General features: G+C 40.5%; 2 protein-coding genes across 5 annotated transcripts; both read left to right on the forward strand.

The window, feature by feature from the left end:
* Window positions 1-1,660: 1,660 nt before the first annotated feature.
* Window positions 1,661-46,102, forward strand: LOC132378341 (inactive ubiquitin thioesterase OTULINL-like). Its single transcript, XM_059945171.1, has 8 exons — window positions 1,661-1,757; window positions 20,473-20,629; window positions 24,730-24,752; window positions 24,858-24,949; window positions 33,592-33,741; window positions 36,659-36,784; window positions 39,104-39,373; window positions 43,665-46,102. Exons 1-8 carry the CDS (start codon window positions 1,712-1,714, stop codon window positions 43,842-43,844), a joined length of 1,044 nt encoding a protein of 347 aa, XP_059801154.1. The 5' UTR covers window positions 1,661-1,711; the 3' UTR covers window positions 43,845-46,102.
* A 1,155-nt stretch (window positions 46,103-47,257) lies between these two features.
* Window positions 47,258-102,230, forward strand: LOC132378340 (ubiquitin thioesterase otulin-like). 4 transcript variants are annotated; one of them, XM_059945170.1, is made up of 11 exons: window positions 47,258-47,594; window positions 59,939-60,355; window positions 63,315-63,470; window positions 65,957-66,160; window positions 67,431-67,646; window positions 69,454-69,533; window positions 85,682-85,785; window positions 87,805-87,945; window positions 92,497-92,622; window positions 95,949-96,218; window positions 101,728-102,230. In XM_059945170.1, exons 2-11 carry the CDS (start codon window positions 60,126-60,128, stop codon window positions 101,920-101,922), a joined length of 1,722 nt encoding a protein of 573 aa, XP_059801153.1. In that variant the 5' UTR covers window positions 47,258-47,594; window positions 59,939-60,125; the 3' UTR covers window positions 101,923-102,230. The 4 variants fall into 4 exon arrangements, with proteins under 4 accessions (XP_059801153.1, XP_059801151.1, XP_059801150.1 ...); XM_059945168.1 differs by lacking the exon at window positions 47,258-47,594 and adding an exon at window positions 55,470-56,249; XM_059945167.1 differs by lacking the exon at window positions 47,258-47,594 and adding an exon at window positions 55,470-56,179.
* Window positions 102,231-103,589: the final 1,359 nt, after the last annotated feature.

Raw genomic sequence — 103,589 nt, forward strand, 5'->3', positions numbered from 1 at the left:
ATTCTGCCAGCAAAAGATTGTATCATCAGCAAATTTATAGATGGCATTTGAACAATAGCAAGCCACAAATTCATGGGTATAATCTATCACAGAAAACTGTGCAGGCCAATTCTCTATCACAAACAGCTATGGAGACTAAGTCATTAAATATATTTAAGAAACAGATTTCTAGACACAAAAGACATAAATGTTTTGGAATAGAGCAGAAATATGGCATAAAGATAGATCAGCAATGATGTAGACTGGCAGAGCAGATTTTATGTGGCCCACCAAAGTGGTTTACTCTTGCTTCTAATTTTCAAAGTTTCTATCAATAATATTGTGGGAGGGCTATCACCAATATGACTGCAACAATTAAATTTGATTTACCAACAGCACCTTAAGGGCAACTGGACATGCATAATAAGTGCTGATCTTTTAATTGCACCCACAAATGAAAAAAGAAACAAAACAAAATGGCACCCCATGTCCCTCCTTCCCTTTCTTCTATGGCCCACTCTCCTCTCCATCAGATTCCTTCTTCTCCAGCCTTTTACCTTCCAGTCATCCTCCCTCCCCTTCCCCACCTTTTTACTCTGGCATCTCCCTTTCTAGTCCTGAAAAAAGATCTCGGCCTGAAATGTTGACTGGTTTATTCATTTCCATTGATGCAGCCTGACACAAGTTCCTCCAGTACTTTGTGTGTGTTGCTTTGAAAATGCAATTTAAAAAAAAGATACAAGAGCTAACGTCCTCCATTTCTCTGCAAAAGTACCTTGGGACGAATTCCAAAATTATAACACGACAGATGTTGGTAAAAAAAAACGCTGAAAAGTCGCGGTTTGTCAAAGAACTTTGTGTTTGAAAGCGACTATTCAAAAAGGTCACAAGAGATACTGCAGATGCTACAAGAAAGCGAGAGCCACACAGAGAATGCTGGGGAAATCAGTAGTTCAGGCAACTTCGACAGAGAGAACAGTCGACGTTCTGGGCCAAAAGCCTTCATCAGAACATGGTGTGTGTCTGTTTGCTTTCGACAAATTCAATAGAATTAACGTTGTCTGAACAAAGATTTTGTTGGGGGGAAAAACGCTTTGAAGCATTACGAAATGTTCCAAAACGTTATAAACGGCAACATTTCTTGAAGTTTTGACCACCAGAGAGCATAACCACGTGGCCATTCATCAAACACTAATATAATCACTAAAAGACTTCAACGATTCCAGTATTTGCTTGGGGGGCGGGGGAGGTGTTAAAAACTGGACAAGCCACAACTATTGTTGTACTCTTGCATTTGTTAATTGTAGGCTTTTGGGGAAAAGAACATGCTGTAAGCATACGCAGCGGAATTTCAAATTTGGATACAGTACTTATTTCCTTGCGGCAATTGATTGCACATCAATACCACCTCACAAATTGAGGCAGTTAACTTATCCATATTAGAAACTCGTGCATTCGCACACAAATACAAACTCTCCAAATTCCCAGTTGACGGTGTGCTGCCAACTTTGCCACGACCTGCCACCATCGTACAGACCGTGGCTGAAACAGGCGTTTCATAACCGCACGGGCAGGCGGGCCTTGTGTTCGGTCACACCCATCGCAGACCCTATTGGTCCATCGCATTCCCACGGCGCGAGTTCATTGGCTGCACTGTACTGTCTGTCTATCATAACGCGGTAGTGTGCGTCGGAGGTTTCTCACTCAAAGTGAAAGTCGCAGAGGCTGCGGGATGGGGATTTTACTCGTCAACGAAAACATCAATTCCACCGCCTCAGGTAAACGCTGCATCTCCATTTGTTGTTGGGGTGCGAGTCCGCAATGTTATTAGCCTGCCGTGTCGGCTTTCGCCTGCTTGCATGTGAAAGTTTATCTTTTCGCCACTTTTCTTTAAACCCGTTTCACCACCCCTCCAGTAACAACTGCGGGCTTCTTAACCGTTAAGATTGTGAGCATCCGGTCTGCTGCCTGGAAGCTTACCTTCTCCGGGCCAAAAAAAACTCTAGCTGCAAACTGACCTCGTTTCCCTTCAGAACAACGCAAGGTACTGGAGGAACTCCAGCTTTTTGTGTGCGTTGCTTCAGATTTCTAGCATCTGCAGTCTCGTGTCTTGTGTTTCTCCCCGCTCTGAACTCCTGCTACATTCCCACCAAGCGGCTGTCTTATTTGCTGATAATTTACTACTTGATTGTTCAGATGCTGTCCTTCCCTTCCCACCTACTGTTGACAAATTTGTACCCATTTCATAGATCTCTTTGTGGGATCCTTTCAGTCACGTCTCGCTCTGGTATAGTATCGAATCAGTTCTGGACAGAATTATGTTCCCTCCCCCTTTTGTGGCTATGACAAAACCGCTCATCCCCAGAGTCAGGCTTAACATCACGGACACCACAAACACCGACAGAATCTACAAACTCATTCGTAAGGCCAGTGATGTTGTGGGGGTGGAACTGGACTCTCTGACAGTGGTGTCTGAAAAGAGGATGCATGCCATCTTGGATAATGTCTCCCATCCACTGCATAATGTACTGGTTAGGCACAGGAGTACATTCAGCCAGAGACTCATTCCACTGAGATGCAACACTGAGCATCATAGGAAGTCATTCCTGTCTGTGGCCATCAAACTTTACAACTCCTCCCTCGGAGTGTCAGACACCATGGGACAATAGGCTGGTCCTAGACTAATTTCCACTTGGCATTATTTACGTGTTATTATTAAATTATTTATGGTTTTATATTGCTATATTTCTACACTATTCTTGGTTGGTGCAACTAACGAAACCCAATTTCCCTCGGGATCAATTAAGTATCTCTGTCTGTCTGTCATATGTTGTGATATTTGTTGTTTTGCAGAAGCAGTATGGTGCAATACATAAAATACTATAAATTACAATAATATATGTAATTAAATAGTGCAAAAGAGAGCAATATATTGAGGCAGTGTCCATAGAGAAATCTGATAGCGGGGACCGGGTGGGGTGGGGGGGGGGGGGAAGAAGCTGTTCCTAAAACATTGAGTGTGTGTCTTCAGGCTCCTATACGTCCTTCCTGTCTCATGGTAGTGATAAAAACACAACATGTCCTGGGTGATGGGGTCTGTAATAATGGATACCATAATTTTGAGGCGTCGTCTTTTGAAGCTGTCCTCGATGCTGGGGAGGTTAGTGCCCATCTATACCGTTACTTTTGGGCCCACCTGAAGCGGTATCCCTGATCACTCCCTGGTTTGCAGTGGAAAGTAGTCCCTCAGCAGCAACGTTGGAAAAGTGGGCTCTCGTTTCCACACACCATTATAAAACCTCAGTGGAGTGAGATTTTGACTATCTGTTTTGATGTGGTTACATGTGACAAAGCCTCTGTGAAGTCATTTCAGTCTTCTTGCTATATAAATGCAAGGTCTTGGTGTCCAGAATTCTGTAGCCAAAGCACCCATGGCAATTGCTTCATCTTTTGCTGGTTTTGTATTTTATGTATTTATTGCAGTACAACATGGAGAGACCCTTTCAACCACACCACCCTGCAATTCCCCAATTTCATCTAAGCTAAATTACAGGACAGTTTATGATGACCAATTAACCTACCAACCAGTACGTCTTTGGACTATGGGAGGAAACCAGAGCATCTGGAGGAAACCTATGTGGGAACAGCGGGAACTGATCCTGGGTCGCTTGTACAGTAAAGCGTTGGGCTAACCACTACATTACCATATCATGTAAAACGTTGTGCTAACCACTACACTACCAAGCCACCCCATACTATATAATGTACTATATTTTAGTATATATTTGCTTGTGTTTACTTCCTGGACACGCACGATATTGAGCAATCAGATCCTCTGAGGACACACATTTGCCATCTTTATTCTTGTTTAGGTGTCATATGTTTAATTTTTGTCCCGGTCACATTCCAGGGAGGTGGTTTTCAAATAAGAGATCCACCTTGAAGAATTTTTTAAAAAGGAGTGACAAATTCTATGAATCTGAAATTTAGAAAATGGAGATTGTTAGAAGGAACATAACACAATCGATCTGACAAAATCAGTAAAACAGAAGGCAAGTTTATAATCCTCTTTCTGTACAGGTTCTAATGAAAAATATTATTTATCCTCGGATGCTGACAGACCTGTTGTGGTAACATGTATTTTGTTTTCATTTATATCATTTCTTTTCATTATTATTTACAAATATGATTGTATGGTACTATAAGGACTATAACTTTGTGGTTTGAATCTCAAATGCAAGCACAGTCAGAAATCAACACTCAGACAGACAAGTATGGGCCACAACTTGCTGGGGAGAACTGTCAGCATTTCTCTACATATGTGCACCAAGTTTAAGGATTCCAAAGATTGCTGGCTTTTGCTCAGTCATTTTTTTTCCCTTGTCTCCCTACTCAACCTCTGTTAACTTAATCCCGCAGGAGGAACAATGAGTCTATTGATTTGAAAAGGAAGGCAATGAATGTGCACTGGCTCTTTTTGTTTGTGGGGCTTCCTGATCTCTTTTCAGTTTAATAATTTTTATTTCTAATTTTTTTTAAATTGTGAGATTTTCAATTGCTGACATGTGCTTTGACAACGTCTTTACTAGGGACTTGTCTTAGCCAGTGCTTTCTTTACAGTGCTCAGGTCACCTGATATAATGACACTTATCAAATTATACCCTTCCCAAGGCAATGATAAAAAGTGTTGATACCCAGCGATAGTTGACAATGTACCTGCGCGCGCACCCCCCCCCCCCAGGAGGAACTCAACAGGCTAGTCAGCATCTATGGAAAAGAATAGACATTTACCTGGCCATCTGAGTTCCTCCAGCACTTTGTTGCTCGGATTTCAGGCATCTGCATACTTTTGTTTGTAATAGTTGGCAGTAGATCTTCAAAAGGTAAATGTGCATTTACAAGTCAGTGAGATGATTCATTCAGCACAGAAGCTGAGCTTCAGGCACAACTTGCCTGTGCTGACCAAACTGCTGAACTGAACCATTCCCATTTGTCTATATTTGGCCTATATCCCACTAAATCTTTCTGAACCATGTAATTGTCCAAGTGCCTTTTCAATGTCTGATTGCTCTTCTGCTAGCAGGATACTTACCAGAGATCCTTGAGAATATAATGAGTGCAGTGGATTCAGGAGAACAGAGGGACATTATTTACGTGAATTTCCAGAAGACATTTGATGAGATGCTGCATAAAAGGTTTATTCATAAGATAAAGATGCATAGAGTTGGGGGTAATGTGTTAGCTTGAATAGAGGATTGGTTAACTAACAGAAAGCAGAGAGTTGGGATACATGGGTGTTACTCTGGTTGGCAATCAGTAGTGAGTTGTGTGCTGCAGGGGTTGGTGCTGGGCCCGCAGCTATTCACGATATGCATTAATGATCTGGAAAAGGGGACTGAGTGTAGTGTATCTAAATTTGCTGATGATACTAAATTGAGTGGAAAAGCAAATTGTGCAGAAGTACAGAGAGTCTGCGGAGAGATATAGATAGGTTAAGTGAGTGGGCAAGGCTCTGGCAGATTGAGTACAATGTTGGTAAATGCAAGGTCATCCACATTGGAAGGGAAAATCGAAGATCGGATTATTTAAATGGTAAAAAAAAAATTGCAGCATGCTGCTGTGCAGAGGGATTTGGGAGTGCTTGTGCATGAATCACAAAAGGTTGGTTTGCAGGTGCAGCAGGCTATCAAGAAGTCAAATGGGATGTGGCCTTCATTGCTAGAAGGATTCAATTTAAGAGCAGGGAGATTATGCTGCAACTGTACTGGTGAGGCTGCGTTTGGAGTACTGCATGCAGTTTTGGTCTCCTTACTTGAGGAAGGATATACTGGATGTGGAGGTGGTGCAGAGGAGGTTCACCAGGTTGATTCCAGAGATGAGGGGGTTTGACTATGAGGAGAGATCAAGTCTCTGGGACTGTAGTCACTGGAATTCAGAAGAATGAAAGGCGATCTTATAGAAGCACATAAAATGAATGGTATAGATAAGATAGAGGCAGGAAAGTTGTTTACACTGATAGGTGAGAAAAGAACTAGGGGACATGGCCTCAAGATTCGGGGGAGTAGATTTAGGACAGATGAGGAAGAACTGCTTTTTCCAGAGAGTGATGAATCTGTGGAATTCTTTGCCCAATGAAGCTGTGGAGATTACCTCAGTAAATATATTTAAGATGGTCGGATAGATTTTTGCATAGTTGGGGAATTAAGGGTTGGGGGGAAAAGGCAGGTAGGTGGCGATGAGTCCATGGCCAGATCAGCTGTGATCTTATTGAATGGCAGAACAGGCTTGATAGCCAGATGGCCTGCTCCTGCTCCTGTTTCTTATGTATATATGCACTAGTAATGTTTGATTAAGCATTTATTGTTTAGATAATTCATTATGGGTTCTATGTAAAAGTATGAATGGCATACATCATTAAGCCACCACATCATTAGTGTGTGCCTCACTAAAGTAAAAATGAAATTAGAGTGCACATGTTATTCCTGGCTCCGTGTTTTTCTTTTGATTCAATTTTGGAGTTACAAAAATATAAAGTTATAAATAAACTGATATATAAACTTACAAAGTTGCCTGAAATAGCCTAAGCATGGGCAGTATTTCAAAGTGAAATGAGGTTTGGGGGGGATTAAAAAGAAAGTAAATGTGAATGAAACACAAAATCGTTCGTAAAGGCTTCTGAGGGTATGCAAAAAGGAAGCAACTAGTGAGGCAAATGTGCTGGAGTCAGAGGCTCCTACCTGCTTCAAAAGGGCATTAATCTTACTGGTGCCCAAGAGGAGCAGGGGGATTGGTCTCAACGACTATCACCCAGTTGCACTCACTTCTACTGTGATGAAATGCTTTGAGCAGTTGATTGTGGCTATAATTAATTCCTGCCTGAGCAAGGACCTGGACCTACCACCACAACAGGTCTACAGCAGATATAACTTCACTGGTTGTCCGCTAAGTTCAAAGCACCGAGAGCTGGATGACCTTTGGAGTGAGGAGATAAGTGATCACTTACAGGGAAGTAGTCACCCCTAGGTCGCAGGAAGAGGATGGCTGTCAGGAGGAGGAATGGGACGGTGAATAGGCAGTTAGTGCAGAGCACCCCTGTGGCCATTGTCCCTAATAATAACTATACTGCGGTGGGGGTGACCTCCCAAGGGAATGCCACAGAGACCAGGTTACTGGCACTGAGCATGTGTCTGTGCTGTAAAAGGGAAAGAGGGAGAAGAAGGGACTTGGTAGTAAGGGGAAGAGACAGGGGATTCTGTGGATGTGAACGGGACACCCAGATGGTATGTTGCCTGCCAGGTGCCAGGGTCAGGGACACCTTGGGTCACATCGACAGCATTTTTTGGGGGGGAGAGTAGCCAGGTGTCTTGGTACATGTTAAGTGTGAATGACATAGGAAGCAAAGAGGCCATGAAGAGAGAATTTAGAGAACTAGGCAGAAAGCTGAGAAGCAGGACCTCCAGGGTGGTAATTTCTGGATTGCTACCTGTCCCATGCACCAGTGAGGGTAGAAACAGGATGAATTGGCAGACAAATGCGTGGCTGAGAAGCTGGTGCGGGGAACAGGACTTCAGGTTCTTTGATCATTGGGATCTCTTCTGGGGGAGATGTGACCTGTACAAATCGGAGATGATTAGGAAACTTAAGGTGAAGGAACCCTTGGGAGACAGTGATCACAACATGACTGAGTTCAACTTGAAATTTGATAAGGGGAAAATGGAGTAAAGGAAATTACAATGGTATGAGGGAGGAGTTGGCCAAAGGAAATTGGAAGGAGATGCTGGCAAGAACTACAGCAGAGCAGCAAAAGCGTGAGTTTATTGGAAAAATGAGGAAGATGTAGGATAGATGTATTCCAAAAACAAAGGAATACTCAAATGGCAAAATACTGCAACTGTGGCTGACGAGGGAAGCAAAGCTAATGTAAAAGCAAAAGAGAGGACAAAGCAAAAACTAGTGGGAAGATAGAGAATTGGGAAGCTTTTAAAAACCTGCGGAAAGCAACTAAAAGAATCATTAGGATGGAAAAGATGAAATTTAAGAAGCTAGCAAACAATATCAAGGTGAATAGAAAAAGCATTTTCAAATATGTAAACGATAAAAGAGAGATGAGAGTGGATATAGGACTGCTAGAAAATGAGGCTGGAGAGCAAGTTGGTCAGTGAAGTTGACAGAGAGAAATCCACATGAGGGAACTAATTGGTCTTTAACAATGATGCTTGTTTTATCATTCTCTCTGGAGGAAAATACTTTAGACTTGCGCACAAATACTTGCCTGACATAGCAGTACCTCGCAGCCACCAGACTCTCGAACCAGTGGGGATAACTTCACTTTCCCCAAGACTGAGCTCTTCCCACAATCTATGAACTCACTTTTATGGACTCTTCATCTCATGTCCTCAATATTTATTGTTTGTTTACTCTTTTTTTTTATTTCCACAGTTTGTTGTCTTTTGCGTATCGATTGTCTGTCTTGTGTGTGGTTTTTCATTATTTCTGTTGTTGTTCTTTGGATTTACTGTGAATGCCCACAAGCAAATGAATCTCAGCGTTGTATATATGTACTTTGATAATCAAATCAGTTTGAACCAGTGATGCTGCACTGTGGCAGTTCAGCATTGCTGCAAATACAACTTTCAGATCAAGTACTCAAGTGAAACACTCATCTCTCTTCCCAAGGAATTTTTCAAACTAGTGAAGAAATGTTGATTATGACATGGTTCAGAAATAAACATTATCTAAACATTAAAAAAATCATCTGTTATTTTATAACATTTGTGCAAATTAACTGCTTGGTTTCCTGCAAATTATTAGCTGAGCACAAAGTAATTCATTAACTGTAAAGGCCCAAGAGGCATGCTGATGTGTGAGAAGTATCACTGAAAGGAGATCGATTTTGCTGTTGCCTACAAATAGTGTTGTTTTAACTTTGGAGTTGCCTGCAGTAGTAAATGCACCCAGTAGAAACAGGCAGCGGCAAGTTTAATAAACTTAATCTGCATCATAATATGATGTAACTGAGATTTCAAAGGAATTCTATTTAGTGATGCACTTGTTTAAAAATGTTTTGTTACAGATTTCCATTTCCATTAACAATCAATTTGTTCAAGAAATACGATTATATTTTGGCCATTTGCCCTCACATTAATCAATTTATATGAGCATCCCAGTAGAATTTTATCTTGCTGCTTTTCTCCCCCACAGCATTAATGGTGACTAATTTCCATTCCAGTTCTGAGACTTCATGAAAAGCCACTCCTCAGAATTGGAACGGGAATGAGTCATCTTTAACTCCAAGGGAGAAAGAAGAAAGGAGCCGAGAAAAAAAATAAGTCTCAGCAGGCTAGGCAGGATTATTCGTTTTAACTATAGTGAAGTCTTTGTGTTGCAAGTGTATACTACTGATCAAGAATGGAGGAATATGCTAATACAGTTAATTGGGTCATCAGTAATTGGAGCACTCACTTGTTTGGGACCAAATCTCAAAGAACAAATACTAATTGGGGGTGGGAAATGGGTGGGATTCCTATTGTTTATTTGGGACACTATGCTTCTTAACTGAGCCAGGAGACTTGTCGAAATTTCTAGCAAACAGAGTGAACAGTTTTTACATACTGTCAGTTGTGTGTGTGTTTGAGTTCAAAAGCAGTGATTTTAGTCACTGATAGCTGGTGAGAAATTAGCAGTAAAACAATTCTGAACTGTTTTGTTCAATGTGGTTTCAAGCATTCAGGCTTGGAGATGCCAGGAGTGAAAATAAAACAATTTCACTACTTCAGCAAGTTAGCAGCTACAAAGATTTTGAAGATATCAACAATCATTTTGAATGTTGCAATGAAAATGAAGATTTGGAGGATGCAATTATTGAATGCATTGTATGAAGGCAGTCCATTATCTCAAGTCAAGTCAAGTCACTTTTATTGTCATTTCGACCATAACTGCTGGTACAGTACACAGTAAAAATGAGACATTTTTCAGGACCATGGCGTTACATGACACAATACAAAAACTAGACTGAACTACGCAAAAAAAAACAACACAGAGAAAAGCTACACTAGACTACAGACCTACACTGGACTGCGTAAAGTGCACAAAAACAGTGCAGGCATTACAATAAATAATAAACAGGGCAATAGGGTAGTAAGGTGTCAGTTAGGCTCTGGGTATTGAGGAGTCTGATAGCTTGGGGGAAGAATCTGTTACATAGTCTGGTTGTGAGAGCCCGAATGCTTCAGAGCCTTTTCCCAGACAACAGGAGGGAGAAGAGATTGTATGAGGGGTGCATGGGGACCTTTATAATGCTGTTTCCTTTGCGGATGCAGTGTGTAGTGTAAATGTCCTTGATGGTGGGAAGAGAGACCCCGATGATCTTTTCAGCTGACGTCACTATCAGCTGCAGGGTCTTGCGATCTGAGATGGTGCAATTTCCAAACCAGGTAGTGATGCAGCTGCTCAGGATGCTCTCAATACAACCCCTGTAGAATGTGATGAGGATGGGGGGGGGGTGGGAGATGGACTTTACTCAGCCTTCACAAAAAGTAGAGATGCTGCTGGGTTTTCTTTGCTAAGGAGCTGGTATTGAGGGGCCAGGTGAGATTCTCCGTCAGGTGAACACCAAGGAATCTGGTGCTCTTAACGATCTCTACTGAGGAGCCATCGATGTTCGGCGGGGAGTGGTCGCTCCGTGCCCTCCTGAAGTCAACAACTATCTCTTTTGTTTGTTCACATTAAGAGACAGGTTGTTGGCTCTGCACCAGTACGCTAGCGGCTGCACCTCCTCTCTGTAAGCTGACTCATCGTTCTTGCTGATGAGACCCACCACTGTCGTGTCATCAGTGAACTTGATGATATGGTTGGAGATGAGTGTTGCAGTACAGTCGTGGGTCAGCAGAGTGAACAACAGTGGATTGAGCATGCAGCCCTGGGGAGCACTAGGTGTCTGCGCTGATATGTTCATAGTCGATCAAAGGAACACAGCGTACACAGTGGATGAATTCCACTGTCGATAACTATTAGGAAAAAATACAGTTTTATAGTGCTGTAGTGGTATTGTTAGTGTTCTAATTTGTTCTGTATTTCATTTAAGTACATAGTTTGTCACTCTGCTAAATGGTAGTTAGTCATACTTTTTTGTTATTTCCTTGAAATTTTAGCTAATTGTGGCAGCAGCTTAATTGGACGAAAAGTTACTGGTCCCAATGTATCCCAGTGAACTGGAATCTACTATATTTAGTATATTATCCCGATCTGGATTTAGTGGTGATTTTGAACTAAAACCTGTCCTGCTTAGACAGATTGGAAAAAGATTGTCAAATTGGCCACCACAAGGGTCAGCTACTATATGTTTCTCTCTGACTGCCTTTGAATGGTGTCTATATGATGTCACGTGCTTGTGATACTGCTGCAAGTAAGTTTTTCGGTGCACCTGTGCATTTGTATGCTTGTGCATATGACTAGAGACTCAACTTTAACTGTGATAGGTTTTATGTAAATCAATATGGGAAAAAGAAGACCTATAGATTTTGAGAGAGATGCCTAAATTACAATTTAAATTTGGGATTGGAAACGGGACCTTTCAGACTGGTCATTTTTAAAAAAAAATATGTTTAAGGTTGTGTACTGTGTCTTTGATATATTGCTCTCTGTGAGTCTGAAGGAGGGAGATGAATGAATGAGGGGGTATTGCTGGAATTGGGATCGTAATGGGTGTTGGTGTCAAGATTAAGTATGATGATGTGAATGATAAGTGATACTGACTGAGTAGAATTCACTCATTGTGGACCAAGACATAACTCTTAATAAAAGTCCAAACAACAGTTAGTGTACTTACACATCAATCATACATTAAAAAAATTAATGCAGTGGCCTTTTCCACTCCTCAGAATTGGGATGGAAATTAGTCATCGTTAACCCCGAGCAGGAGTAAAGGAGGAACACAAAAAAGAGAATCTAATGGGATTGCTTAAACAAATTGATTAATGTGACGGGAAATGGGAAGTAAAGGGTCTGTTGCATTATTGGGGATCTGTGAAGTATTACAGTTATTTGGGGATCACCTGAATTTGCATTACTGAGCTTGAAGTTGCACTCTTTTTGACTTCACTCCTCCCACAGGAGGGGAATATCAAAAAGCTAAGATCAGGTTTAAGGGAGAAATCAGGAAGGCAAAAAAGGGGTATTATATGAATTTGGAAGGCAGGGTTTAAGAGGTTCTTCAGTATATTAACAGTAAAAGAGGACTAGGGAGAACCTGTACCTTAAAGACTATCAGGGCTGCCTATGTGTGGAGTTGCAGGAAGTGGCTGAGATTTTAAATGTCCATTTCTCCTCAGTATTTACTAAAGGGAATATCGTGGATGCCAAATAATTGGGGGTAATAAGTTGTGAGGTCTTAGAACATGTGCATCTTATGAGGGGGAGGTAATTGCAGCTTAAGGGGAATTAAGATGGGCAGATCCTCTGGACCTGATCAGGTATACTCCTGGACTTTATTGGAGGCCAGAGAACAAATTGTGGAGGCCCTTGCAGAGATGTACAGTATGCTTTCTTTTGTTAGGCACCGATTAACTTCCAGGAGACTGGAGTTGGGTAATGTTCTATTGTTCAAGAAAGGACAACAAGGGAGCTACTAGCCAGTGAACCTGACTTCAGTTACTGGAGGAAACTCCAAAGGCCAAGAATTACTATCACTTAGCTAATCAAGGGCTGATCAGCAAAAGTCAGCTGGGTTTTGTGTGTGGGAAATCATATCTAATGAATTCTTTGGAGTTTTTTCTGAAGAGATAACTAAAGTTAGGTAAAGATAGGACAGTGCATATTGTCTATATGGATTGTCAAAAGGCCTTTGACAAGGTCCTGCATGACATGCTGATCTAGATTAGGCTTCATGGGATTCAGTGGGAGCTAATGAGGTGGATTCAGAATTGGCTCAATTGGAAGCAGGGGGTGATGATTGAAGGTTGACTCTCTGGAGGTCTGTAACCAGTGGAGTGCCCCAGCAGTCATTGTTAGGATCTCTGTTATTCATTATTTTTGTAAATAATTTGGAGCATTTAGTGTGTTTGCTGATGACACTAAATTCAAAGATCTTGTTGATCGTGAAGCAGGTTACAATGAATTACAGAGAGATCTTGATCAGTTCGGGAGATGGGCTGAGGAATGGCAGGACACTGATAAGTGTTGTAGATTATAAGGACCTGGGCATCCAAGTACTCTGTTTGTTGAATGTGGCCACACAAGCGAAGAAGACATTTTTCTTGGTGGTCTTCATCAGTCAAGGCACTGAATTTAGGATTAGGGGCATCATTTTGCAGTTACACAAGTTGGTGAAATGGTACTCGGAATATTGGTCACCTGTTATAGGAAAGATATTGTCAAGCTGGAAAGCGTACTGAGGAGATTTGCAAGGATGCTGACCGAACCAGAGGGTCTGAGTTATAGGGAGAGGTTGGCCATGTTGGATATTTATTCCTTGGCGTGCAGGAGTATGAGAGCCTCCGACGTCATAGAAGCTTATAAAGTCATGAAGGGGTATGGATACAGTGGATGATCATAGTATTTTCCCCAGGGTTATGGAGTCTAAAGCTAAAGGGCACAGATACGAGATAAGAGGGGAGAGATGTACAAAAGACTTCATACACAGAGGGTATTTTTGCATTTCCCCCTCCCCCCACTACTTTCAAATCTCTTACTATCTTTCCTTTCAGTTAGTCCTGGCGAGGAGTCTTGGCCCGAAACGTCAACAGTGCTTCTCCTTATAGATGCTGCCTGGCCTGCTGTGTTCCACCAGCATTTTGTGTGTGTTGTTGTTTGAATTTCCAGCATCTGCAGATTTCCTCGTGTTTGCTCTTTAAATACACAGAGGGTAGCGAGCACTGGAGTAAGTGGGAGAGGTGGGTACAACTGCAACTTTTAAGAGCCATTTGAATAGGTACAAGGTGGGGAGGGGTTAGGAGGGTTATGGACTGAATGCAGACAACTGGGACAAGCAGAGTGATGCTGTGGTCGGCATGGACCAATAGGACTGAAGGGCCTGTTTCTGTGCTGTGTGACTCCCATGTCTTTGCTCGCTCAGATCAAGAATACAATGCCTCATGGTCATTTTTGTTCTGTTGTTGATTGATTGCAGCGTGAACAAATTTCAGTTCCCAGCTCTTAATCCATAACCTCACAACCCAGCTACTTTTAAAAAGCCACACTGGCTTCTGCTGTACAACCTTTGCCAGCAGTTTAAAAAAAATCAGACCTCCACTCTTTCTCTGATTAATTTCTACCATTTACAGTAAAAAACCGTGTCCCTTAGCTGCTGAACTCTCTCTTGGGGGAAATAGGTTCTTCCTGTTCAGCTGATTAAATCTACCTTCTGCATTTTTGTACAGTACTAAATTTCAGTCATCCATCTTCCTTCTTACAATTAGATTTCTCCCACCCTGACTTCACCCTGACAACGGCAGCCCCTCTCATGCATTCACATTCTACTAGTGTTCTTCTTTCAGCATTCTACACTGTATTCTACCTGCAGGCTAACTTTGTATTTCATAAAGCTTTAGTGTTAATATAAAGCCTACTTTTGCATATTTTTGCATTGATCAGTGATGTTTCCTGCATTCTTCTTTCTCTGCATTCAGAGATTTGAGACATTCCTTCATAATGCTTTGTTACTTTATGCTCAGTCAATTGCCATTTCTCATGCATTTCTTACCATGCTTGCCTACCCCATCTGTAGCAGTTTACATTGCTCAGGATGAGTTCCACTTTCCACTTCTCTAAACATTTGATCAGTCCATTGATATCTTCCTGTTCACAGCAACTGAAAACTCCCATCTGGAGCTGTGTTTCCTTAAACTTGGTTTGGTTTAGATCCAACTTCCCGCTTTTTGTGAGATTTCACCAAGGGTAGAGGAGCTGGTGGAATCGAATACAATCACTGACTGTAAGGGGCAATCAAAGAGGCAAGGTATTGAAGGATCTGAACCTTGTGCAGGCAAATTGGCTTAGAATAGATGGGGTGGGGAGAAACTCAAAGGTTCATGCAGCTTTGGTGGGAGGAAAGAAATTGTTGGTGTTTTTGACCGAAACCCTGCGTGAGGGCTGAGAGTTGAGGGTGAGATGGCCAGCATCAAGAGGAGAATAGAGATAGAGTTAGCAGCATGGGGATTTTGGCAGGCTGCAGTCAATGCAAGAGTTCGTTTGTTGGCGAGGCAGCAGCTCGGGGCCCTTCGAGACTTTTTGGTGAGCTGCAATCATAACGATTGACTAGGCTCTTAGCAGGGGCCAGTTAAAAGAAGTGCGGTGTAGGTGGAGCGACCACTGTGTGGAGTGTACAGTGTTAAGGTGGTCAGGCTTTGCCTCAACAGGCTTGGGCAAGCACAGGCATAAGTCTAAATAAATTTCTAGTACGTTTTTTCCCCCTGTTAGTACATAGCTGGTGCAACGAAAATGGGTCCAGAGATAGTGGCATGTTCCTTGTGTGGGATGTAGGAACTTTGGAAGACCTCCAGTCTCTCTGATAACTACATGTGCATGAAGTGCACTGTGCTGCAGCTTCAACTTGATGACCTTCAGCTCATATGGGAAAATAAAGTGAGAGATAGGAACTAGAGTGAAGTCGTCACTCCCAAGTTGCAGGAGGCAGGTACCTGGGTGACTGTCAAGAGAGGGAAAGAGAATAGGCAGTCAGGACAGGGTACCCCTGTGACCACTCCCCCAACCTCCTGGGAAAGCCACTGTGACCTCGTCTCTGTCCATATCTCTGTGGCTTAGAAGGGATAAGAGCAGTGAAGTAGTGAGAGGAGTAGACAGCAGATTCTGTGGATGTGAAAGAGACACCCGGATGGTATGATGCTTCCCAGGTACTAGGGTCAGGGATGTCTGCCACATTGAAGACTGATGCAAAATTATTTTTTATTTAGTCTGCCGTTTCTCTGTTCCCCATTACTGCGAGAGTGTCAGGGGACAGAAGTGTTGTTCCTATTACTAAGGAAAAGGTGCTTGGGACGCTGAAGGGTGTGAAGGTAGACAAGTTACCTGGATGAGATAAACTTCACCCCAGGGTTCTGAAAGAGAGGGCTGAAGAAACTGTGGAGGCAGGAGTAATGATCTTTCAAACATCACCAGATTCTGAAATGGTTCTGGAAGCCTGAAAAATTGCAAACATCACTCCATTGTTTAAGAAGGGAGGGAGGCAGAATTAAAGGAAATGACAGGCCAGTTAGCCTGACTACAGCAGTGGAAAAATGGCAGACTCTAATATTAAGGCTGAGGTTTTGGGGTTCTTGGAGGCAGATGACAAAATAAGCCAAAGTGAGCATGGTTTCCTGAAGGGGAAATCTTGCCTGATAAATCTTTTGGAATTATTTGGGGAAATAACAAGCAGGATAGACAAAGGAGAGTTGGTGGATGTTGTGTAGATGAATTTTAAGGCCTTTAACAAGGTGCTGCACATGAGGCTGTTTAACATTGATAAGAGCCCATGGTATTACAGGAAAGGTACTAACATGGATGAAAGATTGGCTGACAGGCAGAATGCAAAGGGTGAGAATAAAGGGGTTTTTTTCTGGCTGATTGATGGTGACCCGTGGTGTGCCACAGGCGTCGGTGTTGGGATCACTTCTTTTCACATTGTATATCAGTGATTTGTAAGACGGAATTAGACTTTGTTGCCAAATTTGTAGATGGTATGAAGATGGGTGGAGATGTGGGTGGTGTTGAATAAGCAGGGTGTCTACAGAAGGACTTAGACAGATTGGGACAACGGCCAAACAAGTAGGGTCATGCACTTTGGTGGAAAGAATAAAGGTGAGGACTATTTTCTAAATGGGTAGAAAATTCAAAAATGAAAGTTGCAAAGGGACTTGGGAGTGCTCATGCAGGATTCCCTCAAGGTTGACTTGTAAGTTGAGTCAGTGGTAAGGAAGGCAAATGCAATGTTTGCATTCATTTTGAGAGGACTAGAATACAAAAGGAAGGATGTCTTGCTGGGGCTTTATAAGGCATTGGTCAGACAGCACATGGAGTATTGTGAACAGTTTTAGGCCCTTATCTAAGAAAAGATGTGTTGGCATTGGAGAGGGTCCAGAGGAGGCTCACAAGAATGATTCCAGGAATGAAAAGGTTAACATATGTGGAGCATCTGATGAATCTGGGCCGGCCCTCACTGAAGCTTGGAAGAATGAGAGAGGATTTCACTGAAATCTATTGAACATTGAAAGCCCTAGATAGAGTGGATATGGAGAAGATGTCTCCTATAGTGGGGGAGTCCAGAATCAGAAAATACAGCCTTACAATAGAAGAACATCCATCTAGAACAGAGGTGAGGAAACATTTCTTTAACTAGAGGGTGGTAAATCTGTGGAATTCATTGCCATAGACGGCTGTGCAGGCCAAGTCATTGGGTATATTTGGAGGTTGATAGGTTGTTGATTAATCAGGGTGTCCAAGGTTTAAGGGTGGAAGAATGGGGTTAACTTCGTGCATGTATCAGCTTTTAAAATTACCCAGGTCTCAACTTTACTGCTGTAGTTGAATTTCTTAACTATCCCATCCAGAATTGAATATTAAGTTCAAAGTTGTTGACTTTAAACCTGAACAGCACACCAACGAGCATGAGTTATGTTGTTACTAGAATGGATTTATTAAGTGTTGCTGATCTTGATTTCTGGAAACAGGAAATTAACACTTTCTGTCGAAATACACAACTGAGTTGGATATCAGTGATAATGACAAAAAAATACTCAAAATATTAAGCAAGTCATTTCAGGAAAAAACAGAATTAATAGATGGGATATTGTGGAATAGGACCATCATATATCACTCAAATATGATATAGACAATTGCCCACCCTTTACTTGGTTCAGGTCCATAAAGTTGCATTTTCTGGCTGTGGTGTTTAACCCAACCAGTAAGACCATGTGTAAAGCCAGGGCCATCTCGTAACATGAGTTGGCCAGTACAAGTCTTTTTTTAATGAAAATATTGTGAACCTCTTTAAAGGACCCAACACCAGCTTTACCAGCTGTCAAAATCCTCAAAGTTTCAGTATTTCTCAGTATATCTGATATTCAGAAGGATTTAAAAACTATTAAAATTGTTAAGACTTTATAAATCAACTTGAAAACATCTTAAACCACTTAAGGATTTTTAATGGCAAAAATACCATTAAAATATGTTTCTTTCCTGCAGCATTAAGAGTTTGATGCACTTGAATGGACCTGTGCCTGGCTTAATGTGTTGCAGGATATATGAGCAAATTCCCCAGCTGAAATGTAATTGAAGGCCAATCTGCCAATGCAGCCAATTTGTATCCGCACGTTCATGTGTTATGATAAACACACTAAAGTCCGCAAATCTGTAGCTTTCAGGGTAAATTTCAGCATCTCCTGGCATGAATTAGCACAATGGTTCATGTTACTTTATTTTAAAATTTCATTCAGTTAATTTTTTTTTAGATTTTATTCCCAAAATGAAAGGTATACTTGCCAATCGTAACAACAGCGCAGTGAGTTGGTGGTCTCTGCTCTCGTTGCTGCAGGAACAACCTCTCTTTCCCTCTCTGAAGAGAGAGTCTGAGATACCGAAGTGCTGGGTTGTAGACGGACTCGGGATCAATGACTCTTTGGGGCTTCTGCTGCTGCTTGCATGATAGGAGAGTTGGGGTTGGGGTCAGTGCTTCTGCTAGCGTGGGTGGGGGTGGGACGATGCTTTTTGCTGTTGCTTGTGCAGAAGGAGAGGATAGTTGGGCTTTTGTGTTTCTACGTTCTAGGGGGTTTCTTTGTTTTGTGGGTGTCTGTGAAGAGGACTAATTTCATTCTGTGTACTGGACCAATGGCAGAGACCAGATCAAATTTGTGCTTTTGCAGGGTGACCCCCAGTCTATTTTCATCCGAACAGACACACAATCATAAAAAATGCTACAAACTTCCCACTTTATATTCCATTTGAAAGATGTCTCATTTCTTCCAAAAATGTGTTTGCAACATACTTACAGATATTTACCTAATGACAATGTGCTGATATAATCCCGTTCATTGTTCTGAAAGCTTTTTTAGTTTTCTTTTGCAAACTGCATAAGGAAAAGGCCTCTTCTCATTTTGTGCAGCTGGTCTACATTTGTGTTTCATAGCTAAAATCAAAAAGGCAGTGAGCTATCTCAGTGCAAAGGTGTTTACATAAGAATTTTAATCTTGGGAACTGAGAAGTATCTTCTAACTGACTCTTCAAAGTACTTAAACAGAGAACTGAAACTGTGTTTTAATAGAATCTGTAGAGTGGTTCCTTTTAAACTTCTGATTAACAAGACTACTGAGAAGGGAAGTAAATACTGTAAATCTTCATTTAAAGAGGAGCATAGAAAATTCTTAATGTGAAATAAATTCTAACTTAAATGATTGAGAATGCTTCTCTAAATGAGATTTAAGCGAATGATTATACAATTTTCACCATCGTGGCAATAAGGTCACACAGTATTTAAGGAAAAGATTGAGAACTTCCATTGTGTACTTCCCTGTGTAAGTATTACACCCACATAAATAAACCTCACTTCTGCTGGTTTAGTATGCCTGTTATATGGAAGTTATTTTACGAGAAGGACTGTAACATTTCAAGATTATGGCTTGCCATCACTTTGTCGAGTAGATTTAAGTGTCTGTAATAAATATCGGCCTTTCTAGTAACACCAGTATTATAGAGAATGTATAGAAAACGTATATAAGTTGCTTTAATAAGCAAGCCACTATAGGTATTGCTAGCTGAGATTAATCTTCAGCTAAGGTGCTAGGCTGTTAATCAAAGCTTTGGATTCCATCAGTCAGGATCCGGTTTAATATCGCTAGCATATGTTGTGAAATTTGTTGTCTTTGTAGCAGCAAAGAGTCTCTTAAAAGACCCTATTGTATCCACCACCACCACCTTTGCTGGCAGTGCATTCCACACAGCCACCACTGTTTGTGTGAAAAACTTATCCCTGACACCCCCTTGTACCTACTTCCAAGCACCTTAAAACTATGACCCCTCATGTTAGCCATTTCAACCCTGGGAAAAAGCCTCTGGCTACCAACATAATCAATGCCTCTCATCATCTGATACCCCTCCATCAGGTTACCTCACATCCTCCATTAATCCAAGGAGAAAAGGCCAAGTTCACTCAACCTATTCTCATAAGGCATGCTCTCCAATCCAGGCAACATCCTTGTAAATCTCCTCTGCACTCTCTTTGTAGTATCCACAACCTTCTTGTAGTGAGGTGACCAGAACTGAACACAGTGCTCCAAGTGGGGTCTGACCAGGGTCTTGTACAGTTGTAACATTACTGATGGCTCTAATTTGGAGAGCAATTCAAAACTACATAAATAAAAAGCAATATGAAAATGATTGTTCACTATGAAGCCATAAATGTTGACTTTTTGAGCAATTACATTTTCTCTAAACTTGAAGCTTTTGTACTTTTGTTGTTTTTAACTCAAACACTCCTCAAGTTGGTGATCTTGATTTCCCCAATAGAGGCAAAGGTATACTCATTAAGTCGTGCATTCTCCTGGATTGTCGGCTGGACCTGGAAAAAACTGCCAAATCCATTCATTGTTGGAATAGCAGCAATTTTGTTAAGTTCGTTGTTTGTCAGAACACCTTACAACTGGGTAGGATATCTCCTAAAATGGTAAGTTTTACTGCTTTTTAACTGATGTCACATCATGTATCATGCTGTTGATCTGGGTAGATCTTTCCATGTTCTTTTTTGTGATCTGCATTCCTTTTTTTTTCTCTCTTCCTTCATTCCATGTTAGGTTAGCAAGTTGTTATCTCAGTACCCCACGTTTCAACTATATCCTCCTCCTGCCATCTCCCGAAAGCCATTAATATGAAGCTCTGAATATACCTGTTCTCAAAATGAATTCTGCCTAAATTCATGTTGATCCATAGCTATAATTCCAGGCGGTATCAATAAGAAAGAAAGCAGAGTAATTTTTTAAAAAAATACAAGCAGATGCTTGCGGGAGTTTGTCCTGCTAAACTTCACCCTTGAGAGTAATGCTTTGTCATATTGAACAGCAGCACCCATAAGTATACGATATGTATAAAAGTTAAAGAACATACTGGGGCATGAGTTGGCTGTGGTAGGCACCAAACTCCTAACCCTGGGACTCAATATCTCCCTTTGTAGCTGGATCATGACTTCCGGACAGATGAGCAGCACTCAGTAAGGATAGGCAGCAACACTACCAGTATGATTATTCTCCACACTGGAGCCCCTCGAAGCTGCATTCTCGGCTTCCTTTTCCACTGCCTATACCCCCGCGGCTGCGTGGCCAGGTTCTGCTCTAACTCCATCTGCAAGTTTGCAAATACAGTAGTAGTCTGTATCTCAAATATTGGATCAAGTTCAGTTTCATTGTCATCTGACTGTACGTATATATACAACCAAATCGAACGATGTTCCTCCGGATCACAGTGCACTCACACAACGCAATCACACACAGCTCATAAACCAAAGCATTATACTGTAAATATGTGATTAAAATACACCTCTAATTCAAAATGCATGCAGCACCGTTAAGTAGTTAACAGTAGAGTCACTGTCCTGTTGATGAGACCTGAGACCTTATTGGTATCAGAGTACAATGATAAGGTGTCATCACAACATCCTTTCCCTCAGCGTTAGTGAAACGAGCAAGCCATTGACCTGAGGAGGGAGCAGTGCACACACTCATGTTTTCATCAATGTTACCGCTATTGAGAGTTTGAAGTTCCTAGGAGTGGACATTACCAATGCTCTCTCCTGATCCAACTCACCAGCACCTTTATATCTTCAGGAGGCTAAAGAAACTTTAGCCCCTTTGACACTTATTAGTTTTTGTCAAAGCACCATATAAACCATCCAATCTTATGCGTCACAGCTTGGAATAGCCCATGACTTCAAGCAACTGTGAGTTGTGGACACACCTCAGCACATCACAGTAGCCTCTCCTCCATGGACTCCATGGACTCTGTCTGCACTTCTCGCTACCTCAATAAAGCAGCCAGTGTAATGAAAGTTTCCGCTGACCCTGGACATTTTCTCTTCTCCCATCTCCCATCAGGATGAGTGCATACCACCAGGCTCAAGGACAGCTTCTAACCCACTCTTATAGAACCATTGAATGGTTCCCTAGTATAAGATGGACTCTTAATAACATAATCTACCTTATTGTGGCCTTGTGTCATACTGTCTACCTGCACTGCACCTCTCTGCACTGTAATCATTCTAGTCCATGTTTTATTATTGTTTTACCTTGTACTACCTGAATATATTATTGTAATGTATTGAATTTGTATGGACAGTGTGCAAGGTAAGTTTTTCACTGTACTTTCGTACATGTGACAATAATAAACAAATTTACCGATTTAATTTTACAGGGAAATTGTAGTAACAGGTATAACAAGGTTAAATTTGTTTTGAAGAATTTATACAGTTCACAGTAACATTCACCTTCTTTAAGGGCCAAAAAGCCATGGCTAATAAAGCCATTTAAAATATAGTATTAGCTCAAAGGAAAAGTGAAAAGTATCAACTAATGTGGGTCCCTTACAAACTGAAATAGCGGAAATATTTAATGAAAACCTTCTTGAAATTGTGGATAAAACAAGAGGTGAAATGGTAGCATTATGTTTTGGTAAAAAAGGATTAGGAAAATAAATGGGGCTGAAAGTCTATTAATACCAGTGTAACCCCCTGGGTCGCCTCAGGCTCGCTCAGCTTGTTCTTGTCTAGGGGGAGCAGCCTTCAGCCCCACCAAACTGGGTAATCAGCTGGTGTGGATGCTGTGTGATGTCCCCGCCTCACCCAAAAACAGACAGTACACCATATGCGATTAAATGAATACAATTTATAAAGGTTACTATAACTAAGTGATTAATAACGATACAGTATATATGAAGAGAAAAAAAATAAAGAAAAGGCGCCAAACTTATCAAAGTCCAAACCACTTCGTGCACAACCGTTGGAGCTCAATTTCTGAAGTCTTCTGGCCACCATTCGATCCCCTCCGAACTCCTCGACTCGCAGCTCAGGACCCTCCGAACTCCTCGACTCTCCAAACAGCTCAGGACCCTCCGAGTGGTCAACCAAGCACATCTAGCTTCATCCCCCCCCCCCCCCCGGAGAATCTCCCATCCTCGCCCAGCTTAGATCATTGTGTCCTCTCTCTCGACCCCTTCGCGCCAATCTGCCCAAAAGCCCGTCAACAAAAGCTTACAGACTCAGAAGAAAGAACATTAATCCCCATTTGGTTTACAAAGGAATACCATTCTCGTTATCAGTAAATTAGCATTCCTGCTAGTTAACAAAAAGAAGAAACCCTCTTTACACTCTCCCTCCACCAAATAAAAGTCATGTCCTCATGACTACTAAATAACTCGCCACCTTTCCTGCCAACACACCGTAACCCAAGCACAAACAGTGACATCTCCTCCCCACACAGTAACCCTCACGCCCTGTTTTTCAGGCGCTACTTAGGCCAACTATCTGGGAGTTCCCTAACCCTTCTGAGACCTCCGTACCCCCTCACCTAAACCCTTCAGGCTCGGACACAACTGGGGATACCTTGGGCCCACTACCAACTCCTCTCCCAACCTCTCACTCATGCCCCACACTGCACACAGCTAACCCTCCCCGCTACACCTGACTCAATGGGAGAAGGGCCAAAGGTCTCTTCCTCAATCGAGGGAAAGTCAGCAAAAAGCAGCATGTACCACACATCCAGCACATCATCCATCGAATCTGTATTCTTCCTCATTCCTGTGATCGGTAGCTGCTGTTTGATCTTCTCCAAACGGAAACATGTGGCCTGCACTGCTCCCGCAGTCTGTTCAGCCTCCTGTTCAGTATTCACTGCACTTCTCTCCAGCTTTTTCTTCCTCATGACTTCTTCCAGATCAACTTTCAGGTTTTGCACTTCATTTGAACTGTCGATGGTCATCTTCAGGTTCCCTTCAAGCTTCCGCTTCTCTCTTCTGAGATTCGTCTGTAATTTCTTCACCTCCGCAAACTCCCCTCTCCGGGTTCTGGAGGCTGGGGCAGTGCCAATAATGGCAAGCAGCACACAGAATGATTGGACGTCTTTTTTGATTTTCAAGAAGTTGCATACCTATGAGTGCTCAGATTGAAGCAGCAAGAGCTCTTTAACAAGTCAGTACTCGAGGTAGTATTAAGTGGGACACCATTATACCTTTGTTTTTGTAAAGTATTCAGTTGCCTAAAATATTTTGAGAAGAAAATGGCATCAAAATGCTGCTACTATGTAAGTATCTTATTGACTGGCATTACATCATGCCTCAAAAATTCTTTTGTATGGTATAAAGGTGTACAAAATTGAATTACATAGAAAATTCGATTTAAAACCAACTAGTCTAGCAGGCACACTGATTGCTAAGTCAACTGTCACCAGTCCCAGTCCATTCAACAATAGCCCTCATAAGCAACCATTTTGCTCTAAAGTCATGAGGCAATTGATTGCTGGGGTAGTACCCACAGGAAAATGATTCTCAAGGTTCTATATGGTGACATATATGCACTTTGATAATAAAATTTACTTTTGACTTTGTTATTTTTCTGCAGAATTATATGCCTTTGCTGTTGCATTTAAAGAGGTGTAATGGGTGCTCTGATTCTCAGTCCATGATTTTCATTTGTAATGTTATATGTCTTATCAGTGCCTTTTTATTTAAAAAAAATCAACTTTTTTGAATTTAATATTTCTTTCTCCCATTTTACTATTACAGGCCGTTAAGGATAATAAACAGAAGTAAGAGATAATTTATTCTTAAATGTTCACTTCAATATTTTCTTGTGATTTCACTCCAAAGATTAAACAGTGGATTAATTTCTTTTGCCCCTTGTTTTGACTCAGAAAACAGTTCTGTTGGTCCACCAACAGATCTCTTAGAATATGCAAGCATCGAATGGAAAGGAGGTACCAAGCAAGCTGAGAAGATGAAAAAGGTAACAATGGTACATTTAACTCCACTGAGACATCCAATCCAAAAGCACTGTCTTTTGAAAAACAATAGGCTGCATTATGTGGGGTAACGTGTTGGTGCTTCTCAGTTCAGATTCAGACTCGTGCTTGTGGAAATCTAGAGCTTGCCTGTAGTTCACCAATGATTTCTCAGCTGGGCTCTGATAGAGGAGTTCAGGACTGTGAGGCTACATCAATTCCCAGCACTTGTACTTGGTAACACAAATAGACAGGGTGATAAAGAAAGCATATGACATTTTTTGCCTTTATTGGTCGAGATTTGGGAATAAGACCATAAGAAAGACGTAGGAGCAGAATTGGGCCATTTGGCCCATCAAGTCTGCTCCGCCATTCTATCATGGCTGATCCTTTTCTCCTCAACCCCATTTTCTGGCTTTCTCCCTGTGACCTTTGATGCCATGTCCAATCACGAACCTATGAATCTCTGCCTTAAATACACCCAAATACCTGGCTTCCACAGCTGCATGTAGCAACAAATTCCACAGATTCATTACCCCCTGGCTAAAGAAATTTCTCCATGTCTCTGTTTTGAAAGGGCGCCCCTCTATCCTGAGGCTGTGCCCTCTTGTTCTAGCTTCTCCCCCACCATGGGAAGCATCCTTTCCACATCTACTCTGACTAGGCCTTCCAACATTGAAAATATTTCAATGAGATCTCCCCTCATCCTTCTAAATTCCAGAGAGTATAGACCCAGAACCATCAAACACTCCTTGTATGATAACCCTTTCATTTCTGGAATCATCCATGTGAGCCGCCTCTGGACCCTCTCCAATGCCAGCACATCTCTTCTACGATGAGGAGCCCAAAACTGTTCACAATACTCAAGGTGAAGCCTCACCAGAGCCTTATAAAGCCTCAGCATCACATCCCTGCTCTTGTATTCTAGACCTCTTGAAATGAATGCTAACATTGCATTTGCCTTTTGCACCACTGACTCTACCTGGAAGTTAACCTTTAGGGTGTTCTGCATAAGGACTGCCAAGGCCCTCTGCATCATAGATTTTTGGTTATTCTCCCCAGCTTAGAAAATAGTCTGCACATTTGTTTCTACAACCCAAGTGCATGACCTGGAATTTTCCAAATTGTATTTCATTTGCCGCTTTCTTGCCCATTCTCCTAATCTGTCCAAGTCCTTCTGCATCCTACCTGTTTCCTCAACACTACCTGCCCCTCCACCAATCTTTGTGTCATCTGCAAACTTGGCAACGAAGCCATCTATCTCATTTATATACAGCATAAAAAGAAGTGGTCCCAACACCGACCCTTGCGGAACACCAGTAGTCACTGGCAGTCAACCAGAAAAGGATACTCGCTGTTTTCTTCCAATCAGCCAATGCTCTAACCATTTTAGTAACTTTCCTGTAATACCACGGGCTCTTAACTTGGTAAGCAGCCTCATGTGTTATGTTATCGAAGGCCTTCTGAAAGTCCAAATATGTAAAATCCACTGCATCTCCTTTATCTATCTTGTAATCTCCTCAAAGAATTCCGGCAGTTTTGTCAGGCAGGATTTTCCCTTAAGGAAACCATGCTGACTTTGTCCTATCTTGTGTCACCAAGTAGTCCATCACCTCTTTCTTAACAATTGACTCTTAACATCTTCCCAACCACTGAGTTCAGGCTAACTAGTCTATAATTTTTGTTCTACTGCCTTCCTCCTTTCTTAAAGAGCGAAGTAACATTTGCAATTTTCCAGTCCTCTGGCACCATGCCAGAGTCCAATGATTTTTGAAAGATAATTTCTAATGCCACCATAATCTCTAATGCTACCACTTTTGGAACCCTAGGGTGCGATTCATCTGATCTGGGTGACTTATGTACCCTTAGGTCTTTCAGCTTTTTGAGCACCATCTCCCTTATAATAGTAACTGCACCCACTTCTCTTCCTTTACACACTACAACATCTGGCACACTTCTAGTGTCTTCCACAGTGACGACTGATGCAAACAACTCATTTAGTTCATCTGCCTTCTTGTCCCCCATTTTTATTTCTCCTGCCTCATTTTCTAGCGGTCCTATATCCACTCTCATTTCTCTTTTATTATTTACATACTTGAGAAAGCTTTTACTGTCCAGTTTGAAATTATTTGCCAGCTTGCTTTCATATTTAATCTTTTCCCTTCTAATGATTCTTTCAGTTGCTCTCTAGGTTTTTAAAAACTTTACAATTCTCTGTCTTCCCACTAATCTTTGCTTTGCCGTATGCCCTTTCTTTTGCTTTTGCAATAGCTTTGACTTACCTTGTCAGCCACGGTTGTACTATTTTTCCATTTGAGTATTTTTTCATTTTTGGAATACACATGTCCTGCATCTTCCTCATTTTTCCCGGAAATGCACACCATTGCTGCTCTGCTGACATCCCTGCCAGCAGCTCCTTCCAATTTACTTTGGCCAACTGCTCTCTCATACCACTGTAATTTCCCTTATTCCACTGAAATACTGCTACATCAGACTTTACTTTCTCCTTATCAAATTTCAAGTTGAACTCAATCATGTTGTGATCACAGGTTCCTAAGGGTTATTTTACCTTAAGCTCCCTAATCGTCTCCGGATCATTACGTAACACCCAATCCAGTACAGCTGATCCCCTAGTAGCCTCAATGACAAACTACTCTAAAAAGCCATCTCTTAGACATTCAACAAACTCGCTGTCTTGAGATCCATTACCAATCTGATTTTCCCAATCGACCTGCCTGTTAAAATCTCTCATGATTATCATACCATTGCCCTTTTGACATGTCTTTTCTGTTGTCTGGTGTAATCTGTGGTCCACATCCCAGCTGCTATTGGGAGGCCTGTGTTTAATTGCCATCAGTGTCCTTTAACTTATCTCAATCCACAAGGATTCAACATCTTCCGACACTATGTCACATCTTTCTACTGATTTCATACTGTTCTTTACCGGTAGAGCCACGCCTCTCCCCCCTGCCTACCTTCCTATCATGTTGGTGAGGCTGTATCTGGAGTACTGTGTGCAGTTCTTGCCACCCCAGTACAGATTGTGGGACCTCTGGAGAGGTTCAACAGGATGCTGTCTGGATTAGAGTGCACTCGCTATCAGGAGAGATTGGACAAATATGGATTGTTCTTGCTGCAATTTTATAAAATTATGAGAAACGCAGATAGTTGGAGTCCTTTTCTGAGTTTAGAATGGTCAATTTCTCGAGGACGTAGCTTTAAGATGAGGGTGGGTGAATATTTAAGGAGATGTGCAGGGGATTTTTTTTTCTCGGATTAGTAGGTGGCTGGAATGCTCTGCTGAGAGTGATGGTGGAAGCAATCAAGGTAGCACCATTTAATAGTTTAAAAGGATCTCGTGCTTTTCTGGCATTTATGACAAATAACCTCTTTCCGGGCTTCCAGCTGGGTTCAAGTATGGATTATAACTGACATTTCGATGATCAGCTCTGCCACATTCATCAAGGATGATGCCTGATTTCTGATGAAGTTGGCAGAGTTGGTCATCAAAACATTGGTTATAATCAATACTTGTAGCCGGCTAGAAACCGGAAAACAGTTTATTCATTTAACAGGCATTTTACACAGGCATGTTAACATACAGGGACTGGAGTTAAATACACTTAATTATTGTTACATGTACCAAAGAGCAGGGAAGTGGAAAATCTTAGTTTTGTATGCCAAAAAGGTAATTTTTTTTTACTGTATAACAATGATTGAGATAGTACAATGGAAAATAGTAACCAAATAGTATACAGTTACAGATTAAAGTGTTACAGAGAACGTGCCTTGCAAGGCCAGAAAGAGGTAGATTATGTGGTCAAGAGTCCACTTTATTACACTAGGGGCGTTGTACAATAGCTTTAGAACAGAGGGGAGTAAAATGTTCTTGGAACATGCTGATGAACGCTTTCAGGCTTTTGTATTCCCCCCCCCCCCCCCCCCCATATAGGAGGGAGTATAAGAAAGACTGTCCAAAGTGGATTAGGGTCTTTGATTTAGTTAGCTGCTTTAATGAGGCATAAAGAAATGGTGTACATTACATTATATGAGGAAGGAGAATTGGGGATATTGATCATGTGCACGCAGAAGGGGTGAGTTTAATTTGGCATCATGTACAGCACAGAAATTGCCGTCCAAAAGGCTTATTTCTTTGTTGTGTGATTCTATATTCTGACTTAATGTTTGATCTGTTGCATTGAGCTTTCCTCCATTAATTTCACTGGAGGGGAATAACTGCTAGGATTTAAGGTCAGTGTTGGTATGATTTAGATTTTTTTTAGTTATTTCAGTTGTATTTAAGTGTTTTTAGATTTTCATTTACATTTTCATTAGTTGAAAGTGAATAATAATTTCTTAAATGATTTTGGATTAACTTTTGAATGTTTTGATAAGCTACAAGTATTTAGAGATTTTACTGTCCTTCTAAAATGGTGTTTGTAGCTTTCAAAGCCTTTTTTTCACCAGTTCTGTGGGTGGGGCTTGTTCTGCCCCATTTGTCCCCCAAGTCCACAATCTCAACCCTAATAACAGAAGGCCTAGAATTTGCCACGATGTCAGGAGTTCATACTTTTGTTAATCTACTGAAACTTGCAACAGGTAGTTCAATATTTAACTTTGCTGCCGAATGTAAATTCTGAGTCAATTGGTGTGTAACCTTTTCCCAATGAATTTGTGAGAATGTGGTCACCTACAATGACAAGAATAGCAATTTTTAGTTTTAAAGTTCTGCTTTGTTAATTTTGTTCATTCAGAATCCACTTAGTTTACCTGGAATTGGGCAATCAACTTGCTGAGGGACTACTGCACTTCACGTTATTCTGTATGAAGTACTCATACAATAAATTTATTTTGCTTTCCTGGTTGGCTAAACCTTCAGTCAATCAGGGAAAACTTAAACACAAGAAATTTTGCAGATGCTGAAAATCCAAAGCAACACCCACAAAGTCCTGGAGGAACTCAGCAGGGGAGGCAGCATCAATAGAAATGAATAAACAATTGACATTTCAGACCGAGACCCTTCTTCAGAACTGGAAAGGAAGGGGGAAGATGCTTGAATAAAAAAGGTAGGAGGAAGGGGAAGGAGGAGAGCTAGAAGGTGATAGGTGAAGCCAGATGGGTAGGAAAGGTAAAGGGCTGGAGAGGAAGGAATCTAATAGGAGGGGAGGAAGGGAATGAGGAGGGAACCTGGGGGGAGGTGATAGGCAGGTGAGAGATGTAAGAGACCAGATTGGGGAATAGAATTTACCTGTGTTTTCAAAATTTGTCAATCTTTTGAGATCAGAATTGCAATCTAATTTTAAGACATCAGGAAGTATGGTGGGAATGGAATTACTGTAATTTTTTTTGTAAGTTGTGATTTAGTGTTGAGTCTTAGGAGTTGAAAATTGTATGGTATATTTTCCAATACCTTTTAACAAGTTTCTATTGTGAATCAGAATCGGGTTTAATATCACCGGTATATGTCTTGAAATTTGTTGTCTGTGGCAACAGTACATTGCAATGCATAATAATAGAGATAAAAACTGAATTACAGTAAGTAAGTAGATATATTAAATAGTTAAGTTAAATTTGAATCAAATTTATTTGTTACATCCTTCACATACACGAGGAGTAAAAATCTTTACGTTATGTCTCCGTCTAAATGTGCAACGTGCAATTTATAGTAATTTGTACATAGAAATACAATTTTATCAGTGTGAATTATCAGTCTGATGGCCTAGTGGTAGAAGCTGTCCCGAAGCCTGTTGGTTCTGGCCTTTATGCCACGGTACCATTTCCCAGATGGTAGCAGCTGGAACAGTTTGTGGTTGGGGTGGCTCGGGTCCCCAATGATCCTTTAGGCCCTTTTTATGCACCTGTCTCTGTAAATATCCTGAATAGTGGGAAGTTCACATCTACAGGTGCGCTGGGCTGTCCACACCACTCTCTGCAGAGTCCTGCGATTGAGGGGAGTACAGTTCCCATATCAGGCAGTGATGCAACCAGTCAGGATGCTCTCAATTGTGCCCCTGTGGAAAGAACCTTGGGAGTTGGGGACTTCCGCTGAACTTCTTCAACTGCCTGAAGTGCGAGAGGCACTGTTGTGCTTTTTTCACCACGCAGCCAGCATGTACAGATCATGTGAGATTTTCGGAGATGTGTATGCCAAGGAACTTAAAGCTGTTCACCCTCTCAACCCCAAATCCATCGATGTCAATAGGAGTTAACCCGTCTCCATTCCTCCAGTAATCCACCAGCAGCTCCTTTGTTTTTGTGACATTGGGAGAGGTTGTTTTCTTGACATCTCTGTGTCAGCGTGATGACTTCTTCTCTGTAGTCTGCCTCATTGATGAAGGCCAGTCGATGTAATGTCGTCAGAAAATTTAATTAGCAGATTGGAGCAGTGTATGGTGACACAGTCATGGGAGTACAGAGTAAAGGAGGGGGCTTAGGACACAGCTCTGAGGGACACCTGTGTTGAGGGGCAGAGGGGAGGGAGCCCACTCTTACTACCTGCCCAGTGATCTGACAGGAAGTCCAAGATCCAGCCTCACAAGGCAGGGTGAAGGCTGAGTGCAAAAATAAAATTTTTAAAAATAAAGTAGAAAGTGTTCAGGGGTTCAATATCCATTCAGAAATCTGAAAGCAGAGGGGAAGAAGCTGCTCCTGAATTGCTGAGTGTGTGTCTTCAGGGTCCTGTGCCTCCTTCCTGATGAAGGAGAACAGGGCATGAGCTGGGTGATGGGTCCTTAATGATGGATGCCACCTTTCTGAGGCATTGCTCATTGAAGATGTCCTGGATACTATGGCCGGTGCCCATGATTTTGCTGACAAGTTTACAACTCTCTGCAGCTTATCTTGAACCTGTGCTGTAGCCCCACCTCCACCCCCATTCCAGACGGTGATGCAGCCAGTTAGAATGATCTCCACGGTACATCTGTAGAAATGTGTGAGTGGATTAGCCTTTGTACTATATCTAGTTGAAACCTGCTGGATTTTCAATATCTGACTGAAAAATATGCTGATTAAATTTTTATGATTAACCATTTTGCCTTTATTTTAATTACATTAGTTTGTTTTGATACCCTTAAAATGCCAGTCATTTCCTACTCCCTTATTAACTATCCCTCGGCAGCAGAAAACTCTACTAATTCCACGAGCTACTCAACAAGATTGATAAACTACAACTTGTTAAAATAAATTTTTTTAACTTAAGTGGGGTAGTGGAGGTATAATTTATCCATCTGTGCTGATCACCCCATCATTGACTAGGCTGTTCCATCGTGAACACGATCTGATATGAGTGAACCTGATGCTTTCAGATCAGCTCATACATAGCACATATCTCTGCCACACTGCTCAAGTGTGTTTCTGGAGTACAGGGGCTAGTGACCCTGTTCTATGTACTTGCTATGAGTTATCTTAATTGTACATATGATTTTTTTTTGTGTTCTATCGCTGAGCAGCAGGGAACCATCTGATTGGCCTATCAGAGTTCTCTTTGGGAACTAGTTGATTTGATCAGCATTTTTGATCCGGCTATTATTCACAATTGCACTTAATAATAAAAAAAAAGCATGGTATAGAACACATTAGTCAACCTTTAACAGACCTGTGACTCAGTTCTGCATTTTATTTACACTAAACCATAGTGTCAGAATGAAATGAGTTTGCTTTACACTGACACCTAGTGACCCTCAGTCTTGTGACAGGGCCCAATTCAACAATCAAACAAAAATAAGTTTCCGAAGGAATGGGTCTTCTACCAAAGTGAAACACAGTGGGATATATCTATGCTTCAGGGATCTCCCAAGTTTAGTGTTTGTACAAAGTAGTCCTACTTTCATGCCAGTCCTAAACTTTGCAGCCTAAATGTACTGTTAATAAATATAATAGTTCAATTAAGAATAACTGTCAGTGATTCTTTCAGTGAAATAACACATTGGTGAAGATGATCAAGTATGGATATATTTGCATTGTAGTGTGATAGTTCCAAATATTAATATTGCATGTGAACTGTTGAGCAATATTTCATATTAATGATAAATTAGCACTGAAATGTGTACATTATGAGACTAGAATGCAGGGAAATTAAGAACTATTATTGATGAATCTACATGTTCGTAGTTCAAAGTGTTTTGATATGTCAGTACCGTTCATTAATTTGGCGTTGGTGCATGAAATTTGAATCCTACTCTAGTGTCCCCCACTGCAGAGTATGATAACCGATTAAGTATAGTAACTGATTGAAAAATGGGGATTTTGCTGTTTGATTACTGTTGATATTAAGGATATTAAACCCACATAAAGCTGCTGGCTCTGACAACTTGCATCCCACAATTCCACTACAGGGATAGTGATGATTTTAGAAATATGGTTAACAAAGACCTTTGATAATTATAATGTGATTCGGAGGTATTGACGCAAGGTAAAATACATAAATCTTTGCATTCCTCTGCTCAGATGCTCAATAATTGTACATGTAGGACTGAGATTGATCGGTCTGGGACAGAATGGGAAATTGAGTGGCAGTCGGAATGTGCCACTGCATCGGGAATGATCTTTGGAATGGCAAAACAGACTTCAGGAGTTGTATGCACTGGTCCTTTTTCTAGTTCTTGTTTCTGAAATTTGATAATGATATGGTCCAATTTCTCTGTTCCAGGCTTATGAAGATATTTATTTGGTGCACCACATTAAACACCTCCGAAAAATCAGAGGAGATAACTACTGCGCACTGAGGGCGGTGTTGTTTCAGGTTTTCAGCCACGGTATACCTCCTCCAATATGGATGAGGGAACAGGACATCACCAAGGTAAATTGAAGCTTGCAAAGGGCACCAGTCAATTACAAGCTGCTGTATGGCTCAATGCATTGATATCCCTGAAAAACTGACTCAACTCCCATAACACCATTTATTCAGTACTTTTATGTGAAAATATGGTAGTGTTCACTACCATGATTGGGTAAAGGTACAGGAGACTTGGATCCCACACCACCAGTAGTTCAGTAACAGTTATTACCCTGTAACCAGCAGGGAAAAGGGGATGAGGAATGGTGAAGGGGAGGGGGCATTACCAGAAGCTCGAGGAATCGATGTTCATGCCATCAGGTTGGAGGCTACCCAGTCAGAATGTAAGGTGTTGCTCCTTCACCCTGAGGATGCCCATCATGGCACAGGAGGAGGCCGTGGACTGACATGTCAGAACAAGAATCTTTCCCTTCCCTTTCCAGTCCTGAAGAAGGGTCTTGGCCTGAAACGTCAACTGTTTATCCATTTCCATAGACGCTGCCTGACCCGCTGAGTTACTCTAGCGTTTTATGTATGTTTCTTTGGATTTCCAGCATCTACAGAATTTCTTGTATTTATGGCTTCAGACCTGCCTATCCTGCTTTGAGCAACAACCACCTTGGGTGGCAGACTGATCTACAACTAAGGACATTTTCTGATTTCCAGTTACTACATTGTGAATATTTCATCATACAAAGGACATGCATTTCATACCCCCCAGAGGGTGTAATATTTTGTGAAGCAGTGAGACCTTCACAAGCTTTGAACAGTTAGTTTGGATCTATAATAACAGCAGTCTGACCTTGTGTAGCAGATCTCTGATCTCCACTTCAGCACAAATCATTGGATGGCTTCTGTTTGTTCTACAATAAAATATGAGACTATGGTTAGGAGCACTACCTGACCCTTGGATCGAAAGGTGGGGAGAATGAGCTGGCTACTCATTCCAGACATTAGGCAAAGGTGCATGCAAAGCTGGAATTGGACTTCATAATGATCACCATTTCGTCATGGCTTTCAAACAGTCTTGAAAATGGTTCAAGCATCTTGATTTTCATCCTCCTTCAGTTGATGGCCCTATTAAAACTTTCACCTGGGGGCTCTTTGGAGCAGAACTCGTGTGCAGTCTCTTCCACAAGGGAACTGCCACATATCTTTAATGCTTACAGCTCGCCACATGCAGATTTTAAATTTGCAGCAAATGAATGGATTGCAAGTGCTTGAGCCTGTAGTTAAGATTCAAATTGTGTGACAGATCATCAGTGCTTGGCCCTCATCACCCTGTAGGATTTCACATCTTGCCCACATGAAAGTAAAAAGAGAAAAAGGTCAGCAAAATGATCACGGGAGAGAGCATTAGAGTCATGAGTTTTACGCTAACATCTTGTAAAGCAAAAGGATTTTTCCGACGATTGGGTATGAAGAAACTGTCATCCTTAGGGAGGCAGGGTTTGAGGGTCGGCACAACATTGTGGGCCAAAAGGCCTGTAATATGCTGTACTATTCTATGTTCTTATCTCTGTGCAACCATTGACCATGGATTCCAAATCCTAACAAATATCAGTGTGTCCCATCAGAAAGACAGTGAGCCGTTGGACTCAGTCTTGTCCCATACTGGCAACGGTTATGTATCGTCTTCTCCTGCAAGATAGAGAAAAGTGTGTTAGAGGTTTTCGCTATATTTAATTAACAAGATGCGATAGTTAACGGATCGAGATATCAAAGTACATTTGTTATCAAAGTATGTATATAGTATATAACCCTGAGATTCGTCTTCCCTAAAGACAACCAAGAAACAAGGAAACCCCGTGAAACATGTTCAAATGGAACATTAAGCAAAAAAAACTAAATCACACAAACAACAAAAAAAACGAGCAAATAACACAGAGAATATTAAACATCAAATCACAGAGTCCTTTAACAGTCTAGAAATTATGATGAGGTTAGGAGTGTAGATAAAAGTGTGCTATTGCAATGAAACATACAAATGTTATTGATTTTTGGTAGGGAGAATGATGTATTTGCAAGGATCATTGTGAGGTACTGGTATGGTTGATGGAAGATAGGATTTCATGATGCATCATAAAATCCTATCACATTCATGGGAGCTTGAACATTTTGTGCCTATGTCTTCACATCCCTGGGTCATCCCTGGCAGATCCTTCTTCAATGTGTACGTGGGAATCCGCCTGGTCCCCAATATGAAGATGATCGCTCTCCTCTTCATTCCCCAAAGATAAGAAAATGTCCTCGGCACTTGCATTGAACTAGTTCAATATGTTTCGTGAAAGTGAGTCTCATCACACTAACTGTACAAAAAGTGTGTCTTTGCTAATATCAGTTCTGTGGATGTCAGGTTGGTTACATGTGAGTGTTTATTTGTTTTCAATAACATTGCAGTTCTGTAACAATGATTTTAAAAATACTAGAAATAACATTTATGTATTAACAATACTGATACTTGTGACAGTGCAATGACACTAAAATCAAGTCCCCACAAACAGCATTTATTCAGAAATTTGCTTCAGTGCAATACCTAATGGGTCCCATGGACAATTGTGATATTTGATCCATTAAGTCCTGCTTATGCAACAAATATAGTGAAGTGTCTGTGAAGGTTCTTGATCATCCAGGTCATTGTATATCAAGCAGTAGTAATTCGAGGCAACTGACTTGCTGTGTTGTCGAGAAGACGTCTTGCCTCTCATCTGAGAGGATTCTTCGGTTCTAATCAGTTCTAATTCAGTTCTAACAGTTCACACCTCCATTCATGCAAAGATTAATGACTTTCTCATTACATCTACTTGATAAAAAAAATAGTGAAAGATTTTTCCTATTGATCATTTTCTTTTCATCATTATTCCTGCACTCCATGAACATATTTGACTTGCAGCTTAAATGTAAGATGAGCAATTTGTAATTGATAATCTTTTAACTTAAGTTCCCAGAAAAGATATTTACACATGGCTGTAACTGGATACAACAATACAGCTTTGGTCCTGAGAGATACACTGGGAACAATGTTTTCAGAAAACTCCGCAAGTACCTGGAAATTTTGGAAAGCCAGGTAAGTGTGAGAAGTACACTTGGTCAATTAAATAAAGTAAGGACTTGTATTTCTACAGAGCCTTCTCTCTCACTATAACCAGTTAACTATTGTCAGTTAATTATTCATTATCTGTAGTTTAAGTTGTTTTGTCATCACATTTAACAGCCAAGAAATTTAAGCTAACAGCAATCCAATGACAGTCACTTAAATGGATAATGAATGTGTTTAGAGGGAACTTTATGGCTGTCGCCCATCAGTGCAAAACATAACCACCTATGAATGTAGAAAGAGTCATGATCAATTTTTGCTCATTAATAGTTACAACTGTTTGACTCTTTATTTCCTCATAAATAATACAAGCTAATAACAAGTTGAAACAAAGCTGGTAATTTGAAATGTCTGAATTTAGATTTTTAAACTCTCAGATAAACTACAGTGATAATCGGATTTGGATATAAATATTCCCAGCAATTGTTTTTGATTTATTAACAATTACTTGATGAATTTTATTTCTAAATGAGTAATTTGATACCTTTTGGATTTAAATGTTTCCTCATTTCCAATTATTATCTCTTAATTCTATCATCAGGCGTCCTTTGCTGTGCCTTGCTGAACTCACATTGAAAATTCACATGCAGTATATTTTCCTTGGTCAATAGATCACTATGGTCCTCAAACTTGTTAACTATAGGTTGACTTTTATTAATTTATATTGTCTGGCTTCATTAGCTGATACTACACTAGGAGAATTTTAATCGTATCCTCTTTTACAATGTCTACCCATTGTCAGTATTCACTTGATCTTCTGTGTCTCCATAAATATTCACAAATACAAAAGCAATTTGTAATTATTTTGTACTTTTTCCATGGGGAAAAATGTAGCCTAAGGGACTTCACAGAGGCATATCCAAAAATAAAGAAGCAGAACTGACACATCTGAAAATAGTCCTTTGTGTTATGTAATCACATTATGCCCCAGGCTTTTCTGAGCAGATAATTTTACTTTGTTTCCTGATCTAGAATTATCATGAGTTCGATCAGAGTCCATATTCTTCTATTCAAAAAAAAAAGTAGCAGCATTGTAGCAAATTAATTGCTGTGTAAAAGTGAACTTCTTTTGAGTTGTCTGTCACTGAGTAGTAGATCATGGTACACCATCATCCTCTGGGACTCCCATCAGGGAAGAGACTGTGTAGCAACCACATCAGGACCCCTTGAGTCCAAAACAGTTAGTTTTGCAAGCTGTCAGGCTGGTGGTCAACACCCCCTCATTAACCCACCCTACTATCCCCAACCACCACAACATACACATCACCTAGCATCACATTTTTTACACAAATCAGTAATGTACATAACAGTTATTTGTACATTGGGTTTTTTAGGTTTTTTATATTTTTATTTATTGTGTTTTTTTTGTTGTTTTTAAATTGCATTCTTTATGCGTATCGTGTTTTTTTTTATGCTGCATCTGATCTGAAGTAACAATCGTTTCATTCTCCTTTGCACTTGTGTGCTGAAGAATGACAATAAAAAATCTTTAATCTTCTAATTAGGAAGGGAAACAGCAAGCATGCTTGCTAAGCTCATCGGGGTAGCTGATGGGGAAAATGTCACTTTGAGCTGTAGGATGGGCTGTTCTGAGGTAGGGTTTGCTAAATTCTGCATCCTGATGAGCAACATTTCTGAAAATGAGACCTTTTCCCCAGCAGGGATCTGTTTGAGTACAAAATCTAACCTGCCCACTGCTAATACTGACCTAAGACAAGTATGTATTATTTTTGTTCCATTTCTGACTATCACCATAATCGATATCATGCCAATAATCTGTTTGAGCTGGCATATGGTGCCCAAACTAAACTAGATCTGAATATTTTATCAGGATGTACATACAGCCTAATGCATGTAGCCATGTCCTGCCAGAATCCAATCAAGTGGCAGGGTTCTATTCTCCATTAACGTCATACGTATTTTGTAAACAATTTCTATTCTGATGTCATCTAGGTCCTCCCGATAGAATGTGTGTGTCTTCTCCACGTGCTGCGGTTTCCTCCCACAGTCCAAAGATATAACCTTTAGTAGGTTAATTGGTCAATGTATATTGTCCCATGATAAGGCTAGGTGTAAATCGGGGTTGCTGGGTGGTACTGTTCAAAGGGCTGGAAGGGTCTACTCTGTGCCATATCTCAATAAATAAACATTTTCTTGTTCTTCGGCTAACCATGAGGCTTTTGTATTTGTATCAGTCTTCCGGATGTCATAGTTCATTATGCTTCATAGATAAATATTTAAAGCAATTTGTTCTGTTTTAATGAATAAAATCTATTTTTTTTATTCTAGTGGAATAAATTTCATGGAATTAAAGACCAGGAGAAAAGAACCAAATTGTGTCTGGAGTTATTTACTGAGCAAGAAACTGAGTACAAGATGTATGAAGCTGTAAAATTCCTTATGCTGTATACAGTATTTGAGCTTCATGAAGACATAAGAGGTGGAGAAGTTGTTCCTAGCTTTTGTGCCCTTTTCTTTGCCCGAGATTCCTCACCTGATCCTCTGAGTTTTATGATGAACCATCTGAACCACGTTGGTGACACTGGTGGACTGGAGCAGGTAAGTCTAGTAGCTGGGACTCTGTGGCTGTCCTCCTATTTTTGTTATTGATGTAAATGGGACATTTTCATGGGCCTGCACCTGCATTTCAATAGCACCATCATTGGGCCAACATAATATGTTCAATAAATGGAATGCTGTCTTGGGGACAGTAATTGGCTGTTTTATGATGTAGTGTCATAACACCAATATTATAATTATGGATAGTATTTTTACATCATTTCAACAGACTAGCATCCAGAATAATTATAAGTCATATGAGACGTGTCGCTGCAACTCTAACAAACCAATGCTGTTGCTGTCGACCACATGGGTAGTTATCCTTGTATGATGTGCCCTCCCATCAATCCAATAATAATGTTGCAAAAACACAAATAAATGCATTTGATCCTTTATTGGCAACTGGCAAAACATATAATTTTGAAGCAGTGAGACTAAAACTAGTGATATTAAACATACTGTACTTAAACGGTCAACAAAAGACATCTATCGGTCCCCAGCTCTAAACTGCCGAGAAGAAAGCACTAATCTTTTAAGGAACCCTTCACTTTTACCATGCCCCTTCCTACATAACAAACACGCAACGCTGAATACAATGCAGACGGAAAAAAAGATGCATGGATCCTACAAGACCCTTTGAATAACAGCATTCCAATGATCTACTTTGCTTCGGTATCAAAGCACAAGCAGTTCAGTAGTAGATTTTGAAGCTGGCTGGATACACTTCGTAAGGGATCATCTACACAACAAATTTCATGTCATACATCAGTAATAATGATTCTGATTAGATTTTTGTCTGTTTCAGTAGATGAAATGGTACAAATGGATAACATTTCATTTTCTATTTCAGTACCTTACACCTTAGCAACTAATTCCTGCTGCTTAAATATGGAATTCATTAGATTTATACAGTACTGTACAAAAGTCTTAGACACATGTTTACCTAGGGTACTAGACTTTGCACAGGCCTGTTTATTATGCCTTTCCAGTCACCAAACAACACTTGTACTACAGAGCTAAGTACTCTTATTTCTATTTCCCACCTACCTTCCTATTTTAACCAATATAAAATTATTTGTAAATGTCTTGGAACCCTAGATATATATACCCAAGATTTCTGGACAGTACAGTAATAAGTACTTTTGTTTTGAAATTAATATCACATAAAAAGCAGTATGCTGAACATGGCTGTATGGTTCTTTTGCATTGCGAGACCCCTTTCTCTTTCACTCTAGGAAATCAAAGATATTCTCATAATAATAAAAAATGACCGACTACCTCCATGAAGCCTTTTCACCTACTCTCAACTTGAACAATGAATTTTTATCCCCAAGTCTGAGACTCTTTGTTTAACTGTGCTCTCAATTTGTCGTTGACAATTGGTGCCTTCTCACAATACTTCCCACTGTACTGACTCGTGCTGTAGTTTGTAATCTTTTTCAACCCCTTTTTTGTCCTCAGTGAATTCTTTGACTTTCTTTTTCTTAATTGCTGAATTATTTAACAGTTGCTAAACTTGGCACTGGATCCAGTTGTTACTGATTCCCTTTGTTTACACAGAATTGTGCATCCTTTCAAAAACTGTTTTTTAACTTCTACTTCATCAACATTCCTTCTGTCAATCTTTGTACTAGTCATACAGCTAGATCACAAAAACAGGTCCTTTGATTCATCTCGTCTCTGCCAACCTACACTTACCAATTTACATTAGAGTGTATTTGTCTATGCCTTGCCTATTCATATGTTTCTAAATCTTTCTCAAATGTCTAAATTTTTCTCTAAATGTCTAACTTTTTCTCTATTTAATCTTTGGAAGCACATTCCAAATTACATAAGTTCTCAGCACATACTGGTATACACATTACGTGGGGAGAAAGATTTTTACTATCTACTCTTTCTATGTTGTATTATGTATCTTGTATTTCTATCTGGGCATCCCTCCGCCTCCTTTGATCTGGAGAAAATAAGCAAACCTATCCAGTCCCTCCTTACACTAAAGTCCTCCAGCCAGGCAGTACCTTTGAGAATTTCGTCTGCACTCTTCCCCAGAGAAAACACACACTTCTGATTGTGTTGTGACCAGACTGAGCACAATACTCTGCAAGTGCGGCCTAAGTAGTATTTTTTAAAATTGCAACATGATGTCCCAAATCTTATATTTTATGCTCTCAGCTATGAAGGTAAGCATACCATACACCACCTTCACCACCCTACCCACCATTGTTGCCGCTTTCAGTGAACTATGGATCATACCGGTTATACGTATACTAACTACAGGAGTCTAATCTACCTCTAAGTTCACACATTTATTCTCATTTGGGGAAGGATAGAGTGGCATATAGTTAAATTACTGGATTAACAGTTCTGGAAGTTTAATTCAGAAATGCCATGGCAGCTCAGGAAAATGCAGTTCAGTTGGCTAAAGAAATCTGAATATGCTTAGTTTTTAAAAAAAAACAAAAATCTAATTTTAGTAATGGTAGCAATGAAACTACCAGCTCGTGGTTAAAAAAGACACCTGGTTCGCTAATGTCATACAAGGAAGAAAATCAGCTCAAAATGACCCTCATCTGTTTCCTCTGTTCAGTTGGTGCAGGAAAATGAATGCCAGCTACACCAGTGATGTTTGTGAATGAATAATTTATTACCGTGCTTGCACACCATCTTTTTCTAACCGTACCTCACAGCTGTGGATGATTGTTTCCTAAGAACATTTTATCTGTGGTCTCAATGATGGCTATTGAGGCTATTCTAAGATTACAGACTCTGCTGCAATTTGTACTTGTATTTCTGAGTAGGATGAGTGGGCTAGATTATTGTACTCATTAGCACACTCTCTCTTCCACTCTTGTTTTTCCTCTTTGGTTGGGATCATTATGGTTTCAGACTACTGAAATTGTATCAGCCTATCGGTTCATATGTACTAACTGACTCCACATGTGGTGGGTACGGCAAGGGATAAATGAAGGTTGGAGGTGTTATGGCAATTGGTGAAGACACAGAGACAGTTCTGAGCAAGAAAAAAAATACCAGTAATGTTTTTAAAGAGCAAACACGAGGAAATCTGCAGATGCTGGAAATTCAAACAACACACACAGAATGCTGGTGGAACACAGCAGGCCAGGCAGCATCTATAAGGAGAAGCACTGTCGACGTTTCGGGCCGAGACCCTTCGTCGGGACTGACGAAACGTCGACAGTGCTTCTCCTTATCGATGCTGCCTGGCGTGCTGTGTTCCACCAGCATTTTGTGTGTGTTGACCGGTAATGTTTTGCTTTCTTGCCTGCCACTCTCTAAGTAGTTTGTATATTCTCCCCATGATTGCATGTTTCCTCTTACAGTCCAAAGACATGTAGCCTCAGGTTAGGGTCAAGTTTGGTGGAGGGGCAGGTAGTGTTGAGGAAACAGGAAAGCTGCAGAAGGACTTGGACAGGTTAGGAGATTGGGCAAGAGAGTAGCAAATGAAATACAATGTTGGAAAATACATGGCCATGCACTTTGGTGGTAGAAATAAATGTGCAGACTATTTTCTAAATGGGGAGAAAATCCAAAGATCTAAGATGCAAGGGGACTTGGGAGCCCTTGTGGAGAACAGCCTAAAGACTAACTTACAGATTGAGTTGGTGGTGAGGAAGGCAAATGCAATGTTAGCATTCATTTCAAGAGGTCTAGAATTTAAGAGCAGGAATGTGATGCTGAGGCTCTATAAGGCACTGGTAAGGCCGCACCTTGAGTATTGTGAACAGTTTTCGGCTCCTCATCTAAGAAATGGCATTGGAGAGTGTTAAGGGGAGTTCACAAGGATGACTCCAGGAATGAAAGGGTTATCATATGAAGAACATTTTATGGCTCTGGGTCTGTACTTGTTAGAGTTTAGAAGGATGCGGGGGAATCTCATTGAAACCTTTTGAATTTTGAAAGGCCTAGACAGAGTAGATGTGGAAAGAATGTTTCCCATGGTGAGGGATTCTAAGGCAAGAGGGTGCAGCCTCACAATAGAGTTTAAAACAGAGATGCAGAGAAATTTCTTTAGCCGGAGTGTGGTAAATTTGTTTCCACTGGCAGATGTGGAGGCCAGGTTGTTGGGTGTATTTAAGGCTGAGATTGATAGGTTCTTGACTGGACATGGCATCATAGGAGAAGCTCAGGGAATGGGACTGAGAAAGCATTCAGCCAGAATTGAATGCTGGAGTAGACTCAATAGGCCAAATCGCCTAACTCTGCTCCCGTGTCATCTAGTCTTATATATTTGACAGTTTTTAATCTTATTTCTGTGATTATTTATTCATAGGTTGAAATGTTTCTCCTTGGATTTACATTGAAATTGAGGATCAGAAGCTTCAGACTCTATAAACATGGTACTGAAGAATTTGTATCTAATTATCCTGAAGACTGCCACAGGGAATGGCATGACATTTTTGTTCTGACTGAAGATGACAGACACTACAATGTTCCCGTTGTATGCAGCTGATTGACATTATCACTATTAGAAACATAGAAAATAGGTGCAGGAGTAGGCCATTCGGCCCTTTGAGCCTGCACCGCCATTCAGTATGATCATGGCTGATCATCCAACTCAGAACCCTATACCTGCTTTCTCTCCATACCCCCTGATCCCTTTTAGCCACAAGGGCCATATCTAACTTCCTCTTAAATATAACCAATGAACCGGCCTCAACTGTTTCCTGTGGCAGAGAATTCCACAGATTCACCACTCTCTGTGTGAAGAAGTTTTTCCTCATCTCGGCTTCCCCTTGTGGTGAACTACATATACCTGTCTGGACACGCCCCTCTGCTGACTGCTCCTGTGGCTCCTCCCACAGACCCCTATATAAAGGCAATTGGAGGCACTGCTCCTCCCTCAGTCTCCAGGATGTTGTGTGGTGGTCTCTTGCTGCTAATCGTGGTCTCTTGCGGCTAATATAAGCCTATCGTTTGCCTCCCGTCTCCGAGAGTGCATCACCCCTTTATCCTTAAACTGTGACCCCTCGTTCTGGACTTCCCCAACATCGGAAACAATCTTCCTGCATCTAGCCTGTCCAGTCCCTTTAGAATTTTATATGTTTCAATAAGATCCCCCCCCCCTATCTTCTAAATTCTTATATATATATAAGCCTAGATGATCCAGTCTTTCTTCATGGAAATATTGGCTACAGATTAAATCTGTGTAGTGTTTGTGTTACGTGCAACCAAATCTATTATTTTTTTAATATAAATTTGTGGTGCAGGTACCTTGCGTTTCCAATATTCCTAAAAGTTTTCTGAAGGGTGCAAGTTTTGATCTAAACTATGGGAAACATTGGAAATCAGTAAACAAATCCCCCCCAAAAGAGTATTGTACAAAATGTAGTAATTAATGTTTTTTTAAACTATGGGAAACATTGGAAATCAGTAAACAAATCCCCCCAAAAGAGCATTGTACAAAATGCAATAATTAATGTTCTTTTCTCTCCTTTCTGGGCCGTTGACTCATCGCTTTCGTTTCAGATGCAGCACTCCCAACATTTGAGAAATGTGAATTTACGTAATGTGCTCACTGTTGTCCTGATGAACTTTGACTGGGCAGTCAGTCAGCAAGGAATGTTATTTTCAGTGGAGTGAGTTTTGTCAAGGACACATAAGACAAAGAAGGACAAATTATGGAATACACATTGTCCCTATTCTGTTGTTTCTGCTCACCCAAAAACTCATTGCATTTCACCACTTTTTGATGTACATGCGACGAATAAATGAATCTGAAGCAGAGCCGAGCACAAATGATGGTGTGTAGAGGCTCAACTTCCACATTCTTATACCTGTTTAAATTTAATATTTTGCTCATCCTCTTTTTATTAAAAAAAAATATCATTGCCCTAAAAATACAGTAAATCTATTCTGTGTATAAAGGGCAACTGAAGGACTGGCTAAGACTTTGATAAAACAAACCATTGTGAAGAAGGTGTTTCGACAGGAGATGGTGAATCATTTCTATTCCAGTAGAATTTGGGATTCTAGTACAGTAAAATGCAATCGGAGTTGGAAAGAAAGAATAATTATTTTGCTCTCCCCCCCACCTCTCCAAAATAATGATCTGTACATCATGGCAGTGTGTGAGTAAGTATGACGTTAAGGGGCAGCTGAGATCCATGGGGAATAGGGAACTCGGGTTACTAGAAACCTCATTAGAACAAAGGGACATAATTTGAGTTGTTGGAGGTTATTCATCCCAATTTCCTGAAATCACTATAATGAGGTAGTGACCTCCACTCAACTATTTTAAGTTACTTCCCTTTGTTGCAAGTTCATAAATTTAATATTACTGTTCTTTCCCTCATTTAAAAAAATGCACCAATGATAGTATATCATTAAGCTTCATTCATGTTTTATCAGAGAGTGAAGCATTCTTTGTGCATAAGCCATGTGACCTGGGTAAATCCAGGCTCGGATTCCTCACTGGCATATAACATTGGTGCCACACAACTGCTGGGCATTAAACATCTTCAGAAGGGAGCATTTACACTTCCCCTTTCACACCCAATAACATTATCATTGATTAACTCCCGTCCCACCCATCATACCAACATTGTAAATACAGGGACGTAGTGTTGATTTTTTCATGCCTGTAAAATACTCTGTGCTTGTAGATAGCTCTTTTTTTTAATATCAAACCAGCAAGAGCTCTTTAGCCACCTTGATTTTAATGTTCTTGTATCTTCAAATCTCAAAATTAAAATTATTCTGTTGACATTCGAGAGTTGCAACAAATGATTTACAAATGCCAATTCTTTTTGATGCTAACAGATGGTGCATTTGTTAATGTTTCTGATCCTTTTCATCCTGCCCTCCTCCTCCTCCTCCTCCTCCCCTGTAGCCTATAAGGACTTCAGCAGAAGTATGCTAACATTTAATTTTGGCCTGCATTTTTGTAATTCTGTAATTAACTGATATTGATACAGCACATTACATGGCTTTGCTTGTCTGTAGCACAGAGTGTTTTCAGTTTTATGTTTGGTTCTATAGGTGCACGTTCGCAGCGGTTAAAATAATTTATACAATAAATGAGAATTAAAAGTAGTGAAGTTGAACACTTGCAGTAAGTTACAAGATTTTGAACAAATGAGCAGCAAAGTCACTTCAAAACAATTAGATGTATCATTACACTTATTTTCTATTAAGCCTCCTATATCGGTTCCATAAAAAATGTATTTTTCATTTGGTGACAATTGCCAAACAAACAGTAGTTTTATTTTGCTTTATTTTTGATAAATTGGGAAAGGTTATACATTTCATTCTAATTAGCAATCTTAATTATTTTTGTAATGTAAAGTAAAATAGCACCTATATGACATGTGGAATTCTTTATTCCAAATATTTGAAATGGGGACTTTAAAAGACTTTGTTTAAAAATTTGTTAAACTGTATTGAAGTGTATGCATTTGTGTGTGTATGTATGTGTGTGTGTATATATATATATATATATATATATATATATATACACATGCCTACACACAATCACACTCTCTCACACTCACACACTCACTCTCACACTCTCTCTCACCCTCTTACCAAGCTGTTTTTGACAATAGACGACTACTGTTACAGCCATTTGTAGTGACTGATGTCATCAAGCTTTGGGCACTAAACAGATACAAATTCTGTGATTGTTTTATGAATGTGTATTTTAAATTGTATTCAGTTTTATAAAAGACTCAAGCTGAAACAATCATTTGTGGAATTAATGCTAAAATTGGTTATATACGTGATTTTATGGTGATTTTTATAAAGTTCTTGCCCGATTACTGATTCGGCAATGACTGTATCCTTGAAGAGTGCAACAACATACCCTACAGATGAACAACTTCTGCATTTACATGAGCAGTTGGACATTCCAAAAGCTGCTGAAAATTTACACAGTATGAAAGCAAAGAGAATTATCAATACAGCAGATTTTATATCCACAAATTCAGACCTGTCACCACATCTTTAACAATTTGTATCTTTTGAAAATTAATCACAATTCACTAAAGCAACAAAGCATTTCGTGAAGCACAAGAGTTCCTGCAGATGCTGTAAATCCAACACAACACACAAATTGTTGGTGGAACACAGCAGCCCAGGCAGCATCTCTGGATAGGAATAAACAGTCGATGCTTTGGGCCGAGAACCTTCATCACAGTTGAAAAGGAAGGGGACCGAAGCCTGCTGAAGGGCCTCTGACTGAAACGTCAACAGCTTATTCTTGGTGAGTTCCTCCGGCATTTTATGTGTTGCAAATTATTTTGAGAAATTTAAATCACAAATGTGAAATGAATGCTCTGATCTGTTAACCCAAACAACTTAAAAAAATTTTGAAAAGGAACCAGATCAATACTGCTCATGTCAAAGAAGTACTAGGTATTAGATGCCTAAATTTGGATCACTTCGATCATTTTAATTAAGCTCTCTGAACTGTATCAACATTTATCCACCTAGTCACCTTTGAGAGAATGTGCCACTATTACATGCCACCCACTGCTTACCCAGTCATTGATGAGGAAGTCAAACAAAGAAGAAAAATTGGCTTATTAACATCTACAATTGATGCCAAGAGCACCTGGGATAGTGAATTGTAAATTAGCATAGCTTGAGAATTGGGAGATTTGGCTAATTTTCAGATGACAATCAATATCTGGTGGTTGCCATGGGAATCAATGCTACAGCCTCAAATGTTTTTTTCAGTTATATTGATTACTTGGATGAAGGAACCAAACGCATTGAGGAAAAATTTGTAGGTGATGCAGAAATAGGTGTGTTAGCAAATATTTACAAAGGGACACAATAGGTTAAGTGTATTGGCAAGAGGTTAGTCGGTGGAGAATGATGCGGGAAGACATGAAGTTACCCATTTGGAAAGGAAAATGTAAAGGAAGCATTATTTAAACAAGTAGATCTGTCAAATAAATTATTCTCGGGCTTCCAACTGGGCATGGGTATTGATTTTAACTTGTTATAATTGATACCTGTACCTGGCTGGAAGCCTGAGAAGAGTTTATTCGTCATATTTGCTGGGAAAGCACAAGATACTTTTTCAAATGGATTTGTGGTCCTAGTTTATGAAGCACAAAAATATTCAGGATGAACGTACAGTGAGTAATTAGGAAGGTCGATGGAATATGGGCCTTTTATTGCAAGGGGTATAAATAAAAAAAAAAGTAGGGTCATTTAGTTGTAACCTTATATGCTGCTGGAGAGACTGCATCTGGCATAAAACATGCTGTTTAAGTCTCCAAATTTTGGGGATCAGGTGTTCATTGGCTTGTACAAGAATGAAACATGAGATTTTAAGGAGGATTGACAGCATGGATTCTTGCAAGATGTAGTTATTGAGAAAAAGAAGAACGTAACTTTGACCATTTCAGAAAGGGATGAGAAAGACTTTTATTTTCTCTCAGCAGATCATATACCTCTGGAATTCCCTAATCAAGAAATCTGTGGAGGTGGAGTTATTGATATATTTTAAAGAGATTGACAGACAAGGAAGTCGAGGGGTCTCGAGAGAGTAGGGAAGTAGAGTCGGGGCCAAGATTGAATCCAGAGGAGACTCAGAGGGCTGTCTGCCTTTCTTAGGTCTTGCATCCTAAATGTAAGCATTCCCATAATAAATATAAAAAATTAAAGAGTTGAAGTCAATATTATTGACTAATAAGATTAATATGTGACAACAATGCAAGCCTTTATGCAACACAGCATCAGCTGGCCACTATGTGGGATTCCTCCCACATTCCAAAGACATACCAGTTTGTAGGCTAATTGGTCACATGGGTGTAACTGGGTTGTGCAGGCTCTTTGGAACAGAAGGGCCTGTTAATTGCTGTATCTTTCTAAATAAGATAGGCATTTGTAACCTGTAGAGGAGAAATTAATGGGATTGAAAAGGGTGAAATGTGATTTGTCAATTTATGCAAATTTTGTAAAATCTACTGCCTGGTCTGAAATGTATTTTGCTGGGAAAGCCAGGGAGATTTACAGGCTTTTGTTCAGCTTAATCCCACAAAGATATTGTGCTGTGTGGTTGTTTCCTGACATAAACAGCAACAGTTGCTGAGAAATTATCCGTTCAGTGAAAGGTACCCTCTTGTCCGTCTCAAACTCCCGAGGGCTCCAGAGCAAAGTGTTGACCATGGCTGAATAATACAAACTGGCGCAGTCTAAAATCCATACCTACGTGCTCAGGTATACTGGAATTGAGTGCAGTAACGTAAGGTTCCATGAGGAGGTCATAGTTTTAGAGCCATCTAGTCACTACACACAAGTCTGTGTTAGAACCCCAGAAACAATTTACAGTAAGATTGTTCAAGTTCAGGTTTATTGTTATGTTTGAAAATTTGACCTTTGAACCATAACCACGTATACAGCTAAACATTGTTCCTCTGGGGCCAAGGTGCAAAACACAGTACATATTTATCACATAAGGCACATATAATTACAACAAAGCACAATACAGTCACAAAATAATATTAGCACAAGTTGCAAGTGAATGGATCATAACAAATGACATTCTAATGTTAAGTAACAGGAAAAACATGACTTCGATGTTCTGTACTTCATGAAGTATATTTTGAAATTAAAAATACACAAGAGGTCATTTAATTCTGAGTTACAAGGTAAGCTAGTTTTAATTTTTATGAGCAGTAGTTTTGTGATTTAATTTCTGTCTCATTTAGCCCATTGAAATGTGTGTAAATGGCTCCAGCAGGGGGAGTTAGAAAACCATTTCTTGTTAATTGATTTCTTCTGGGATGTTGGTGGGTGTAATTTGTCTAAGCTTTCCTTTTAAGAAGGGGCAAAATAAATCATCAGAAGTTTCTATTCCTGAAATTCCTCCGCTTTTGGAAAAAACAGTATGAGGGTTATTTACTAAACTCTTACCCGCCTTTCCATTAGAATTAATATTGATGCCATTTGCAATTGACAATCATTCAAATTCTTCAGTAATCAAAATAGCATGGTGAAGACAGATGGGGCATACTAATGGACTACGACATTTTGAGATTAAGCAGGATGTAGTACTGGGTCTACTGAAAAGCATTAAGCTGTCAGATAGCATATATCCTAGAATATTGAAAGAGAAAATTGAGATAAAGATCCTTCTGTCCTCACTAGCAACAGGCAAGGATTCATAGTAGAGAATAATAAATGGTGTGCCTTTAAGGGAAGGAAATAAGGATAATCTAGGTTATTATAGGCCATTAAGCCTCCCATCAGTAGAGGGGAAACTATAAGAGAGGATTCTGTGGGATAGGATTTACATCATTTGGAAAGGTGTAGCTTGTTTAGAGACAATCAATATGGCTTTGTGCAGGGCAGATTATGCCTTACAGACTTGATCAAGTTTCTTTAGGAGGCGCAAAAGTCCCCGATGAGCGAAATGAAGTGGATGTTATCTACATGGACTTCAGTAAGACATTTAATAATGTCCCTCCTGGTAGATTATTCAGAAGATAAAGATGCATGGGATCCAGGGTAAATTGCAAGATTGAGTTCAGAGCTGGCTTTCCCAAAACAGATAGATAAAGGGAGGAAGACTTATTCTTGCTGGAAGTCTGAAACCAGGGTGGTTGTTCCACAAGGATCGGTGCTGGGCTCTCTGAGATACACATCAATGATTTGGATGTAAGTGTAGATGGGTGGATTAGCAATTTTGTGTATGACACAAGATTGGTAGAATTGTATATGGTTTAAAACACAATCAAACAATACAGTTGGATATAAATCAGTTACAAATATGTGCAGACAAGTGGCACTCTGGGAGGTCAAATGAAAGGAAGAGTTTAAAGTTAATGGTAGACCCCTGAACAGCATTGAGGTACAGAGGGATCTTGGGGTCCAGGTTCATAGTTCATTGAAAGTGGCTACACAAATGGATAAAGAAGAGAGATGATATATTTGCTTTCATTGGTTGGGATGTTGAATATAAAAGTCAGTAAGTCATAACGACAGTTCTATAAAACCAGTCATACCAAATAGTATATTGTGTGCAGTTCAGGTTGCCCCATTATAGGAAAGACGTAAAGAAATTGCAGAAGTGGTTTACCAGGATGCTGCTTGGATTAGAGGGTATGACTATGAGCTGCAAGAAAAAGTTGCACAAACTTTGGATATTCTCCCTTGAGGGTCAGGGTCTGAGGGAAGACCCAATTAGAGATTTTTAAAACTATGAAAGGTATAGATAGGGCAGACAATCAGAATCCTTTCCCAGGGTAGAATCATTCATACACCAGATGACACAATTTCAAGTTAGAACTTCAAAGGTGATTTGAGGAACAAGGTTTTCTTTTAAAAAAAAATAGTAGATATCGAGAATAGATTACCAGGGGTAGTACTGGAAGCAGACAATGTAGTGGAGTTTAAGAGACTTTTAGATAGACACATGAATATGAAAGGAATGGGGAGATATAGATGATAAACAGGAATCAGAATCAGGTTTAATATCACTGGCATATGTTGTGAAATTTGTTAACATAACAGCAGCAGCTCAATACAAAATATAGAAGAAAAAAATTTAAAAAAATAAGTAAATCAGTTACAGTACATGTATATTGAATAGATTAAAAAGCATGCAAAAACAGAAATATATATTTAAAAAGTGAGTTAGTGTTCATGGCTTCAATGTCTATTTAGGAATCAGATGGCGAAGCAGAAGAAGCTGTTCCTGAATCGTTGAGGATATTTAGTATAAATTGGCATCATGATTACCACTACATCATGGCTGAATGGCCCGTCTGGGGCTCTACTGTTCTATGTTCTCTTTAGTGTAGTTTATTCAACAAACTTTTAAATCAGTACACACCACTTCATCTAAGAGGAGAGAAATCATATGCCCCCTATCACAAAGTGAAAAATTGCCATTTCCACCTGATAGATAATCTATTTTATGGACCTGATTTTTTTTTTTGAAATGACACATGGGTAACGACCATTCTCAGGCCAGGATTTCAATCGGGCTTGTCTGAGCATACCTAAGATCAACTACCTTTGGGTTATCCTGGAATAATCTGGTCTTCACAGCATTGTCTTCCAGTGTAATTGATAACCTACCCCAATCACAGCAATACCTGATGGTTGCACAATCTCCTAAACTCTTCCCCAGTCTGCCACTTCTCAGGGGTTACCGACCTGGGGTCCATGCAGGGTTACCAGTTTGGCTTTCTCTAAGCCAAATCCCAGAAATTTGCCTTTTTCCCAATTTGGTTGGCTTCAGAAAAGTCATTTGGCTTTTTGGCTTTTTTCCTGGCTTTTTCACATGCTAAAATTATCTGCACGATAATTATATACCATCCTTTTTCTAAAACATTTTCCTTTAAGTAAAATGTTTTCTGATCAGTTACATTTGGCAATATTTCTGCTGCCAGCTGAGACGGGGGGGGGGGGGGGGGGGTGGTGGAAGAAGGTGCCAAACCGGCAAGTCTGGTTGGTATCGGCAATACGGTCGGTCACATATGGCTGCCGGCAGGGTGGGGTCCACAGTTTGTCTTGGACCTCCGAAGCGTTTGGATGTGATTTACAATCATACAAATTGACGTGAAGTGTACTTTCTATACGTAATAACGTTCTGTGGTGAACCTGTGATGCCTTTGGCTGTTTTTATAAATCATTTATTATCAATACCCATGGCCATGTCATCAAAATGGAAAGCTTCTTATGATGGCAATCGTAAGTACAATAGCAAATGGGAAGAAACATTTGTATGGGTCCAAAAGGCTGCTGATGGATCGGGGACAGCTTATTGTAAATTGTGCCACTGCAACATTTTACCAAGAATTAGTAACCTTTCAAATCATGAAAAATCAGAGAAACACAAGTGGAGAACTCCATCAAAAGGCCAGACACAACTTAATGTAACAAAGACTCCTAGACAAGATAACGATAAAGTTAAGGCAGTAGTTCTGCAAATTGCTGTAAGCATGACCTGCCATAGTGCGATCCGTACAGTTGACCACCTTAGTGAAATCATGATAGCACATGGGCGTGAGAGTATACTGGAGCACATACAGTTACATAAAACTAAATGTACATGCTTAATCAAAAACTTTATTTCAACTGCACTGAAAACTCATCTCATTGATGACTTTAAAAACAAGAAATATGCCATCATTATAGATGAATCTACTGACATTTCAACACAAAAACACTTGTGTATTTTAGTTTGATTTTTAAGTGATAGGACAAAGGAAATTGTAACTGGATTTCTGGGTTTAATTCCGGTGCAAGAGCCTACAGGAGAAAGCATATTCAATTTGATTGACGAGGAACTCAAAAGATGTGGCCAGAATCTTGCAAATTGCATTAGTTTTGCATCTGATGGTGCATCAAACGTGGCTGGGTGCAACAGCTGTGTGTGGTCTAGACTAAAAGACATGTCTCCTTTCTGTGTGCAACTCAAATGTATCTGTCATTCGCTGGCACTGTGCATTCAATATGCAGTATCTGAGCGACCATCAAATACTGGATTTTTGCTGTCAGAAATACCCAATTGGTTTCGCCATAGTGAATTAAGACGAGAAGCATACAAAGAATTGTTTAGAGTGATGAACACAGCTACAGAATTTGAGCTTACCCGAACTGCCCCCCTCCCCTTTGAAAACTCCTCATCTACTCAGTGGCTTGTGCCTGGAAAGGTCATGTTTAATATTTTGATGAACTGGGAAGAGCTAAAGCCTTATTTCACTTCTGCTGAACTAGCCCAATCAAAGTTTGATACTAAATTCAAAGCAAGACTCCTAAAGGAAATGTTGTCAGACTACAAAAACTACTTGTCTGAGTTTGCAACACCTGTTGTGCAGGAATTTGAAAGACTCAACAGCCTTTTTCGGCAAACCAAAGCTGATCCTTATGAATTGTACCAACCAATATTCTTACACCAGAAGAGTCTTCAGAACAGACTATATGATGCCAAAAGACAGAAAAAAAAATTCATGAAGTTGATTTTGGTATCAAATTCTTAACAGCATGTATTAAGTTCCTACAGCAGAACAACAGTGCTGAGGCCCATCTAGAAATAAAAAAAAATGTCAAAGAAAGATGTATGTCTATGCCAGAAGAAGCTCTCAGTCAAGTTACACAGAGACTTCCATCAGCGAGAGATACATTTGAAAGTCTTATCAAAATTGAACCCTGCGATGATTATAAATCAAGACTCAAGGCCCATGTGTTCCGAGTTACCCTTTATACACCTTGCAGGAAACAACGTCACCATTATTGAAGAACAATACAGAAAAATGCTTTTTGTCAACTGGAAAGAAGCCCCATTTAAGAAAGATGGGCTCTCTACAGACGCTGAACAGTTTTGGATTGGTGTACTTCACCATGAGGCATTTAAAGAGGTCGCCACATTTGCCCTTACTTGCTTAATAACCCCTGTCAACAATGCTGTAGTTGACAGGATATTTTCTCTTGTATCCTCCATTAAAACAAAGGCAAGAAACAGAATGCAGCTGAATCTTCTTGATGCTAATGTAAGAATCAGGGCAGAATTATTGCTTTCAGGCAAATATTGAAAAGACTTCACCTCCAGAAATGCTAAAAAACACACTTCACATCAGACAAGGTTTATGCTGTATGTTCCACTCATTCCTGTGAAGAGGATAGTAATGACGTGGATCTGGAGCTTTTCATGTGATGTGATTATGAAAAATCTGTTGGAATTTATTTGGCTTTTTTCTAGTATTGTTTGGCTTTAAATTAATGTTTTAATCTGGCAGCCCTCGTCCATGGCATAAAAAAAGTGGGGAACTCCTTGGGAGTTCAACATCTTGGGAGTTTGAGTATCTTGCTTCCTTTCCTCTTTTAACAGAGCTTTGCTCTGATAACCTTTTCCTCAGCTGGCCAAGTATCGGGGTAACCTGGGCGCACCTACTAACTGTGAGTTAAGCGGTAGACGTCTGAAACTGTCCGGTCAGATACACGCACCCATGTCCAATGAAGCCCGTTGCGACCACGAAGCAGATTTCGGTTTATTAATGCGTCCTCTCGCAGCCAGGGGGTGTTGCAAAGCCCGGCACTAATCTCTCAGGTACCGACCGATGCTTTGCGTAGAGGAACTCCCCCTGCGTTTTACCCTCAACAGCATTGCAGCAGCGGTTTCCCCCCCAGCCCTTACAGTGACATTTGCCGGCTGAGACGCTTAACCCATGGGAAACCGGGGGATCATTCGGACCGCCAGAAATTAACTGAGGGAAATTCTGAACAACAGCAGAGTGCTGGGGACAACCCGTTACATTGTCAGAAGATCATGAGATCCAAGCCTCGCCAGTTGTGTGCATCCAATCACTGCGATGACAGGGTGGGGTGTGGTTTTTGGGAAGATTTCCCTTCCAGAGAGAAAAAAAACGTTGAACTTTCCCAATGAACAAAATCGAGACATGATTTGAATAAATAATAGCTGGTCCTCTGCGACGTGCAAGATAGGCTTCCTGCGCATGTAGAACAAAGTGCAACGACAGTCCGCTGCATTGAAAGTGAAACCAAAAGCTCGCTTCCTCCCTGTTTGTGTGGGCCAGTACGAGCGGCCCAGCAGGTGAGGAGAAACTCTCGGCCGAGCTGCGAGCGCTCTCCTGCGGCACTCGGTGTCCGGCTTCGGCGGGGAGCGTCCGCAGCCGGAGGTGGAGTCCTGTGCGGATCAGCCGCGTTGGAGTTGCCGACCGCAAGCAGATGCGGGGATTGGGAGACTGACGAGCCGGAGGATGCCGACTGGATTCTGAGAGGACCGAAGTATCCTGCGGGGCTAACCGTATGTCGATGGGTTAAACGCCGCCGTCTGCTGTGGAATCGCCTGGGCGATCATCTGCAGTAAATGTTACCTTCATTGGAACTGTTTGCTGATTGTGATGGTGGTTTGGCCCAACAGAAATGCGTCAGTGTATGTGTGCAGAGGCCTTTAATGCTTTGCGGCTTTTCCACCTTTTTTTTAAAAAAGCAACAAAGCTACCGAAGAATTCTGCGGGTCTAGCAGGAGTTTAAGGGTTCGTCGACGTTCGCGGTGGAAATCCTAGATAGCCCGTTTACCCACAGAGTTCCTCCAGTAGTTTGTTTAGTTTTGCTCCGGTTTCCAGCATCGTCAGTTAGCATCAGCACAGCCATTCCATTTCTGTTGCTGAGAGTTTACGATGGCTGCTCTCTGCTGAAATCTTGGAATAGAAATGTGTTGAAAATGTCGGTGCAGTTAGCAACAGGTGAACATTTAAAATCCATGTTTATGATACTGAGTATTCAAGGCAACATTAACTTCAAGGATTAAAATTGAAAGTCGTGGTTAGCTAGTTGCAGCAGCATTGTTGGGAAGATTTGATGATGTTTGTGTTAAATGATTTCTGCACTAGTTATTGTCATAACTCCCGACAGCTATTGATCACTTTGTAAATAAGTGACACAGAATGGCGAGTCGATACCACTGAAGAAACGAAAGTTGGCCTGAACATGGGTAGATTGGGGCTGCCCCTTGACTAGGAGAAAGGGAGATGAGCTGTTTGAAGTGGCTTGGTGAAAGTTGTGGCAAAATATTGGTAAGAAAGTGAAAAGTTAAAATGCAAGAATGAACCGGTAAGAAACCAAAATATTTTTTTAAAATTATTTCAGACATCAAATGGAAAATATGTAAGGTGGATCACCTATAGAAACAGAATTTGGACGTGACAGAGAAGTTAAACATAAATTTACAGAACCAGGTTTATTATAACAAACATATGCCATTAGATTTTATAAACAAGAAATTGCGCTGATGCTGGTAATCAAAAGCAATGCACAGAAATGCTGGAGGAACTCTCAAGGCCAGGCAGCATCAATGGAAATGAATAAACAGTCGGACTTTAGCGCTGGGACCCTTCTTCAGGACTGGAAATGAATAAAAAGGTGGGGGAGGGGAAGGAGGATAGCTAGAAGGTGAAGCCGGGTGGGTAGGAAAGGTAAAGGGTTGGAGGTGAAGGGATCCGAGAGGAGAGTGGACCATAGGGGAGAGGGAAGGAGGAATTTGTTGCTTTACGGCAGCAGTACGGTGCAGGACATTTTTTTTAAAAAAACAAATTACCATAAGAATATAAAGAGAGCAAAATAGACAGAATAGTGAGAGTGTTCATGGACAATTTAGAGATCTGATAGTGGAGAAAAGAAGCTTTTCCTAAAACATAGAGTGTGTGTCTTCAGGCTCAGGAACCTCTCTTTTAAGTCACCTTTTGTGAAAGGAAACTGGAGAATCCAGCTGGAAAAGTGAAGGGAGAGTGAATGGACAATAACACTCAATTTTAACTGGAAAACCAAATTGGAGGTTTATCAGTCTCATTTATTCCAGACTTGAATGAGGTGACTATGAAGGAAGTTGGATCACTCTTCAACCTCCAGAGCCATTCCAAAATGTTTCCTGCAGATTAGAATGATCATCTATAGCCCCACTATTTGAGAAAGGATTGAGCAGGACTCAATTACAGTCCATTTAATGTGACATCAGTGGTAGTGAAAAAGCTAAAATTTGTTATTAAAGGAAGTGGTGACAGGGCAAATAAAGATTAATAATTTGATACAACAGAACAAATAGGAAAAGTGAGTTCATGTCTGATAAATTGGTTAGAACCAATAATTGCCAGAGTAGTTGAGGTGAAGTCAGTGAATGTGGTGCATATGGACTTGATTACATTAATGTGTAACATGAGATTATTTTTAACAAAATTAGGTCCCATGAATGTGAGGGGAGGATGCAGCTTTATATTAAGTGCTTAAATGTCAGAAAACGGCAAGCTGGTCAGTTTTATGTTGGATGTCTGTGTCTGGTGGGGTGTTGGAGGATTTGTGCCTGGCCTTAAGTTGTTGAACAAAAAAACTTTTGAAGTTTAACTTTATTTGTCACATGTACATCAAAACATACAGTGAAATGTGTTGGTTGCCTCAGTCTCTAACGGTGTGAGAGGATGGGCTGGGGCAACATGCTTCAACACATGGGGCATCAACACAGCCCATAACTTACTGACCTCTACATGTTTGGAATGTGGGAGGAAAGCAGAGCACCTGGAAGAAATTCATATGATTACAGGAGAACAAGGATGAGGAGGAATTTCTTTAGCCAGAGGGTAGTGAATCTGTGGAATTCATTGGGTATATTTAAAGTGCAGGTTGATGGGTTCTTGATCAGTCAGGGCATCAAAGTTTACGGGGAGAAAGTAGGAGAATGGGCTTGAGAGGGGTAATAAATTAACCATGATGGAATGGCAGAACAGACTCAATGTGCCAAGTGACTTAATTCTGCTTGTGTGCCTTGTGTGCCAAACTCCTTGGAGACAGCAAAGGGAATTGAACACTGCTGGAGTAAAGTGTAGCATAGCAGTTAGCATGTTTATTATTGATACAAAGCTGTGGGCAGCTCAGCTTTTGAGTTCCTTGGTTATAACTGAGGAATTAGCAGCCTGGTGATGGTCAATCAATGTCAATTTATCTTCCACCCTTTCGGTACATTTTAACACCGTTCTGCTTTTAAATGTCAAATAAAGCAGTGCACTTATCTGGCAGCACTTTAGTCGAGAACTATTTCAAGTAGTTTTAAATTTTTTTTTGCATGGTTGCACCTCTTAAATTTTCTGCTGCTTCTTTTGTATAACATAATAATGTGAAGCAGGAGTTTATGTTAGGGGCTGATCTTAGCATGACAGACTTTGGGAATCCACCCAGTTTTGTGCTAGATGCTTCCTTGGTTCCCATGGTTGAATGAAGAATGGATTCTTGACTCTCTCAGTCTTGCTTCCTCTATCATTTGTCATCCTAACTGAACTCCTCCTGGTTCATTCTTCCTTATAAACCACATGTTACTGAGCCTCCGGCTAACCCACACTGTTAAAACACTCGGAGCTAATAAATACAAGATTATTTTAACCTTTTCTTGTTACCTCAGCAATAATCCCTTGCAGCTCAATTTGCATGACTACTTTCACCTCGACAAAACGGTGATCAACTTTAGATGCTGAAATCAAAAGTGAAATCAGGAAATGTTGGAAGTTCTCTGCAGGTTAGGGAGCAACCTTGGAGAGAGGAATAGAGTTAAAAGTGTCAAGCTGATAACACTCTATTAGAATTAGGTAAACCTAAAGATACATAGCTTTTAAGATGTTAGAAAAGGAGAAAAAAGAGGAGGTAACTGATGGTCAGAAGAGATTAAACAGCAAAAAAAATCACCAACTGGCATCTTGATTCCTTGCAAGAGCTCCAATTTTTCTACTAATTTGCTTGATCAGCTTTTGTATTATACAGGGTGAAGTTCATGTATGTTGAATGAAATTGAAAACATCAATATAAATTGGACAGTTGCATCATATTAAACCATCGTTAAGGTGGTTGCCAGATAATACCAGCTACATAATAATTAAAAAAAAATTAAAGTTGATGTTAGCTCTCTGAATTTTGGTTACGTTTTAAAAATGCTGAAAATTTTGTATTCGCAACATAAGTTATGAATGAATGCACAGAACAGAAGAATCTCAACAATCTATTGAATTGATAAGTCCTCTTCAAATAATAAAACATAGAATGCGAATGCTATTTTTATTTTTTAACAATACTTTTCTATTGCAGCTCTGTCCCAAAAAAAAAGCCCACACTGCTATGTTTGGTGAGCATCAAAACTTAAGCAGAGGAGCGAATACTTATTTCAAGAATCTGATTCTCCTTCACTCCGCTGCACTAAACGAATATTACAAGGCAGCTGTTTCTACAGAGGATTGCTGAACAGCAATGGATTACTTCCTCAGTATTGATTAAAATGGGCAATAAGTGTTGCCAAGCAAGTTTCCAAAAAGAGCGGAACCCAATAGCTGAAACTGAACAAGAGGCTTTACTGTATTCCTCCAAAACCAGTTCATGCAGGACAAGTGATGACAAGGAGCATATGATTCCTCCACCAAAGTCAGTGGGCAATAAGGATTTGACAGATCCAAAAAACAGAGCTGACTGTGCTGAGATTTGTAAAACTGATGCTGTCCCAGCAAAAAGGCAAGTTTACTTTCTTTTCAATTGTGCTGATTTCCTTGTTTTCATCACTTTCAGGATTGTTTGCATGCTAAATTAATCTTAACCTGCTCCTTCCTAGCTTTGTAATACAAACCATCACAGAAATAATGTCTTCACTACAGTGACCCCGGTTCAGTCCTAACTTCAAGCTGTCCTGTGTGGAGTTTGAATGTTCTTACTTTGGCTGACTGAGCTTCTTCTAGATGCTCCAGTTTCCTTTCACATCACAAAGACATGAGCCAGTTGAGTACTTCAACTGGAAACAGGCTGTTCACCCCATTTAGTTCATGCCCACCAAGAAGTTTGCAGCTGGATCGATTAACTTGCCACTGTAAACTGCTAGAGTGTGGTAGAATGGGTGTGGGGGGGGGGAATTGATGGGGAAAATAAAATGGGTTTGAGTACGATTAGCAAAAGTCGAAGACATGAGACTGTATGTGCTGCAGTCTGGAGCAAAAGCCAAACAATGAAGATGCAGCAATTTAGACAGCATCTGTGGAGGCAAAAGGATGGTCTGTGTTTGGGTTCGAGACACTGCATCAGTTCTTCTGCCTCGCAAGTTGCAGCCTGACCGTCTGAGTTCCTCTAGCAGTTTTTAAAAATATAAAGCTGGGTAGTTTGGTGGGTGAAAGTCCTGTTTCCATGCTGCATTTCTTTATGATCATGAAAGGTTGGGTTTTGAATGTTGAGAGGGAGCTGACAGGAGTTGGTGGCAGGGTAGCCACCTCACGTCCAGTTTTAATGGAGATAAGATGCTCGGGTGACCAGTTGTAGGAAGCTGGCACTTGAGGTGCATTTGGAAGTTTGAGAGTTGCCCAGTAGTGAACTCTCATGTGAGAGTCTTTGACTGACACGCAGTAGTTGCCTCTGAAACTGCCAGCATTTCTTGAGGAAAATCATCAGTCAACAGTTGTCCTGGTGACGGGGAAGAATTTGAAGAAAGCAGGTGGTGAATTTTGATAAGGGTTATGAAGTGGGTGTGACGCTGAAATTAATACAACTTGTACTTTTAGGTCCGGGGAGAAAGCGATTGGGTCAAAGGAAACCCTGAAAGATTTCTGTGTTTTGCAAATTTAAAAAAAATAGAAAATGATACACCAATTCCATCACTGCATCAGAAGAGAATAGCACTCCAATCCACTGAGGGGCTAAAATTACTGTAAGCAAAGTAACATCAGTAAATAAAAGAACCCCAGCACCAAAAGTTCCCATCCCAGGGAAAAGTTGGCATTTGCAAAGTTTTTGCCTAACTGTTGGAGAAAGTTTAAACTAATAAGGACAACTTAATGATATATCTAGGAAATTTGAGTGACAGGAAATAGAGAATAGGGATAATGGCCAGCTACTCAAATTGTGAATAGTGGCATCTGATTAATAATCTATGTTGCAGATTTGTGAAATATTTAAGGATGACTTGATGAAATAAAAATCTGTATCCCAGTTGACTATTGACTTTAATTAAAAAAAGGATACTGAAGTTGAATCCTTGTCAAAGTCATTCAAAAAAAATCCAGGAAGTATTTTTAAAATTCACAAATCCAAGCACTAACACATGGGCAGAGGAATGTTCACACTTAAAATTGAATTATTAAATACAAGCTGTTAACATTACTCATGTTAGTTGTTTCGCCCCATCGGTTTCAGTGGTGCCATTGTGCTTTGGCATGGACTTGCAAACACACTTTTTGCCCAACGAGCTGGTAGGTCTGAATTGCCTTCATGCACTATATGAGAGTTGACTTGGGAAGCATAAGCTACAGCGGAAGATGCTGCCATCAGCTCAAGTTATTTTCCTTAATGGACATCAAGGCTTCCTTAAAGAAGCTGAGTGAAGTGCTGGCATCCAGAGAGAGGGGATCAGCTTTATTAAATAAGAAAATTGACAAAACAGGGAAATTGACTTAATACGTACAAAAGCTGGATGAACTCAGCAGGTTGGGCAGCATCCATTGAAATGAGCAGTCAACGTCTCGGCCCGAAATGTTGACTGCTCATTTTAATGGATGCTCCCTGACCTGTTGAGTTCATCCAGCTTTTGTACGTGTTGATTTGACCACAGCATCTGCAGTGTACTTTGTGTTTAGGGAAATTGATTTAATGGAAGACAAATTTGAGATAATCAACTTTGGATTAGGAAATGAATAATACTAGCACTTTCTGAATGGTGATAAGCTGGAAGTGCATAAAATTGGAAATGACTTTGAGGAGAAGGCTAATGTATATAAATCTTTAAAATATAATTGGCAGTTATGGGGGCGGAGAAACAACCAATTGGTTTACAAATACAAGCACACACAAAATGTTGGGGGAACTCTGCAGGTCAGGCAAGGACTGGAAAAGGATTAAGAAGGTTGGGGTCAGGGAAGGAGTACAAGCTTGAAGGTGATAGGGGCAGCCAGGTGATGGACATATTAGGTGTAGTTTTTCATTGATTCCGTTGTGTTTCTTTCAGTTTACTTTGCCTGTAAGAAAATGTATCTCAGGGTTGTATACCATGACATATACATACTTTGATTAAAAAAGTTACTTTGAACTTTGAAGCTTCATATTCAGATGAATGTCAATGATATTTGCTTTAATTTTTAAAATTAAGACTGATAAATATGTTAAAAACTAGAAATAAAAAGGGTGTTGGAGGAAAGATTGTTTGGCATTTTAGTCACAGATAGTGTGGGGGCTTGTTTAATGGTGGAATGTATTTTTTTCCTATGCATATTGCTTTTGGTATTACTAGATTGTCAGACATTGAAATAGTGAATTTAGACCAAGACAGATGTTATTTGGGTTGAATTATTGGGAGCAAAGTAGCAATCAAATCCATTTCATTATTGGGAGGGACAGAGTTGTGAAGTAATAGTCGAAGGAATGTAGTGTACGCAACTTGAAGCAAAAATTACTTTGGCTGTATTTTGAGTGCTTTATTATTAATGTCTTTTTTCAGTGTGCAGCAGGCTGGAGTTGAAAGTGACTTTAGGGAACTTGCCAGCAAAGTGCAAGATACTAATCTCAAGTCAGAGCTTAAACCAGTACCTGTTTTGAATGATGTTATGAGTATGGAAGATCAGAAGACTGGTTTAAATGCAGAGAAAAGTACAAGGTAAAATAAATGCTATTCACCTTTTTGCAGACCTACATGTTCTAGTTATTTCAATAACACAGATCCTGCAGTCAGTATTTTCCTAGACCATTGAGACTATAAATTTGCCTGTTCACTATTTCAGGGGTTCTGGGAAAACAAAGTTTTTAGATGATTGAATGCAACCTGAATTACTTACCATATGATTGTGTGAATTTGTTACTGACTTGGGCTTATTTAAGTAAGTTTTAATCACTTAAATTGTACAGCTTACTTTCATTTTTGGCTTCAGATGCCAAACTCTAATTTGAATGTGAATTGAATTAACCATTTTTATTCCTCTAATGCTTACAAGCAAGTCCCATTTATTAACTTTCTTGGAGTCTGAGTTCACAGTTAAACTACAACCAGTGTGCAGAATGCCCAGAAGTGTAAAATAATGAAACTATATGAAAATATATGTTTCATATATGACTGTGCAGAACTTCAGGATTGAAGGATATCCATTTGGAACAGAGATGCAGAGAAACTAATTTAGTTGGAGGGTGGCAATTCTGTGGAATTTGTTGCCATGAGCGGCTGTGGAGACCCAAGTGATTGGGTGTATTTAAGGCAGAGATAGGTCCTTGATTAGCCAGGGTATCAAAGGGTATGGGGAGAAGGCAGGGGAACGGGGATGACTGGAAGAATTGGATCAGCCCATGACTGAATGGCAGAGCAGACTCGATGGGCTAAATGGCCAATTTCTGCTCCTATATCTTATTGTCTTAAAATAATGTCAGTCAATTGTGTCTATAAACAGCAAGATAGAGAGAAAATAAACTCTTTGAAATGTGACTGATTTTTCTCAGGGACAGAGATGTATAATAGTTATTTCCAGTAGATGTTAATTGCTATATTAAGAAGGAATTTACATCTATCAGAAATAACAATTGTTATATATTAAGCATTTAGCTACAGCATTAATTTATCTATTAAACATTTACATTATTGTAAAAAATCATTCTTTATTATGAACCAGAAAACTTGTATTAGCTGAACTATAGAATTTCCTTTCAGTAGGAGACATTGGCCAAAAATGCCCAATATTCACAATAACTTTGAGTGGAAAGGTGTCAATCAACACATTGATCAACTCAGGTTTTAATTTTTTTGATGTAAAATGTGAGTTGATGATGAGGAAAGGATAGCAGAGAAATTTAAAATAATGGAAGTTCTTAATCTGATTCATTAATGAAACTGGTATTGGAAATGGTTGATTAGTGTCATGTGTACCCAGATACAGTGGAAGAACCTACTGCATACTGCTCATACAGATCCAAGCATTAAACAGTGCATTGAGGTTGAACAAGACGAAACAATAACAATGCAAAATGAAGTGTCACAACTACATAGAAAGTGTGGTGCGGGTAAACAGTTAAGTGCAAGATCATAATAAGGTTGATTGTGAGGTTGACAGTCTAATCTTTTTGTACTAGGGAACCATTAAATAGTCTCCTTACAGCAGCATAGAAGCTGTTCTTAAAACAGGTACATGCTTTTGGGCTTTTCTTTAAATTCTTCTGCCTGTTGGGAGAAGAGAAAATATTTGGGATGGGTGGGGTCTTTCATGATGCTGACTGCTTCACTGAGGCAGTGAGAAGTACAGAGAGAGATGTATTGATAAAGTCCATAGATGGGAGGCTGGTTTCTGAGATGCACTAAGCTGCGTCCACAACTCTCTTCAGTTCCTTGCAGTCACATACAGAAAAGTTGCCAAACTGCAGCACACACTGCAAATATGTAGTACAGTCAGCCCTCCTTATCCGCGAATTCCGCACGCGCGAACTCAACCAACCGCGAATCGCGAAAACCCGGAAGTGCTCTTCCAGCACTTGTTGTTCGAGCATGTACAGACTTTTTTCCTTGTAATTATTTCCTAAACAATGCAGTATAACAACCATTTTACATAGCATTTACATTGTATTAGGTATTATAAGTAATTTAGAGACGATTTAAAGTATATGGGAGGATGTGTGTGGGTTATCATGGATTGGGATCGAAAAATATCGGAAGTTCTCTTAGTAAGTCGGAACAGGTACAGTAGGTATTATTTAGCGTCAGTTTGTCAAACATTTGTCTTAGTATGCAGTATATATTTTACCCTTCTATGCCTATAAAACACTTAAGGAAGTATTTTTCAGTGCCAGGCTCAGGAATGGGTTCTCGGGACTCAGGACAGACTGCTCCCGAGTGCGCCCTCCACCATGCCGGGTTGATGTGGTGGATCAAAAACCACCGGGTCCTAATGTCCACCACACTGAGAAAGGTTAAATAAGGTCTGGGGTTCCACTGGGTCCCAAGGTCCACTGCATTGAGACAGGTTGAATAAGGGACTTGAGCATCTGCGAATTTTGGTATCTGCGAGAGGTCCCGGAAACAATCCCCCGTGGATAAGGAGGGTTGACTGTAATTGGGTATTTGTATTGCTCATACGTAATCCTAATTGTTTTTTTTCCGAAACCCAGGTGTGACGTATCTGAAAAACCTGAACAAGAGATCAAGGTTAAGCAGAAAACAGTGCAAACTTATGAAAGCAACCAACTGTTGGATTCTGTGTCACAAGAATGCAAGAGGGACCAATTAGCAGATTTTTTAGAGAGAAAGAACTTGTATAATTTGGAAGGTCCTGAAGGGCAGACCAAAAGAGTCAGACTATCCCAATGTGAAAGGTGGGTTCTCTTGTTCAAGTTCTGTGACTGCAGAATTAATTTCCCTTTCTATTTGAAGATTTGGTATGCTTTCCAAAACCACTTTGAAGTGATCCCAGGCTGAGTTTGCTTTTATTCTTTGATCAGAATATAAAATAAAGAGGCAGATGTGCTAACTGGAAGTGTGTTCTGCTCAGCAGGTTCAGAGAGTGGAAATGTGGCACTTCAAAGTAACAAGCAAGGGATCAAGTCAGCATTGCATTCTGATTGCTGTCATGGTGTCCTTACACTACCCACTGGCAGAAGCTGGGTGTGCATTTGCTAATTCCCTCTCCAGTGAGTGTTCACAACATACTGTGTTGGAAGAGTACCTGTGCATTAGAGACACTATTTTTGAACCTCAGAAGGCCTTGAGGCATATAAAGTCCATTAGAATCTCATTCTCTGATATTTAGTCTGCTGAGTAAGATTTAATATTACTACCTCTGTATTTTTTTTCCTCTAGATTATTCAGGTTGTCCTTTTTGCTTGGTTGTAGAAACTGGGGTTTATTGGCTCATGCTACTTTTGCTTTGCATCGGGTCTGTTGATTTGAAAACCATCATTTTAAATGAAATGGTCATATTTAGTGGGGAAAATCCTGCGCTATTTAATGAATTATACACTTGGGGACCACACTATTAGTTACAGCCCTGGAACCCGGTTTGGTCTTCTGCTGCTGTAGCCCATCCATCTTGAGGCTTGATGCATTGTGCATCAGTGATGCTCTTCTGCCCGCCACTGTTGTAATGCATGGTTATTTGAGTTACTGTTCCCTTCCCATCGGCTTGAACCAGCTTGGTCATTCTCCTTTAAGCTCTTTACTAACAAAACGTTTTCCCCCACAGATCTGCTGCCCATTGGATTTTTATTTCTCTCTCGCACCATTCTCTAAACTCCAGAGACTGTTGTGCATGAAAATCCCAGGAGATCCACAGTTTCTAAGATTCTTTAACCGCCCCCACCCCCCTGATCTGGCACCAACAATCATTCATGGTCAAAGCCACTTGCATCACATTGCTTCCCCATTCCAAACAGCAACTGAAGCTCTTGACCATGTCCGCATGCTTTTATGCATTGAGTTTCTGTTATGTGATTAGCTGATTAAGACCTAATGATATGAGTATATAATTTGTGTATTGAGTTTGAATCAAGAGCCTGAATCACAACTGCAAGCCAGACAGAAATAAAGAGTGTTGTTGTTGCATGGTTTTGATAAATTGTAATATTTTGCTGGCTTTTGTGTTAACAGTGATCATCAAGACGACCTTGATCAGACCCAGGCAACACTGCCTGGGGATGAAGGCAGAGCCAAAACTTTGGAAAGTAAACAGTTGGACTGTTTAACTGAAGGGAAAAGTGAAGGACTTGTCAGTTTAAGTCAGGAAGAACCTGGCTCATCAGAACAGCGAGGTAACATCTTCAACAATGGATCGCATATGAGCTGCAGTCAGGAAGGAAATGATGAGTATGTTGCAACTTACATTTTACTTCAGCATTTGTCAGGGTGCAAATCAGAAAACTGAGTTAAACTTTTTGAATAGCACAGTGTGGAATTCATTGAATATCCTCTTGTATGGTAGAACATATAGTTACATCTTGAACACTATATCTTGAGGATGATTTTTTTTAAAGTTTAATTTCCATATGAAAGTAAGTCAGCAACGAGTCTGTTTGTGCAGCTAGGAGAGGAAGAGGAAATTGTCACTTTATTCTTTCTTCATGTTCACAGTTGATCTTAAACCTCACCTATTTTTTTTTTCTTCGATTTGCTGTGCAGTGGAATGGTTCCTGACATCCACTTACTTTCCCACATGGATGAAGTATTTAATTCCTTGAAATACTTTTTAGTTACAGTGAAACCCTGTTACAGTGTTCACTTGAGTAAAAGCAAGTGATCTGTCCTTACTTGCTACCCAACCAACTCCAGCTTGCATTCTTGTGGTGTTTGTTCAAAGTTCAAAGTAAATTTGTTATCAGAGTACGTATGTCACCATATACAACCCTGAGATTCATTTTCTTATGGGCATTCACAGTAAATTCACAAGGTGCCACACATGAGGCTGCTTACCAAGTTAAGAGCCCAGGACAGTTACTAATGAGCTTTTAGAGCATTGGCTAATTGGTAGGAAGCAGTGAATGGGAGTAAAAGGCTCCTTGAGTAGTGGTGTTCCACAGGGGCTGGTGCTGCAACCGCTTCTTTTTATGCTGTATATCCATGATTTAGATGATGAAATAAATGGCTTTGTTGTCAAGCTTGCGGATGATATGAAGATTGGTGGAGGGCAAGTAGTGTTGAGGAAACAGGTAGGCTGCAGAAGGACTTAGACAGATTAGGAGAATGGGCAAGAAAGTTGCAAGTTGAATTGCAATGATGGAAAATGCGTGGTCATGCACTTTGATAGCAGAAATAAATGTGCAGACTATTTTCTAAATGGCTTGAAAATCCGAAACTCAGAAATGCGAAGGGACTTGGGCTGTTCACACAGGGACTCCCAAAGGTTAACGTGCAGGTTGAATCAGTGATGAGGAAGGCAAGTGCAAAGACAGCATTCGTTTCAAGAGGTTCAGAATTCAGGAGCAGGGATGCAATACTGAGGCTTTCTGGTAAGGCCTCGCCTTGAGTATTGTGAACAGCTTTGAACTCCTCATCTAAGGAAAGGTGTGCTGGCATTGGAGCGCTCAGGGAAGGTGCACAAGGATGATTTTGGGAATGAGTGAGTTATTGTGTAAGGAACTTTGATGGCTCTGGGACTGTACTCACTGGAATTTAGATGGTTTGGGGGGGGGGGGTGAATCTCATTGAAACCTTTTCAATGTTGAAAGGCCCAGACAGAGTAGATGTGGAAAGGATGTTTCCCATGGTGAGGGAGTCTAGGACAAGAGGGCTCTGCCTCAGGTTTGATAATCTGTCCATTTAAAACAGAGCTTTGGAGAAATTTCTTTAACCGGGGGTGGTGAATCTGTGGAATTTGTTGCCATGTGCAGCTGTGGAGGCCAGGTCGTTGGGTTTATTTGAGGCAGAGATTGATAGGTTCTTGATTGGACATGGCATCAAAGGTTACGGGGAGAAGGCCAGGAACTGGGGTTGAGGAGGAGATAGAAAAAAGAATCAGCTATGTTTGAATGGCGGAGCAGACTTGATGGGCCAAGTAGTCTAAATCAGTGGATTTGGGGAGGAGGGATCAAGAAAATGATATAGCTGATTAATGTATCTTTCAGCTGTATATTTAAAATGCCACTGAATATGGAACAATTTTTTTTTGATCTTGTAGAGATGAAGACCTTTACCGTGATGAAGATGAAATAGAGAAAGATAAATCTCAGAAGCTGCTTGATAAAAACCAGTTTGCAGGTAATCTGTTTTCTTGCTGCCAACTGCCTTCCCCCACATTTTAAAAATATTTGATGCAGACTTTTTTGTTCCAATTAATTGAGCAAGAATTGAAAGTCATCACTCAGAATTTTTGTAGGTAAGCTCAGTATAAAGTACAAAGGTTGCTAAGGAAGAAAAGTATGATAACTTCACTGGACACAGAAGCACCCGCACAAATAGTTGAATTTTAGTGTTTCTATTGATGTGGAAACTCCTCCATGGTATGAAAAGTGCAGTAAAGTAGCAATATGCCTGCCAATAATTCATGCCAGTTTGGGGTGCAACTTACTCTGTTGGATGTTCATGAGCGAGGCTGGAATTTGCAGTCACGTCATCAGCTTGCCCTGGGGTTGATAGTGAAGATCGAAGCTGGAAGTCAAAACCCAGGGTCTGTGAGTCTGAAGTTCAATGGAGAAGTTGGAGGCTCATTGTCTGTGAGTTCACTGCATGTCCAGTGGACTGTGTGGGTGGAAGGGAGGAAAGGGGCTTGTTTAGCTGTTTTATTGTTTGTTGCATTCTGCTTTGTCCTGTTCTGTGTTCTTCTGCCGAACATTGTGGGTATACTGTGTTGGCGCCAGAATGTCTGGTGCACTTCTAGGCTGATTCTAGCACAGTCTTAGGGTTGTGCTGCTCATTAATACAGATGATACATTTCCCTGTATGTTTTCATTGTACATGTGATAAATAATTGTACATCTGAAAGTTAATTTCTTTCATTTTGGATCACACAAATATATATGCTGAAAGTACCTTCACAGTGCTGTTGGATTGGGTTTACGATGAGTTAAACTGGAAAGAAAGAACAGTGATTTCCAGTTCAGGACTGTGGTTTAATGTGGTTGGAAGTAAAGAAGCTTCTACAATGCATTTTGTAAACAATTCGCACGGCAGTCAACAGAGAAGTATGTCAATGTATACTGTGATGGAATATTCTCCAATCCGCTGGATGAATTGAACTCCCAACACAAGCAATCCCTTGATTTCCATCACAGCCTTGATTTCTGTAGATGGTTGAAAACTTTTTGGAGTTCTTAATGTTTTTGATAGGTCACTTGGTCTCTTGCTGTGACATCCACTGCAGATGTCTAGTTAAGTTCCTGGTCAGTAATGGTTGATAACGGTGAATCTAAAATTCCAAGGATTAGTAGTTGGCAATAACCATTGACTGACATGTGCCATTTATATTACTGGCCACTTGTCAGACTATGTTCAAGTCCAATCTGTAACCTGTGTCATTTAGGTTTGGACTTGTATGGTATTTTAAGGAATTGCAAACCAAACTGAGCGTTGTAATCAGTATGCCCAGTTCTGTCAGCAGTGCTGAAGAAGCTAATTGGTTCAGCTGAAGGGTACTATGGAGATTGGATCGTTATGCTGTGGGTGGATGGTTTTCACCAATTGTGCTGAGGCATTCTGGTCACCAAGTAGGAGACTAGCTTGAGGAGCTTCTACAGTGCTCTCCCCGAGGAGCAAGGATTGTCCTCCAGCAGTCACGCCATCATTGTCTCTGCTACGTACAGCTCTGCTTAACGGGAGCTAACTGCTTATTTCACCTTGTCTGTAAATTTATCACGGTGCCTTCATGCCACGACAGTCTAATGTTGCCCTGATGGCGAGGGCGGACATTTATGCCACTACATCCCTGGACTTGGGCTCTTTTGTGTATGCTTGCACCAAACTGTAACAAGCATCTGAATTAACTGTTTCTTGTGGAGTCCAGCGGAATATGTTGGGCAAACCATTGGTGACTAAGTGAAGCTTACACTCAGTGGCTACTTCACTATGTGGTCTGATTGACTTTGACCGCGGAATGATTGTTGGTACCAGATTGTTCACGCTGCTATAGCCTATCCACTTCAAGATTTGACATGTGTGTTCAGAGATGCTCTTCTGCACAACACCGTTGTAACATGTGGTTAGTTGAGTTACTGTCAGCGGGAATCAATCTGCATTTCTCCTCTGACCTCTTTCATTAACAAGGCATCTTCGCCCACAGAACTGCTGCTCACTGGATGTCTTGTGTATCGTACCACTCTTTGTAAACACCAGAGACTGTTGTATGCGAAAAACCTAGGAGGTCAGTGGTTTCTGAGATACTGAAGATAGGCAACAACAATTATTCTGTGGTCAAAGTCACTTGGACCACATTCTTCCCCATTCTGATGTTTGGTCTGAACAACAAGAGTCTCTAGACCATGTCTGCATGCTTTTATACATTGACAATAGACAATAGGTGCAGAAGTAGACCATTCGGCCCTTCGAACCTGCACTGCCATTTTGAGATCATGGCTGATCATCTACTATTAATACCCGGTTCCTGCCTTGACCCCATTTCCTTTGATTCCCCTATCCATAAGATACCTATCTAGCTCCTTCTTGAAAGCATCCAGAGAATTGGCCTCCACTGTCTTCTAAGGCAGTGCATTCCAGACCCCCACAACTCTCTGGGAGAAGAAGTTTTTCCTTAACTCTGTCCTAAATGACCTACCCCTTATTCTCAAACCATGCCCTCTGGTACTGGACTCTCCCAGCATCTGGAACATATTTCCTGCCTCTATCTTGTCCAATCCCTTAATAATCTTATATGTTGCAATCAGATCCCCTCTCAATCTCTTTAATTCCAGCATGTACAAGCCCAGTCTCTCTAACCTCTCTGCGTAAGACAGTCCTGACATCCCAGGAATTAACCTTGTGAATCTACGCTGCACTTCCTCTACAACCAGGATGTCCTTCCTTAACCCTGAAGACCAAAACTGTACACAGTACTCCAGGTGTGGTCTCACCAGGGCCCTGTACAAATGCAAGAGGATTTCCTTGCTCTTGTGCTCAATTCCCTTTGTAATAAAGGCCAACATTCCATTAGCCTTCTTCACTGCCTGCTGCACTTGCTCATTCACCTTCAGTGACTGATGAACAAGGACTCCTAGATCTCTTTGTATTTCTCCGTTACATAACTTTACACAGTTCAGATAATAATCTACCTTCCTGAGATGCATTTATGAGCAGGTGTACCTAATAAAGTGCCACTAAGTGTACGTCCTTTCTTTGTGTGGGCAGGGCTTGTCTGGGCGAACTTATGAATATACCTGTTTTGTAACTGTCCTGGAATTTGGCTAGAAGTTTATCTCGTTCAAGAGCTCAGTGTTGGGTTGTTGCTTGGTTTCTTCTGTATCCAAAGCTGCTATTGTATCATGTTGGATGAATCAAATCGGTTTCTCTGACAGGGGAAGGGAGACTTGAAAAGGCATAATTATTTCTGCGCACTGGGAGAGATTTTGATGTTGGTAATTGTGTTTGATGTGTCTTCGTGGACAGGATAAACTGCGTTATTTTTCAGTTTTGTGGTAGTATCTTTGGAATAAAAAGGATCACTTTGGTTGAAGGAAGCAGCTAAGAATGAGGATGTTTGTTAGAGCCTGAAGGCTTTACTGTGTCCAGTGCAGTCCCCGGATGTACTTTGGTTTAGATTGAAATTTATGACAATGGGACGCTGAGCATTTGATTTAGCTAATGTTTTTGTTCTGCCTGGGAGATCTAATATGTTAGATTTTTCTATGAGAACATACCTCCCAAAATAACCCTTTCAATTACAGAAGATGGGTATTTTAATGAAATTATTGCACAGTAACATTTTAATGTTTTCCAAAAAAAGAAAATTTGTTGATATTTAGTCCTCTTGTGTATTTGGGATTTCACAAAGTGTTTAACATATAAACACGTACAAACAGAAGTTATATTTGCATTGTTTGGGCCGCTGTGGGTTGAGTGTCGAGCTCGCATCTTGGCTTCATTAAAAATAAAACACTGCGTTGTGGGGGGGGGGGGGAGGTGGGGGAACCATTCACGACATCTTTCCTCCAAGACAACCACTTGAAAAGTGGTCACCAAGTCTCTGACAGAGTATGGCACATTATAACAGTGGTTCACAATTTTTTTTTGGGTTACTGTCCCCTTCAGATGACCCCCAGCACCCCCTCTCCCTTTCCAGCCATTTCATAAAAGCTGTAAAGAATTTTGATTTACCATACGCGGTGAAAGAAAATGGGAACTGTGAATTCCAAGCAGTGACAAATTATTGCAAAAGTTCTTCAAATCTTTAAAGCTATAGATAAAATTATTTCTGTATTTAATTACGGTAAAGCCAATTTTCATTAACAATTTTAGAGCATACATTAATTACAACTAATACAACCATTCATTACTTCATAGCCTTTTCACCTTTCAGTGGCAGGGATGGGCTTGATGCGGTGTTACCAGCTTCTCAACATCAGGATGAATGTCACTCAGGAGGAGTCTCAGATCCCTACGTTCAGTAATTTGCAGTTGAGCAACTGCTCTGAAACTGTGCTCCACTAAGTATGATGTTGGAATGACAATAAAGAACACCTTAGACCATAAGATATAGGAGCAGAATTAGGCCATTCAGCCCATAGAGTCTGCTGTGCCATTCAATCATGGGCTGATCCAATTCTTCCAGTCATCCCTGCCTTCTCCACTACCCTTTGATACCCTGGCTAATCAAGAACCTATCTATCTCAGCCTTAAATACACCCAATCACTTGTCCTCCACAGCTGGAGGCAACAAATTCCACAGATTTACCACCTTCTGACTAAAGTAATTTTTCTGCATCTCTGTTCTAAATGGACATCCTTCAATCTTGAAGTTGTGCCCTCTTGCCCTAGACTCCCCTACCATGGGAAATAACTTTGCCATATCTAATCTGTACTGGCCTTTTAAGATTCAGAATGTTTCTATGAGATCCCCCACCATTCTCCTGTGCGCCAGGGAATGCAGCCCAAAAGCTGCTAGACATTTCTCATATGGTAACCCTTTCATTCCTGGAATCATTCTTGTGAATCTTCTCTGAACCCTCTCCAATGTCAGTATATCCTTTCTAAAATAAGGAGCCCAAAACTGCACACAATACTCCAAGTGTGGTCTCACGAGTGCCTTGTAGAGCCTCAACATCATACACAGTCATCTTGATACAGTGCAGGATAGTGTGCAGAGATTTCTTTCTGTAAACAAAAATCTAGATTTTTTTAAAAACTTCAGCTAAAGTTGCTTTGTAGTGAGATCAGTTCTTCCTGTAAATTCCTAATTAGAAGTGTTCAGGAACAGATTTATTACCCAATCTGGAATTTGGATCGAGAGAAGATCCTGAAATCTCTCTTGACATGCCTTAATGCAGCTCACCCAGGTGCGCCCAGTATACTTGAATCTGGTATTCTTTCTTTCTCTTCCAACTCAGAGGCTCATTAATTGGAAAAGGTCGCGATGACCAGCGATGCACTCAAATAAAGTTAACTTGGATGGAAATGTGGAGATGGCTGATTTGCCATTGATAAGATTCACATCGTTTCCGTTGCAATTAAAGATTGATTTCATTAAACTTTGCCAATAATCTGACAAATGAGCAATGCTAAGTCTAATACTCTTCAGCTGATTAGCTGAATTAGCATTTGAGTCAGATAATTTTATAACTGTTTCAAAAGGTGCATAAAAGTGTCTCAGGCAGTTTCCTTTTGAGGGCCACTGGAATTCTGTGTATAACAGCATGCACATTCTCAACACAAAACTCTTGGGTGAGTGGGGGAGAGAATCATGATGTATGCCAGTGATGTTAAACCTGATTTTGATTCTGAAGTACAGTGGATTATGGTTATTTGGACTATCGATTGGTTAATCAGGGCAGCCACCTTTTTGGGACAACTCTTAAGGGACAAAAACTAATCAAGTAAACAGCCAGAATTCCATTTGTTTATTTGGAACACTCTACTCCTTAACTGGGACAGGAGGCTGTTGGCGAACAGTTTCTAACTAGTGACAGTTGCGTGCACTCGTGGTGGTTAGATACTACGCCATGCTTAGAGCAAATGGTTTTAAGATGATGCCAGTTGACTGTGTTCAAAAAGCAGTGATTTTTTTTTTGTCAGTGATAATTGGTGAGAAATAAGCATTAAAAAAGTTTTAGAACTCTTTCTCACTGGTTTCAAGCATTCAGGCTTGGAGATGCCAGAAAAGTCCAGAAGTGAAAATAGAATGATTTTTCTACTTCAAAAATTTAGGAATTATGATGAATTTGGAGGTATCAACAACGATCTTGAATAAATTTGAAGGATACAAGCATCGAAAGTTTTGTATGAAGCTAGTCTGTTACCTGCACATTGGTTGTTGTTGGTTGCTTGGTGCTGGTATTTCAGATGCTCCAGACTGTACTGTCTACACTTTTTAAAATTATTTGGTCTGCTTCTGCCATTTTCATTATGGGTTAACAACCACAGTAAATTACCTGTGGTTTAAATCCAATCTCGGCAAAGTGATCAATAAAGGGGAAAGTTATGACATAGTCATAGCTCAGTCCAAACCAGACTCTGCCTGAAGGTACATGAAGTGGGGTTAAAGATATCTCAGTTGGGCCAAGGGCTAGAGAAATGTGGTTTAGACCATTTAAAAAGGAAGATTCTGAACTTTAACCTATTGAACACCATATCCTAATTCACAGGAATTGTGTGATTGGTGTATGGGAATTGTACTAGCTAACACCGTACTAAGTAGTGAATGGCAACCATGTGCGTGCCGGTCCAGGAAATAATATGATTTCTTCAGTCCAAATTTCTCGTTATGCCAAATACAGAAGTGTCCTATTGCTTTTCAACAACTGTGACACTAGTAAAGAGACATGGCATCCAAGAGACCTTGTTTTGTGGATCCAGAATTAGCTTGCCCGCAGAAGGGGAAGGGTGGTTGTAGATGGTTCATATTCTGTATGGAGGACAGTGACTGGTGGTGTTCTGCAGGGATCTGTTCTGGGACCCCACCTCTTTGCGATTTTTTTAATATATGTAAATGACCTGGATGAGGAAGTAGAAGGGTGGGTTAGTAAGTTTGCTGATGACACATTCTGAGGTTACAGTGAGACATCTATAGGATGCAGAACTGGGCTGAGAAGTGGCAGATGGAGTTCAACCCAGGTAAGTGTGACGTGGTTTATTTTGATAGGTCAAGTTTAAAGACAGAATATAGTATTACTGGTAAGACTCTTGATAGTGTGGAGGATCAGAGAGATCTTGGGGTTCGTGTTCTTAGGACACTCAAGCTGCTGCACAGGTTGATGGTGTTACAGAGGCTGATGGTTCTGGCAATTATCGACTGTGGAATTGAGTTTGAGATGTCAGGTAGTGTATATAAGACCTTGGTCAGACCCTACTTGGAGTGCTGTGTTCAGTTCTGGTCACCTCACTACAGGAAGGATGTGGATACTATAGAAAGGGTGCAGAGGAGATTTATAAGGTTACCACCTGGATTGGAGAGCATGCCTTATGAGAATAGTTGAGTGAACTTGGCCTTTTCTCCTTGGAGAGACGGAGGATGACAAGTGACCTGATGGAGGTGTATAAGATGATGAGAGGCATTGATCGTGTGGATAGCCAGAGACTTTTTCCCAGGGCTGAAAAGGCTAACATTAGGGGGCATAGTTTTAAGGTGCTTGGAAGTAGGTATAGAGGGGATGTCAGGGGTAAGTTTTTCCACACAGAGAGCTTGGCGGGTGCATGGAATGCACTGTGGTGACGGTGGTGGAAGCGGATACAATAGGATCTTTGTAGAGACTCTTAGATGGGTGCATGGAGCTTAAAAAAATAGGCTAGGTAGGGTAGGGTAATTCTAGGCAGTTTATTGGAGTATAAAAGTTGCATTGTTTGCTGTGTAACCAAAACTATGTAGTCAGCTTTGAACTTGCTATTTGCTATGCATGTATTCAATTTAGTAGGAGAATGAAATCTTAAGAATGTAGAAGACAATGGTGTGTTAATGAGAGGTAGCTAAGATGTAGATTAGAACATGTTTAAGTCAATGGGTAGAAACAATAGTGGCTGATGTACTTGTGATACGCAACTGTAGACCAATTGGATATGCTAATACAACTAAACCAGGAGATTGCTATAAAAATTGCTTTAAAAAATATAAAAAATGTACAAGGATCGGTGGGCAATCAGCGACTAGCTCAATGACTGTCTCAGCTTTGATTTGCAAATTAAAGTTTAACCCTTCTTGAAGTATCTTCTGCATCTCCTGGTTGTTTGTGGGGCACGAGAAACCACAACAAAATTGACGACCATGGCAGGACCGGCAAGAGACCCGCGGAAAGGAAATGTCAGATTGGGGACGCTTCCCAGTCCTCTAGGGACCTCCACAAGGCTATCAGAATTAAGGGTGCACCCAAACAAAAGGTAAGCGCTTTTTGCGACAATTTGGACTAAGAATTCTGTTGGCTTTGGGGAGGTCTTGGAGTCTCAGAAGTGTGGAACCACTGCTGAAGGGTCTCCGGTCCAAAGAATCTGGCAGAATTGGGGGTTAATAGGAGGCTCAGAGGATTGATCAAGAACACTGCAGTGAGGGCAAGTACAAATAAGCTAATAAGTTAAGTGAAGAAAAGTTCCACGTTGTGTTGTTAAGTCCCTGTGGATACCGCTTCGTATAAAACCAAGGTCTGAACGGGCAGGGAAAGGGAAAATAGAGAAAATCCCTCTGTATACCGCTTCGTATGAAACGAAGGTCTGAACAGGCAGGGAAAGGAAAATAGAGAAAATCCTCGTGGATACCGCCTTAAGAAATAAGGGAATAGACGAGCTGTGAAGAGAAAGTCCTGTGGATACCGCTCTGAATAGAGGTCTGTACTGGCAGAACAGAATAGATGATAGATAGATAGATACTTTATTCATCCCCAAGGGGAAATTCAACATTTTTCCAGTGTCCCATACACTTATTGTAGCAAAACTAATTATATACAGTACTTAACTCAGTATAAATATGATATGCATCTAAAATCACCCTCCCAAAAAGCATTAATAAATAGCTTTTAAAAAGGAAAACAAGGACAGTCCAATATATAGTTTAAAGTGCTGGTAGATAGACGATAGACTAGGCATAGAATTAGAGTAAATAATATTATCCAGTAAATGAACTGTGAATCTCTGAAATACCTTAAAAAGAGAGAACAACATGACAGGTAAAGGAACGGCATTAGAGATTCTGAGCAAAAAAATCCCAGTAAATAAGTATGAAATCACAAAAACTTCAGAAAAATGGGGAAAAAAGAACCAAAAACCTGGTCACAAAGTGGCCAAGAGAAGGAACGTTTGATGTAAGCTTGTGCGAAGAAATGGAGGCACTAATTAAAAATTACAAATCAAAAGATAAATCTAAGAAAAAAGGGCAAAAAAGAGAACGAGAAATGGAAGTGCTAAAACTCTTCAGAACGGAGGGAGAAAGGCTGAGGAGGACAGGTAGAATATTGATTACAAGTGAGGAAGATACTAAGGTGCTAGAGAAACAGCCTGTTAGAGAGAGAGAGAGGGAGGTACAGTGAGAAGCTGGCTTCAGCTCCGTACCTGGATGTGAAAGAAGCAGAAAGACCCCTCCCTATAATGAGGAAGGAACCCCTAAGCAGAGCCCCCTGCTGATGGGAACAGTAAACATGCAGGGAGAAGTACAAGTTTGGTATAATGAGGAGGAAAAAAGACAATACGAGAAGAACAAAGCGGCGAAATGGAAGGAGATACAAGCAGAAAGGATAAAGGTGGAACAAGCAAAGAGAGAAATGAAAGAAGAGATTGAACAGATGAAATACTTGAGAGAGGTAAAGGAGTATGAGGAGTATCGGTTATATCATAGAAATAAACAGACTAGAAAAGAAAGTGGCTCATCAGGGCAGGAAGAGATGAGGCATTCAAGAGGAAGTGGAAAAAAGGTAGGAGATGAGAGTCTTGGAGAAACACAAGAGAGAAGGGAATCAAGCACAAGTAAGGATCATGAGGAGTCCCTGCCACAGTTGTACAGACACGGACAGGAAGAAAGAGAAGGTGACTCATTGGAGGAGCAAGAGTTAAGTGGAGAGAGAGAGGATACGAGAATTTGTGGGGAAGAGGTACGAGGCAGAAGCCTAGAAGAGCAGACGGAGGCGGTAGGGAAGTGACTTGCGGAAGTAGAGAGAGAGCCAGATAAGTTACTGAGAGGGGATTGCCAGAAGAGATGCGAAAAATACTCCAGGGGCCATCCAAGTATTGAATCAGGACAGAAAGGAAGGACTCCACAGGGAGACCGAGGGAAGAAGAGGACCTCTGAGAGATTTGTGTGGGAGGCAGTAAAGGCATACCCTGAGACAGATGGGGAGTCAGGCGAGGAGGAGAGCCAGGGCAGGTGGGAAGGAGGAGGAAGAATGATGCCATTGTTAGTTAAAGGATCAGGACAAGTGCAGTATATCCCTTGGGGATCCCAGGACCTAGAAGGGCTGAAAAACACTCTGCCCAATCTACATGAAGGAGCAGGGAAATGTATTAGAGCCTTTGAAGAAGAAACGGTGGGATAATTATTGGCTACGGGAGATTTGAAGGCACTATTGATAAGGTTGATGGGAACCTCCAGATTTAACGAACTAATGGAAATGACTGACATAGTAAACTCGAACGACCCGAGAACTGATGGAGACGGGTTTGACAGAGTGAGGCAGAGGGTATGGCAGGCCCTCAGGAAGCTTTATCCACCCAAAGTGGACCCCAAAGCCTTAAAGGGGGATCCACTGGGAGACACTGAAAGCCCAGCAGCCTACGTAGAAAACCAGTTGAAAAGGTGGAGACTGAGCAAGAGGTGGAAAATAGCTTATTTATCACCACACTGTTCCGACACAGCATTTTGGATGCAATGCCTCCGCAAGTAAAATCCAAACTGGAGGAAGTAGTTGGGCTGACGTCAAAGACCCCACAAGAATTTAGAGACCACGTAGTCCATGCGGTTGAGAAATATCGGAAAGACAAACGAAGGTTGGCTGAGCAGCAGAAAGAAGTGCAAAGAAAGTTAAGACAAATGCAACTCGAAGAACTCAAAAGGAAGGAAAAAGAGAAAAGCAAAAAGATGCTGCCAGCAGCCACCGGTCCGAGTACAGCCATCGAACTCGACAAAGCACTGCTATATGGAGGGACCGATCATACTGTAAGACAAGGACTGGAAAACCCCATGCCAATAATCAATGTCTTTGGAGGAGCATTCCCACAAATGCCCTATCAGGAACAGACTGAATTCAAACAGCCCAGACAGGACTGGAAGTCCCAAGGAGAGGGACAGAGGAGCTATGGGCAGAGAGGACCAGTGAGGAAATGGGGGCGGGGGGGGGGGGGAAGAGAGGTAGAGAGATTGTGCTGGGGATGTAATCAGCCAGGTCACATGAGAAGAGATTGTTTACACCATGGCCTGTCACACACCAGCAGGAACCGATAAGAAAGGAACTAAAGTTTAGCCAAGGACCAGCCCCCACAGGCCCAAGCGGACTTGTGAACCCCTATGCAAGGTATTAGGGGTGCCCCGAGAACTCGAGTGGGAAGGGACATTACCCAATGATAACAAGGGAGGCAGACGAAGAACCCATTGTTCAGGTTATGTTAGAAGGGCAACTGACACCAATGATGATAGATACTGGAGCCACATACACTTGTGTACAGCCACAGTATGCCCTTCACCTTCCCATGTCAGGAAAGTTTATTAAGACAGTAGGGTTCTCGGGAAAAACACAGTTGACATAGTGCACAGCTCCAGTTCAGTTGAGAATGGGAAATAAAGGAATTGTTTTGCCGTTGCTTGTATTTAAAGGAACTCCGATTAATTTGTTAGGCAGAGATGCTTTATTGAAACTGGAATTAAAATTAGAATGCACCAGAAATGGGCTGAGAGTGGAAAGAGCAGGGGCTCAATTGATAGTGCGAGAAGACAAGAAGGCTAATGTCTTTTGGATAGGAGACATCGCAGATCAGATTCAGGAAACCTGGGAAAAATGGAAAAAGGGCGTGCAGGGCCAGGGCTGTAATTACCCAGGGCTGTAATGCCCAAATCTGAGCTACATTGTACTGTGATTTTTGATGAGACTCAGAACAGTGAGTTAGAGGAGAGGTGGCACCTGGAGGCATGTACCCAACAGCACCTGGAAGGGGAGGCTGTGATAATTGGAAAACAAGGGGCAGCTTTACAAGTTAAGTGGAACACCTTTTTAGAAAAATGGTACAGGATACCAGAGGCTGTGCCCCACGTAATGTTGTTGGTAAACAAGGGATATCAGTCTAAAGACTTAGGACCCTTAATTAAGAGTGCTGAAACCGTAACAGTGTGGAGGAAAATCACGCCAGAGGTGTGGATATCAGAAGACGACAATTGCATTAAAATAATGGTAAGTGTAGATATGATGGGGATAGTGAGAGAGGTCGAAATAACTCCCCAACCACACCTGCCCTTGCTGGGAAAGGAAAGAGGCCAGCAGAAAGATAAAAGGTTAGATGAGTTGCCGTCTATTCTGTGGTCACAGCATGACACGGACGTAGGGAAAATAAAAACAGCTAGTCCGGTGGAAATAAGGCTGAAAAGGGGAGCAATTCCACCCAGAAGACCACAATACCCTCTAAGACCAGAAGCAGAAGAGGGAATAGCATCGACAGTGCAGAGGTTGCTTGAAATAGGAGTACTTAAAAGAACAAACAGTCCATGCAATACCCCGTTGCTGCTGGTCTTAAAAGCAGATAAATCTAAGTGGAGATTGGCGCATGATTTGCAAGCGGTAAATGATGTGGTAGAGGACTGGCCAGCAGTAGTCCCCAACCCACACACGCTTTTGACTAATGTTCCACCAGAAGCAAGTTACTTTTCAGTGATTGATTTGTGTTCGGCTTTCTTCAGCATTCCTCTGGCCGACCAGTGTCAGTATCTGTTTGCATTTACTTACAGAGGTGCTCAGTATACCTATACCAGAAAGCTGCAAGGGTTTAAACATTCACCACACGTTTTTAATCAGGTGCTGAAGGCAGACCTAGAGGACATACCATTGGAAAGTACATTGTTACAGTATGTGGATGACCTGTTGATTTGCTCCCACAGTAAGGAACAGTGTGAGCAGGACACTATAACTCTGTTAGAGAAGCTGGTGCACGGAGGACATAAAGTATCCAAAAAGAAACTGCAATTTTGCACGCAGCAAGTGGAATACTTAGGCAGGGTAATATCCAAGGGAGTGAAGGCGATAGCACCAGATCAGATTGAGGCAATAACTAAGGCCCCCAAACCCCAGACTGTAGGGCAGATGATGACGTTTTTGGGAATGGCAGGGTACAGCTCAGATTGGATAGGAGAATATGCTGAGATTGTGGCACCTTTGAGAAAGATAATGAAAGAAGCAGGACATACAAATTTGAAGAATGGCTTACAGTGGAATGGATCGGCGGAGATAGCTTTCAATACTATTAAACAGGAATTGCAGTCAGCACCAGCATTAGCTTTGCCTGACTTACGAGAAGATTTTTCATTTGTATGTATCCACCCGACAGGAGGGTTATGTCACAGCGGTTCTAACACAAGAGACAGGCACAGGAAGAGCAAAGCAGCCGATAGCATACTACAGTACGAGACTAGATGAGGTGGCTCAGGGGTATCCACCCTGTTATCAGGGATTGGTAGCGCTGTACTATGCATATGAAAAGGCATCATCTGTAACCCTGGGCTATCCTGTGACTCTGTACACACACCACAAAGTAGCAGAATTGCTGAAAAGAGGGAAATTTGTGCTGATGCCAGCCAGGATAGCAGCGTATCGGATGCTATTGACATTTCCAGACATAACAATACAGAGATGCACTACCAGTAATATAGCCGATTTTGTCCCTTTGGGCTATGAAGGAGAACCCCATGATTGTGTAGGGAAGACAATGACATTTGCCAAATTGAGAGCAGATTTACGGTCAGAACCACTAGAGGATCCAGATAAAAAGGTTCTGTTCGTAGATGGCTCTTGTTATAGGGACTATGATGGAAATCATGCAGGGTTCTCAGTAGTACAGCAGGATCAGTCGAGCTATAAGATTATTAGGATGGAGTCCTGTCCCCAATCGCGTTCTGCCCAACTAGCGGAAATCAAAGCCCTGACAGCTGCGTGTGAATTGATGGAAGGTGAGAAAATAGACATCTATACTGATTCGGCATATGCTCATGGAGTATGCCATTTGTTCAGGGCAGTGTGGAAGCAGAGGTTTAAAAAAAAGTAGTGGAAATCCCATACAACATTGTCAGCGAATTCTAGACTTAATAAAAGCCATGATGAAACCTAAAGCATTGGCTATAGTAAAATGCCAGGCACATAAAAAGGGAAATGATGTAATAACAAAGGGAAATCAAGCTGCAGGCGAGGCAGCCAGAAAAGCGTCTGGATGTACATCAGCTGTCATTGCCCCCCAGGGAAGCCTAGCTCCAGAACCTGTGGTAGAGGACCTGATTGAAATACAAGATAAGGCAACTTTGGCAGAGCAGACAATGTGGAGACGAAGGAGGGCCTAGCAGAACCCGGAAGGCTTGTGGAGCATGGAAGACGGTTTGTTAGTAGCGCCCACCCGTCTACTGACGATTCTGATTTCAGAAGTGCATGGGATTGACCATTGTGCAAGGGGGGAAGTGATAAAGAAAATAAAGAAGGATGGTTTTTGGTCACCTTATTTACAGGCTTCAGTGGACTTTGTCTTGTCACAGTGTGAGGTATGCGCACAGAATGCAGGGTCCGGACATCAATTATTTGACTGGTTAGAAAGTAGACTCGGAGGATGGGGAGCATGGCTGACTAAAATGGCAATAACTGTCAGTATTGTATTGTTGAGCTGTGCACTTGTGCTGTGCTATTTTCTTCCTTGTCTCAAGTCTCTTGTAGTGCGTGCTGCAACCAAACAATTTCCGATGTTCGTGGCAATTACTGAAGCAAGCTTGGTGGAGAAAGAAACACCGAAAATGTAGCATTACAGCCTACAACACCTGCAGGATGAACAAGAGCAAAACGACAGTGTGGGAGTAGATTGTAAAGGCTTCTGAGTTTTTCTCTCCCTGTCTCAGGTACAAAGGGACAGGTTTTTGGCTCAGCGGCCCAGGGTAACAGGGAGAGAATACTTTGAGGTCTTGGTGCAGAAAATTATAGTTTAACCCAAGATTTGGGAATAAGTGCTTGAGTTTATTGGGGCTTTTGTGCGCAGACTCTTAGTCTTTCTCTGTGTGAGACCGTATGGGTCTCAAAGGGGTGGATATTTTGGAGTATAAAAGTTGCATTGTTTGCTGTGTAACCAAAACTATGTAGTCAGCTTTGAACTTGCTATTTGCTATGCATGTATCCAATTTAGTAGGAGAATGAAATCTTAAGGATGTAGGAGTCAATGGTGTGTTAATGAGAGGTAGCTAAGAGATGTAGATTATGTAGTCAGCTTTGAGTTTGCTATTTGCTATGCATGTATCCAATTTAGTAGGAGAATGAAACCTTAAGAATGTAGGAGACAATGGTGTGTTAATGAGAGGTAGCTAAGAGATGTAGAGTAGAACAGGATTAAGTCAATGGGTAGAAACAATAGTGGTGGATGTACTTGTGATACGCAACTGTAGACCGATTGGATATGCTAATGCAACTAAACCAGGAGATTGCTATAAAAAATGCAATGTACAAGGGCAGTCAGCGACTAGCTCAATGACTGTCTTAGCTTTGATTTGCAAATTAAAGTTTAATACTTCTTGAAGAATCTTCTGCGTCTCCTGGTCGTTTGTGGGGCATGAGAAACCACGACACTTCTAGAGTAGGCTACATGGTCGACACAACATTGTGGGCTGAAGGGCCTGTAATGTGCTGTAGATTTCTGTGTTCTAAGTTCTATGACATGTTTTTACAACTATACCAAGCTTTGAGCAAAATCTAAGAGAGTGGTGGGTTAGCGAGAGATGAGATGATGACATGATCATTGCAATCAATTATAAGGCACTGAGGATCGAATGTTTGTAATAAGTAATCTATTTCTTAAGTGATGTGTGTGATCCCACAGCTGCCCTCCTTGCTACTGAGCATTGCGCCCTTTATCACCCCCCCCCCCCCGAAGCTGTCACTGCCCCCATGGGTGTGATATCTCCCACATTCTAAACCTCATTTGTAACATTACAAGCTACGTGTTAGGTAAACATGATACTGTGTTCTTTACTTTGTAAGATTATCACATTTATGATTGGTATTCCAGTTGTTCATGTATTTTGCTGAAGGAGAAAAATAACTTCCTGTCAAATGTTTCTTTTTATGCAGTGGTTGCTGCAGAGAGATCCACTATCGAGCCCAATATGGACATTTTGGAATATTGCGCTAGAGAGTGGAAAGGGAACACAGCAAAAGCAGAGCTGATGAGAAAGGTGAGTAACTAATAATTTATAGAAATTGTCTTTGTTTGCAGGGAGCTTTTCCACAAAATATCTCCATTGCAATATCTGTTCCCAGTTTCTGACACGGTGTTAAAGACAATGAGACAGGATCAAAATTAGGCCATTCAGCCCATTGAGTCTGAACTGCCATTCCATCATGGCTGATTTATTATCCCTCTCAACCCACTTTTCCAGCCTTCTCCCCGTAACCTTTAATGTCCTGACTAATCAAGAACCTATTAACCTCTGCTTTAAATATACCCAATCACTTGGCCTCCACTGCCTTCTAATGGCAATGAATTTGACAGATTCACTACCCTCTGGCTAAATAAATTCCTCACCTCTGTTCTAAATGGACATTCCTCTATTCTGAGGGCTGTGCCTCTGGTCCTAGACCCATCCACTGTAGCAAGCATCCTCTCCATATCCATTCCATCTAGGCCTTTTAATGTTTGATAGGTTTGACTAAGGTTCACCCTTCTTTCTTCTAAACCCCGGCAAATACAGGTCCAGAGCCATCAAACATGAATCCTTCTATTCCTGGAATCATTCTTGTGAAACTCCTCTGGACCACCTCCAATGCCAACACCTCCAATGTAAATGAGAGACCTGAAAGTGCTCACAGTACTCCAACTTCAGTCTGATCAATGCCTTAAAGAGCCCAGCATTACATCCTTGTTCTTGTATTCTAGTCCTCTTGAGATGAAAGCTAACATTGCATTTGCCTTCCTTACCACTGATTCAACCTGCAAGTTAACTTTTAGGGAATCCTGCACATGGACTCCCAAGTCCCTTTGCATATTTTAAATTTTCTCCCAGTTGAAAGACTATGCCTTTACTCCTTTTACTAAAGTGAATGACCATACACTTCTCTGCATGACTGCAAACAAGTTCCTATTTTTCAAATATGTGTACATTCCACCTGTGGCTTAGCTTATTTTCTGCTAAATCTTTCACCAATCTCTCTATAACTTTCCTTCCAATACTGTTCTTTCTACTAGACTCCAGTAGAAATGATCTGCTGCTGCAGCTTGTACACTGTGCCATCCCGTTCACCCATGTCATCTCTGACATGCAAGCTCCTGGTACAAGGACAGTTCAAATACTACATTCATATTGTTTGCTAGCTCCTCCATAGTCTTGCCCTCCCTATAGCTGGAATCTTCTTGTGAGCATTGTCACTTTTTCGTGGTGGATAGACTTGTAAGTTCCTGACAACCCAAGAGCAATGCCGTCTGGAGTTCAGCCATCTGACGCTTAGCTCCTGGTACGATCACCCACGGCGGTAAGGTCAAGGGGGAAGTTCTTGAGAAAGAGCAGTCAAACCGAGACTTCAATGGTGGAGCTGGAGGAAGATGATGCATCACAAAGGCAGTGAAGGTGGAAGAAGGTTGCCCGCATGGAGAGTCCAGTAACTTGCGCTTCATGCCACTGGGACCCCGACCCTGATCTGTCTAGGAGTGTGTGGTGGTTGTCCATGCATCAATCTCCCACTTTAAAGTCTTGCATAGGCATTCTCTATTAAAAGAATATATGATATCCACCTAAGACCCACCAATAGACAACCCCTTAAGAGAACATCATACTCAACTCAAGCGATCGCACTAATAGTACTATAAATGGAATAACACTCAGGCCACCACCAGACCAAAATCTTGATCCTGCTGCACTTTCTGAACTCAAGTTTATTCCAAATTTTATTTGCTTTTCCATTAGTAACTGTGACTTCAACTGACCGGTTTTTCAGCTCCTTTTTAAAGTTACCTCCTCACTCAAACTTCTGTGTCTCTCAAGTTTCATTGAGATCTAATGCCAAGTTATGCTTGTGCTGCACTGCTGAAATAGTATTGGGTGTTTTGTAATGTTATCAGAACCATGTTAAGCGCAAGTTAGACATTATTGCCTTGTGATTTTGCTAATGAAACATTTGAGTATCCTCTTGTAATTCAGTCTTGCCATTTCAAAACTAGGAATGTACCTGAAGTTAAAGACTGAAATTTTTTTCAACAGGCTTATGAAGCTGTTCGTGGAAATTTCAAATCTATACGTAGAGTTCGTGGTGATAATTACTGTGCCCTGAGGGCCACATTATTTCAAGCATTGAATAATGTTGACCATCTTCCCTGCCTGCAACAGGATGACCTAGAGCAGGTACTTCTATATATGTAGTCATAATTCTAATTATCTCTCTAACTACTTTTTCCTATCTCCTGACTGGGATATGTTTGGAAATGAAGTTACTGTTGTGTAATTACAGTTTTGTATTTCATCAAATGAAGCTAGATTTGAAAGCACTCACATTGAGGATTAAAAGATTTCAAATATTTCTAGATTTTTAGAACGTACTCACTATTAGGATGGTGGGATGGAGATAAGTCTCTACTAAATAAGGTGTGAGATGTTTCTTCCTTTTGCTGGCCCACAGGTCATCCTTTGGCAAGGTGTAGCACCTGCTTAGCCATTCCCCCCCCCCCCCCCCCCCTGGATAAGGGTCACGTGAAACCATGGAAGTCAGTGCTGGGTGGTTTGATTATGTGATACTGACATGAGGCAGACAATCAATAGAGTATTGATAATGGCTGGGGTCACCCGTCTTGTAAAGACACTGCCCAGAAGAAGACAATGGTAAACCACTTCTGTAGAAAACTTTGTCAAGAACATCCGTGGTCAAGACCATGATTGCCCACATCATACGACACGGCACATACCAAAGGGAGCCATGTGCATCGACATTTTCACTGAGTGATCCAATCCCATTGCTTTCCTTGTTTCTTATCCATGCAATATTACATTTGTGTCCAGTATCCAAATCATCAGTAATAATCAAGTGTTTTTCCTTAATGAGAACTTCTTTCATTTATTGGTCTTCTGCTACTGGAAATGGCTTCTCCAAATTGGCTATTATGATTTTTAAGTTTGTTCATTCATTTGATCTGGATGTCATTGGCAATATTACCATTTATTGTGCGTCACTAATTGCTTCAGAGTTGTGACAATTGAAAGTCAACTGTGTTGGTAGGGTTGGCGTCAAACATAGCTTAAACCAAGCCAGATTTAGCAGTTACCATTCCTGGGCTACATTAGTAAATTAATATTAAATTTGATTTCAGTTCTTTAACATGTTATTTTAATTGCTAAGGAGAGGACAAATGGGACTGATGCAATTGCCCTTCTGGAAGTTGGGTTGCATCAGATTGAATCATTGGCCTCCTGTTGCATAATAAATAAGAAAGGAAGTCGGGTGCGTTGACGTGCTCTTTCTGATAACCTCTGCAAATTATTTTCCTCAGTGACTATCCAATTCTTCTTTAAATGGCTCGATCAACTGTTTCCATCAGCAATGAGTTCCAGTTCATAATTCCATTTTACTTGAAAGGAAAGTTCTTCACAGCTACATGTATCCCTTGCCAGTCAGTTAAAATTGTCTCTTCTCGTCCCTAAACCACCTACAAGTAGGAAAAGTTTCCCTAAACCTGTCCCTTCTAAAGCTATTGGGATGTTTTGTACCCTTATCAAACCTCTTCCCAAACTCTTTATTCAAAGAGCACATTATCAGCTTTCTTGGGTTAACCTTGCAGTTGATGTAGCTCAATCTGAAACCATTTCAGTAAATCTTTTCTGTTTTCAATCCTTTCTAAAGTGTGGTTAGAATATGTCAAACGTGACATGGCCAGTGTCTTTAATAGAAGTGCAGGGCAATCTGCCTGGTTCTTCATTAAGCTGTAGTTTTAATGAAGTCCAGGTTTCTGTATGTTTTACTCTCCATTCTCCTGCCATGTCCTTCCACCTTGGAAGCTTATTGCACAGATACACATGGGTTCCCTTGGTTTCCATTAGAACTGGGTGCCGTTCTGTTCTTACTTTCTTACCTTACTCTTTGTGCCAAAATGCATCACTTTACACTGCTCTGTAATGCATTGCATCTGTCACTTCACTGCCGATTCTTTTGGTCCAAGTCCTCCGATAGTCTGTTAAGTTACGGCAACTGAAATGTTTGCTGTTGCGCGCACACACATCTGAATGGCTGATGTCTATCGTGAAGAGTTGTGGTCTGAGCACTGAGATCCTTCAAGGACCACCACCCATCATCCTCCAATTTCAGATACAACCGTTCACCCCAATCCTTTGCTAGTCTTTGAACTGATTTATTTGTCCTGCTGAACCCATGAGGGAAGATAAAGTATGATAAGGATGCAGAGACTTCAAGGGAATAAAGACAAGCAAAGTGAGTTGGCGATATCATGCAATTAATATTTTTAATTTAATTGGAGATACAACACGGAAACTTCCTTTCAGCCCAACTTAAACCAGATGGCTTCGGTATGTGGGAGGAAATGGGGAACATCTGGGAGGAATCCTCACAGTCATGGGGAGAATGTTAAAACACTTTACAGACAGCTATGGGTTAAACCTGGGTGCTGGTGGTATAATAGCGTTACTCCAACAGTTCTGCCACTGTGCTGCCCACATGGGAAAATCTGGTATTCTCCATGTCTAGGAAAATGGGAAATGTTTATTTTTTGTAGTGGAAGTCTAGGAAATGCTAACGTTCAAGGGAACAAGGATGTCTTTTTGCACATTATCATAAGCTAACATGAATGTACAGCAGATAGGAATGCAAAAGTTTGGCACTTATTGCAAGAGGAATTGGGTTTAAGAATAATTTTGTTACTATTCTTGATGAGACCATCTCTGTGCCTAAAAATAAATTTCTGCTTGCTCCAGAAAGCCTATAGAAATGATTCAGCAGATGGGTCCTGGGATGGCTGTTTCGTCATGTGGGAAGAGTTTGAGTAGGCGAGATTTCTTCTCCAAAAACAGAAAAAGAAGTAGTTCTATTCTCTGGAGTTTAAAAGAATGAAGGGTGATCTCACTGAAAGATGTAAAATTGCTCTCCCTTTTTTTGGGACGTAAACCATTTGCAACCAAAAGGCATTGATTGCATTCAAAACTGAGCTCGATAGATTTCCAAGTACTAAATCATGTAGGGACAGGGCAAGAAAGTTGTGCTTAAGATATTTTTGTATCCTTTTTCTAGTATTTACTGATCAGCCTTTAGTATGGGACTTTAACACATGCTGAAATTTGTATATATAACCACTGCGTTCTCTTCATTAACTTCTAATTAGATGGCGGAGAGACCTTTTTGTGAACTTTGCAAGAATAAACAAATGTTGATTTTATTCAACTTGATGACTGCTCCAGTAAAGATGTGTAAAACTGTGTATGGCTTGAAAAATAATAGTGACAAGGACCTATTTCTCTTAAACATAAAATTCTGAAGATTTACAAGATAGATGCAAGAATGATACTTTGCATGGCTGGGGCATCTACAGAAAATAGTTGGAGAGCCACCTGTGACTGAGAAGGAGAGAAATTTCTTCAGGTAGTCGGTCTTTGGAACTCTGAGGATCAAGGAGGCCTGGTCAACAAGTATACTTGTGGCAGATCTGGTTTTCAACCACAGTGAATTCTGGTTAATTGGGACAGCCATTTATTTGGGACATTTATTTATTTAAGAAGAAAAACATTGAGAAAGTGGCTAGGATTCCCTTCATTTATTTGGGACACTGTGCCATTTAATTGGGACAGCAGATTGTTGCCGAACAATTTCTAACTAGCATCAGTCACATCCACGTGTGGTCGTTGGACTCTACACTGTGCTTAGAGCAAACAGTTTTAAATTAGTGTAATTTGAGTGTGTTTGTGTTCAAAAAGCAGTGATTTTTTTTAAAATCATGGACAGTTGCGAGATCTAAGCAGTAAGACAGTTCAGAATTGCTTTGCTCACAATGGTTTCAAGCATTCAGGCTTGGAGATGCCAGAAATAGCCAAGAGTGAAAGTGAAACAATTTTACTATTTCAGCAAGTTGGGAACTATGAAGAATTTGAAGAAATCGACAACCATTGTGAATGTTAAAATGAAGATTTGGAGGATGCTAGCATTGAAGGCATTGTATGAAGGCAGTCCATCATCTGCATCAGGTGTCTGGGCTGATTTTGTTAATTGACAGTCAAATCAACATGGCAGCATACAATGGATGAATTCCTTCATTGATAACTATTAGGAGCTAATACAGTTTTATCATACTGTAGTAGTACAGTTAGTTTTTTAGTTTTCTTGTTTCATTTAAATACTTACTTTGTTACTCAGTTAAATGGCAGCTTGTCTTTTTTTTATATCTTTTAACTGTTTCCATGAAACTGTGGTTAATTAGGGCAGCTGCTTAATTGGGCCAAAACGTACTGGTCCCGATATGTCCAATTAACCTGAATCCACTGTATTAGGGAAATAGAGGGATATGGAGTTAGTGGAGGCGAAGGTGATATTTATGAATTCTGGATAAGGTGTTGATTAGCCTACACCTACTTTGTATATTCCTGAGAGTAGCAGGGATTTGGAGCTGACTGCCTGAAGGGTGGTGCAGGTAGTAAACTACATCACATTCCAGAAAAATATCTTATTGAATACTTGAAGTGTAATAAGCAATATATCTTCAGACTGAAGCCCGGAAAGTGGAAGCAGTTAGCCTGTGCACAGTGGCCTGATGTTTAATTGTCACATTCCTTGATTCTATGATGTTGTCCATGAAACTTGCTAGAACATCTAAGCTGTTCTGAACTGGCATTGATATTGAAATGACTAACTTGTTATTGTTTAATTGCAAGATTCAATAGTAATTCAATAACACTCTTTTCTAGATTCCAGATCAGCTTGTTGAGGCAAGTTATGTCTGGATTAAACAGTGGCATTTTGTCATTGAAGACTCCGGGAATGAAAATCCTGTAAATGTCTTGAAAGGATATTTGACAACACTGAAGGAAAAGGTAGATTTTGGTGTCAACTTATGCAGTATAATACAAGCTCAATGGTATCTAAAAGTTTTAAATGTTTGTCTCCGCCTCCATTCCTTGCTCACAAATGCCTGTATTTAAAAAGCACACACAGAAATTAATGGGCAGTTTCAGAATCAAATCAGAATATGTTGTGAAATTTATTGACTTTTGTAGCAGCAGTACAATGCAATACATAATAGAGAAGATATATTGAATTTTCTCCCTCTGTCTCTCTCTCTCAAAATAAATATGAAGATTAAATATATACATATTTAACTTGTATATAATTTTATACACATAAGTTAAATGAAATAAGTAATGCAAAAATAAAAATAAAAAAGGTGACGAGGTGTTCATGGGTTTAATGTCCATTAAGAAATTGGATGGCAGATGGGACAAAGCTGTTCCTGAATTGTCCAGTGTGTGCCCTTCCCTCTTCTGTACCTCCTTCCTGATGGGTAGCAATGAGAACAAGGTATGACCTGTATGATACCACCTTTTCAAGCATCGCTGCTTGAAGATGAACTGAATACAGAGACTAGTGCTCAAGATGGAGCTGACTAAGTTTACAAGTCTCCACAACTTATTGCTATCCTGTGCAGTAGCCCCCTTCCCCCCCCCCCAAAAAAAACTATACCAGATGTAATGAGGCCAGTTAAAATTTTGTACAGATGTACTGTGGAGAGCATATTAAGTGTTTTTGGTGACATAAAGTTCAACTGTTCACAATTGAAACTAAATAAATGGCACACTAGTACAGCAGACTGTGCAACTGCCCAACAGAAACCTGGGTTTGATTCTGACTGCCAGTGCTAACTATGGAGTTTACTTTCTGTCCCTGAGACCATAGAGGATTCTCCTGCATCCTCTGGTTTCCTGCCACATTCCAACAATTCACCTGGTGGGCTATTGGTCACTGCAAATGACCTCAAATCTAGGCAAAAGAAGTGGGGAGAATTTGATGGTCGTGGGAAAGAGAATGGGTTATGGGGAAATACGTGGGAGAGTTCTGAAAGATACCATGGAATTAATGTGCCGAATGGCTGCCTCCTGGTTGATAAGAAATAAAATTGAAATTGACTCATAATGTTTATCAGATCTAAACCATCATTGCCAGGAATGGGGTTTCATAATTACCTGCAAGAAAATTTTAGTACTTTATGTGCCTGTACAAGAATCTGTTAAATGTTGCTAATGTATCTGTCTCAGATACTTTGTGCTATTAACATTTTTTCCTTTGTCATTTAATCTCTGCTGCAAACCCTATTGCAGGCTTTTCCTGATTCTCTTTGTCACCCCCATTGCTTAAATGTTCCCAGTTCTAATATAAGGATATCAACCTGCTAAGTTTCCTGTGTTTCGCTGCCTGTCTGCAGTGCTGAGTATTGCATGTTTTTCTTGTTTCAGCTGAATTATTAAGTTGTGGTTATTCATCATAATTTCCATTAATGTATTGTATTTCTATGCATTGGTGCAGCTACCAGTAGGATACCTATGAGACAAAGGGAGAGGAAGTGGTAGCTGAGGCCTTTTAAGTGAAATGAAGTTTGGTGAGAACCAGGTCAGGTTTGAAGTGACACTAGGCATCACCAGTGTTATGACGTGCTTCACAGATGAATTCTTAAGTAAATGTTGTTTTCTACTGTATGGCGATTTAATGGACTTTGTTGGATTGATGCTGCAGTTTACTGACAGGTGAATGCTTATTTTGCACTGCTTTTTTTTTTCAGAAGTTCATGCACGTTTGTAAGCAAAGCTTTAGTGATATGCAAAATGCTGGACGAATTCAATAGGTCTTGCAGCGTCTATGGAGGGAAATAAACAGGTGACATGTTGGGGCTGATGAAGGGTCCCATCCTGAAACATTGTCTTTAGATTAACCTCCATAGATGCTTCCTGACCTTCTGAGTTTCTCCAGTATTTTGCATGTGTTGCCTCAGATTTCCTGTATCTACAGAATCTTTTGTGTTTCAGTGGCACCTAAGATGCTTCTGAAATGGTTGATTATATATGTTAGTATTTCAGCAAAGTTCTCTGATCTGTTACCTCATGAAAAATGAATAATTATCAATTTGTAACTTGTACGAAATGCAGAACTGATTAGTCTTTTTATATATTCAACCAAACATACAGGTCAAGTCTCATTAGGCATTGCTTGAGCAATCCTTATTACCAGTCCATCAGCAGTAGCTTGGCTTTGTCGGAGGACCACATTACATGTCTGAATAATGCTTATCTAAGGGATCGGAAGGGATTTGTGAAATGTTAGCATGTGTGAATTTTTAACACTTACATCATTGCATGTGCTTTTGGAAAAAAATCCATTCAGATCTGCACAAATGGTGTCAAATTTTGTTGATGATTGAGTGGTAGATGAGGACCTAATTTTGATGAGGAGAACACCAGGTGAGTGTAAAGTAATGTTTATATAGTATATGGGCAAAACATGGAATATAATATATAATGTGTGGAAAGTTTTCCATTTTAGCAGGAAAAATAAAAATGCAAAATATTATTTTGGGGAAGGTGTGATTTTTTTAAAAAAAAATTATTATTTTGCCTGGTGGTATTTGGAATGATCTGGCTATCTAACAAGAAACAGGAAGGCATATGGATTATTATTTATTGCAAGAGGATAGTCTATAAAAATGAATGATCTTGCTGCAGCTGTGTAGATTGACGGGGTGAGCTTGCTGTTTACAGTTTTGTTTCCTTTGTTGAACAAAGGGCATATTTTCCTTGAAGGTGGTGTCAAGGAAGTTCATGAGATTTAATTTTGAGAAGAAGGGTTGCTTCATGCAGTGATTTGTTTTTCTTTGTTCTACTGTGAATTCCTGCAAGAAAATGTGTACTTAGATAAGTTTACTTTGAGCTTGGAATGATTTAATAAGTTGGTCCTCTCTCTAATTTAGAAGAGTGAGAGGTGAGTTCAAATGAAAAATGAGACTCTGAGGCCATTTAGCAGGATGGATGCACTCTTGTTGGGGTACTCCTTAATGGGGAACATAATCTTCCATTTAAAATAAGGCTGGAAATCTCTGAAATGCTGTATTCCAGAGAGTTGTCGATGAATGGTCATTAAATATACTCAAGTTTCCGGTAGATTTTTGGACTATATAAAAATTGAAGTTGGAGGGTCAACTATTGAATAGTCATATCCTTATGGAATGGTGGAGCAAATCTGAGCATTTGGCCTACTGTTCTGTCATATGTTATTAGTAAGCATGTGTATAATCTGCAATTAATGTGTATAATTTGCTACTAATTTAACGTTGTAACTTTCAACTTTCCTCTGCCTGCCCCATCGTCACTATTAGTATATGCATTTATGTGAAATGAATTCCTGGGAAGAAAGAGTGGCTGCCTGTGAAGAGCTGTTCAGAAGTGAAACAGAAGAATATAGGATGTATGAAGCTGTGAAAATCATGATGTTGGCCAAGGCTATTGAACTTGACTGCAGTAAAGTCCAAGAAAAAGAAGTCCCTTTGTTCTGCTGGCTGATGTTTGCACGTGATACTTCTACTGCCCCTTATCAGTTCATGAGAAATCATTTGAATCATGTTGGCCACACTGGCGGACTGGATCAGGTAAGATAATACACTAACAAAAATCTTCAAATGCTGTCAAATACCAGAAGTCCTACCTCATCAGGTGTCCAAAATTGCCATGTCACCCTCAGTTGTCATGAATGCTTGTTCGCTCTGTACTTCAGAACAGCGTGACATCAGCCCCTTCATTTTGTTTAAATGCCGCCTTATTTTCTAATTGGCTGAGTGTAAAATAAACTGAATGTAGAGAAGTTTGGATAGGTACATGGATGGGGAGCGGGGTGCTGGGGCGCTATGGTCAGTGGGAATAGGCAGTTCAGATGGCTTGGCACAGACTAGATGGGCCAAAGGCCTGTTACTGTGTTGTACTTTTCTACAACTCTCTGACTCTAGGCATTTAACTGTGAATCTCCAAACAATCAATCTCCAAACAGATGAAAGTAGATGTGGTCATCAAATAAAATTTTGTGGAAATATAAGGCCACATAAATGGTAGGCTCATGGAATTTGGGTTTTTGCCAAAAAAAGTGTTTCCATTGATTAGTTATTTTATCCCTAATATGTACAGTAGGTGCTTGGCACCAGCAGGCATTAACTGCCTAACTATTTAGCCTAACCATAGCCAGGTCAGTGAACAATAAGTCACATTTGTGAGGGACTGGAATTGTATCTAAATGTGATGAAATTTTGAGAGTGCAGAGTTTGCATGTTGCAGATGGAATTTAATGCAGACAAGTGTGAGGTGTTGCATTTTGGAAGGACAAATCAAGGTAGGACATACACAGTAAATGGTAGGGCACTGAGAAGTGCAGAGGGACAAAGGGATCTGGGAGTTCAGATATGTAATTCCCTGAAAGTGGCGTCACAGGTAGACAGGATTGTAAAGAAGGCTTTTGGCATCCTGGCATTCAGAAATCAAAGTATTGAGTATAGGAGTTGGGATGTTAAGGTGAAGTTGTATAAGACATCGGTGAGGCCAAATTTGGAGTATTGTGCGCAGTTCTGGTCACCTAACTATAGGAAGGATATCAGTAAGATTGAACGAGTGCAGAGAAGATTCACTAGGATGTTGCCGGGTCTTCAGAAGTTGAGTTACAGGGAAAGATTAAACAGGTTAGGACTTTATTCTTTGGAGCATAGAAGAATGAGGGGTTGATAGAGGTTTACAAAATTGAGGGGGTATAGACAGAGTAAATGCGAATAGGCTCTTTCTGCTTAGATTAGGAGAGATAAATACAAGAGGACAAGGCTTTAGGGTGAAAGGGGAAAGGGTTGGGGGAGCATTAGGGGGAACTTCTTCACTCAGAGTGGTGGGAGTGTGGAATGAGCTGCCATCTGACGTGGTAAATGCGGGCTCACTCTTAAGTTTTAAGAATAAATTGGATAAATGGATGGATGGGAGAGGTCTGCATGGTTATGGACTGGGTGCAGGTCAATGGGACTAGTGGTACAGACTGGAAGGGTTGAATGGCCTGTTTTTTGTGCTGTAGTGTTCTATGGATGATTAAATGACATGTTTATTGTCTGCATAAGAGAACCAGTTAATTCCTTGCACCAATCCTGGTCCAATTTTGTTATCAGCATGTTCCAAAGTGTGAACTCTTGTTCTTTGTTTTAATTATCTTGTAATGCAGTAATTGTACTCTGTTGAACCTACTGTTGACATTTTGAAAGTTAAACAAAATTTAATTTTAACTAGCAATCAAAAGGAATTCTGAATATATGCATTGTAATTTTAACTCCAGTGCTAATTTAAAACATTGCCTTTTTTTTTCTATTTTGTTGCAAATAAATGTCAATGGTTTTCTTTTGTCCTAATCTTGAATATGGAGTTAGTGGAGCCTTTCTCAGCTAGCTTAACTGAAACCAAAACATTGTAAGGAATAAAGAGCATGTTATTCAAGGTTCTAGATTGCTGGCATTTCTTGGGGACTGAGAACCATTATGCACATTCTTGAACAGAAATTGATACTAATTTCCCCCTTACTGTTTCTTTGGAAATAAGTCTTTAGTTTTTGCAATTCAGTCTCCATTGGTTGGCCAGTTTTAATTAGAGATATTACTGTGTGTGATCACGATGACAAATTGTAGTTTCAAAGTTTTAATGTGTACACTTTTTAAAGAAGTTGATCTTTGGTAGTCAGATAATCTTAGCCCACTATTTTGTACCAGAAGTGATTTTTGAGAAAAGTTTTGAGGGGCAGGAATGTGACACAAAGAAACACAGGCTCTACACCACATTTGTGCCAATTTAATAGTAGTTGTGAGATTACTTGATAATCATCGATTAATCTGGGAGGATTGGAAATACTAAACAAGCACAATGATTGTGACTTTTGTCAAAGAGTGTTTGGATTTATGGTTGCGTGCTGTACTTCTGTGTACTTCACAGCACTAAAGTGAAGTTTAGCACGAGGAACAAACAAAAGTGGGTGGATGCAGGTGGAGAGTACGGTTTAGGCTTCGTATTTGGGATCTGGTGATTATCAGTCAATGTTCTTATTTTGGGATATGGATTTAACAAAACTGTCTTCTGTTTTTGGCTAAGATGTTGTTTGTAATGCTATAGACTGCATGTTGTGTTTTGGGGGAAATGTGTACTATTGAATGCATGGATTGTGCAAGCACTTGACTATGCTCACAGCATAGTAATTGGTCGTTAGCTGCTGCCATAACTGTTTGCAGGGATTCTCACAAGGTCATTTACTCCAGAGCATGAGAAATAGAATTGAGAATTGGCCTTCAGGCTTCTCAAATTTGTTTAGCCATTCAGTTACATCATGACTGCTTTGATCTGAAGAAATCTAGAACATAGAAAATATTACAGTATATCCCAGAACAGGCCGTTTGGCCCACAATATTGTGCTGACCCTTTAACCTACTTCAAGATCACTCTAACCCTTCCTTTCCATGTAGCCCTCCATTTTTCTTTCACCCTTGAACTTATCTAAGAGTTTCTTAAATGTCCCTGATATACTGACATCTCTGACAGCACATCCCTTGCACCTACAACTCTGCGTTTAAAAATCCAGTTCAAAATTCTGAATGGCTGTGTTGTCTGTGGGGAAGGAGACATATGGGTGTTGCTGCTTCCTTTTTGCTCTCAGATGGTTCACCATTTATTCCTGGAGACCTCTGGAAAATTCAGCAAGCTGTTAACTCTAATCATATCTTTTCCGAATTCTGGAGGCAAATCTGTTTGAGGAGGTCTGACTATGCCTTAAGATCTAATACTCAGTTTACGTTTGTTTATTGGTCTGACAGGTGGTAATGTTTCGTGAGCCTTCGCTACCCTCCTTCACAGCACCAGTCTTTATTCTCTAAAATGCTTCACCAGCTACTTGTCAGTTCACTTCCCCCGGTTTGCGTCGGTCACTAGCTGTTGATGTTTAAGTCAGAAGGTGCTAGGTGCGTCCCTCTCCAGACGGTAACAACCAAATTCTAAACTTGAATCTCCAGTGCCAAGCTGAGCGCGTGCCCAAACTATTGGGAGTGCTTTATTTTAGATAAGTATTTAAATTGAAGTGCTGTCTGCACTTTCTAGTGGACATAGAAGATTCTGTGTCACTTCTTGGAAATGGGAGAGGGTGGCGTGTTTCCTTCAATGTAATGGAAAGTTCCCCTTCTGAAAGAACAAGATAAGAGTTTTAATTTTTCAGAACCAATTTTAATCTATCTGGAAACCTCTGGAAAATGCGGAAAACTGTTAACTCTAAACATATCTTTTCTGAATTCTGGGGGCAAATCTTTGTGGAGGTCTGACTAGTCCTTAAGATCTAAAACTCAGCAAAAAAAGGCTATTGATTTTATATACTGATTATTTTTTTAAAAACACTGTTCCAAAAAAATTACAACATCGAGCGGGTCAGTATAGTACAGACCCTTTGGCATATGATGTGTCGACAGTATAACCTGCTCCAAGATCATTCTAGCCCACCTTCCCACTTGGCCCTCCATTTTTTCTTCATCCATGTGCCTATCTTGTTGAAGTAATCATGATGACATACTGATGTTTATCCTAGTAGTTAATTAAACATGTGGGAAATATGTTTTGTACAAGTTGATTGCCACATTTTCTGCAGAAATATTTCACAATTTGTCCCAATGAGAAGAGGAAGTGACAGGCGCTAAAGATATGTAGGTACTGTGTGCCTTTTTAGAGTCATATCTCATTGCAGTTCCTTCTGATTTTCTGAAGAATTAGTTCCAACATCTTTCATTGGACTTGTTTAGCTTGTTTAGCCAACTCAACCTGGAGCAGACCAATGCTTTATCAGGGGCTGAAAGAAAAACGTTTCGTTTTATTTTTCAGCTTTTGGGGGTTTGGGCGTTGCTAGCATTTATTGCCCTTCAGAAGGTGGTAGTAGGGTGTATCCTTGAACCATTGCAGTCCTGCCAAATGTACGCTCTGTTGTAGGGAGTTAGAGGAATACTGTGGGTACTTTCATAGTGTTTAAATGCTAGTTTTAAAGCTGCAGTCGGCATTTGTAGAGAGCACCAAGAATCTGATGTCGAATGTCACATGTTTGCACCCCAAGAATCTGAAATTCACCAGATTTCCAGATTGGTGAATTCTCCATCCCCAAATATGATCATCTTGCTTTCCCAATGTGGGATAAGTAAAACAGGGTAGTTGGGGCTGGCTTACATTTACTGAGCCTCTCACCACTGGAAGTGCAGTGCAGAAAATTCTGGTGAGTTTGCAGGTAAGACAGTGTAACACAGCATGTCTTGCCAGAAATTCCTGGAAAATTTAATTCTTTGAGGAAGACACCTGCATTGGCATTCCTAAGTATTTCATTCCTGTCCACCCATTTCATTATGGTAAGTGTTTCCTTGCCCGGTTGTAAGGAATTTTAAGTTTTGAACATTTTAAGTTTTGTGAAAAGTGGAGAATAATTGGCAGGGACAAGGGAAAATAACCATTTACCCATTCTGTCAACAGCCTGGGTTTTTTGACGGCTGTGGAAATCTGGTTAATGTTGAAGGATTTTTATCAGATTTTCCTACTCCAAAAGAGCAGTGCAGTCTGGAGGTGTGAAGAGGCAAAAGTAATCTTCCTTGAACCAGTTGTGAAAGATCTTGGTGAAGTAACTGGCCACTTGCACAAGATGGCAGTATTGCAGTTTGCAGCAAGTTCTTAAGTGTCCTTGGAACCTCTGAAATGAATTTGCTTCATTACTTCTGCAGAAAACACAAATACTCATTCCTTCTCGGAACTTAAGTTGCCAGAGAACATCCACAGATGTGTAAAATTCACCAGTGTTATGATGATTCCATTCTAAATTGCTGTAAGTTATTTAAGTCCTCGCAGAAGTAGGAATTTGTACCAGTTCAGGGCCTTCATGTATTTTGTCATCTTGTAATGGGGCTCATGAGTGAGTTATAGATATGAATAGCATGGAAATGAAAAACAGCTATGATTGTATAAATAATGGGCATCTTATAAATCAGTTTTGACTTTGGATTTGAGCTATTAGTCAATGTATTGAATTATAGTATTCAACATAAGTAACCATATCAAGCTAACATTCTTTTTTTTTAACAGGTGGAAATGTTTCTTCTGGGATACTCCTTGCAATTGACTATAAGAGTTTTCAGACTTTACAAGTTTGGAACTGATGAGTTTATCACCTACTATCCTGATGATCACAAGGATGAGTGGCCTTTGGTTACTCTAATAACAGAGGATGACAGACATTATAATGTACCGGTGAAAGACACTGAAACGACCATTCTGTAGGGTGAATTTTATAGGACTTAATTGCCAACATATATCGAGAATGTGACTGTAATTTACTGAGATTTTTTCTAACTTGGGCTTTTATGGGAAAGAATTGCTGCCAAAGACACATGACTTGAAGCTTAAGAATACATCAGACATTAATGTACAAGTCTGAGTATGATTTGTGGGCACGAAGGGAATGCAGAATAAATTTGAGTGGCCACAGTTATGTTATTTTCTGTTAATATTTTGTAATTATTGATATGTACATGGAAAATTGCCTTCATAAATAATAGTATAAATAAACATTAATTATGTGTCGTTAATGAGATGTCTAATGATTTCATTGATCAACCTTTGTGTACTTGAATGGCTGAGGTACTTCTAACTTGAAATGATATTGCGACTACTTTGGTGTACTAAAACAGCATTGCTCTGTGCCACAGGGAAAAAGATGATGAAATTTGTTAATAGCGGGAGTCCACTGGGATTAGTGTTCATTTTTTTTAATCCATAAAGAATCTTTAAAAGGTAAGGGGGCTATTCTCGAAGGGACCTGTTCTGAACACCCCTGCTGACACTGCTGTGCATTGGTCAGACCGCACTTGGAGCACTGTGAGCAGTTTTGGGTCTCTTTTTAAAGGAAGGATGTGCTGGCATTGGAAAGGGTCCAGAGGGAGGTGGATGAGAATGACCCTGGGAAATGTAAGGGTTAATGTATGAGGGGTGCTTGATAGCTCTGGGCCTGTACTTGCTGGAGTTTAGAAGAATGAGTGGGGATCTCATTGAAATCTACCAAATATTGAAAGGCTTAGACGGAGTGAAACATGGAGAAGATGTTTCTTGTAGTAGGGGAGTCTAGAATCAGAGGGTGGCAAATCTGTGGAATTCATTGCCACAAATGGCAGTGGAAGCCAAGTTATTGAGTATATTAAAAACAGTTTGATAGGTTCTTGATTAGTAAGGGCTTGAAACTTTGCAGGAGAAATGGGTTGAGAGGGATGATAAATGCTGAAGCACCTAATTTTGCTTCCATGTCTTACTGTCTTATGCTGCTAGAATCAAATGGGTGTCATTCTTTAAAGATGCTCTCCTCAATGCGGCCAAATATCAGCAACAAATATGATTGCCGTGGAAGATCTGGGAGGCTGCAGTGGTGACACAGAGAAGCTAGAATTACAGCGAAGGACATTAGAACTGGTAAATGGGGTGCGTGATTGATCCTGTATGCTGGGAGTACCGAGGATCCTCAAAAGATGTGACTATTCATGCAATGGAGCAATAATACAAGAAATTTGATGGCCTTTCAAGATGTCAAGGTGAGTCACAGTCCACTAAACTTCTTATTTACATACTACCACTTTTCTGTGTTCAGAAAGATTGATACCGACACCACAAATACTCCCAAACCAAATCCAACTTTTAGTCCCAGCAGCCTCCTCCACAATTCAAACCTCCAAAATTTGGATCTAAATGGGGATTCAGTATTTTTCCTTTCCATTTCGGGAAAAATGGCAAAGAGTAGGAGGGAGGTCACTAGAGCGGGAGGCGTCACTTCTGAGAACAATGTCTCACCAGAATGGTGGAGACAGTCCACCACTTTTCCTGGATGGAGGAGGCAGCGAGCAACAAACCTTCTTTGGAGTTGAGATGGTATCAAATCTTAGAACTGTGCTCTTTAAAAA

The sequence above is a fragment of the Hypanus sabinus genome, chromosome 20, assembly GCF_030144855.1.
Source record: "Hypanus sabinus isolate sHypSab1 chromosome 20, sHypSab1.hap1, whole genome shotgun sequence".
Taxonomy (NCBI): domain Eukaryota; kingdom Metazoa; phylum Chordata; class Chondrichthyes; order Myliobatiformes; family Dasyatidae; genus Hypanus; species Hypanus sabinus.

Bases quoted from the DNA above. Each gene is read 5' to 3' on its own strand.
- LOC132378341 (XM_059945171.1), top strand. From the start codon at position 1,712: ATGGGGATTTTACTCGTCAACGAAAACATCAATTCCACCGCCTCAG. The intron at 1,758-20,472 runs GTAAACGCTGCA...TTTCCCCAATAG, and splicing joins CATCAATTCCACCGCCTCAG to AGGCAAAGGTATACTCATTA. The intron at 24,753-24,857 runs GTAAGAGATAAT...GTTTTGACTCAG, and splicing joins GTTAAGGATAATAAACAGAA to AAAACAGTTCTGTTGGTCCA.
- LOC132378340 (XM_059945170.1), top strand. From the start codon at position 60,126: ATGGGCAATAAGTGTTGCCAAGCAAGTTTCCAAAAAGAGCGGAACCCA. The intron at 63,471-65,956 runs GTAAAATAAATG...TCCGAAACCCAG, and splicing joins AATGCAGAGAAAAGTACAAG to GTGTGACGTATCTGAAAAAC. The intron at 92,623-95,948 runs GTAGATTTTGGT...CGTCACTATTAG, and splicing joins TGACAACACTGAAGGAAAAG to TATATGCATTTATGTGAAAT.